The 144,179-nt window shown below is 34.4% G+C and overlaps 1 protein-coding gene across 1 annotated transcript; it reads right to left on the reverse strand.

The window, feature by feature from the left end:
* Positions 1–18,255: 18,255 nt before the first annotated feature.
* Positions 18,256–100,580, reverse strand: FSIP2 (fibrous sheath interacting protein 2). The gene is made up of 23 exons (XM_033112714.1): positions 100,482–100,580; positions 100,047–100,172; positions 96,511–96,669; positions 95,716–95,805; positions 94,472–94,611; positions 93,211–93,352; positions 92,491–92,601; positions 88,890–89,016; positions 86,208–86,297; positions 77,938–78,050; positions 77,088–77,130; positions 75,836–75,942; positions 73,637–73,700; positions 68,264–68,321; positions 64,690–64,726; positions 53,473–62,407; positions 42,298–51,803; positions 39,116–39,598; positions 34,049–34,149; positions 27,022–27,068; positions 24,029–24,072; positions 20,649–20,718; positions 18,256–18,392 (listed from the first exon to the last, which is right to left on the reverse strand). The coding sequence occupies exons 1-23, from the start codon at positions 100,578–100,580 to the stop codon at positions 18,256–18,258; spliced, it is 20,829 nt and encodes a 6,942-aa protein (XP_032968605.1).
* Positions 100,581–144,179: the final 43,599 nt, after the last annotated feature.

Consider the following 144,179-nt stretch of genomic DNA (forward strand, 5'->3'; position numbering starts at 1 on the left):
CGAAGTGACCAGTTTTTTAGTAGCAGAGAGGGGATTTGACCTTACGCAGTTTGATATCAGAGACTACACTATTACTCATCATATCAAATTCCCACCCTTAGAGAAATGTTTCTTAGTATTTAAAGTAAAACATTGCTTTCTCTTTTTTGAGCTTTTGATGTTCTTCATTCTTTTAAGTGAATAGTGCAAATGCAATTGACATTTATTTTCACCCAGGCTGAGAGACAAAGTTTTGTTTGTTCTCCAATCATTAACTTTATCGATGCCTTAGAATATATGCTCTCTCCAACTTTCTATTCCAAGTTTTTTTGTTTGTTTTGTTTTGTTTTTCCCCAGGAAAAATATGGTGAATTAAAAACTTAGAATTTGCCTTTAGGATCTTGAATCTGCTGATCTGTGTTATGCCTTATTTGTAATTTGCATTGCATTCACTGTCCTCTGAGGAACTCCAGCCTTTGATTTTTCCTCTTTAGTGTTTTATAGTATGTTCATGCTTATTGTACTTAATATTGTGCTTTGTGAACACTTTTCCTACTTTACTATGTAATTTTAATTCTAATTATACATGACATGTTAGTGTTACTTTCAATTCCACATATAAACTCTAGTTTTCAGAAAACAATGCAATATATATATATATATATATTACTTGGGGGCTGTATTCAAAAACTGACAGTATAATTTGGTCAAAATTCTGTGCTAATGTTTTACTGCTTTTTCACTGAGAGTCTGAATATAGAAATGGACGGTAGCCAGACCATATATAGAAGTCAAATTCTGGCTCTCAACCTGCAGCAAGCAGTTCAGTGAGAGCCTCAGTAGCCATTGACCCAAAACAGCCAGGACTTGATCAATAACTGACAGTTTCCCCCCATTTTTGCCCGTGCTTTGAACCAGCGAGGGAAAGCCAAATATGCACTCCTAACTAATCATATAGGATGCCCTGCCTCCAGTCAGCCCACTTACAGCTTCTCCATGGCAACAGCCTCCAATCAGAGGATACTTGAAGCTCTTTTTTCCAGGTAAAACTTTCCCATTCATCTGCCTGCCTTTGAGTCTGTGCCAAACAAGAGGTTGATGGCTGACTGCCTTGCTATAGACTTGCTCTGAACAAACAGCTGTTATTCATTCTCACTTGGGTCGTCTTCCTGTATTTCCAGTTTCTTTATTAGTCCACTGATAAAGTTATTTTCATTTGTCCATATTATAACGAATATATTAAAAATGTAGACTTCCACTTATTTATGCATTGTATTCATGAACACCCATTTTGAGAGTTTAAGTTCGGAGGGAGTGACAGTCAGAGACACAGCCCCCCACTCCTGCGCTAGCCAAGCTCATGTGCTATCAGCATTCCTAGCCCAGGGACCTCCCTTCAGAGACCACAGCAGCTGAAACCTTACGAAGGAATTTTCTCCACTCTGACTCAGCACTTTCTCACTCCCAGCAAACCCCTGCTCCTCTTCCTGACCACCTGGGGCAATAAAAGGCAGGAAGTTTTTTTTTTTTTTTCTTTTTCCCAGGATCCTCAGCCATGAGATGATTCTCCCCACTGCCCTGCACATCATCTCCCGGTACCATTCCATGGAGATAATGGAACATTGGCAAGCCTGAGATTTTCTTTTTCTTTGCCTCTGGCCTGTACCATCACAGTTTCATGTGCTGAATTATTTCCCCACACAACTCATATGTTGAAGTCTTAACGCCCAGTATCTCAGAATATGACTGTATTTGGAAATACAGGCTTTAAAAAGGTAATGAAGGTGAAATAAGGTCCTGGAATAGGCCCTAATCCAATATGACTGGTGGCCTCTTAAGAAGAGGAATTTAGGACAGAGACACACAGAGGGCAGAGCATGTGAAGACATAGGGAGAAGATGCCCATTTACAGCCCAGGACAGGGGCCTCAGAAGGAACAACCCTGCTGACACCTGATCTCAGACTTCTAGCCTACAGAACTGTGAGTTTAAACCACCCACACTATATGGTACTTTTTATGGCAGTTATAAACTAGTACACAGGTTAAGTGAGGAAAAGCTTGAGTTTTGCATTTGGTTTGGCTCATTGTCCTAATTTACCACCTTGATACCTGGCAGCTCAACAGTTTTTGTCTTCATTGTATAAATGTTGTCTTTTGAAGAACAATTTTTTATGAAGTCCCAATTTATATTTTTTTCTTCAATGTTCATGTTTTGTTTAGCTTATCTAAAAAAAAAATATTTGCAAGTTCACAAACTTGTGTTTTTCAAGAAATTTTATAGTTTTGGGTTGAACATTTAAGTATGTGTTTCATTTTGAGTTAATTTTTATGCATGGCCTAAGAAAAAGGAAAATGCTCAATCTTTATGCATGCAGATTACATTTAATTTCTTTGGCATCTGTCAAAAACAAATTGACCCTGTATATGTGGGCTTATTCTGGATGCTCCATTTTGTTACATTTATCTATAGGTCTATCTTTTCACTAATACCAAACAGTTTTGTTTTTTGTAGCTTTATATATTATGTATAATATATAACAAAACAAATAATACACATATTTCATAAAATATTTATACAATTTTCTATATATTTAAAGAACTATAAAAATTACTATTGTTTAAAAGAAAAACTAGCAAGAAAATAGCATTGTTTTATTATTTTGAAAATATCTTCTATGTTTTGTTTAACAGAAGAGAGCTTATTTGGTTTGTTGTAACATCACCTGTCATGTGATCTGGTATATTGATAAAGCATGAAAACGGCAAACTTGTATATTATTATTATTATTAAAAGTTTTGACATCACCGTTCATTTCATGAGATACAGAAGATCAAGAAGCAGCCTTTTAAGTTACCTATTAATTTGTTATAATCATTTATTGTACCATTTGACAGCTACAGAAAAATTCTCTAATGTGTCTTCAGTGTCAGACCTTAGGGGATATCAAAATTCTGATCAGTATTATCTGGTGAGCATTTAACAGCTCAAGCAAGTTGACAGAATGTGAACATACTCAGAATACAGAATTTCTCCACAAATTATATATATAATAATTGGGTTTTTATGTGCAGAAATGTATTTCAGTCTATACTATAAAAAGATAAAGGATCAAATATTGATGAGAACATACAAGTTCATTGGAAATTCCTTTGTAATCATCTGCTTTCTTCACTAATTTTCTTTTTTAAGCTTTTGTTCTTTTCTGTCCTATCATTAGTTTATTTCCCAAACTTGGTATGTAAATGTTATGATAATGACTATATTTTGACAGTTATTCTGTGAACCTTACCCTTTTCACAGTCTACCATGCACAAAGATTGCAAATGAATAGATATGTAGCATTAGGCTATTTATTATAGATCTTTCTGAAATTAGTGGTCCTATCTCAATAATTTTTTCCATATCTATCTTACATAGCTATTAAATATATTAATATATACAAAACTATAATTAAACTGTAAGGCGATATACAAATATAAGGTACACATATTTCAATAAAATGTGAACACAATACTAGTACTTACTTGCTGTATGTAAATTCAAGACACATACTTGGATCCATGAGTAGATGATACCTTGATCTCTAATATCCAAATATTAGTGTGCGATTCCTGGTTGAGAGTTGATACATAGCTGTTGGATAGTTGAGTGGTTTCTCCAGTTGTCAATGATATTAGAACACTAAGTTTAACTATAGATCCCTATAGATTTAGTGTTTGCTAGAAAATACAGTTAGTTTTGAAGACACTTTGGAAATTTTAATTTCGTTACAATAGTCTAATTTGTAATAGTTGATAACTAGAGGGTGTGTGTGTGCAGGTGTGTGGGTGTGTGTGTGTGTGTGTGTGTGTGTGTGTAAAATAATGAATTATTTGAAAACTACATATTGGACCATGCTCTATTTCCACAACCCCTGCCCATTGGAGAAACTTAGTAACCTTTGGAGAAGTAATATAATTTTTATTTTTTTGTATCAATCTTATGGATTTAGTACATTTCTTACTGTTTATCATTTAAGAGAACCCTGGACCCTGCACAATGGGAAGTGGAAGTTAATTGCTTTGCAGTAGCTGAATGGACTGCATTCTGTCACTCAACTGATACAGTGACCAAGTGAAATGAGATAGCTTTTTAGTAGTAAATTCAAAAGGAAAGCTCTTAAATGTTTTCCACAGAAATCTTAGTATGCCCTTGTCAGTATAACATAGCTGGTTTAGTGACAACCTAATTTCCCAGCAGTATTCACTTTAGCCATACCAGCTGCCAGGCTCTACCAATAGCTACAGCTTTGATATTAAATAGAGATAGTCATTTTTGTAAAAAAGTAAATTGCTTTATTTATTACTGATGTTGCTTGTCTCATTTATTGAAAACACTATCACAGCAGGAGAATGTAGCTGCTTTCTTTTTCCTTACATTACAATAAAAAAAAAAGCATAAGAGAAATACATTAGAGAGTCAAATAGTTTATTCAGTGTTTTAAAAGGCTGTCAGCAAGTTAGAAATATATAATTTTCAGAAAATGAATATATTATTTAAAATAAACCATATTGATAATGATCAATTATTCTAATTATTCGAATTGTGTTGCAGTATTATTTTGAAATTTTATTTCTTTGTTAAGACAAACAAAATACCCATATTTCAAACTTTTAAAGAAAATTGAAACTTGTGAAATTTGGAATCCGTTGTGTAATGATCAGATGATCAGATGTAAAGGTTTTATAAATATATTGAATTATATCAGAGCCTGGCACATATTAGCAATGGGAAACTTGAAAACACAAAATATAATTGTTCCTGACTTATTTGACAAGCCATATATTTTGTTGGCAAACAAAAGTATATGAAATAATTGTTTTCAGACATTGGACAAAAATGCAGTGTAAAGCTGTGAGAACTTTGAGAAAAGAGGAACAAAGTGAGTCCTGTGAATTTTGCCAAATTATTACCTGGAAACACTTTTCTCACTGCAAGGCAAGAAGGGTTTCTGAGTGTGGAGTGGGAGTAGGTGAGATTTTCACCTCTTATGTTTTTATGGAACACCTACACAAGACTCATAGTAGAGTATTTCTGGTCTATGAAGAAACATTTAGGCACTGTTCGAAATTATGGGGCTGAGCATATTTGATTTGAGTGAAAATATCCATGTTATACAAGTTTTAATTCATTTTAGAAAACATTGACTAAAACCATTAACATGTTATATCACAAAATAACTGCTATTTAAAATAAACCATTGTAAACCAGATTTTAAATTTAACAATTTTTGACCTTGGATATAAGTCTATTAACTTTTCTGGATCTCAGTTTTCTCATGTGTAAAATGAAATTGCTAAACAAGATCAGTAGTTGATAATAATTGAAAGTAATAAGAAGAGTTAGAGTATCACTGACGTCTCAATAATTTTTCACCACATCTGTATGAAATAAGGATTCTTAGTATCTCATTTTACAGTGAGAGTAAGTAACCTAAGACAAAATAGCTAGTAGATGATAAAGTGAATATGCACCCAGGTATGTTTGTTTCCCAACTCTGTTATTATTCACCACATTATGATGCTTAGATGTGGATTCACCAAAAACCATATGTTTGGACATGCACTTCGTAATAGAAGGAATACACAATAGATGAATAATGTAAATAACAAAAACGGAAAGGCAATGTAATTATACCAAATATTTACAAAACCAAATTCTAAAAACAGACAGTCTGATCTCTTGGGCCAAGATATTTTGATAGTCTAATAAACTTTAGTTATGATCATGCTACTTTGCCCATTAAGAACAAGTTTTGGTTTTAGTGGAATTGATTTAGGCAACTGGATTATAATTTACTTAAACTCATACGTTGAAAATTAACCATGTTTTAATTTTTTCTATTTAGATTTGTAGCACAATACACATCTTTATTCCAAAATTCTTATATACATTTATTTAATCAAATGTTTGTGTTGTAATTCATAAAAAAATCCATTGAAAGTGTAAAAGTATACTTTCTATGAGCTATAAAATTCTATAAAGTCTGAGCGATAATATACCTGTAGAATCATTACCACAATTAAGAAAAAGACCATATCCAACATACCAAAAAATACTCCTTATGCACCTCTGCAGCCCATCCCTTCATCTGCCCCTGACTGCACACAATCACTGATCTGCCCCTTGTTTCCATTATCTGGCCATTTATATAAGTGGAATCCTATACTTTTTGGTGTTTATTTCATTTCACAGAAGAAAATTATCTTTAGATTAATCGATGTTGGTGCATGTATCAGCAGTTTGCTTTCTTTTTATTGTAGAGTTGTATACCATTGTGGATACCATCATTTTTAACCTATTGTCCTGCTGAGCATCTTATGTGCTTATAGCCATCCGTGAATTTCTTTTTGTAAAGCGTCTGTTAAAATATTTTGCCTACTGAACTAGCAATTGGGTCAAGAACAGGAAAAGGAGCCAGGGGTGAGTTTGCTGTCAGTGGGAAAGTGGGAAGTAGCGGGGCAACTTAGCTGAGAGATTTGGGGCCTGAGGGGTTAATATGATTAAGAAAATATTGAATCCCCAAATTAACACCTGTTGGCCAGGGAAACTTCAAAATAACATGCAGTTTTTGTTTAGGGTTTAGTTAATTGTCTGAGCAGGGACTGGGATGTCTGCACAAGACGGGCTACTTGGTGTGGTCAGGAGCCCCAGAGCTGCTGCAAATAGAAGCCATCGTGTGCCAGGTCCCAGGGTCAGCTTTACATGAATTGTATCATTTAACCCTCACAAAGCCCCATGTGTAAGGAATGATGGCTAGGATCCCATTTTACACAAGGGGAAACTGAACATAGATATTAAGTAACTCATAGAGGGTTGGGATTCACACGCCAACTCCAGCACAGGATGTCTGGGACCATGCTTCTAAGCACTGTGCAATCCAACCTCCTTAGCGACTCAGAAAGAGAGCTTGGTAATGGTGCACTCGGGCAATAGTTACCTATGCCCTGTCCTAGGCCTGATGTATACATCAGGGTTGCTGAACGTGCGTTTCCTACATCAGCATGGCGGGTGGAATTGTGGGTATTCTGGTATGTTCGTGGGGAAGAGGGCAGAGACTTGGTGAAGGATGGAATGTGGACTGGTGAGGTGTGTGTGTAGCACACGCAGACATGCATCCACACCCACCCACTCACCATCTATCCTCAAGATGTCCCAGGCCAGTTGGCAGAGATGGTCCTGCTTCTCCTTACACACACCTCTTTCTTCTTTCTCAATCTCACTCTGCCCAAGTCCTTGGTTAACACACTCTTTCCTCCCTCATCCTCCTCCAACTCACTCTCCAAATCCCGACCACCCAGTTAGAGCATATTCCTTTCTAATACCTGTATATCCAGATTTCCAGTTGTAACTTGGAGCTTCATTACTCCTTGTTCTTTGAAAGCTGCAGACACAGAGGCTTGCTACTTACTTATTATATCCTTATGCTTAAAATCCTGGCTGAAATTAATAGGAGTGAAATAAAACCACAATAGAAAAATGCTGCATAAAAGTAGCACTCCTTTTTTAAAAACTTCATAAGCTTTAGTTAGTTCTGACTTCTGGAAATTCCTTCCCATGAAATGCGTATATTTTCTGAGCTTAACACTTCAGTCATTGTGATCATTTTACATTTGTACCTCTTCCAACTGGGTTTTTACCACTCGGATATCAAGTTTGTTATGTAACAACATTAACAGCTAATAAATTAGGCTCCTTTCTTGCCATTTTCTTGAGCAGGGCTGGCAGAAGCAAGGCCTCATGGATTTGGGAGGAATTTATTTTGAGGCTGATCCTCTACTTGGGCTATTATGTCAGGCTTCCATGCCAGAGCTGCACTGCTCCTAATGAAAGGGTGGGTCAGAGACAGCATGATATGGGTCCATAAGCTCTTCTCTGAAACCCTTTGAGCCGACATAATTCAGAAAATTTTAGATTTCAGAGAAGAAAAATAAATAAAATAAAATATTTTGCTTACTTCTGAAGAAATCTTTTCTTACACTAAATGGAAAACAATTTCTATATTTCTTTCCAGAAATTTTACAGTTTTAGCTTTTACATTTAGATGTATCATCCATTTAGAGTAAATTTTTGTGTACTGCGTGAGGTAAGAGTTGATTTTCATTTTCTTTTTTTTTTTTTTTTTTTGCCCTATGGATATCCATAGGGAATAAATTGAAGTATAAATTCTAGGATATCAATTCACCTTTTTTTTTTTCTATTGATGTCTACTGGCTTCACTAAACATCTACTATTCAACCATAGTGGTGGCAAAAGTAGCTCCAAATAAAGAAGGTCCCATTTTTTATGTTCTTTTATACTTTTAACCACTGAATACAATACATTGGCTAGTCTCCAAATACAATAAAATATTCTTTTGGCCTTGTGTTTGGATCCTTTTTCTTTGTTTTTGTTCTGTGTGTTTACAAAACTGTGTGGTGGGTAGTAGAAGGTGGTGCATTCTCACAGTCCTTTCATCGCTAATCAAGTTAGTCAATGAGGTTTCCCAGAACTACTTCAAGCAAAATTACAATATTTTAGAAATGGGAATTGCTAGTGGCCATTGTTTAAGTCATTGCTTGTATTCATTTAAGGTTATGTTAGGAGGTTGTCACCAGTGTTTAGTTTCAGCACATGTTTAGATTTTCTATAAGTAAAATTTCTTTGGCTGTTTTGTAAAGTGTCAGAAGGTAAGGGAGGAAGAAAGGTAATAGGCACTTGGTCTTCTGCTGCCATCTCTCTAGATGTGGGTGATTCTTTCTTATCGATAAAATTATTCATAAAAAACTTTCAAATCTTTCTTAACATATTTTCCTAGTGTTTAATATTTAGCATTATAAAAAGTCCTATAAACACTCTTTGTGAAAGGTTCCACTTCCGCCTGTGTTTTTTTTTCTTTAACTAATAATTTCTTTATTGGATGTATATGCATTATTACACAGCTTTATGGTATACATTTTTTTTAATTAAAGTTTATTGGGGTGATAGTGGTTAGTAAAGTTACATAGGTTTCAGGTGTACAATTCTGTATTACATCATCTACATATCACATTGTGTGTTCACCATCCAGAGACAGTTCTCCTTCCATCACCATATATTTGAGCCCATTTACCCTCCTCTATCACTCCCTCCCCCCTTACTTTCTGGTAACCACTAAACTAATGTCTGTATCTATGAGTTTTGTTTCTTTATTTGTCTTGTTCTTTTGTTGTTTTCAGTTTTATATCCCACATATCAGTAAAATCATATGGTTCTTGACTTTTTCTATCTGATTTATTTCGCTTAGCATAATAATTTCAAGATCCATCCATGTTGTTGGAAATGGCACTATTTCATCCTTTCTTATGGCAGAATAGCATTCCTTTGTGTATATATACCACATCTTCTTTATCCAATCATAAATCAAAGGACACTTTGGTTGTTTCCATATCTTGGCCACCGTAAATAAAGCTGCAATGAACATTGGAGCACATATATCTTTACGGATAAATGTTTTCAGATTTTTTTGGGTAGATACCCAGGAGAAGAATTGCTAGGTCATATGTTAATTCTTTTCTTAGTTTTTTGAGGAACCTCCACACTGCCTTCCATAGCAGCTACACCAATGTGCATTGCCACCAAAAGTGTATGAGGGTTCTTTTTTCTCCACAGCCTCTCCAACACTTGTTATTATTTGTCTTGTTAATGATAGCCATTCTAACTGGTGTGAGGTGATATCTCAGGTTGGTTTTTATTTGAATTTTTCTGAAGATTAGTGATGTTGAGCATTTTTTCATATGTCTACTGGCCATCTGTATGTCCTCTTTGGAGAAATGTCTGTTCAGGTCCTCTGCCCATTTTTTAATTGAATTGTTTATTTTTTGTTGAATTGTATGAGTTCCTTATATATTTTGGGTATTAGCCCCTTATTGGAGGCATTGTTTGTAAAAATCTTGGTTATGATGGCCAAGACATGGAAACAACCAAAGTGTCCTTTGATAGATGATTGGATAAAGAAGATACGGTACATATACACAATGGAATACTATTCTGCCATAAAAAAAGATGAAATAATGCCATTTGCAACAGCATGGATGGATATTGAAATTATTGTGCTAAGCAAAATAAGTCAGATAGAAAAAGTCGAGAACCATATGATTTCACTGATGTAGTTTATAAAACTGAACACATTTGTATTTTTATTTTCTACAAATTGATTTATGTAATTCCTTCGGAACTGAAAGTTCAATAATTTACAAATGTTATGATTTGGTACATTTAGATTTGTTTTTCATCTTTCTTTCATGCTCTGCTTACATTAGCCATACCGCTTATTAAACAGTATAATGATTGCTATCAGTTAATACGTATTTCTTGTACATTATATTGAGCCAAAGGATGCAAGATGTTTTACTTATTCTTGTATTCCCTACCGTGCACAGTGTGTGAGACATAGTAGGAGCTTAGTAAATATTTGATGCAGTCCACTTCGTGGTATTCAAAAGCATCAGAATATAAATCTAAAACCCAGTGTGGAATATAATTTAGCTTTTGAGATTATTGGCTTAGCACTTGTAGTTTGCATATGCCAAGGTGAAAAGTCATGTCTGTCTTGTCCAATCACTTGTCTCCCTTACCTCTGATCTTTCTGGGTACAAGTGGCATTATTCTCTAAGGAAGCCACTGTGCCCACTAGGAGCCGTTTATCCTACCAACATAACATCTTTACATATTACTGGGTAAAAAGAACTAGTTAACTTTTCCAAAAACCCAATTTAACTGATATGAGCACTTCTTTCGTTTATTTATTATTTTTTTTAATCCCCAGAACTCTTAGTGTGTCTCCAAATTTAAGGTTTTATCTCACATAAAATTATCAAAAGACTTTCCTGACATAGGTCCCTCAGGTGTCGTAACTGCCTTTGATAATAAAATAGTATAGCTGTTAACTTGATCCTAAAGCAAACTGGGTGCCTTAGATGAACCCTCATTTCTCTTTTCATATGATTTGTTGGATTGTTTTAGTATTAACTGTTTCATCTTCCCCAAAGCACCTCTCTGCTATAACTTTCTTGATTCTTCAGTAAGAATTTTTGAAATAAGGTTTTTCTTAAAAATTCCAAGTGTGGTGATTTTTTTCCATCGCAGTAAATGATTGTAGTTGTCATATGTACTATTATGAAATAATCTCCCTCACAAAAATATATTTCACTATGATTTCCAACTTTTGAAAGCTTAAATAGCATTTTTAAATTAAATAACATTAAGTACTATAGCATTGACATGTTTAATTGAGAGCACAATATTGGGAAATTTTTAATTTATTTTTGAGAACTTCATATGATCCATTTAATTTATAATATAGCAATATTTAAACCAGTTTCTTTCCCAGTAAAGGCTATGACATTAAAATGATAAGCGATCTATTAAATTTGGGAAGATTAGTGGTTTGTGATCTCTAATTTCCTTATGGTTAATAATTGCTTGGAACATTAGTGGTCTAAATGCACCAACTAAAAGACAGTGATCATTAGACTGGGTCAAAGGAAACTCAACTATCTGTTGTTTACAGTAGCTCCATTTAATATAAAGACACAGATAAATTAAAGGTAAATGGGTGGAAAAAAATGTACCAGGCTAACACTAATCAAAAGAAAGCAGGCGTAGCTATATTAATTTTAGATAGAACTGACTTCAAAGCACGGAAAACTATCAGAAATAAGGAAGGGCATTATATCATGATAAAGGAGTCAATTCTCTCAGAAAATACAACAATTCTTAACATGTATGCCCCTAATAACAGAGTAACAAACTACATGAGGAAAAGACTAATAAAAATTGCAAGGAGAAATCCACTATCATAATTGGAGACCTCAATATCCCTTTATTATAAATGGACAGATTTAGCAGGCAGAACATTAAAAAAGACAATGAAATGGATATAACCGACATCTATACACTACTTCACCCAACAACAACAGAATACTCATATTTAACAAATTTATGGGTCCCAAATTTTCCTAGTACAGGGTCAGCAAACTACCCTCCATGGGATAAATCTGGCCAGCCATCTATTTTAACCAGCCTGCAAACTAAGAATCATTTTACAATTTTTCAATCACTAAAAACATCAATAGAATAATATTTTGTGATGTGAAAATTAAATACAGTTCAAATCCCACAGTTCATATATAAATTTTCATTGACTCACAGCCACATTCATTTGTTCATATATTGTCTACAGCTGCTTCTGTGCAAACAAACAAACAAACAAACAAACAAACAAAACCGGCACAATGGAAGAGTTTTGATTACATGCCCTGCAAACCTAGGTGTTTACTATGGAGCCCTTCGCATAAAAAGTCTGCCAAACTCTGTGTTAGCTCAACACAAACAGAATCAACAACTTGAGAAATTGTACTAATGCCTTATGGATATAAAAGGCATTTTTCTGGATCAATAGCTCAAAGACTGTTACTTCTAGAAATTTCAGCTACAACAGATTTTTGTCAGTAATGTGCACTTTTAAAAAAATTCAATCTTTGATACTTTTAGCATCCTTTTTACTAGGTTAGCCAAACATGCACAAAGTTTCATTTAACACATGATATCTAATACAGAACCTTTCCTGGAATAAGGTTTTTTTTTTCTGGAAGATAAATTTATCAATAATTTAAACCACTTTTTTTTCATAATTTTGACAACTTCAAGAATTAAATGTGCAGTGCACTTGATGTTTCTTCCTCCACTTGAGTGGGAGAAAATCAGAAATCTACTTTACCATTAAGAAACCTCATATCAAAGAGTGCATTACTCTTATATATTAAATCTAACTACAGAAGTATGTGAACCAGAGTACCTTAAAATCAGAATATATTTCACCTGCTGGAAATTTGATAATTTTCTTATCAACATTTGAAAACATGGATAAAAGCTTTGATACAAAATTTTACAGTAAAATCTTCTGTTACGTTAAAAGGCAGCTTAAAATTTTGTGATGTCTAAGGCTGGGAAACATCAAAGATTTGCACAACATCTGTAAGGTTACTTTCAACACCACTGTCAATTTATGCACACTGGGAGAGTTAGTTCTCTGAAAAATAGTTTCCCCCCACCCCACCATGGGACAAAACACTTATTTATTTTATTTTTTATTTAAAAAATTTAAAAAATGTTTAATTATAGTTGAGATTCAATATTATATTAGTTTCAAGAGTACAGCATAGTGGTTAGACATTTATGTAACTTAAACAAAGTGATCTCCCTGATAAGCCTTGCACCCACCTGAAACCATATATACATGGTTATTACAGTATCATTGGCTATATTCTCTGTGCTGTACTTTACATCCCCATGACTATTTTGTAACTGCCAATTTGTACTTATAATCCCTTCACTTTTTTCACCCATCCCCACGATCCTCCTCACATCTGGCACCATCAGTTTGTTCTGTGTATCTGAGATTGTTTTTGTTTTGTTTATTTATTGGGTTTTTTAGATTCCACATATAAGTGAAATCATATGGTATTTGTCTTCCTCTGTCTGCCTTATTTTACTTAGCATAACACCCTCTAGGTCCAACCATGTCATTGCAAATGATACAATTTTTTTTTATGGCTGAGTAATATTCCACTGTATATTGGAGGAATGATGACAAGTTTGTAAACTTGTTGCAGTGATGTTCCTAACCTTTTTTGATATCAGAGAGATTCTTCATTATGAATTTGTACCAGCTGGACAAACAGTTGACCAAGTTGACTATTTGAAAGTGCTGAAAAGGCTGTGTGAAAAAGTTAGAGGACCTAAAATTTTCGCCAACAATTCATGGCTCTTGCATCACGACAATGCACCAGCTCACATGGCACTGTCTGTGAGGGAGTTTTTAGCCAGTAAACAAGTTACTGTATTGGAACACCCTTCGTACTCACCTGATCTGCCCCCCAATGACTTCTTTCTTTACTTGAAGATAAAGGAAATATTGAAAGGAAGACATTTTGATGACATTCAGGATATCATGGGTAATATGATGATGGCTGATGGCCATTCCAGAAAAAGAGTTCCAAAATTGCTTTGAAGGGTGGACTAGGCACTGGTGTCAATGCATAGCTTCCCAAGGAAAGTACTTCAAGGTGACTATAAGTGGTATTCAGCAATAAGGTATATAGCACTTTTTCTAGGATGAGTTCGTGAACTTAATTTTCAGACCTTTTATGTACCACATCTTCTTTATCCATGCGTCTTTTGATTGGATCATTTAATCCATTTATATTTAAAGTAATTATTGATAGGTACCCTGTTTCCCCCAAAATAAGACCTAGCCGGACAGTCAGCTCTAATGCGTCTTTTGGAGCAAAAATTAATATAAGACCAAGTCTTATATTATGGTAAAATAAGATCGGGTCTTATATTAATTTTTGCTCCAAAAGAGGCATTAGAGTGATAGTCCGGCTAGGTCTTATTTTCAGGGAAACACAGTATGTACCATATGTGCCGTGTATAATGAGCTCCCATGTATAATGCACACCCATGTTTTTGGCCCAAAATTTCAGAGAAAAATCTTTCATTTTAATCTAAATTTGTATATGTTTATACTTAGGTACTTGTTTTTTGTATCATAGAGGAACTTTAGCATTTATTTATTATTATACTTTTAACTCATAAGCATATATAAAAGAATTAAAAACATTTATACAGGTATTGAATTAGTACTACCCATGTATAATGTGCATCCTTATTTTTCCCTCACAAATTTGGGCAAAAAAGTATACATAATACACGGCAAAATTGTCAATTTATTCATTGTTTTCTCATTGTTTTTTGTAGGTCTTTTGTCTTCCTTTTTTTATTCTCTTGCTCTCTTGTATGTTGATGACTTTCTGTAGTGCTGTATTTGCATTCCTTTCTCTTTGTCATGTAGATTTTGGGTTTGTGGTTACCATGTGCTTCATATATCCCAAGCTATGTTTGTAGCAGACTATTTTAAGTTGTTGGTCACTTAAGTTCAAACATTTTTTACTGTCAGTATGATTTTTACTCACCCCTTCTCTGTTTATGTTTGTCATTTTTTCACATCTTTGTGTGTGTGTATGTGTTCATGTATCCGTTAATTTACTGTTGTAATTACACATGATCTTCCTATTTTCACCTTTTAACCTTTATACTAGCTTTAGTGTTGGTTGATCCACTGCGTTTATTAGTTATTTGCTTGTTAGTGAGAATTTGTTTTCTTTGTAGTATCTTCTTATTAATATATATTTTTTCTTTCTTTTTAAAACAGTCCCTTTAACTTTTCTTTTGTAATAATAGTTTGGTGGTGATGAACTCCTTTAGCTGTTTCTTCTCTGGGGAGCTCTTTACCTCTCCTTCAATGTTAAATGATAGCTTTGCTGGGTAGAGTAGTCTTGGTTGTAGGTTCTTGCTTTTCATCACTTTGAATATTTTCTGCTAGTCCCTTCTGCAAAATTTCTTTTGAGAAATCAGCTGTCAGTTTTATGGGGACTCCTTTGTAGGTAACTAAATGCTTTTTTTCTCTTGCTACTTTTAAAATGTTTATTTTTAATCATTTTATTATGATGTGTCTTGGTGTGGACCTCTAGGTTCATCTTGTTTGGGACTCTCTGTACTTCCTGGACTTATATGTCTATTTCCTTGGCCAGGTTAGGGAGTTTTCAGTCATTATTTGTTCAAATAGGCTTTTAGTTCCTTGCTCTTTCTCTTTTCCTTCTGGTATGTTTATACAGATGTCGTTAGGCTTGATATTCTCACAGAGGTCCCTTAAACTATCCTAATTTTTTTTTCTTTTTACTGTTCTGATTGGGTGTTTTCTGCTACCCTATCTTCCAAATTGCTAATTTGATCCTCTGTTTTATCTGCTATTGGTTCTATCTAATGTATTTTTCATTTCAGTTATTGTGTACTTCATTTTTGACTGGTTCTTTTTTATGTTTTCTATCTCCTTTTTTTATTTTCCTATCTCTTAGTTAAAGTTCTTACTGAGATTATCTATTCTTCCTGTAAGTTCACTGCACATCCTTATAACCAGTCTGACGAACTCTTGCCTCCATTTTGTTTCATTCTTTTTCTGGAGTTTTGTCCTGCTCTTTCATTTGGACATGTTTCCTTTTCTCCTCATTTTGGCTGCCTCCCTGTGTTTGTGTCTGTGCATCATGTAGATCTGCTATGTCTTCCAGTCTTGGCAGAATAACCTTATGTAATAGGTGTCCTGTGGGGCCCAGTGACACAATCTCCCTGTTCGTCTGAGCCATGTGCACCAAGTCTGTCTCTTGTGTGGGTTGTGTGCCCCATCCTGTTGTAGTTGAGCCTTGGTTGCTGTTGGCACAACAACGGGTAGGATTGACCATCATGATGACAGACTGTAAGAACTGGCTGTCACTGCAGTGGATGAGCTGTTGTGCAGGGGCTGATGCCACAGGGTGGGCTTCACTTTAGTGGGGCTTTAGTGCCTGCCATGTCCACTCTTTGGGCCTATATTTCTGGCACTAATTGTGTGAGGGTCTGAGGCTGGCCACTAGGTATGTGGGTTCTGAGACCTCTTGGGAGGGGCTCTTGTGCAGGCAAAGGTCAGCTGCTGTCTGGTCTGCGGCCACCATGTAGGAGCTACAGTGATCTGTGGTACATGACTGTGTTGGGCTTGGAGGCACCTTGGAGAGGTTATGCTTGAACCAAGGCTGACTACCACTGGTGCTGGGCTTGGGGCTACTTAGCAAGAGATACAGCACACACACTGAATTCAGACGCTACTTGTTTGGGGTCTGTGGACCTTTGAGAAATTTTAGGAAAGTCTGCAGCATGGGTGTAGTCCAGCAGCTTATGTGGATAAGCCTCTAAACAATGTTTGGGCCAGTGCATAGATTGGGTAGGTGGAGTCTCAGGGAATCATCAGGGTGGGGCTAAAGGGAACATGGTGTTAGCCAAGTTGATGGGACTCACATTTGGCACCAGTTTGTGCTTGCAGGCTGTGGGGGGGATTGCTCAACAAAGGAACAATGGTACCTGCCAGCACGTTAGTCCCAGAGAAAGCTGCCCTGCAGCCCTGCCTTGAAGCCAGACAGTTCAGTTTCTCTCCATATGTCCTTGATACTTTCGAGCTGCTCTCCCTTTTCTGGAGCTTTGAACAAGTGCTTTTGAGCAAGTGAGTCTGTGCTGGGGCCCTTTAAGAGGACACCTTGGTTTCCAGCAACCCTCCATATTACCAGACTCAATTCCCATTGATTTTCACAACCGGATGTTGTGGGTACTACTCTTTCCAGCACTGGTGCTCTGTGCTGGGACCCCAGTATGGTTGTAGGGCCTCTTACTCCTCAGGGGGGACTTCTGTAGCCGAGATATCCCTTCTGCTTATTAAATGCAACATGTGGGTGTTGAACCCATCTATTTTTTGTTTCTGCCCCTCCTACCTGTCACATCATGACTTCTTCTTTATATCCTTTATTATAGGAGTTCTGTTCAGCTAGACGGTTCTCAAGTGTGGTTGTTCTGTAATTTTGTTATAATTTTGATGTGGTTATGGGAGGAGGGGAGCACAGCATTTGCCTACTCTGCCATTTTGACCAGAAGACCTCCTGAAAATAATTTTGAACTGGACTGCCAGTCATTTCTCATCAACTGTCATTTTTGAAAAGGTTTGCATCTATAGGTTATATGATTTTGTCGGATATTTGACATAAAATAATTTATGAGATTATTATGACTAAACTAAATCATAATACTAATTGAATAACTTCATTATGATTGGAATGTAAACATTCTGCTGTATATTCACAACTTTTTCTCTGGAGTTCCCTGTCATAACCTCACTGATTAACTTTACAACAGAAAATCAAATTTTGTAAAGCAAAATTTTCTCAGCTGCTTCTCCTTTAGCACTGGATACTGTCAATAAAATGTTAGACAAAAGATATCACATTCCTTATAAAATTATGAATCAGCATTAGGGTAAACAGTGATGATGACTGACCTTCTGTGCTATTTGGTTCACCTTTTTAGGTCTTTTAAACAAGATCCTTAGATATCAGGGGCAAACATGCCCCTTTATCCTCATGAAATGCTAGCACTCAGCATCTTCATACCAAACGCTTATCAAAATGATCAGCAAAAGCATTTATCAAACCCTTCCCTTATCCAGGCCTATATTTTACTTTTTTTGCTATTTTTTTCTCAGTATTATATGAATCATCTTATAAGACAGTATGTTATGCTTGAAAAAATATTTTATTTTCCAAGGGTAGTAAGCAAAATTTTATCAGGTATAGAAATTTCAGTGCTCTTCCTGGTGAGGTGGTGACGAAGATTTGGAAATATTGCTGTTAGTTCGAGGAAATACCATTGATAGAACTGAAGATACCTTTGCCAGCATTTTAGATCCTTTTTGGGAAATACTGGGTATGGGAGTTTCTGTGGATAAGCAAAAAAGTAATATGGCTATTAGACATTTTAATATTATAGTCATACTAGAGCATTGATGATTTAGAATTTAGAAATTGACATTTATAAAATACTTCATGGGTTTAAAAAAACACAAAGATTCTTTTGATTTGATCCTTCCAACACTCCTCTGAAGGAAACAGGAAGAATGCTGTTTCCATTTTTGGACACTGAATCTTGGTCATGTCAAATACCTTGCCTAGGATCACACGAGTGGCCAAGTTTGGGATACAGTCCAGCGTCCTGACACTTGTGGTATCATTATACCTACTGCACTCTGATGTTTCTCTAGTCAGGTGTGCAAAGAATGGCTTTCTTTTTCTAGCAGAAAACTGTGAAAAAGCCTGATAAGCTATACTCACATTGGGAAGTAAATTTCAACTCTATGTAGTGAGGGTGTGTGTTTCGGAGTGTTCAAGTGAAAGCAGAAGTGCACTAAAATTGCCATAATTTCTCATCGATTTGGGGTAAATTTTTCGTTGACTAACTTCAAATGATTTTTTTTTTGTCACGTGAGATAACAGTATTCATTTGAATTCATTTTTTCTGCACCACTTATGCAGCACATGGACTCATACAGAATATATTTTAATTTAACAAAATTATTTTACATGTAAAGATAGAAGTGAGCATTTATGTACTTTTCTGAAACTTTATGATAGGATGTGATAGGACATGAAAACACACAGTAAAAACCCATATTTTCTTAATCCCAGTACATGCCAAAATCCTGTACCTCTTGCAGTAACCTAAATTTATCTTTTCTAGCAAGATAATCTTTTATGGTTAAAGCTAAAATAGCTCACAGTAAATTTAACTATAAATAAAGAAAAGTTTAGTTTTTTAACTGTACTATTATTTTTTAAATGACATAAGAATTAAAAATGATGACTACAATCTGTAGCAAATAAGACAAAAGCATGGCTGAAAGAGAAAGATGTGCATTCTGAAAAAGCAAGATATAAATTTTACTAACATGCTAGAGGCATTGTTGCAAGACTTCTGCAATTCTCATTGGAGAGGTAAAAAGAGTGTCTGTTCTTGAAACTTGGTGGTCTTATTAAAAATGCAGATTTCTAGTCACTACTCAGTTAGCTAGTTCAGAGAGGATCCTGGAGTCTGCATTGTTAAAAAATATCCTGCCTGGGTGTCTCTAATGCAGAGCAATTCCTGGAAACACACTGAGGAGACTGCCCCAAATCTGCTTTCATTATTAGATTCCGGCATCTTGTTCAGGACTGGTGGGTGGCTGATGTCCTAGCATACATGAGGCTTATCTCCAGAGACAATAGTGAACCCTTATCTTTGTCAGTTAATTGTTCTTTTTCACAGCAAAACTATAGGCTATCATTGGTTATTACCCAACGTGGGCCTCTTTTCTGGAATGCAATTGCAACTATATGGAACTACATTGTGGAAGGAAGAAAGAATGTAGGATCAAAGTCAGAAGACCTGTTTTTGAGCCCTGAAAGCTGTACATTTTTTGACAGTGTAATGTCAGGCAGTTATATACTTCCATTTCCTTTTTTGTAAATTAGGGCTTTAATTTGCAGAGGGGGAATAGTACAGTGTAGGAGATATGGACAGAGTTATTTTTGGTCCACATAGCATTCCCCAAATCTTTGACTTATTTGATAAAATTTAAAAGTCAGGAATTTTCACGTAAAACTTCCATCTCTAGCTTCCTTTGAAAAATGCTAAAACCTGGATTGGAAGACCTGGCAACAATCGAGCATGTCAATGATTGGACCTGAGTAGCAGCTGCCTACTTTAGATGGGACATGACATCTCCAATGGACCATAAACCCTTCGCTCAACCTAGTGTTCTTATTTATATTACCCTGTCTCCTGCGAACATTTGAGTGTGTGAACTATGATTATGTTGAAAACTTAGGCTCTGAAGTTGGCCAGATCTGTGTTTGAATCTTACCTCAGCAGCTTACGAGCTATGGAGACACTTTGAGTAACCTGCTGTCATTTTACTCCTTAATGACTCAGTTTTTCTCATTAACAAAATGGGGATAGCTATTACCTAATAAATGTTAGTTCCATTATCTATTACCCTCCTGTTGGTTTGAGTTAAAGTAAGAGAACTGCATGATAAACTGCAAATTGCTATCCATATAAAGAGTAAGAATATGATTTCAATCTCATATTGATAATAGGTATAAATGGGAGGAGCCATTCATCCCAGCAGGCCTATTAAAATGTTAGTATATTTCGTACCTGAAATGGCTTCTTTTGAGGTATTTGCACCACCACGAATATTCTTGTTTCCTTCAAAGATGTTGGTAACCTGCCAAGACAAAGCAAAGTACTTAACTTAGTCTTTTGTTGGACACTATATTCTAGAGATGCCTAGAAATCCTCAAGAGATCTAGTACAACCATTGCAGCTTTATTCATAATAATATCTGTGCACTGCAGTCTCCGAGACAGTCTCAGAGAATTATTCTCTGAGACATAGGCTCAAGTTTTCTTTTTCTATTTTTCTTTCTTTTTTTTTTTTTTTTTTGCCAATTATGATATCTAGGATTGATGCTGTGGATCTTGGCTACCATTAAATGATGACCAAAGTCACAAAAAAATGGCACTCTGTCTGCCTCCTCCCTCTTTTAGTTAAATTAGAATAATTTATAAATTATTTTCTAATAATAGAGACAATGATAAGGAGAGGAAGAAAATGGATGTTCACTAAGTAACTCTAATTTCCTTTTATGGAAATCTTAGCTATTTTGAGATCTAGAGCAATAAAGTGACTGTGTGGAAATGGTAGGGCAGGGAACATGGCTCAGATACTGGCTGTACTTTGTAGGCCTTTATCACCTCTTTGAAGCAGCAGCAATTTTCTGACAAAGCATAAAATACTCTGGGACAGATAGCTGGGCTTCATTGCGGGTATTACATTATACTAGTAATTAAAACAGGAAGTGAAAAATCAACGAAGTAAGGCCTAAATACATGCAACATAAAATGTGTACGGATTATGTAAAGACCACGAGACATTCTTATAAGGGTTTACCATGGTTCCTCCAAGAGGACTTGAGGCAGCGTATGTATTAAGCTATTTCAAACAGGATACCTGAGGAACAGAATGAAGCAAAGACTATCTAAAGCACTGATTCTCATCATTGGATGCATGATAGGGTGTGTTGTGGAAATTAAAAAAAAAAGAAATGAATCCCTGGATTTCACACCACCAATTGAATTGAAATCCCTGAGGGTGGGGCAGGTACTGATATTTAAAAATAAATTCCCACATAACTCTAATGTGTAAGAATTAGAGTTGAGAATCCCTGATCTGAAAGCAGGGAGCAGATGAGATGAGTGACTGAGTGACTGAGATGAGTAAATAAATATACATAAATTCTGCTGAGGACATCTATCTTTCTGTTAGATTTTAGAATATTTGCTATTACTTCATGGACATTTTTATAATTACTGCTTTAAAGTTTTTGTCTGAAAGTTTCAAAATCTTGGCCACGTTGCTGTTGGCATTTCTTGTCCTTTCCCTTGAAAGCTGTGGACATTTTTTTTATTTCTTTGTGTGTTGAGTAATTTTAGATTTTTATCCTGGGCATTTTAAACAATTTATGAGATTCTAACAATTGTTCAATCCTCTGGAGAAGGTTGGGATTTTTTTGTTTGTTTTTGTTTGTTTCTTTGTTTTCTTAAGTAGGTAATTACTCACTTAGTTTCAGACCATACCTTCTATTGCTGTAGTTCCAATATAAATTCCGTTTTCAAAGTCTTGGCAGTTTTTTGTTGTGTTTTTTTTTAGTATCCTTGTGTATGTACCACTATTATAACTATAACTTAAGTTCCCAAAGTCTTTTGTCTATATATCACATCAGTTTCATGAATGCACAGCTCAGGAGAGTCTTTACAAACAGATTTGCAGAGAATCTTTCTTGAGATTCCTTCTCTGATATCTTTCAGTGTCTCTAACTCTTATCAGTTCCCTTTGTTGGTTGTATGGCTAGGATGCTGTAGCTCTACTCTCCCTGTGTCTGTCTCACACATCCCAAGACTTATCCATGTCTAGGGTGAAATGACTAGAGAAAGCAGAGGAAAAAGTAGCAGGTTTTCTCCTAATATTATTCGGGTTACTGGAGGCCTTTTCCTACTTCTTCTGCTCAGAGATAAGGATTTTCTTTCACAGTTTTAAGTGACTCAGCAGCCTCTCCTGCCATTGCCATGCAGCGTCATGACTGAAAACTGCCTCCAGGCAGGACCAAGAGAGGGGGAAAAAAGGGACCTTCCCCACTTCCCACTTTATACGATTTTATTCCTAATTCTGGTAAGAGAGCAATGGTTTTTCTTGAAACTGTATTATGTGCATTGCCTCTATGTAATTCCTGGATTTGAACTGTCCTGACTCGAAGCTAGAAGATACCAGTATGGAAGGAAAAAAAAAACAGGAAACTCATCCTGGTATTGGTTGTTCTTTGAGTTCTGATCTCCCTCCCCAGACTCCTGCTATTATTCATTTTTCAGAATCCTCAGTAATTATCCACAGTAGGTATGTAGTGAGGGATAAAGTGTGGAATGTGCTTACTCCACCTTACTCAGAACTAGACTGGCTAACAAGTATACACACAGTTTCACCATGGGGAAAGCAGGAAGTGAGGGAAAGAGCAGGGAGCCAAAACGGTCCAGATTAGGCAGGAATTCAGCTTGGCACAGGGACTCACCTGTATCCGATTGTCTTCCAATTATGCCCATATAATTTCACTTAGAAAATACAACCTAAGTAGAGTCTGGGTTTCTTGAATAGATGTTTATATTCATAAAGGAGGGTTATGTTAAGTGAGGAACTAAGGCAGCATTTTTGGAGGTTTGGCAAAAGTTAAGCATGAGTTGTAAGATTTGGTTCTGAAAATTGCTCTGATAATGACAAGTGATTGGATAGTTGATGGATTGTGTGTGCATGGGTGTGGGGAGACTTGATTAAAGGTAGGATTAAATTGAACCAAGAAACAAAGTGATACAAAAAAAAAAAAAAGAAAGAAAGAAAGAAGAAGGATCTGTAGTTTCAGCCCTCACCGGAAACTTTCTATAAAGGATTACAAGAGGAGAAATTTCCTGAGTTTACACTGGGGAGTACTGGGCTTTTTGGAGAGCTGTCTTTAAACACTCCATTCTTAGGAATATAGAGAACTAGATGGGATCAGCACTCATTTCCTGCAAGCCATTCTTCATTTTTGAAGGTTCTAGTTCCTTCCTGCCTCCACCAAGTCCCTCACTTGGGTCTACCTGCCCTAGACAGGGCCAAGTGACTCACTCCCTCTAAGATTTTCTCCAGAAACTGCAATAACAGAGTTAAGGAATGGAATTGTATTTAGGTGCTAAGGAGGAACAGTGGTATATTCTGTGCACTTAAGCAAGGAATTATAACTCTAAGGTGCGAATTTGAGTCCAGATTTCCTGGGTACCATGGACAGGTCTCAACCAGGCAGACAGATGTGAACATGAAGAAAGTGAATAGAGAATGCTTCCTGATGTCCCACAAATTGCACCACCAAGTCTCTGATTTGATCTTGAAAACTGGGTGATGTTCAGCTAGATACCATACATACCAATGAGAGGCTACTGAGAAATATTTACCTTAATACTGTCTGAATAGTCTGGCTTTTGTTCCTGAGAACTTTCTGTAGGGAGAGAGCAGAAGAAAAAAAATATTATTTTTTTTCTGAGGCATAAACAGTGTTGACACAAACCCGGTCTTACTAATTTTCAGCCAAAAGAAATAGAATTTAGGCAAACAGAAGAAATTATTTTTAATATATAGACACTGGGAACAAAACTGAAATACGTGAGATCCCTAGAATTTGGGGGCACATCTTAGCCCTTCATTTAGGAATTATTAAAGATGATGTGTGATGTAGTAGGAGAGGCAGACTTTATAATTTAGTACAACCGCTCAATTGCTATGGGACTATTTGTTTACATGTAAAATGAGAAGGTACCCTAAGGACTTTACAGCTCTACCATTCTTTGATTCTGCATAGCTAATTAAAAGCAGATAATTGGAACAGAGAAAGGTGCTAGTCATATGAAATACTTTGGGGGAAAATCTGGAGAATTTTGAGGCAATACGAAGAGGAAATCTGGTGGAGTTGTCACAGAACTAGAAGTTGTCTAAGTTCCAAGGGAATTCAATATGTCAGTTAAAAAAAAAATTGAGCCCAAGAGTTACAAATGATACTGTGAGAGGTGTATCAAGGACCCACAACTAGAGAGGTGATTAACATGGCAGGGTGTCAGAAATTTGAGTTTGAATCTTAGCTTCACTACTTAGAGCTGTGTGAACATTAGCAAATTAATCTACCTTCTCTATCAGTGTCCTCGTATATGTATTTAGCATGTGAATGAAACTATTCAACCTGCTCGCCTCACAAGAGGACTCAATGAGATATGTAAAATTATGCATTTTGTAGACATGTCATTAAGAGCCAGCACAAGTACTCTCTCTCTAAATTATCCTTTGGGCCATCCAATGTAGGTTCTAGATAAAGTAATAGTAAACCTCAATTAACTCAAATATGAGAGGGACTGATTATTTGACTTATCTGACAAAATTGAAATTTTTTTCATTGCTATTTGATAATCTTTCTAAAGTGTATGACTCTATATGCCTATAATTGAACCGACTTTTGCTTTTAAATGACTGAGGACATTTGAGTTCACTACCAGGGATATCGTTTCACACAACCAGTTTTGAAGTTTCTAGGCTAATTGGCTAGGAATATTCCACTGTATACTAGGAATTATTTTGAGGAAGAGTCACAGAGAAATTCTTGACAGTATAGGACCTGAGATATTCAGATTTAAATTATTTGATATTTTATTGTATATTCTATATGAAACTAAACATGCATATGTTCAGCCCTAACCTTTCCATTAAACTCCTTAAATATCCTTAAATATCTTATGGCTTATGTGACACCTTAACTTGAATACTAATGGATATCTCACCCTCAACCCAACAGTTTTTGTGTGCCCCGCCCCCCTAGTTACTCTAGTCTCTCCTATTTTACTAACTGTCTCCTCCTGTTATATGACTGTTTTAGGCTCTTGGAAATACAGCGGTGATTTTCATGGAGCTTACATTCTAGAGGGCGAAAAAACAATGAATAGCTAGATAATCATAAGTGCCAGGGAGTAAAACAAGCAAAGACGTGGAATAGATAGTGCTATGGCGGGAATGAGATTACAATTTCAGAGTGTTCTCAAAGAAGATGTCACTGAGAAGGTGACGTTTGAGTAAAGACCTGTAGGTGAGGCATGTGCCAGGCAGGTATAGGAGGAAGAGCACTGCACCAGGATCAGCAAATGCAAAGGCCTTCAATACCTGGGATGTTTAAGGAAAAGCAGGTCAATGATGCTGGAGCAGGGTGAGCCAGAAAGTGAAATAGAGGATCAGGTTAGAGAGGTAACAGGGGATTGGTGTAATGTCCAGATGATGTAGGCTTTTGCAAAGCCATTGCTATTTCTTTGGTTTTTGTGCCAGATGATATGGGAAGTACTTATTATCTGAAATTATCTTGTTTATGTCTTTACCCTTTGGTGCCCAGCCCCAAGTTACAATGTAAATTCTGAGATCAAAGTCTTTTTCAAGTTTGTTTACACATGGGATATAACACAAAGGAGATGCTCAGTAAATCTTTGAATGAATGAATGAATGAATGAATGCATGAATAAATAAATGATTGAATAGAACAGCTGCAATATTACTGAAGGCTATAAGAATTAAGCGTGATTATTGCGACAAATTTGGAAAAACCAAAACAGATAGCAGCTTATAATTCCATAACACAAGTATCATATCAGTGGTAATTGTGACACCTTCTGGTTATGGTGTGTTCACAGAATTCTGGCATATTTAGTGCTGTACTATGAATCTTCTTAATGAAAATGATTTCCACCTCCACTTTCCACAAGAGAATGTATTTCTCAACTAACTTCTCAGGTGGATTGTATGTTTGAAATAACCAGGGTAAACTTGTGGTTTGAGTTTCAAGGCTTCTTAACAGTAAACCCAGCACTCTACCTCTTGTGCATGCTATCATTGTTAGAACCGCATTGATCCTCTAAGGATTCAGCAAATAGAGATCCAAAAAGTCCTCACAAATGTTATGAGGAGTCAGTACTAAGAGAGTGAAAAAAAAAAAAAAAATGTGAGTTCCATACTAGCCAGTATACGTTTTGGAAGAGCTAAGTACCAGGAAGAATAACCTTTCAAAAAATGGTTAAATTCTAGCATCATACATTCTGGCTCAGAAACTATAATATGATACACCCTTATTTTGTGGATGTTTCTCACAGGAGCATGGTAAAATGTAAATTTACCACATTCTTGACCAAAATCATTAATGACATCTTAACAGAAATTCAGATAAGGCAAACTAGTTAGCTCATTTTAACACGTGAGTGATATAGAACTGCATCATTTTCCAAAAGTAGATAAGTTCATAGGGAAAAAAAACAAAACCACAATATCAACTTTACATTCGATAACTAAAAATAATTATCAAAGCAGCAAACAAAGCACTTTTGAATGCTTTCTAATTTAAATTAAGAAAAATATTAAGTCCAACCTTCTAATATTGTAGCATGTGTATCTGGGGTACAACCTTCGGGCTCACTAAAACAAAAGAAAAAGAGCATTTCATTTTCTGTGCATTCAATGCATGAAGGAATTACCAGTTAAGCAAAAGAATAATTTGACAGTCATTCTTCATATAGAAGTAAACCGGGAATAGTATATCGCCAAGCTTACAAATTGAATAAAAATAATTTCTAATTGACGTGGTTTTTTTTTTTCCACTTTAAAATTTTTGGTTAAATATACATGACATAAAATTTACCATTTTAACTTATTTTAAATGTGCAGTTCTACGTTTGCATACATTCACATTGTTGTGCAACTATTACCACCATCCATCTACAGAACTTTTTCATCCTCCCCACATGAAACTGTAGCCATTAATTACCCATTTCCCTCTCTCCATCCCCTGGAACTGTTATTCTACTTTCTACCTCTGATTTGATTACTCTAGGTATCTCATATAAGTGGAATCGTAATATTTCTCCATTTGTGAGTGATTTATTTCACTTAGCATAATGTCTTCAAGGTTCACATATGTGCTCGCACATGTGAGCATTTCCTTCCTTTTTAAGGCTGAATGATATTCTATTATATGTATATATAGCACATTTTATTCATTCATCCATCAATGGACTCTTGAGTGGCTTCTATGATTTGGGTATTTTTTGGCTATTACTCACAAATAATTCTGCTATGAACGTAAGTGTACAAATATCTGTTTGAATCCCTGATTTCAATTCTTTTGGGTATATACCCAGAAGTGGAATTGCTGGATTATATAGTAACTCTACATTTAATTTATTGAGAAACTGTCATACTGTTTTCCACAGTGACTGCACCATTTTAAATTCCCAGCAGCAATATACAAGGATTTCAGTTTCTTCATGTCTTGATGACACTTGTTATTTTCTGATTTTTTTAAAAATAGCTATCCTAAGTGGTGTGAATAGAGTCTCACTGTGGTTTTGATTTTCATTTCCCTAATGATTAGTGATGTTGAGCATTTTTTCATGGGCTTATTTTCCATTTGTATATCTTTTCAGGAGAAATGTCTATTCAAGTCCTTGTTCCATTTTTAAATCACATTCAGTTTTTTTGTTGTTGGTGGTGGTGAGTTATAGGAGTATTTATATGTTCTGGATGTATCAGATAGATAATTTGCAAATATTTTCTCCCATTCTATGGGTTGACTTTTCACTTTGTTCTTTAAAGGACAAAATGTTTTAAATTGGGTGAAGTCCAATTTATTTAATTTTTTTGTTGTTGCTTCTGCTTTTAGTGTAATATCCAAAAATTATTGCCAAATCCAACTGTGTGGGGTTATCTAGTTTCCCTAACACTGTTTGTTAAAAAGACTGTTCTTTCCCAATTAAATGGTCTTGGTGTGCTTATAAAAAATTATTTGACCACATGTGAAGGATTTGTTTCTGCTCTCTATTCTGCTCCATTTGTCTGCATGTCTGTCTTTCAGTCAGTTACCATCCTGTTTTGATTACTGTGGCTTTATAGTAAATTTTAAAATCAGGAAGTCCAACTTTGTTCTTCCTTTTTAAGTTTGTTTTGGCTATCAGAAATCGTTTGAGATACCACATAACTTTTAGAATGGACTTTTAGAATGGAACTTTTATTCTCAATTTCTGTAAAATACGTTGTTAGTATTTTTATAAGGATGGCATTTAATATGTAGACTACTTTGGTAATATTGACATCTGAACAATTTAAGTCTTCCAGTCCATGAACACAGAATGTCTTTCCATTAATATGTGTCTGCTTTAATTTCCTTCCAGAATGTTTTGTAGATTTCAGCATACAAGTCTTTTACCTCTTGATTAAGTTTATTCCTAAGTATTTTATTCTGTTTACTACTAGTGCAAATCACATTTTTAAAATTAATTTCCTTTGTGGATTGTTCATTGTTAGTATGTAGAAATGTAACTGACTTTTTTGTGTTGATTTTGTATCCAACAACTTTGATGAATTCATTTATTAGTTCTAAAAGTTTTGTTTGTTTCTTTTTTTGAGTGTGGAATCTTTAGGGTTCTCTACATATAATATAATGTCATCTGTGAACAGAGATAATTTTACTTCTTCTCTTCTAATTTAGGTGCCTTTTATTTCTGGCTTAATTGCTCTGGCTAATACTTCCAGTACTATGTTCAATAAAAGTGATGGGATTTGGCACCCTTGTCCTATACCTGATCTTAGAGGAAAATCTTTCAGGCTTTCACCAGGAATACAATGTTAGTTGTAGGTTTTCTAAATATATGGCTTTTATTATTCTGAGGTAATTTCATTCTGTTCCTAGTTTGTTGAGTGTTATTATTTTGAGAAGTTGTTAAACAATGTTAAATGGTTTCTCTGCATTAATTTAGATGAGAATGTGTGTGTATTTTTCCTTCGTCCTGTTAATGCATTGTAGTACATTGATTGATTTTTATACGTTGAACTTCCCTTTGTATTCTGGGGCTAAATCACACTTAGTCATGGTGTATAATCCATTTAGTGTGCTGGTGAATTCTGTTCGCTAGTATTTTGTTAAAAAAAATTTTGCATTGATATTCATCAGGGATATTTGTCTGTAGTTTTCTTATAGTGTCTTTGTCCAGCTTTGGTATCAAAGTAATGCTGGCTTCATGAATTTGAAAATATTCCCTCCTCTTCAGTTTCTTGGAAGATTTTTGAGGGGCATTGGTATTAATTCTTCTTAAAGTGTTTTTTAGAATTCTCCAGTGAAACCATTTGGTCCTGAACTTTTCTTTGTTAATAGGTTTGTGATTATTATTTCAATCTCCTTCCTTACTAGTTCTAAGTCTGTTCAGATTTTATTTCTTCATGATTCAGTCATGCTATGTCTTGTGTTTCCAGAAATTTATCCATTTCATCTAGGTTATTTAATTTGTTGCCATATAATTAATTGTTCATAGTACTCTCATAATCCTTTTTATTTATATAAAATCAGTTGTAATACCCCTTCTTCTTTATGATTTTAGTATTTGAGTCTTCTCTCTTTTTAACTTAGTCAATCTAATTAAAAGTTTGTCAATTTGGTTGATTTTTTTTTAAAAGAACAACCTCTTGGTTTCACTGACTTTCTCTATAGCCTTTCTATTCTTTGTTTATCTCTGCTCTAATCTTTATTATTTCCTTCCTTCTGCTTTGAGTTTAGTTTTGAGTTTAGTGTTTTTCTTTTTCTAGTTACTTAAAGTGTAAACTAGGTTGTTTTCATAAGATCTTTTTTTAATGAAGAATTTACAGCTATACCCCTTTTAGTACTACTTTCACTGCATCTCATAAGTTTTAGTGCGTTGTGTTTTCATTTTCATTTGTTTTGAATGTTTTCTAATCTCCCTTGTGTTTTCTTCTTTGCTACATTGGGTATTTAAGAATGTGTTGTTTAATTTCCACATATTTGTGAATTTTTCAATTTTCGTTCTGCTATTGTATTCTTATTTCACTCCATTGTGGTTAGAAAAGATAATTTATATGATTTCAGTCTTTTAAAATTTATTAAGACTTTTTTAGTGGTCTACACATGGTCTATTCTGGACCATACTCCATGAGAATTTTAGAAAAACATGTATTCTGCTCTTGTTGAGTGGAGTGTTGTCTATATGTCTGTTGGGTCCATTGGTCTATAGTGTTGTTTAAGTTCTCCAGATCTTCTGTCTGGTCATTCTGTCCACTATTGAAAGTAGTCTATTTATAATTATTCTATCTTTTTGGTGAATTGACCTTTTAATCATTATATAATGTTCTTCGTTTTTTATACCAGTTTTTTACTAAAAGTATATTTTGTTTGATATTTGTGTAGCTGTCCCTGTTCTCTTTTGGTTTATACTTTCATGGGATAACTTTTCCCATCCTTCAGTTTTAACCTGTGTGTGTCCTTGTATTGAAAGTGAGTCTCTTATGGACAATTTATAGTTGGATCCTGTTTTTAAAAGCCATTCTGTCAATCTCTTTCTTTTAATTGGAGTGTGTAATCCATTTACACTTAAAATAATTACCGGTAGGAGGGCAATTACTTTTGCCATTTCGTTATTTTTTTGCATGGCTTATAGTTTATTTTATCCTTCCTTTCCTCCACTACTGCCTTCTTTTGCAGAGACATATTTTGGTTCCCTTTTTATTTCTTTTTTTGCATATTCTGTGGTTGTTATCTTTGTTGTTACCACATGGATTACGTATAATATCCTACAGTTATGACAGTCTATCTTAAATTGATACCAACTTAACTTCAATACAAAAACTCTACTCCTTTATAGATTAACCCCTATTTCCTTTGTGTTATTGATGTCCCAAGTTATGTCTTTATATATTTTGTACCCATCAGTATAGATTTATATTTTTATGCGTTTGTCTTTTATATCTTACAGAAAATAAAAAGTAGAGTTATGAACCGAAATTATGATACTAATTTTTATATCAGTCCATGTATTTACCTTTCCTAGAGAACTTTATATTTTCACATGATTGGAGTTACTGTTTAGCATTCTTTAGTTTCAATTTGAAGGACTTCTGGCATTTCTCTTAGGCCATGTCTAATGGTAATGAACTTCTTCAGTTTTGCTTTGATTTTGTCTACAGTGTCTTCATTTCTCTCTTATTTCTGAAGGGTATTTTTGTTGGTTGTGGAGTTCTCATTTGACAGTTTTCCTTCATTCAGTCCTTTAAATGTATCATTCACTGCCTTCCAGCCTGGAAGGTTTCTTCTGACTATTTCACTGATAGTTTTATGGGAATTTCTCATACATGACATGTCATCTCTCTTTCTGTTTTGTCTTTGGCTTTTGATAGTTTGATTATAATACGTCTCTGTGTGCTCACTGTGTTTACATTACTTAGAGTTCATTGAGCTTGTTGCATTTGTATAGTCATGGTAATTTTGTCCAAATGGAGGGAGGTTTTAGCCATTATTGCCTCAAATAATCTTGCCCCTTTCTCTCTCCTTCTGGAATTCCAAGGATGTATATATTGGTCTGCTGATGGTGTCCCTAAGTCCTTCAGGTTCTGTTCACCTTTTTCCCTGTCTTTTTTTTTTTTTTTTTATCTTTTTGCTTCTCAGATGCAATAATTTCAAATGACTTGTGTTCAATTTCACTGATTCTTTCTTTTGCTTGACTGAGCCTTCTCTTGATTGAGCCATGTAGTGAATTTTTCAATTCAGCTATTTTATTTTTCAGCACCAGAATTTCTGTCTGGTTCTTTTAAATAATTTATATCTCTTTTGTTTTTGTTTTCATTTTGTTCACATACTTTTCCTCTGATTTCATTTAGTTCTTTGTGTTTTTCTATAGATTTTGAACATATTAAAGACAGTTGTTTTAAAGTTTTTGTCACGTATGTCCAATTGGTGTGCTTCTTTATGGACATTTTCTGGAGATTTATTTGGCTTCTTTAAATGGGTCCTATTTCCGTGTTTCTTTGTGTGCATTGTGATCTTCTGTGAAAGTTAGGCATTTGAAGAAATAGCTACTCCTCACAGTTTTTGGAAATCGGTGTGGAAGCTCTTCCTTAATTAGCAGCACCCTGGACCTTGGGAACAGACTGAATTAGAGCTTTAAGGTCTTTGGTCCTTCTGGGCCCGTTTTGTACTTTTCTTTGTCTTCTTCTGTTTTCCTTATCTACTTTAAATGTTTTATTTCCCAAGATTCTCATCATGTTTCTTCTCAGGTCCTTAGATATTCTACTATCTTCTCTTGCTCTCAGGTGTTTGTGCATCTTTAGTACCCTATGATTTTTGTGCACTATGCCACCTGTCAACTACCTTCTGTGGTTTCCAGGCTTAGATCCAAACTATGGAACTGTTCCCAATCTGAGCTTTTATTCAGGTGAAACAGAAAATATTCCCTCAGACTGTCCACTGATAGGCCAGAGTATTGCAGACAAGATACAATCTATTCTTTGCATTCCGAGGAAAGAAACTGGGAATTGGGCTATTTCTACCCACTGTGCCACATCATGTTGTAGAGGGGGTTGGAAAAGAGCAAGTAAAAATCTGTGGAATTTCTGACTGTATTGAATATGGCTTCTTCTTGATTGACCATTCACTTGGTTGCTGCTGACATTTGACTCAAATATTCTGGTCTGTCATTTTTCTCTAAATTGAATTTTATTTGGTGTTACCTGTGCCCTTCTCTTTATCATTAATGTAAATAATAGAGAAGTGCTTGCATTACCAATTATATATGTGTAAATAACCATTACACAGGAAAAAGAGTCAATAATTGTCCACAAATAGATGTCCCGATTGTGTCAAAAGGAAACAATTCCATTATGCTATGTGGGAAAAAAATGCAACCATGTAGATTTCTCTCTTTATACCCATTGCTTCTCTCACAATATAAAATGCTGCCTCTTCAAGGTTATGTATATTTTTATAAACTTAAGAACAAATCTAGATAAGTTTTAACTATTCTAGATACTCATAGTTATTAAGTAGATTTCAAGTCTACAGTGCACTTTGCTTTCTCTGTCCTCTGTAAATGCCACACAGTCCACACTCTGCTGCTATAGTCATCCTAACTTGGGTTGTCTTCTCCTCATGTAAATGCTGTTTATCCTTATAGTCCCATATCAAATTCCATTGCATTGTAAGATTTATCTTTGAATATAATAACTTACACTATTTCCTCTCTTCTTTGGATTCTTCTTACAGACAGTTATAACACTGGGACATTTAGTTAAGAGATTTGAGCAAGAACCCTTTGGGCAGGTGGTACAGATACTATTGTGACTCAGTGCTTATCTCCTAGGTAAAAAACTAGCAAATTTTTGATCCAAGTCATGGCTGTACTAAAGGATGTAGAGGGCAGAAAAATAAAAATGGAGGGATCAAGTAGAAAGGGGAGGCCTTAGGAAGTGTCCACAGAGGGGAGCTTTGGAAAGGAAGAATGTGAAGGAAGGTCCAGCACTGAACACTTGCCCAATCATAGTTTTACCAGGGACTCCATTCTTCCCATAAGCAACACTTTCATCTCAGATTTCTACTTTTATATTGTTTTAATTTCACGTACCCGGCAGATGAAGTCAGATCTTCTTGGTTGTATGAAGATGAACTCATCATTCTGTGTATGAAGTAATGTGTTGGTTCAGTAATAACATTTAGTTCTTCTTTCTGGAAAATTGAAAACCAAGTATTACATAATATAGAGTTTGATGTGTACTTTCTCATCTTATTGGCATATTCTGTACTCTACAATATAATGAAAAAAGTTTTAAGAAATTACCTAAAAGATGGATAAACCCTATACTTCTAATTAAAATGTCTCTTTCCAGTATAATTCTGTGGAAATGGCTCAATGAAGATGATCTATATTATAATATTGGAGTTTGAATAGATTTGAAAGATAAACCTATCATAATGAAGAATGTCGTTTTCCATTTCTGCACTTTACTGATATTTTTAATCATATCTTACTGAGTTCAAATTAAAAAGAACAGATATAATTCTGGTCAATTCTGAAACTTGTCTGGTCACTCATCATAAACTGTATTCTGATCTATTTGTTGGGAAGTCATGTGCAGTTTCATGGCCATACTTTCTATGAAAATACTATTATTTTGATGTCTGTCAGAATCTCAGGAAAAAAGCTTTTATTAGATTATTGTTCATATAATACATTTTGATAATGTAATTCTATAGCATTTCTTTTTTCTTTTATTATTATTACATAAGTTTCAGGTATAAAACATTGTAATTCAACATTTGTATACACTAAAATGTGATCACCTTCAAAAGTCTATTTACTATCCATCACCATATAATTGACCCCCTTCTTCCCTTTACCCACCCCTCTCTCCTATCCCCTTTCCCTCTGGTAACCACTGATCTCTTCTCTGTATCTAGGAGTTGGTTTTTGTTATATTTTATTTTTCCATTTATTTTTTTATTTTTACATAAGAGTAAAATTATATGGTATTTTTCTTTCTCTTTCTGACATTTCACTTAGCATTACACCCTTAAGATCAATCCATTTTGTCACAAATGGCAAGATTTAATTATTTTTTGTGGCTGAGTATTATTCCATTTATATATAACCACAACTTTTTTGTTCATTCATTCATTGATAGACACTTAGGTTGCTTCTATATCTTAACTATTGTAAATAATGCCAAATGAAAATAGGGATGCATACGAGTATATCTTTTTGAATTAGTGTTTTCATATTCTTCAGATAAATACCCAGAAGTGGAATAGCTGGATCATGTGGTAATACTATCCTAAATAATTTGAGAAACCATATTGTTTTCCATAGTGGCAGCACTGATTTACAGTCCCACCAACAGGTACAGGGGTTCCCTTTTTTCCACATCCTCTCCAACACTTGTTATTTCCTATCTTTTGATAATAGCTATTCTAATAGGTATGTGGTTTTGATTTGCATTTCCCTAATAATTAGTGATCGCAACATCTTTTCATGTGCCTGTTGGCTATCTGTACATCTTCTTTGGGAAAATGTTTATCCTGATCAAAAAAAAATGTTTATCCCGATCCTCAGCTCATTTTTTAAATTGGGTTGTTTTTGTTGTTGAGTTGTATGGGTTCTTTATATATTTTTGGATATTAAACCCTCATCAAATATATGATTTGCAAATAACTTCTTCCATTCAATAGGTTGTCTTTTTCTTCTAATGATGGTTTCCTTCACTGTGAAGACGCTTTCTAGTTTGATATAGAAAACTTTCTAGTTTACTTTTTGCTATTTGTTTGTTTTTTCTTTTATTTTTATTTTGTTTCCCTTGTGTTTGGAGTCAGAGCTACAAAAATATTAAGACCAATGTCAAGGTGCTTGCTGCTGTTTTCTTCTAGGAATTTTATTGTTTCAGGTCTTGCATTCAAGTCTTTAATCCATTTTGTATTAATTTTGTATATGGTGAAAGATAGTGGTCTAGTTTCATTCTTTTGCATGTGGCTGCCCAGTTTTCCCAGCAGCTTTTATTGAAGAGACTGTCCTTTCCCCTGTATAAGTCTTTGCCCCTTCGTCTTAAATTTATTGCTCACATATGTGTGGGTTTATTTCTGTGCTCTCAATTCTGTTCCATTGGTCTTTGCATCTGTTTTTTTGTGCCAATGCCATACTGTTTCAATTACTATGGCTTTGTAGTATAGCTTAAAATCAGGAAGCATGATACCTCTAGCTTTGTTCTTTCTCAAGACTGCTTTGGCCATTTAGATCTTTTGTGGTTCCATGCAAATTTTAAAATAACTTGTTATAGTTTTGTGAAATATGTCATTGGAATTTTGGTAAGGATTTCCCTGAATCCATAGATTACTTTGGGTAGTGTTGACATTTTCACAATATGAATTCTTCCAATTCATGAGCACAGAATACTTTCCATTTTTTTGTGTCTTCAATTTCTTTGAATAGCATGTTATAGTTTTCATTGTATAGGTCTTTCACCTCTCTGCTTAAATTTATTGTTAGAATATTTTGTACTTTTGAATACGTGGGCTTGCTTACTTCATTTCTCTGACAGTTGTTATTAGTGTATAGAAATTCCACAGATTTCTGTATATTGTATTTTTTTATCCTGTGACTTTACTGAATTCATTTATTCTAAGTTTTTTTTTGTCATTGTTGTTTTTTTTTTTGCTGGAGTCTTCAGTGTTTTTTGCATATAGTATCATATCAACTGCAAATAGTGACACTTTTACATCTTCCTTTTTAATTTGGGTGCATTTTATTTCTTTTTATTGCCTAATTGTTACAGCTAGTACTTCCAATAAATACTATGTTGAATAAATGTGAGGACAGTGGACATCCTTGTCTTATTCCTGATCTTTGAGGAAAAGCTTTCAGCTTGACACTGTTAACTATGATGTTTGCTGTGGGTTTGTCCTACATGGCCTTTATTTTGTTCCCTCTATACCCATTTTGTTGAGAATTATCATAATATATGGATGTTGACTATTGCAAATGCCTTTTCTGCATCAATTGAATAATTGATTATATGAGTTTAGATTACCCTTCATTATGTTAATGTGGTGCATCATGTTGATTGATTTGCGGATGTTGAACCTTCCTTGCATCACTGAAATAAATCCCATTTGATTGTGATGTATAATCCTTTCCAAGTATTGTTGAATTTAGTATACTAATATTTTGTTGAGGATTTTTACATCTACATTTATCCAGGATATTGGCCTGTAACTTACTTTTTTTATGGTGTATTATCTGGTTTTGGTATCAGGGTGATTCTGACCTTGAAAAATGTGTTGGGAAGCATTTCCTGCTCTTCAGTTCTTTTGGGAAGATTTTGAAACGGAGAAGTATTAATTACGTCGTGAATTTTTGAAAGCATTAACCAGTTGAGGCCATCTGGTCCTGGACTGTTTTTTTCTTGGGAGGTTTTGATTACTGATTCAATCTTTTTACTAATAATTGATCTATTCAAGTTTTCTATTCTTCCATGATTTAATGTTACAAGATTGTATGTTTCTAGTTATTTATCCATTTCTTCCAAGTTGTTCAATTTGTTGGTATATAATATCTGTAGTAGTCTCTTGTAATGCTTTATATTTCTGTGGTATCATTTGTAACTTCTCTTTCATTTCTGATTTTATTTGAGCCCTCTTTTTTTCTTGGTTAGTCTAGCAAGGTTTGTTAATTTTATCTTTTCAAAGAATAAGCTCTTAGTTTCATTGGTCTTTTCTATTGCCTTTTTAGTTTTTATTTCATTTATTTCTACTCTAATCTTTATCATTTCCTTCCTTCTACTAACTTCTGGCTTCATTTGTTGTTCTTTCTCTAGTTAATGTAGGTGTAAATTTAGATTGAGATTTTTCTCCTTTCTTGAGGTAGGTCTATGTTGCTATGAACTTCCTTCTTAGTACTGCTTTTGGTACATCCCATAAATTTTGGTATGATGTATTTCTGTTTTCATTTGTTTCAAGGTGTTTTTTTTTTTGCCCCTTTGACTTTCTTGATGAGCCATTGGTTGTTCAGTACCATGTTGTCTAATCATCACGTTTTTGTGTTTTTTTTTTCTAGTTTTTTCTTGTAATTCATTTCTAGTTTCATACATTTGTGGTCAGAAAGATGCTTGATATGATTTCAATCTTCTTGAATTTATTGAGACTTGTTTCGTGTCCTAACATGTGATTTGTCCTGGAGAATGCACCTTGTGCACACTTGGGGAGAATGTGCATTTTGTTGCTTTTGGATTGATATTCTGTATCATGTATCTATATATCTATCTATTATCTCTCTCTCTCTCTCTCTCTCTCTCTCTCTCTCTCTCTCTCTCTCTCTCTCTCTCTACCATCTATCTGTCTGTCTGTCCGTCTGTCTGTTTAGTTCACCTGTGATGATTTAGTGATGATGAACTTTAGCTTTTGTTTATCTGGAAAACTCTTGATTGCTCTTTCAGTTCTGAATGATAACCTTAGCAGATCAGATAGAAAATTCTTGGTTGGAAATTTTTACTTTTTAGCACTTGGAATATGTCTTGATACTACCTTCTGCTCCGTAAAGTTTCTGCTAATAAATCTGCTTTCTTTATGGGGTTTTCCTTGTGTGTATTAAGTTGTTTTTCTTTTGCTGCTTTTGATATTCTCTTTTTATCTTTATCATTTTAATTATAATGTGTCTTCATATGTTTCTCTTTGGATTCATTTTATTTGGAACTCTCTAGTCTTCCTAGACCTGGATGTCTATTTTCTTTCCCAGATTAGGGAAGTTTTCAACTATTATTTCTTCAAATAATTTTTATTTTAAACCCAGAGCATCTGATTTGTGTGTATCTTTTTACTTCCTCCTACCTTGTCCCACTTTCTGGTCACAAAAGGGCTGGAATATATTAAGTAATAGATATAAACAATGGGCTTTCATTTCTCTTATATGGTTTCTCATTGGGCTCTAAATAATATAAGTCTCTTATTTGCTTTCCCTCAATTGAGTTTTATGGCTTTTCTGTTAATTATTTTTCTTATCCTGTAAATATTACCAGGTTTAGGAGAAGACTGGGACCATTTTAGTATTCTGTTCTTCCTAATTAAGGTACATTTTTGGACAGAATTTCTGAAGATCTCTAGTCTTTCCATAGGTATCTAATCATTGACAGTCATGTTTCTCACTCACCTTATGTGATAGCTTTTTCTCCCAAGAAGAGTCTGTTACTGGTGTGATTGTTGAACAGGTGGCCATGTCAAGGTCAGCAACAGCTTTTTTAACTTCTTCCTCCTTAGGTTCTTTTATGCGATTTGAAGTTGCTTCGATACTTTCAATATTTGTACTGGATGTGGTCTGACAGCATTTGCTTAGTGACAAAAACTTTTTCAGACTCTTTGTGCTTGCTGTTGGCTTGGGAGAAACATCTGTGCTTCCTATTGGCTTTATGGTTGCTTTCACTTGATCTGTCAAGTATTCTGGTACAACGTCTCCTAGAACAACTTCATCTTCCTCAAACATTAGTCCCTTATCTATGTTATTTCGTGATTCTGCTTCAATATCATGAGCAACTAATCGGATGACAAGATCTTTTTTGCTCTGAACATCTTTTAAAAGCTCCACCTTCATGATATCAGGCTTTCTTACATTCTGAAATGAATTTCTGCAAACAACCTGGAATTGAAGGTATGATGAATATTAAAAACAAATGCCTTAATCACTTTTCCAATGGTTATTTTAATATATATCTATGTTAATGTGATTTGTAGTTTTAATTTAAGTAGTATTACCTTCCTATGCTATTTACTTGTATATTAGCAATATTTTAAGAAGAAAAAGAAACAAATGAAAATTATAAGAAATATTTGGTGTCTCATAATTTTCATTTGTTTCTTTTTCTTCTTAAAATATTGCTAATATAGGTAATATCCGCCCAATAAACTGTAATTTAAAAACAAAGAAATATTTGGTGTCTATCATTTCTTTTACACTTAACTTTACATAGTAATTCACCATAACTTACTTAAAAGTACAGAAGATCTAACATGGGCCTTTTCTTTCTTAAACTTTATATTTTGTTGCATCAGAATTTACTTTTTTTCCCCCAATTACTTCTAAAGTTTTGTGACAGAAGTATACAAAATAATCTATTGTTTTCTGAAATTCTAGATAATGAATCATAGAGAAACCTATTTTTTTTGTTAAAAAATCAAGCTATCATCTAATCTTGATTTTTAAAGGATGAATAACCAAATTGACTCTTTAATCACTATCCTTCCACTCCTGATCCTTTGGACATATTTTTCAAAAAAAATCTTCAAAACATAAATCTTCACTTTTTTCCCTCACATCCCTAATCAAATTTCACTTTCCATTTTCAATGTCTAAAGACAGATCAAAGAAAACTATAATTAAATAACAATTTCCCCTCTTTTGTAGTCATTGATGATGCCACAGTACCTCCAAATTAACTTGATTTAATAAGACCTCAACATGTCTTTTAAACATTGTAAGCCAGTTTCCAGATAATGGTGCCCTAATAGAATATTTTTTGTGGAAGCAAAGTATAGAAACTTCCTCTTTAAAACATTAAAACACAATCGGTTTTGATTTTCTGTGTCAGTGGAGAGAACCTGTGGTTTAGAAAATCCAAAGTCATTCTATATGGCTTTGGAATTTTTTATTAAGTATGGTTTTAATAGTGTATATGCTTAGTGTGTTGGGAATTTACGGTACCTCAAAAGGCAAAATAAAGCCTTGAGGTAGAGTGAACAAGTATCTGGGTTCTCTGATCTAACCTAATACTTTTTTGTCTCTTCTCTGTCCCTATGCGGGAGAAAGACAGCATTGGTATCCAATTTGGTAAAAAGCACATGTCTTAACAGAGTTCTTTCTCTGTGTCTGCTTCTTTTTTTTTTCTTTGTTTGTTTGTTTGTTTTCGTATTGCTTTTCTTCCTCTTAAGAGGACAGGGGTACTTGTTTGGTTTAAATGTTATGTTCCTGCTTTTTGTGGTCTATAAATGACTTAAAGAGAGCTAGTAACTAACAGTAAGATTTATGACAGACAATTCTACAGATAATGAAAAACTGATTTTGAGTAATGTTTTTCTATAGTCTGTTCACAGAAACTTTATTCCCAGGGGATTACTTATATATGAATGAAGACTACCAAGCAATATGTTAATGCAATGATGAGAATGCAAATGGAAGAGGAAATTTTTGAGCTGGAAAAGGACTGGACCGTCAAAGTTTCGGACAAAGGAGATGAAATTATGCTTTATGCCATTATAATCGCAGTATTTGGGTATGAAAGCATAAAGCACTCATTAACATATTTACCAGCCCTGAGGCTTAGTTCAGTGGGCTGTAGGAGAGTGCTTGAGAAAATTCACTTCCAATTTATGCTCTAGGGAGAATGGCCCTAGTTTTCTCATTGTCCAGGCCACAGATTATAGAACCCTACACACACTTAGTCCTCTTATGAGTGAACACCATCGGTACAAGGGGCTTTAGTAAAAGTCAAAATGGGTAGTGGATTGGCTTAATTTCATTGTCCAGACAATTCTTTTGTCCTCAGTTGTGTAGTTTCCTTATAACAAGGACGTCATTTTGGCATTTTAAAGTCCCAATTAGTTTAATATATTTAGGTCCTGAAAGTTGCAGGGCAGAGCTAGTTCTATAGTAAGAGGAAATGGGTTCATAAAAATGGCAGTATTAGGGCTGCTGGATCTAGACCAAAAATAGAAGAGGAAAGGAACTGGGTACTTCTTGAGAGTATAGAATAAATTGAGAAAGGCTAATATTAAGTGAAATAATAAGAAACAAGTATAATCTAAGGGTTTGTAGTCTAATGTCTCTTGATAAATGTTGCTAAAAGTAGAAAGAGGACTACTGGTGTGTAGCCTTAAGTTTCTGAAATTAAAACTATTTTAAATAATTTTTGAAACTTCATATATCCTGATATTCTAATTGGACCCTTAGATATTCACAACAAAGAACTATAAGAACTGGAGGAAATTGTGTTTCTTCTGAATTTTCAAATGAAGATTATAGTTTCAGTCAGCCTTGTTTAACTGTTAAGGCCGTGTCCCTGTATTCCCATTCTACTAAAACAAACAAATAAACACCAACAACAAAAAAGTTTAAACTGATTGTCTTAGGAACACTAGCCTGAGACCTTTAGAGTGAGCCACAGCGCTAATATGGCAAGTCCCAGTAAATTGTATGACTATATGATAAACCAGGTAATTCTCCTATTGGGATGGGCGATAGCAACAAAAAATTCATTCCAAAATACCTATTTGAAGAAGAGAATCACAGAACAAGTATGTCTCACGATTCACCTGTTTTTCTGCCGTTGGTTTTGCACTTACCTCTAAGGGTTTTATATCCAGTCGTCCCGTCGTATTCAACGATGTCCGTCTTTCTTTTCTCTTTCCTACATTAGATGTGTATGATAAGGAGTAACTTTTCCCTTTTATTGACGCTCTTCTTACTTCTGCGATACTGTGTCCAGTTTTTCTTAAACACTGCCTCTTAAGTTCCTCAAGAGGTTGAGTTTTTATAGAAATCACTGCTAAATGTTCTGAAATAATGTCTGGGTCTACTTTGATTGGTTTATTCCCAACATGTGGAACTATTTTAATTGGCATTTCTCCAACTAAATCTTGATCTGATTCTTCTTTCTCTCCATCAGGGATCATTTGAACAGCATGCTCTTGTGCCTTTTGAACAATTCTATCAAGGTCTAGATCTCCAAAGAGATCAACATTTGAATACTTTGAGTCATCTGCATCTAACGGAAAACTTGAAACTCCATTAACAATTAAACTAGCCACTTTTTTAGGGAAGACTCTGTTTGTACCTTTTATATCATAATAAAGGTCTTCATGGGTTCCCGATTGTTGCAGTACATTACTATAAACAGAATCAATAACCTGAGAAATCATTTCTATACTTTCTGGATTTAAAAGCTGTTCTTCAGGATCAGTAGCAACAAGACTAATATTACTTTTGGAAATTTCAGCTGTCACAGATTTTGTCAGTTGAGATGCAATTTTATTTAACTCAGGTTTTGATAAGTTTTTTCCATCTTTGCTTGAGGCACTTGGCAACTGTACTAGTTTAGCCAAGAACAAGGCCAATGCTTCCTCCAAAATTATGGCATCTAACATAAAATGTTTTTTGGATGAAAACTTTTTCGGGGACTTAAATTCATCAACAATTTTGACCACTTTTTCCATAATTTTGACAGCTTCCAGAACTAATTCTGAACTTGACACTTCTTCATTTACTTGAAGTTTAAATTCAGAATTGGAAAGTTCCTTCACCATTAAAAAACCTATTATATCAGAGAGGACATTGCTCTTACCCATTAAATCTTTGAATATACAAGTATGTGAGCCAGAGTGCTTTAAAACACTGGTGTAAACAGAATTAACTATTTTATCAATACTTTCATTATCAGCTAAAGATATAGCAGACAATTTCTTGGCTGGCGGTATCAGTTTAATTTTACTTCTGGAGATAAATTCTTGTATTGAATTTAATATTTTTGAGGTTATTTTTTGCATTTCAGTTTCTAGAGAATTGGTACTTTCTTTATCCACTTTTGGAAACATAGATAAAAGCTTTGATAAAAATTTCACAGCAGTTTCTTCTATTATGTTATAAGGCAGTAGATGAGCATGTGATGGTTGAGGCTGGGGAGCACCGATAGTTTGGATAACATCTCTAAGAATATTTTCAACAACACTGTCAACTTCTGCACACTGATGTGGAGTTAGCTCTCCAGAAAAATAGTTCTGTAACTGATTGCCAGCCACCTCTCGGAGAACTAAGTCCACAATGGTTTTTGAAACGATTACACATCCGCTGGCTACACAATTTTGTATAACCTCCTGTGTTCCAAACTGTGAAAAAAGATTATTGTAAATAGAATGAGCCACTAATTGACTAATTTCATCATCATTGGGATGTAAGGATTCCACATACTGAATAATCAAATCTTTATCTTTGGAGATCTCTGTTGTGACTGTACTTAATAACTTCATTTGAAGGAAATCCAGCTCTGTGAGCCACTTACTTTCAGCTGTTTCTGCTTTGTTTTTGGATACTGTTGAGAAAATTTTGGATAAAAGAGCAGAAATCACATTCTCTAAAAACTCATGAGGCAGCATAATAGTATATGGTGATGATGTTTGACATCCTTTGCTGGCTGTTTGAGCCACCTTTTGGACCTTTATAACAACATTCTTAGATTCCAGAGGCAAACATGCTGAAGCTGGAACCTCATCAGAAAATAGCAAATTAAGCCGATGTTGAAAAATTTCATTTATCACTGCACTAGTTAGTCTTCTTGCTAAATTTTCCCCATTACTCTTGATGTTCTTACAAATGGAGTCTTGAGATCTATATTCCTTCAAAATATTGCATAGAGAGGAGTGAACAACTTTGTTAACCAATGTTTTATTGATTGCTGGTATTTTATCTAAGAAAGGTATCTTATTTAGAGAGGATTTTTTAGTCACTTTATGCATATGTGACATTTTATCCACAGTTATTTTCTTAATGCTAGGTGATGCTTCATCTGTAGTTGATTCTTTATGCCTGGGAGGTACGTTAGGAATTGATGAGTCTTTATCTACAGGTGGAAAAAACTGATTTTCCTTATCTGGCCTAAATACCTTAATTTGAGCCTTTGAAAACTCCTTTAACAGTGAATCAGTAAGTTTCATAGCTGTGTCATAGAGTTCAGCTTGATTTTCGTCATCACTTACATTTTGGTATCTATCATATGTTTGTGTTTCTGGTGAGGTAGAAAAGATTAATTTGTTAACCATTTCAGTGATAACATCTTCTAAAAATTTAGCAGGAAAAATTCCAGGTTTACTTTTTGGTGGGTACTGAGGATGGTCCAGTTTACTAGGTTCATTTTTAATCCCCTTAACTTTCACTTTCTCTGTCTCTTGTTTTTCCTCTCTTTCTCTCTGTTTCTCTCTTTTATTCTCTCTCTCTCTCTCTCTTTCTTTTTCTGTCTCTTTTTCTTCTTTCTTCTCTTTGGCAGGGAGATTTTTGTTAATTGAGAGGGACGGATACTTTGTTGTAACAGACTTTGCAAAATCCTTACCAACCTCTTGAATTACATTAAATGCCGTATCACTTGAGGGACTTTGGAGATTTGAATAAATTGATGATTCTTGAGAATAACCTAAGATATTGTCATAAATATTTTCAGTGATGTTTTGAACATTTTCATAATCTGGGTATTGTTCATTTATATCTACTAGAGGTGGAGGTTCTTTTGTCTCCTCAATGTTTGGCTTTCGGGTTACTCTTTTCTCAGTTTTATCTGTTGTGGTCCCTGTATTTCTCACTTTAGATGTCAAAGAAGATAATTGAATGGAATTGTCTTCTTTTTCAAATGAATTTTCTCTTGTTTTGTCAATCTTCTTCTCATTGTTTATTTCAAAGTCTGGTCCAGGTGTTTCTTCTTCATCTTCTGCATCATCAGTAGCTACTGGAATTTGTGTGTGTATCTCATTACCTTGCCTCTCTTCTTCTTTTGAAGCTAATTTGCTTTTCTTCTCAATTTCATTATTTTTAAGTGTTACCCTCAAATCTGGCTTCTGAGTATCTTTACTTTTCACACTAGTAGTTGGAGAAGTAACTTTTGATACATTCTCATTATTGATTTGAATTGTATTTCCCATTTTATTTTCATTCTCTTTCTTTTTATTTGCCACACCTGCAGCTGACCCTGATAACAGGTTAACTGTGTTGTATTTCATAATTCCAGTTATAGAAGTAACTTCTGGATCTTGGACTTTGCCCTTTTTAATTGATGTCTCAGTTTGGAAACTTTTCTTTCTGTTCATTTTACCTCTATCTATTTCCAAAGTGCCCAACAAGTTTTTCCAGTCAAGGGTTAGAGAAGTGTGTTTATATGATTGTTCTGGTAAAGTAACTTGGTTTCCTTTTAAGCATCTGTTTATCTCTGTAGAGGTTTTCTGTGGTAGGTGTTGAATCCTTTGGGTGATGTTATCTGGATTTAGAAATGAAAAGAAAGTGGAAGACCAGTCTCCTGAAAAAAGTGGTTGAATCTTGAAAGCAGAGATTGCCTTCTGGGCTAAAGCAGCAATCATTTCTATTACAATGTTACTTTTATCATCCGTCTGCATTTCATTAGATTTGTACTTTGCTATAAACTGATCGTACACAAAATTGGATATCTTATCAACTGACTCTTTACCAACTGCTGGAAAAGAACACATTCCTTCAGCATTTGGTAAAACTCTAATTTCATTTTTCCTAAATTCTCTTATCAGAGAGTTTGCAAATTTTATAGCCAAGTCCACAACATCTGTCCCTGGCATTTTTTTCTTAGAATCTTCAGTAATACTTGGAAGAGAATAAAATTTGTGAACGAGGTCAACAATTACATCTTCCAAAAATCTAGCTGAATATAGAGAAGTCTGTGTCTTTTCTTTATCAGGTTTAGTAAGTATAGAGACATGGTCATAATCCTTGGAAGATGATTCTTCACCATGTAAAAATGGCTGCAGATGATGATCCATGATTTCCTTCATAATGAAACCAGCTATTTTACTAAGGAATGAGCCTCCTATTTTGCCTGCATCTTTTTGCATGTCAGCTTGAAATTCAGATTTTTTAAAAATATTATTACATATAGAGTCAACCAATTTCTCAATCATTTCTAATTGCATACTTTCTGCATTCTCCTCTGCTGTGGCAAGGCGGATTTCATGTTCAGAAATTTCTTTGATAATTTCATCAGTCAGTTTTGAAACTGTATTCATAAACTCATAATCTGGTAAAGCCTCTTCCTCTTTAAGTTCACTTTCAGTGTCAGCTGAAGGGAAGATATGCACTAGAAGCTTGTTAATGATATCTTCTAAAAGAGAATGAGGCAGCACAGTAATACATGATGGCAAGGTGTGACTATCTTTCATGATGACATTGAGCACATTTCTGATGATTTTATCAGCTTGAGGGTACGAATAGGAAGAAAACACTAATTCTCCTGAAACTAACGATTGCACCTGGTAATCATATATTTCTTCTAATAGCAAATGATATATTTTCCTTCCAAAACAAACAGTGTCACTTTGTATAGCCCTATATACTTGAATCAGAGATTCATATTCATCTAATATTTTTTCATAAATTAGGTTGACCATTTTTTGAACCATTTCTTTATACCCTTCTGTAAAACACACATCATCATCAATGTAATCTGCAACTAAAATCTCTGATGTGGTGAACTCCAGAACAATTGATTTTACTAATGCTGTAACAATGCCAGTAATTTTGGCTTTTACTGTATCTGGATTTTCAGCAGCTAAGACATTATGTGAGAATGCATAAAGGAGTTTACATAAAAGCTCAGAAATTACTTCCTCCAAAAAGACAGCCGAGTTTACAATGAAAGACAACTCTCTTTGTTTAGGATCTTTTGCCTTCTGTTTATAATTTTGATCAACTACAGCTGAAAGGGAAGTTTTATCTCCAGATAAAAAGGACTGAAGATGATGGTTAAATATTTCTTTTATTATAAAACTTGCTATTTTTGAAACAGGTATGTTACTTATACCTTTTTTATCTTTTGTAAGAGACTGGTATAGATTTGAATATGAAAGATCAGCGTAAATGGAATCAACCATAGACTGCATATCTTTTTCTGAAATCATACTTTGTTTTTCATTGCCATGTTTCATAATACATATTGCGTGTTTTGAAATTATTGACATGATTTCATTTATCAGTGTTATGACTGTGTTGCTTAAGTCTGATTGAGAAGTATCTGGGCATTCTGCACTGGAGGCCAGTGGGTTCATCTGAGATATAAGCTGAGTGATGATTTTTTCTATATGAGTATGTGATAACTTAGTAGTATACATTGTTGACACCTGTCTTTGGGATCTTGATTTAGTAATGGCACATTGAACTCTCTTTGTTAAAACATTAGTATTTAGTTTGGAGTGTGACTTAAAAGGAAGCTTTCCTATAAGATTTGGATGAATTTGGAAATCAAAAGTTTCAGCCAAGATGATTTTAGTTATCCGTGCAGCCAGTGTCTTTAAATCATTTAGAAAATCATTATTGGGCATAATTTCCATTTCATATTCTTGCAAAAATTTGCTGTACACCATGTCAATAATGTTTTTCACTACATCTCTCTCCACTGGAGGCAAACACAATTGTTCCTCGGCATTCTCTAAAATCGTAACTTGGGCTTTTGAGAATTCCTCTGCTATCAAATGTATGAGATTTTCAGCTTTATCGAACAGTTCATCTTCTGAATCTCTTACTGATTTTGTTTGTACAATGCCTAACACCCTGTGGAATACTTTACTTAATACCCCAGAGACCACATCTTCCAAAAGAGTTGAAGAATAAACACTGGCATAAAACCACTGCCTTCTCTCATTGTCAAGAGATGTGTATGAAGAAGGCAATGACTTTCCATCCACAAATGGCTGAAGATGTTGTTGACAGATATGTTTAATGATAAAACCTGCAAATCTCTCAATAAGAACATCATTACTGCTTGTGATATTTTGCTCAACTGATTCTTGAGACTCAGAGTTTTGTAAAATATTTTTGAATACTGAGTCAACGAGATGTTGAACATCATCCTCTGAATAAACAAACTTGGTTTCTTCTTCATCTTTTGAAAATCGAATTTTATGTTGACAAATTTTCATCCTAATATCAGTGATTATATCTGAAGCAATTTCATTGAAATTCACTCTTGATCTGTCTTTTAGAGTTTCTCTGTCTGGAACAAAGTTAGATGCAGAAGAAAAGATTCTAGATAATAATACTCTGATCATGTCTTCTAAAAATGTGTATGGCAGCAAGGTTTTATAAGGAGACAAACTCTGACTTGGCTTGGTAGATTTACTGATGTTACTAATAACATCCTGAACAATATTCTCAGCTGTGGAAATAGAATAAGAAGATGTCCCATCTCCAGAAAACAGTGGATGTAGAAGGTAATCTGAAATAGCAGCTACAATTAAATTGGTAATTTTTTCTACAAAAATATCACTGTCTTCAGACTCTTTATCAAACTCAGGGTCCAGCCCATGCTGTTTTAAAACATTTCTGCAAACTGAGGTGATGAGTTCGTCCATAATGTCTGTATCAACAGAAGAGTAAGATTGCTCTTTGTCATCACATAGAATGTGAATTTTAGCTTTGTCAAAGTAGTTATTTATTGAGTTTACTATTTTTTGTGTCATGTTTTCCAGCTCAATTTCAGTGTTGTGCTTTGAACTGAAAATCTTTGATAAAAGTCTGGCAACAATTTCCCTTACATATGTATCACGGTAAATACCTAAGGGTAATGCTGTGTGGTGTCTGTGTGCCTCTGTGACTTCACTGGGAACCTGGTGAACCATGTTCGACATTGCATCCAATGGAGTATTGGGGTGAGGCAAACCTTCTTCACACAAAAATGGTTGAAGGTGATTTTCAATAATCTCCTGGATAATAAAACTGGCTATTCGGTCAATCATAATTGGTTTTCGGCTGACTATACTTTTCTGTATTGAAACAGGAGATTCAGAAGTTTGCATAATATTACCATACACAGAATCTACCATCTTCTGGAGGTTTTTTTCTGTATGTAGATGCTGATTATCATATATAGTGAAACAAATTTTATGTTTTGAAATGGCGGATATAACCTTATTTACTATACAGGTAGACATTTCATTAAAATCTGAACTCATAAAATATTTTTTTCCCAAAGAACAAGCCTTATTGGGTGGAGAAATGAGTTGAGATAAAAGTCTTCTGATGATGTCTTCTAAAAATGAGTGTGATAACATGGTGCTATAGCCTGTTGGAGACTTGGGTTTGGAAGTAAATTCTCTCAGCTTATTTTGAAGTTTCCGCAATATAATTTCAGCTTCGAGAGGATAGTATGAATTAGGTGTGAGCTTTGCCCTGAAGCAAGGTGGGAGTTGGTAGTCTAAAATCTCTAACAATATGCCATTAGTTATTTGTTGTGTTATTGAGGTAGTGTCAAGTGCCAGATTACCACCACAGAACACTTTTAATTTATAGTTCTGAAAAACATCATAATAAATGGAGTCAACAATCCTACTAACAGTTTCTTTATGGACTGGTGGAAAACACAGCCTTTCTTCAGCATTCCGTAGAACAGTGACTTGTGCGTTATTAAACTCATTCACTACATTGTTGACAAATAATGTATTCATCTCATTAAGTTGGGCCTCAATAACGTTTTCATTTTTGCCCCACAGTGAAGTAGAGAGATTAAAAAACAGTTCTGAAATGATTTCCTCCAAAAATGTAGCTGAATAAACACCTGTATCAATAGCTCCCATATATAGCTTATTATGGATGGCTATTGTATCCATATCCTTTGTTCTCTGTCTTTCAAGAGTTGACACAGAAGAGCAATTTACTGAACACTTCTTGCCAAATGGTGCTTGTATTTTGGAGCTGATCACACTGGGATTTTTCAGGGATCCTGTCAAGTTGTTGCTGTCATAACTCATGTATCCTGAAAAACCTTGTCTTAATTCTGCTAATTCTGGCCTTTTTGATTTTAAGAAACTAGACTGCATTTCTCTTGTCCTATATTTTAACTGATTGTTTGCAAAAGGTGGACTCTGGGAGAGCTGCATGCTGTGACATAGTTTGTCCATCAATGATTTAACTAGGCTGTGGGAAATAATAGTAAGCAGAGAGTCTGATGACAGTAAATCTTGATCCATTTCTGCCAGATTTTCCACAAGGTCTGACATACAATCTCCTTGCAATTGTTCACAGTCCATCTCTCCCTTACAATAATTAAATTCTTTATCTTTCACACTTTGAAACATTTTTAAAAGATGATGTTCTTCTGCTGATATTTCATCAGAAAGAGGGCCGTTATCAAGAAAGAGAGTGTTTGTGAATTTTTCCAAAAGTGTTGTAATAAGTTTCTCACACACAATATTGAGAAGAAAAACTGATTTTGGGGTGAGCCCTAAGTTCTTTCCAAGTACGCTATTACTTCGCTGATCATTTGAGAATGAGAAGAATGTTCTTGCTTTTTGATCAGAATCCATAGCCTCACGTGGGTGTTCATCTGGTAAAAATAAATCTAAAACAATATTAAAAACTTTATTGACTACTTCTTTGGATTCACAAGTTTGTAGGCTACCAACCAGATTGTCTAATTTATATGCCAGATAATGTAATTTATTTTTTTGAATCAGATGATCAATTTGGTGAGTAGATGATTCCAAATCTCGGCAACCTATCTGTCTTTCCATGGTGTTTGTTTTGTTGCAAATGGGCACACTATTGCTTCTAAGCATGGGAAATGATGTATTTTTTCTATTGCTTTCAAGGTGATGAGCTATTCCTATTTCTTGTGACAGTACATGAATCACTCCTATTAAGAGATCCTGAAAGAGATTATCAAAATCAGCAGCAGCTACTCCTGGGCAGTAAATGTACTGTGTTTTTAAAGACAACATTTGCTGTGTAATATCAGGTTCTATAATGTTACCATTGAAAAGGATCTCAGTAATGGTCTCAGAAATTCTTAAAGCAAGTTCTCCAATAGCAATTGACCTGTTCTCAAACACTTGAGAATCAATTGAAATTATCTTGTTAAATGCTGCATTTTGGTTTTCCCTTGCTTTATCCTTTCCTCTGCCATCGTTGGTGCTATCAGAAATGCTTGAAATTAAATGGCAAATGACCGACTCAGTGAGATGGTCACAAAATTGATAAAGCGAGGAATCATTGTATATGCTTCTTAGAGGCTGTTTTGATTTGTATTTTTTCTTTGACACTGTAGAAACAATAGATGCCTTCTCCTCATTGGGAACTTAAAAAAAGAAAACATTACCATTTTTAGCATGCATTAAGGGAAATATGGAAAATTCAATATACTGGTAACTATTTACATATGAATTTCACCTTTGGAACACCTCACTCGTCAGGAAAGAAATTGGGTTTTCTTCTGACATTCATTTCCCACCTGTGGAATCTTAATTTTAGCCAGAAAGTTGAGAAAATAACCCTGAAATATTCAATCTCTAAGTCAAGTGCTGATAATCTGTCTTGCTTAGATGGTTAGCAAGAAGCTGGAAATCCCGGGGCATAAAAATGATTTCCAAGTTTAGTGTTACATTCTAGCATGTCTGCAGTGATCTATAGAGACAAATAATTATTTAAAAAAATATTTTTAGTCAAAACATTTAAAGTTATACTGTGTATTACTTTTAGGAAGCTAAGGAGTTGTGAACTTGACTGAAATGAAAGTGTGCTAACACCACAAAGGTTAGGGATAGATGACAATGTCAGTAGACTTTAACCCCTGGATTGCAGTCAGTCACAAAGTTTGTCCCAAACGAGCCATATGGAATTAGGCAACTCTTTGTGGATGTGGGAGGCTGTTAACTGAGCTTTAACTGCTCGAAAGTATTTGGCCATATTGCGATGAAGGAGGTGAAGTAAGAATATTTCATGTGAAAGAATGAACAAGAGTGAAATCACTGCTAGGCTCTGGACATGTCTAAGAATAGAGAATTGATTTGATAGAAGAACCAAATACCAATGGGATGGAATCACGGTGCTTCTCTTGTTTTTTCTTTATTAATTCTTTAAGTTCAATTATGCTATCCTTGGAGAAAGTCTGTTTATGAGCTTGCAATTGCAGGCACACAACTTTCCATCTTGAAAAAAAATACCAGTTTTAAGAATGGGACATGACCTCCTCCTGCAGGTTTTAGAACTGGTAATATGTGGTCTCCTATTTGGCTATTGGGCAAGTGATACATCTGGACTGGTAATGTAGCAACTAATTGCTGGTAACTGGAATTATTGATCCAGTTCAGGGCTATTATAGTGTCATTATATTCAATTTTAGGAAATTGCCAATAATTAACAGGCTTGGACATACAAAAATGGCTATTACATGTGGTTCAACCTAACATATATAGATGTTAGGTTCTCTTCTTAGAAAGAGAGTGAAAATAACTTTGTAAGAATATATTTAGAGCATTATACCTAAAAGGAATTTAAGAATACTGCAATGTAAATAAAACAAGATGCTTAATACCGCTGTTCTTATAAACTGTGACTAACAATGGCAAAGACTTCCACTGTAAACCTCGAAAAGGTGAATCACTAACCTTCAATCAATTAACTACGTATTTGGTATGATTATAAAGAAGTCATGCGTAAGGACTTAAAAACTCTTTGGAATTCATACATCATGCTTAACCCAAATCCCCTGCTTTGATGGACCCTCATTTTCTCACACCTGTAGATATAGGAAACTGAGCAAGAGATACTTTCAGAGTCAAACCAGGTGAATGTTTAATCCTTTTCTTTTTAGTATCCTGGTATATCAAGAAGTACTAAGTACCCCACCTCCAAGTCTATTTTCAGAAAAACAGTAAATGTAGTTTCTTGGTTAGGTGATCTTTAAACATATCAGACTATTTTCTCTAAATTATGCCAAATTTTAAAGTAAGTTATCCTTTGCTTACCTCTAGTTTTGAAATTCTTGAAATGTATGATCACACATGTAGTTACATGTCTTGCTACCAAATTAATTTCATTTGGACCCAGTTCATAATCAGCAAAAGCAATGACTTCAAGTTCCTTCAGAGCCTTTATCTTTGGGTACCTCTTATTTTCCCATTTTTGCAATAGAAAACAATCTCCCCTGCTGACTTCAGGTTTTTCTTCCTCTTCAGGTATACAGCTGATTCTTTTATCACACATTCCCAGCAAACGTTTCTCTTCCTTCTCTTGTCCTGTAGGGTTTTGCCTTGATATGAAAAATGGTTTCATTGTTTCAACGCTTTCATTTATGTGTGGTTGACTTGGGAAACCATAGCTTGACAACACAGTATTGACAATATTTTCTGCAGCTAAACATATTTTGAGTGGAGAAACAGTTGTCTGAGTTAGGTCTGGCTCAACAACTGGTTTTAGGGTCTCATAATGAAACACACTTGGATTTTCACCTTTTCCCATTTCTATGAATGACAAAACTTGCTTTAATTCTTCTTGTGTGGATTCATTTGCTTTCTTAATCAGTTTTTGTAAGACACTGCCTGCAGGATGGGAGCTATGTCCTTCCATGGCTTGATCAAAATGGCTGAAGTTAGATTCCGTTGGGCTGTAGTCTTTCACTTTGTTTCTAGGACATAGCGGTGTATTTTCTGAATCAGGTCTTTCCATTGACTCTGTGCTTTTAATTGTGTCTCTGGCATATGAGGATACATTTGATGAAGCCCTGTATCTTTTTTTCACATCTTCTATGGAATAAAACACCAAACCAGGTACACTGATTTGTGGAGGATTATTTCCCAAACTAACTTCCTTTGACATTGGCATTTTCATATCCGTTGCTAATTCAACCTGATTAACAATGTAGATATTTTCCACTCCTTGGAATGAACTGTCCATTGGAAGGTTTTTGATCAGAGACTCATTGAAATAAGTACACTGGTCTATTAGTGTGCCAATGATCTCACTGGCTACAATGTTCTCGTTCAATATGCTAATTGAAGATGGCTCTACTTGGCTTATTTCTTTGTCTATCTTGCTCTTAATTATACCAAGCATGTCACTGACGATATTAACAGCATATGTATGTAAATCTGAATGGAATGAATGAATCCGTAGAATAGCATTCTGTGTATTTTCCTTGGAAAAAATAGTACTTGACTTGGATTCATCAGAAAACATTTTCAGTGGTTGTAATTTTGGCAACATTGTTTTGCTTAATAGTCTCTGCTGGACAGAAAAAACATTTTCTATAGGCATTTTCACGATTTCAGAAAACTCGTATTTAGAGATATGTTTAAACTGCACGTCTACAAATGACTCGAACATTTTAAAAATTCTTTCTACAATTTCTCGAACAATTTGCTTGCTAGAGCCCAAAGACATATGGTCTTTTGTCTTCATGTTATAGATTGGCACACTGCTGAGGATATCCTTGGTTGGAAAACTGTATTTACTTTTAGTAGCAACGTGTTGTTTCCTCCTTGCTAGAGTTTCTTTACTATCTGGGGTAGGCATCTGGGACAAAAAGCACAGCTGTAATTTTTCAAATAGCATTTCAATAATTTCCTTTCCAAACATATTAATTTGTGCTTTGGTATCTTCACTTCTAGTAGAGATTTCTTTAAAACTATTATGGAACCTGTTTTCACAGCCCTCAAGATGTGGCGAATTTAAAAATGAAAGAGAATATCCTAATTCTTTTGCTTTCATTGAAATTTTGGTCAAAACATTTTCAGCTATCATCCGTAGCTCACATTTTTCACTTTCCATGTCATTTGTTTCTGCTTGCCATTTGTCAAATATTTTTTTAAATATACCGTCTTTCGGAAAAATCTGTTCTAGCTGTGAAGAAACATTTTCCAAGTAAAAGCATCCTTGTGTTTTGGCAAGAGAACCTGTACCTGTATTCCCCTGTGACAGTTTGTGACCATCCAGATGTGAGAATTTGATCCCATAAGCCAAATTGTGATTACTTATAGCATATAATCCTTGCAAAACTGTAGTGACTATTTCATTTGCTGCCATGATTTGATCGGATGGTAAAGCTTTCACCTTTACCATTGCTCTAGTTTGCTTCACCTTTTCAAATTCTTTCACAATTGTTTCCAGGATATTACTTACTACATCCTTAGCATATATTTTTAATTCTGAAGGGGGCAATTTTGTTTCCAGTAAGACTTGTGCATCTCCTGTTGACAGGATATGTGGCAGCTCACTGGCCGTCTTGGACTGGCTGTCTTTTGGAGTCTTCTCTACAGGATTTAACTTGGTCTTGCTTTTGGCCTTAGCACCACTAGGTCCTAGATATGATTTTGTTCTAAATTTAGGCAAAGGAGTAACTTTTGATCTTGCTTTTAAACTTGTTTTAAAACCTGGCTGAGGGCTGCCCTTAGGGCTATCTTTAAACCTGTGTAGCCTTAGAGATTGCAACTCATCAGAACAACCTTCAGCGGAAGAGGTCTCTTCTAGATGAAATGAAGCAAAATTTGTGATCTTACTGAGAACCAGTTCGACTAAATCCTTTGCTACTTGCAGTGATGAATATTGCAGAACATTGTTTTCTAATAGAGAGACATTTTTTTTGTCTGCATAAGGATACACCTGTGGTATCACATATCTAGAGGACGTACTTCGTTTTCCTGCTTGTTTAGTTTCCCTGGCTGAAAGAAATGATGGTTTCTTGGGTAAGGTATCATTGTTGTCAGAGGCTTCATCTTTATTATTACTTTCACATAAGCATGTCACAACTACAGAGTACATTTTTTCCAAAACACTTTCAACTATGTCATTTGCTACGTTGTTAATATGTGATTGAAGAAAGTTTTTTTGTGTTATGTCTGGTGTTTTAATTTTAGAATTATATACAAAGTAGGGGATTTCATTAAATGGAGGCAAATGGCCTATGATCTCCATTATTCTTTGATATACTTTATTTAAAACTTCTTCCACTGCACTGAGTAGTGCAGTTTTTCTTTTTTGTTTTGATTCTCCATTTCTCATAAATATGTCTTCCAAAACAATTCTCTGGCTTTCCTTTTCCGGTGTTGTTTGGTTTTGTTCTAACGGATTCTTGGAAAACAGAGAGACTTTGGTGTTTTCCTCCTGCTCTATTTGCCCCGGCAGTATTTCATTTGATACAGTTAATTGTGAAAATGAGTTAGGAATATCTTCTGAGTAAAAACTAATTTCTTTTACAGATTTTTTATCACACAAAATCTTTAAAATACTATTGACAGTTTCACTCACAATGATGTTTTCTTGGAATAAAATATTGTTTTGATACGGATACACCTTTTGGATTTCTAGGTCTATGTCATTTTTAATAAGCTTCAAAACGACACTGGCAATGATGTCAGCATATTCCTTGAGACTAGTTTGTGATAGATGAATTGTGGATCCAAGTTTTCCTCTGTAACTGGCAAAAGTGTAACCTGTAGGCTCTTGGCTGAGAATATTTTCAGTTGGTATTTTCAGAACCCTCACATTTGATTGCATTTGACTTGATTCATGAAAGATGCTGTCATCTTGTTGATGATTTTCCAGTTCCGGGCAAACAAACAACTTTTCTTTAGGCTGGAAAGCTAACGTAATTAACGAATCTATTCTTTCTGTGGCAAAAGATTCTAACCGATTAAAAATAGTTTTAGTAATGAAGTTAGCATTTTCCTCAAATGGGTCAGGAGCAGATTTCTTGGTGTACTCTTTCTCCACTACAGTTATCTGACTATCATCAGCATAAGCTGATTTCAGATTTTTTGAAGATGGAAAACACTCTGTTTTTCTTTCACTTTTCGACTCCATGAGAGGAGGCCGTTGACACACTGCTTGTGAAAACATATCACAAAAGGTAAGGGGCAATCTTGCAGAAGTAGGGTCCTCTGTATTTATGCCAAGCATGACAGCAGATCTGAGATTATGAAGAACGATATCCACTATATCATTGGATATCAAAATGGCATCTGATTTAGGAACTGAAAATTTTGGAATAATCTTATTTGCACCTTCAATGTACATTTCAGAATTTGCTCCAGACTGTTTATCAGTTATGCTGCATTTCAGAGTGGGTGTGGCAAATGAGAGATTATTTTGATACAATGTTTTTTCATAAATATCACATAAGATACCTTCAATGGTATCTTGTATTTGAAACTGAAGTACTTTTCGATATTCAGTCTTACTAAACATCTTTTCAATAATACCTTCTTGCTGATCTGAATTTGTCTCTTTGTCACAATTGTTTCTGTCACATTTGCCTTTAGACGATACAATATCTAATACTGTGGTAACAATTTGACTTGCAATACCTTCAGAAACCACAATGTTATGAGTTACAAAAGGACTTTCCCTTTCTTTATCTAACTCATGTTTGATTGCTTGTAGAATTTTGCTGGCCACTTCTGTTGCATATGTATTTAATTTATTTAAAGAGAGTTGACATGAGTTGGTCTTTTCTGATGTAATATGATCCACTGAGTAGCAAGAAAATCGATCATCAGAACATGAATCTTCAGCTGGTAATGTTTTGCTTAATGTATTTTTATCCTGCTGAACAGGTAAAGCCATTGGAACTGTGAAGTTGATTTGGGGACAAAAAAGGGATTTTACTTTGTGAGCAGTAAAAGTTTCTAGATTTGTTAATATTGACTGTACAATATCTTCAACTACATTTACGTTGGCCTGTTTGTCAGCATTGAATCTGGACTGAACAGTACATGGATTCTTGTCCAGCATAGTAACAGAGGACTTTTCTCCATAGGTGTGTTCATGAAAAGAAACATTGGTTAAAAAGGTGATGGTTTTATACTTGTTTTTACTTGCATTTCTCTCTGTCATGGCAGCTGAATAAAGTTTATGAAATACAATTCTAACAACATCATCTGACACTATGGTTACATCTGCTTCAGACACTAAAGGGCCCGTCGTTTTATCTAAAAATTGAGATGTTTGAGCGATTGGCTCATCAACATTGTGAAGAATGTTATTTAAAGGAGAGTGGGAGAGAGAAAGCACATTTAATTGACTGACCAAAGCACCTTGAAAAATTTCGTTCAAAATATTTCTTATGATGGGAACAATCGGAGACTTCTGTGGTTCTTTGAGTTTCACTTCAATTTTGTTTAAGGTTCTTTCTAGAACCCATTGTTTAAGCGAATCTGATTTAGTTTCTTCTCTTAGTGATGTTCTCTCTCTGGTGAATTCTTTCTCTGTATGTTCAGCATCTTCTAGAAATGAATCTGATTCAGCTCCTCCAGGAAGGAAATTTCCATAGGTTGGCCTGTATCGATAATTTTCAATGCCTCTCTCTTCACATTCAGTTTCATTAAACATACCTTGGGATATTGCTTCTAAAATTAAATTGACTATATTCGTAAGCATTTGATTCTCACGTGGTGGAGTTTTTATACTTGTCTTCATATCTGAGTTCATATTTAATTCAGTTTGAATAGCTTTTAAAATACTACTTGATACCTTCTTTGCATGCTTGTATAAAGTAGACTGCAGTAGTTCTTCATGTGTGTCTGTGAAAACATTGGCACTTTCACATTTTAAGTCCATCTTACTGCTATTTTTATTTCCATCACTAATAGAATCCAGAGTTTCTAAATTTCCATTGGCAAATCCTTCCAGTTTGGCAAAAACCATATTAAGAATATCTGAAGCCACAGATTTCAGTTTATTTGACTGTATTTCTTTTGTCCTCCCTGTTTTGGAAGACACAGGAGCAGTAGTTTTTACCTTAGTTTTACTCCCTTCTTCATTACTCTTCTGACCCATCATCCTGGAAACTATGCTGGAGATTATGTCCGTGCATTTGGCAATTTCCTCAATAATCGAAGCAAATGATAGGCTGTCAATATCAGGAGCTTCTGAGACAGCTTTAATTCCAGAACTTGTGAAACTGGTATCCATGTCAATATTACATAATTTTGTAAGGATATATTCCAAAATTGTTTTGGAAACGAGCTGAATATTAGACTGCAATTCAGTAGCCCTTTGCTGATTCTCGTTCTTCGTCTTTCTGTTTAGCTTACTACAAGAACGCTGACAGTCAGGATGAGCTCCTAGGAGCTTAAGTAACATTTCAGATAGTGTTTCCCCAATCCTATCTACTATTTGCAATCTCATCTTCTCTGTGAGATCTTTTCCGTTACAGACACTATGGAGAGCACATGGAGTAGCCAAATATTGGTGAAAAGATTTTTTGTCCTGCCTATTTGGCAAAGTGTTTTGTTTTCCACCATTGTCAGAGCCATATGAAGCTGAAGGCCTTGACTTATCTGAAGGGAGTGAAATACTGCTTTGATCTGGATGTCCACTTGATAGTATTTCACAAATGCAAGTTAATAATGGAGATGTCATAATATCATCATCAAGACTTGAGACAAGAGATTCTAATTTATCGGTGTCAGCAAAGAATCCTTCGGGGGATTTGGTGTGGTTTTTCTTATCAAGTTCCAATTCATCCTGGATAGCATGCAAAACAATGTTTACCACTTTAGTTGTGTATGTACTAAGCTGAGATTGTAGGGAAGATTGCTCTGCAAGTGGAGATTTGGAGCCTATTTGCAATTTTGGATAAATGAGTAACTTCAGCCTTTTAAAAACTGTGTTAATGATCTTATCAGTAAGATCATCTATAGGTTTAAGTTCACTTTCTTCAGATTTTAACAGGGATGGTTTTGTAGGAGGTAAGTCAAGTGAAGATAAATATTTCATTTTCTTTTCACTGTCAAACCATATTTTTAATGACTTTTTATTTGGTGCTTCCTTGGCCATGTGGGGTATATCAGAAGTATCTAGAGAAGTTTGATGAACTGATGAAGAACTGGGGCTTTTGGTGATACTGGGCATGCAGCTGGATGCCTTAAGGAGTATATTTAGCACAGCATCTGTTATTTCTTGGGCCACTGTATGAATTTCTGACGCAGAGAACATCTGTTCCATCCATTCTTGATGTGACAGTCCTTGAGGTTTTTCTGAAACAAGACCTGAAGCTTCTTTCCCAGTTTTACTGCCTAAGTGACCTGGAGGAATGGAAGATATGCCCTTGAACATTTCTGTTAAAATACTTTTAACTATGTTTTGTGAAGCCTTTTGCATTTTATGCTTTTGATCTTGGCTGAAAATCATGACATCTTCTTTCAGACACGGCTTTTCCTTTAAAATGTCTTGATTATTAAAACATGGTAACTCAGTGTTTAATCCCCCATCATAAAACGCAACTTTGCTTCTTGGAGAGGCAGGCTTTGTGGGTGATCTGCTATTTCTTTTGTATTCAAAACAAGTCTTTCCTTTTGTAAACCAATCCTCAGGATTCTGTTTTTGTGATTTTGCTTTTTCTTCTTTAAAAGATGAATCAAGCACATTTTCCACAATTTTGTCTATTTCTTCATTATCATCTTCAGAATAAAGGACCATGCCAGGAACATTGACAGGTGGAAATGGTTTTCTAGACCTAGGACCGCTGGGTAACCTAGTGCCAGTTATTCTGTACTTTCCTTCAGGGTCAGAAAAATTACTCAGTCTAGAGCGTCTACATTTTTTACCATCTGCTTGTAATGGCTTCTGGTGCAGCTGAGTGAAGATATCATTGAGTAGCTGAAGGAGTACTACCGTTTCTTCAGAGGCAATAAGCCTCTCACTATTAAGTTCAGTGTGTATGTACCCTAGTATAGCACTGACTGCTTCCTCTATATAGCCAACCAGAGAGGACTGTGAACAAATATTTGATATTAAGTTTTGTATTTCTTCTTTATGAGTTACATTGGCTTCATCAGTTTCAAGACTACATTTCTTTTTGTCAGCTTTTTTAAGAAACGTACATGTTTGGTTTGTCATATGTTGCTGATAGGAAAGTTTAGTTGGCTCTCCGAGATGAGGAAGTTCATCTTGCTTACAAGATGCAAGAGTCATAAACTTTTGTAAAATGGCATGCACCATATCCTCTGCAATATCACACATGGGTTTCATACGCAGTGAAGGTAGTGAAGCTTCTAAAGGTTTTCCATTTGATGGAGTGAGATATTCTCCACTGGGTGTTAAGCTTGGTTTTATGTCGACTGACAAATCTTCTTGTAAAAACATCTCAAAACATTTTTTCTCAACTGCAGACTGGAGCTTCTCAAGCATATTTTCCACAATCTCTGAAGCAACTGAGGAGATATCAGCATTGGAGAGCAAACCTGTTTTATCAGGCTCGCTTTGATCAACAAACACTTCAGCAGTAATAGAAGAGATAGATGGAATGGCCTGTGTTAAGTCAGACATTATTTCTTTAAAAATTCTTTCTAAAATTAATTCAGTTTTTGCTTTTAAGTGACATTTAAAATTAACAAAAATATTCTTTAAATTCTTTATTTCACTCATGGCTTTTGCTTTTTGATCAGAAAATTGTACACTCTGTAAGCTGTCTGTTTCAGTGGTAGCATCCTTAGATTTTTTTGTGCCTGTTTCAAATGACGCTAAAAGGTGACTATCAGATTTACAACTTCTTAGCTTAGGGTATGCATATATCATGCTGGTTTTATTCTTTTTGAGTCCAGATGTTATAGATTGTCCTTTTATGTGATATGTATTTCCAACTGCTCTTCCCACATGTGCAGAAGGTGGTTTTAAAGGTGAGGTTGGTCGCCTCACTGATCTGTCAACTGCAAATTCACAGGGTTCTCTCTGAAATGTTTTAGTTGTTGCAGATGTATAGCTTCTATATGTAAACTCTTCACTGCATGTGCTACAGAAACTTGAACTATCTGAAGAGAGGGCAGACTCATCAGACACTGTGTATGCATTATTTCGCAACCTTTCTTCATACTTTGTGATGGCTGGATATAATATACTGGTCACTGTAGCCACAACCCAAGTCATTATATTCTGAATTATACTATTTAGTTCTTCAGACGTTACCTGGAAAGGAGGAAAAAAGGAATGAAAAAATCATATCAGAACTCACTCTATTCTGGGACAGAGAGTAACATTTATTTATTTATTTTTATATCAAACGATGCAAGGCTGGATACCATCATGGTTATGAACAGAACATGGTAAAGAATCTATTTTGAATTTCAGATTAACTTCAAGTTGGTTTATTTTTAATACACTAGAATAATTTTATATTAGTTCCCATTTGATTCACATTCCCTTAGAAGGTTTTTTTCTCTACCTCTCTGCTCCCCCCACCCACAACATTTATTGCTGAGCTACATGACGTTTTGATTTACAAAAAAATCACTAAATTGCTGTGTAGGATCATGACATGCAACGGTTTTGGCAAGAAGAAACAGTGTCTGTGACCCAGCAAAATTATTTTAAAAAATACAACAGATTATTTCTACAACAGATTATTTCAGATATTTCTCAAAACAGATGTGGTGAAATATTGGGTGCTTTGAGAGACACATGTCTAGCTAAGATGTAAGGATGGAAAATAAGCCATCTCTGTTCCCCATTCCCTGGCACAGGGATGAGCCTGTGATCTGTATATATGGAAATGACTACAGCTAATTGTTAAGAATTATTCGATAGGAAATAAAATAATTAATGCGCGGCAGAGATTGCATGGTTTTGTATTGAACAAAAGAGTATCTGTACAAAACTGTCTTACGGAGGCTGAGAAAGGTGATGCAGTGAAGGAGCCATTTAGTTTAGATAGAAAATAAGGGCTAAGCTAGAACCGGGTCTTAAAGAGTCAGGAGCTGAGCAAGGGTGGGGAAGTTGGAAAATTCCTCATTTTGAGCTGGAAATAAATTTGGATGACTATTTCCTTAGTGGTCAATGATATGTCACAGATTAAACTGGAATAAGAGTGGACACTGAATGCATCTGTAGAACTCTATATACCTCTCCTTCCTTACTGAAAATCTGTTTGGGGCTCGCAAAAATCCTTATGCCTGTAATAAACTAGTTGTCTGTTTTTCAGTTGCTACTCTTGAGACATAAAGGCTGTAGACAATAACTGGCAGCAAAGCCTGCAAGGCTGGTGTGTAGGTAGCAGGGTAACAGTAGGATTCCTTTAATGGACTCTTCACATCCCAAACATTGTCTTACGTTTGCATGGCATTATTCATGTTTTGGGCTGACATTCAAAAAAAATTACCACTTACATAGCATACTGTCTCCTGACATGTTTGAGAGTGTTGGGGGCACCCCAGGAAAAGTCGTTCTATTGTGCTCTAATCGCCAAATCTCCTAAAGATACTGTCTCACTTATTGCACAGATGATTATACAACATATTACGTATGTATAATACTTGTTTTATATAATCACATGCTAAGTCAAATATTTAAGAATAAAACCTAGTTTTAACAGAGACGACACTTGTTCTAATCTACTATAACACATATAAACTAAGACATTCAATATATATTATTTTCATATAATCAGATAATAAACAACAGACCTACATTGTTCATCTCTGGCTGGGTGCAAGAAACTGTTTCCAATCTTGATATGTGAAAAAGAGATATTCCTAAAGTTTTCTATGTAGTGAAATATGGTATATAGAACCTAGTTTTCACTTGCTTTCCATTATAAAGTTAAACGGGGAAATACTCTCTCGAATAAAAGCTTTTGTATTTGCTACATATTCTATGAATTGAGCAGGTGTCCATGTGAAAAAGTACGTCAGAATATGTGTTGTCCTCCAATCCCTTTCTCTTTCCTGGGTGGTCTGACTACATCTTTGGGACTTACAACTATGCCCTCTTACCTGTCTGTTCCAAGTCTCAGCTCATAGGTGACCAGGTACCTTTTTATATGACCTTCTTGGGTGACCAGGTCCCTTCCTATGAAAAGGGCTAGGGACAGACCTAGGCATTTCAGCTCACCAGCCAAGTCTGCAAAGCTGTATCACTTAATGGCTTCCCATGACAGAAAGGGTTTGTGGTTATCTCATGCTGTTCTTATGATGGCTGGACCCCAAATGCCTCCTCCTCCTCCTGTCCCCATAAGATCCCTTCCTGACAGGCCAACATTATCTTTTGATTAGAACTTTAGACCACTGAGAAATCTAAGAATTAACCGAAGGTAAACATTAAAAAAGAAAAAAAAGGGGGTGGGACAAAGAGAGAGAGACTGACTAATATCAATAGATGATTACTCATTATTTGTTTCACGATTTTTTTCTATTATGACACGTTAGAAAGTATCATTAATATGCTGCTTTATCAGTGGTTTTTATGATACATACTTTTTTTTGCAAGCAATTTTGTAGAAGATTCTGTTGTCTGTAAAGTCAAGAAAGGTTGATCATTTAGTTATTATGTAGGGTCAAGAATTTATGTAATTTTTCCAAAATTTTTGACCTTTGAATGTCTTTTCTCTATAGCTGAGAGTATTTCTACAGAAATTCAAAAGGAAGAATTGACTTTATTTTGTTCAACCCCCCCCACACCCACCCATTTCTCCTCCTCCTTCTGTACTGACCCACATGCTTTATTACTCAAAGGAGGAGAATTGTAGCTAATGCATAAAATATTTAGCTATCTGAAAATTCTATTGACCAACCTTATCTATGCCTGCTTGTGGGTCTCTGAGGAAAGACAGGATTGGAGGAGAGTGTGGGCTAGTCTTTTCTGTCTTGCAAAAGACATGAGGTAGCAAGGCATCTGACTGGAGATTTCTGATAATCCTTTACTTACTTCAAATTCATGACTCACCCACATTCTCATCAAAAGTAGGAAGGGAATATGTGGATGATTATTCAATAACTATGGTTAAAAACATAGGTTTTTTAGCCATATTCAATATCAATTGACATGTAGCCGTTTTCTATGTATGACAGTATTCTATCATGTGTTCTATTTACAATTATCATCACAACTAATAATATAAAACATAGTTTTCTGAATTGTAACAAATGAAAGAAAAACTCACGAATGAAAATTATAGAATAACAAAACAAATAGTGAGATATGATCTAAGACTCTAGTTCTGGTTTATTTTCACATGTTTCAGACATATGATAATTATTTTTCATATATTTCCACATAGGCCCTTTGCTTATCTTCTTCCTGTGTTCTTAAAAGAAAATTGACTCTTTAATTTTTTTAGGCCGTACTTTACATTATGAAATTTGATTTTCCAAAGCCTAAAATTATGAAAAATGTCAAGGCTGAGAATTATATCCTTCATCTCAGAAAAAGAAAACCTCACTGGTTTCAGCTCAGAAATTGGGCTTGATAGCAACAGCCATAATTAGATTAGTATCTTTTTGCAATATGGAACCTGGAGCATGACAGCTGATGTAGGTGACATGTTCACAATCTTTGACTCATTTATCTTTTTCAGTATATGGTTTCTTAGGTTAACCTAAGCATAGTTTTTCTTCTTTCAGATCCTGCAAACTATCTCCCATATTCATTTTTCTCTTTTCTCATTATACTGTAGGCACCAAATTGAACTCAAGGAGTCCACTGTATTGAAGGAAACCTGTCCCCAACAGGCTTTCTGCCCCAAAGACATGCATATAGATCCAAACAAAGAGCAAAGACCTAAGAATAAAATTAACCAAATGACTAGAAAGCTTTAGAGAGACCACTAAAAACAACTGTAATAACCAGATAAAGAATGTCAGTAGAAATGACAAGTAAGGAGCTCTGAAAAGTTTACTCCTCCATAAAAGTAATGGGTAAACTGGAAAAAATTTTTTCATAATTTTATAGCAAATGTTTTTATAATAATTTTTTTATAGTTTCAGAACTCTGAAAATTAACTACAGGGTTTCAGCATCCAGAAAATGTTTATTCAAGAAAAATGGCTGATCTAGGTATGAGCAGTGAGCTTTGTGTTATTTTTAACTTTCAGTATTTCCAACCCCTTTCTCCAGCAACACGTGTCCTTGAAAAAACACCTCACCACCCCAGGAGCATATCTGTTCATTGGGGTGGCTGCCTAATATCTAGAAGCTACCATAGTAGGTTCTCATTAAATGTTTGATAAATAAACTCCCATTTAAAGTCTTTTGGACTGGGATTATTCTTTAGTGGAAAATAATGTCTTTGTGCAGGCGACTACTAGACTTCTAGTTCCTAGTTTCTTGCCTTTGAATTTTTTTTATATATTGCTGCCACAGTTATCCATCACATATGCTAACTGGACCATAACATCCCCCTCCAAACCATGTCAGTAAATGACAATTTATTAATGTCACCCAATAAATAAACTTTGAATTTCTTACCATAGTCTGCAGGGCAGCCGATTTATTGTCTTCTTTACTCTGTTTCTCCTTACATCTTCCATCCCAATAATACAAACTTACTCATTATCAAAGTACAATGTTAATTTTTGCAACTCGGTTTACTCCCACTGCTGTCATATTTGCTTTATCTTTATTCTCTTGGTCATGAATTTCCATGTCTATTTGATAAAGCTTTCTGTATATGTCTTTTATATTAACATTAGAAAAATTAGAATTAAGCAACAGGGAGCAGGAGGTGGGTGGTAGAACAGATGTGACGATTCCACTGTAAAGTCTTATGACAACTAGAATTAAATTAGAAGAAGAATGTGACATGTGTCTGATGGACAGAGTCATACCAGGAAGTATTAGCTGTGTTTTGTTTTAGTCTGACCTGATGTTAGGCTGGGTGGGTGCAGCTAGAAGTATTTTATTCCTAAGAATTTGGGAGGAGATGGGGAAGCTCCAAATCATGCATAGAGTTTTTCATTTTGGCTGAGCTAAGCTTTTTCATGGAAGAGTATCCAAAGTATTTGCTATGAAATATTCAAGTGACTCTGTAATCTTGGGTGGGGAGAATGAAGAGGCAGGAATTAAGACTTTAATATGAGCCCCCCCTTTTTTATATAAAGAGGCAGGTATTTACATTTTCGCTAATAAAAATGTATTCATAAAAATGGTCATTTTGTACCATACCATTCTCTTGTTCTGTTGCTTTCAACTAGCCTAGTCAGTTCCTTCCTTCTGCGTATATTACAGTGTATGTGTTCTGTGAACTCGCAGTAAGTCAGTCAAATTGACATCCATTTGTCCTAAAGTCAAGCTCCTTTCTCCAGGGAAGCTTGGTCTGAATATGTCAACCCTTTTACCAACCCTACACCACTTAACTTTACCCATTTATAAAATTTGGGTTTTGTAAATCTATCCTGGACCTTATTTTGTGGATTGATTTTTTTTAAAGGTCATAGTTTTGGGTCTAAAATAATAGTCTCTCTTATTTAAAGTTGAGAAAACCATACATAAATACCAACAGAATAGGTGACCACCAAGGTTTGAGGAATGAAATTCCTCAGACCCCAAAATTTCTTTTCTAAAGACTTGTAATTTCTACCATTAGAGATTATTATTTTGGATTATACTGCAAATACCCTTTAAGAGAGGAATAACTGATTATCAATACTTTCAGTAACCTCATTTACCATCCTTAGGAAGCCAATAATCTCAAAAAGCCTAAGGAATGGTATAAGTTTCAAAGCGGAGAAAGGCAAAGGGACAAATTCCGATCCTGAAAAGACACCTGAAGAGGAGAGGTCACAGTAGGACATACTGAAAGTGGCATAATGACTCTGAATGTAGGGGAAGTATAGAACCACAGTGGGATAAGGAAATAGAGAAGAACACATGTGCTTTGTCTATCTTACAGCTGAAACCTAGTGGTGAGAGTTTGCAGAAGACAGAATTTTCACTAATTCCAAGTAGAACTACAAGAATGAAGGATCCCACATATCATTTACTGTTGAATAGAGCTCATGAATTATTAAAATATTAGTTTATAATTACACATTAATTTCCTTAAGATACTTACGTATTTGAGAAAATATGAGAAGGGAAAATTCCCTGGGCTGTGGCAGGAGCCTGAAGTCCTATTTATGGAAAAGAAAATTATAATTAATTTTATCCTTCCCCAGCAACTTGTAAAATTGTCATTAATATCCTCTAGTAGGTCTTCATTCTCTGTTGTCACTGCCTTGGTTAAAAGTCTCCAGAGACTCTACCATGAAGTTTTAATTCTTAAGCAAGGCATAAAACAATCGATACAATCTGATGCTCTTACCTACCTATCCAGGGTCTTCTCTGGCTATTCTTTCAGATCGGTTCTGTGGTCCAGACACACAGAATGACATATAATTTCCTAAATATACCATGTTTTCAATGCCTCTGGGCTCTTGTTTTTGCCATTTCCTTTGTCTGGAGCACCTCGTTCCTTCTTTTAACATCTGATTTTTAGGTCTCATTCAGCTTGTGTTAAGTCCTCTAAAAAGCTTCCTTGCAACTTGCCTAAGGCTAAGTAAATATCCTTCTCTATTTCTCCTTACCTATGCTGTATGTTTCTATTAAAACTCATAATGCTACATTGTAATTGAGTTTACTCTTCTGTCTCTCAGACTATGATATAAATTTACCACTAAACACAAATTATTTAATGTGATTTATTTGTTGAATGCATAATTTAAATGGTTTATTTGTTGAATGCATAATTTAATTAGTATGTTTCCTCAACATTTATTCATTGATTTGTCTGTCAGTCTTTTCCCACTTAAATATTGTCAACAAGACTCCATTCCTGGATTTTTGAATACTCGGGATGCAGATGACACAGGGAGTCTTTGCAGAACATCTCTACAGGCACACTGGATTAGTGTGTCAATTATGCAAATATACAATGAATACAAGTTTTAGACAGAAAGAATGTCCTGGTTACAGAAAGTAGTATTGGTAATTAGAGCCAATTCAAAGTCAAGTTTAAATGGTTACTCTTGTTTCTTCCAATAAATGAGTGAAAAATAGGTACACATGATGTGTATAAAAATTCTTACTTAAATCCTATGAACCTTTCTGAGTTTGTTTCTGTAGATATGTTTTTTGTGTGTGTTCAGTTTGAGAAGAAGTAATGGGAATTCAGAGTGCACTGACCTGAGAAATTAATCATGAAAACAATAGTATTTTAAAAGCACAAGAAAAACAAACAAAAACCTCTTCTACCTCTTCTACAGTTTCTAATAATAAGCTGCAATGAATATTCTAAAAAAAAATTGCCTAGAATTATGTATAAAACATTACAACCATCCTCTTAAAAATAGCTAAGCTTAGTAAGAAGGTAAGGGAAATCCTTGAGAGTAAAAAATTGGGGGAACACAAATCTGGTGGTAACAGTATTAAAGCTGATGTCTGTTATGAGTATTGGCCATAACTACAAACGTAATAGCAGATTAGAGGTTTAAAACAGGATATCAAGGGTAAACAAAATGGGGAATTAAAACTAAGAGCCCCTAAAAATATACTGGAACCCAAAGAACTACATTCTGAGAAAGAGTGGTCTAGAAAAAGGCATGCCACAGAGGTAGCAGTACAAATAAACTATATGTCTTGGTTTTAGCATGGATAGAGGAAGAAGAGTCATGGTAGGACATATTTTAAAGTGGCATAAAGGCTGACAGATACACAGGGTATGAAGAATTAAGAGGATCCTGGGACCTCTTCTTGACACAAATACCTATTTAATTGAAACTCTGTTCAAAAGCATAATTAGTGTCTCATTCCTATTGGGCTCAGCCAAAGATCAGTGCACAGTACATGTGTGTGGGTGACGCGGAATTTCAGAATTGAACTCTGTGCCTGTAAATTCCCTAAAGAATTGTTGTGTATATGACACCTGTATAATAAAAAGTATTCTGATAGAAAAAAAAATAAAGTGCTAAGAAAAAATAACTGTCCCCAAGAACTTGTAAACCCAGCCATAATTATATCCCAGAATATGGGTAAAATACAGTTTTTATCAAATAAAACTTTGAGAGTTTACTCCAAAATGCATTCATTAATAATATTTCTAAAGAATGCATGTAATTCAGGAAGAATGCAATTATTCTATAACATATAAAATGCAAAAAGGAATGGTAAACAAAAAATGGTAAACACGTGGTAAATATAAATAAAATTTGGATAAAAAATAGAAAACGTAATTTAGGTAGTAAAAATTCAAAACTAAATTGTTGGTTAAATATGATATAATGATTAAATTATTCTAACTCTGACTTTTACTTTAAGTATCTATTAAAATTTAAGTCTATTGTCAAAAGAAATATATCGTATACAATTTCCAAACCAGTAGAAGGAAAACTGAATTAAAAAATAAATTTAATACTCTAAAAGCAAGAAAAGAATAAAATACTAAAAAGAAGGACAAACTGAAGTACAAATAAGGCAGTAAAAAATCTTCCAACAATTTATAATTAACTAAATATAAGTGGCTAAAATTCAGTTAAAAGTAGTAAATTGAAGACAGAATAAAACTAAAGCAAAATCTAGGGAAGAGTGTTTACAGGAGACACATCTAAACATATAAAGACATTATGATGAAAGCTGATATAGCTATATTGATATCAGATATTTTAAATTTAAGACAAACATCATTTACAAAAAGGACACTGTATAATAAGTAATAAGATCCAATTCACCAGGATAACCTTGGATATGTCTAATAACCCAGATCAACAAATTAAAAGCAAAAATGGACAGAACGACATGGAGGAGTTGAGAACTATCTTATCATGTCCAATAATTTTTAGAATAAGAGTAAAAAAAAAAAAGTATATAAAATAATAAACTGCAAATTAAACATCTTGATTGAATGGGAATTTTTAGAACATTGAACCCCCAATTGACAACATTCATTGTTTTCAACCACCAGAACATTACAAAAAAAAAAAAACATCATGTGTGCTAAGCCAATAAGCAATTCTTCATAAATTGCTCTCTTTATTAGAGCATAAAGACTGCTCTCAGTCCATAAAGCAATTAAATTAGAATCAATCACAAAAATAAAACTAGAAATCCAGAATGCTTAAAATTTAAAAACTAGCACATGAATACAAAATAAGAAATGAATTTAGTATGATTTAGAAAAGAATGAAATGTTGCCAGCAAGTGTTGCAGTACATTTAAAACTCTTACGTATCACCAATTGTCACACATTGTTTAAGCACTTTACAAATATTAACATATTGAATTGCTATAGTAATCTTATGAACTATGTACTATTATTATCCTCATTTATAGTTGGAAAACTAAAGAACAAAGTTAAATAAATTGGCAAACATAAATTTTAAGTGGTTATGGATTCAACTTAGCTAGTCTGGGGTCAGAGTATATGTCTTACCCGTTTGCATACTGCCTTGCAATCTGATCTGTATGGATAGGATATATGATGACTTTATGCCAACAAATTTGAAAATTTAGAAAAATTGAATAAATTTACAAGAAAAGTGTAACTTGACAAAAACTTGAAAATAAATAGAAAATTTGAATAGTTCTGAATCACTAAAGTAATTAAATCTGTACTTTAAATTTTTTGTTCACAAGAGACCTAGGACCAGCTTAAATATTTTGCCAGTGATTTCTACCAAACATTTAAGGAATATATAATTCCAACTCTAGAAATTTCCAGAAAATAATAAAAGAGGCAGCGCAACTCATGAGCTATTGTCATCTTGACAAGAAAACAGACCAGGATACTATGAGCAGGGAATATTGCAACCCAACTTCTCTCAAGAACCTAGATAATAAAATCCTAAAAATTACTAGAAACCCTAATCTAAAAGTGTATGAGGAAAACAATACATGATAAATAGAAATAATTTAATCAAGCAATGCATCATTGCTCTAACAACAAAAAAATGAGTAAACAGATATAGAATACATTTTAAAAGTCAACATTCACTGAAAAAAAAAAAAATCTTAGTAAATTCCAAACAGAAGGGTATTTCCTTAACCTGGCATTGTTATATACCAAGATATTACAGTAGACATCATTTTATGGTGAATAATTTTGATATGTTTTTTTAAATCAGAAAGAAGACAGAAAGTCCACTTTCATCACTTTATTTGCCATTTCTATGAAGGCCCTAGAATGGGAAGAGTGCCAGAAATAATTTAAAACTATAAGGTTACAAGGAATTAACAAAGCTTTCATTGTTTGTAGATGATATGATTATATTAAAAAACAAGAGAATCAACAGATAAGGAAGAAGAATTAATTAGAGATTTGGAAGGTTGCTGGACACATCATCGTAATACAGAAATCAATTACATTTCTATAAGCAACAAGCAGTTAGATAATATACCATTTAAATAACAACAGAAGTATTAAGTACCTAGGAATAAATCTAACAAAAATGTATAAGAGCTATCTGGAGAAAATTACTAAACTTAAAACAAGTAAAGAAATGTAATTTCCATTACATAGAGTGACAGACCATTTACATTAATGGGGAGAATCAGTATTCTAAAGATACCTATTCTCCCTATATTGATCGATAGTTTCATTGCAATTTCAAACAACACCTCAGCAGTGTGTGTGTGTGTGTGTGTGTGTGAGAGAGAGAGAGAGAGAGAGAGAGAGAGAGAGAGAGAGAGAGAGAGAGAGAGAGAGAGAGAGAGAGAGAGAATCAATTTCAAATTTATTTGAGGAAAGTAAGGTGAGAATTAGCCAAGGCACCCAGAAAGGAACAAGAAAGTGGTAGGAGTGGGCAGGTGGGGCAGAGAGTGGTTTTTTTTTTTTTCCTTTGTTGATCTCAAAGTCTTATGAAGGATCAAGAGTGTGATACTAGCGCAATGACAGACAAACTGGACTTTTGGAACATCATACAGAAATCAGAAACAGATCCACACATATATGGTATCTGAATATATTAATGATATAGCATTCCAGAGTGTATGTGTCACATATATGTATCTACATGGTGTATCTGTCATATATACATTCTGAAACAATACTTAAGACAAATGGAAAGGCATTCAATGTTCAAAGAAAGAGAATAATTAACATTAAAAGTATCAACTTTCTCAAATGAAAACATAAAATTCCTTCTCATTCTTTGATGTCTCAAGTATGTTTCTTTCATAAAGGCTTGCCTGACTACTCTAGGCAGACCTAGGCACTGTCTTCTCTGTACTTGCTCTGATTTGTCTACACACCTACTGTCTCTATTAATACTGGGTTGTGATTATTGGCATGACCGTCTCCTCACTTCACTGTAATAGCCCTGGGTAAGAACCATTGGTTTTCTTCATTCATTATTTAGCACCATACCTACCATGAAGCAGGAGTTCAATAAATGCTAGTTGAAAGAATGAATTAAAATATTGCATAATTTACTCAGTAGCTGTTGCTGATATTTACCTGATTCACAGATGTGGTTTGATCTTTTGTTTTGTCTTTCACTACGAACAGCCTTTAGCTCCTTCTGTATAATCCAAACAACAAAACAAACATTTTTAAGGTATTTTTATCGAGAGTTTGGGGGAAAAAAAAATATATATACATATATATGTGTATATATATGTATATATACATATATATAAATTTGAAATACAGAAATTTCAGATTTTTAGAACTTCCCTTAATTGTCAATTTTTAAGAAGTACATACATTTTGTGATTTTATAATACATCTATCATTTACAGAATTCAAATGTTCATCGTTGTGTCATACGAGGTCCGTAAGACCACCTACACATTTGATGGTTGGTTAAGACTCATGGGACTCAGAATATATTTTTACTCACATCTAAGATTTATTACAATAAAAGGATACACTATAGGATAAGTAAAGAGAAAAGACCTGGGCTAAGTCTGGAAAAATCCATGTATAGTCTTCTTGATGTTCTCCCTCTCCTGGGAGAGGACATGCTTGAACATACTCTTTTCTGCAGCAATCAGAAATGCAGGAACACGTGTGCTATGTGTCTGCCCAGGGAAATCCATTAGGAACTTAGCACTCAAGGTTTGTACTGAAGGCTGGTCATGAAGACAACCTCAAAGCATCGCCAGATTCCATCTTCCCAAAAGAAAATCAGATTTCCGCAAAAATTGTTCGCAGTTTCTAGGTATAGTGTACCACCCATTCAGTTAGGAAAAATTCCATATCCGTTGGGGAATGTTAGAAAAGCCAAGTTCCCAAACATTGGCCAAAGGACAACCTTGCAAGCAGGCCCTTTAAAGACAGCAGTCTCAAGCCTCCTACGTTAACACTTTTCTGCATAATAGTATTCACTGGCATTCCAAAAGTAACTGCACTGATGAGGACGGAAGTTAGTCAACTCAAAAAAAAAAAAAACAAAAGCATAGGTGTGTTTTTTTAACAAAGCTAACGATATAGAAAAGTTTAGGCAGAGACTGAAGGCAGAGAACAGGATTCCTGAATACATAAGGATGTAGCTCTCTAGACCTGTCCGAGAACTCGACCTGCTCAGAGAGGTAAATCCAGGGCAAGAACTTCTCTTTTCTTCCTAGGTCTGAGAGACAAACATAAGCCACCACAAATACATTTTATGACCGAGGAAGCCTATATAGAAAACGTTGAAAACAGGATGATTACTTATAATAAAAAGCTATTTCTCGTAATAAATTAGATACTTGTGGACATATGATACTCATTTGAGATCAACGTGGGTGGAGGATTTAATATACCCATTACCCAAAAAAGGTCAATAATAAAATTTAGGCACTGTTTTTTAAGGAGTTTATTTTTTTCCTTTTTTTTTTTTTTTAAGTAAAGGACATAACCTTTGAAATCTATTGGACAATATGACAACTTCAAATGTCAAAGTTGTTAAGAAATCTTTTTCTGACTCATCACACTTAATGTAGATATTGACATAGAACATTGAACTGTAAAATGTTTATTTGTAATGAAACTCCACCGCAAATAAGTGTATTATGGTAAACATACTACATTTTAGGAGTTATGCATAATGTAGTCTGCCATATATTATGCATTAGGGATCACAGAAAATGATGCCACTTTCTACGCTAATCAAGTAGAATTCATTTGGAAAGAATTTAGTAAATTTCTAGTTTATTGAAATCTCTTTCAAACCATGTTAACTCTTTAGCACAGTTGAACCAATTAACACTGTGCTACTAATAGAATTGAAGATGTGATTTTGCCTTCCATAATAATAAGTTGGAAAGCCATAGAGAAAAAATTGTTACATCCAGCAGCTGAACCCTGAATCTTTGCTGGTAACTTTTCACCAGCAGTTAACTGGTCACAGGTCAGAATGGAATGGGAAGAGATCGTATGGCTGTCCCTGAACAATCCATCAGTACGAGTCAAAGCCCAATCAAAGAAATCCAATTTGATACTTCCTCTTAAGGCTGAAGGTACATACTGTGAACTATCATGAGAGCCTATATTTAGGAAGACTACCCTAAGGCTATTAAAATTTTATTATGGCATGATTAATTTCAGGGAATAAAGCTATTCTGTATGTTCACTTTATGAATGAAAATATGTTATACCAATGATGATGAGGTACCATAAGATGGTACCTCATTTACTCTGTTTGCATTTGGGGTGAAAAACAATATTATATACCTCATGCTTTGTAGGACCAAAATGTGACGGTGAAGATCTGGGAATATTTCTTGTGGGTGAAGTTTGAGCTGGTATAATTGAATCTTTAGCTGAGATGTACATAGCTCCTACAGGAAGAAGAGATACGTTTAGATATGAGAAGATAATATTGCTGGAACGAGGGTGAATATTAATGAATTGACCCAGTGTTCTCTCTGCTGAGAGCCCACAATCACTGGATTACCATAATAATGGATTTGAGTTGAGGAAGTACCTGAAATAATACTATGATATTCACAAGTTTTCAGTGGCTCACTATTACTCTCAAGGACAAGTCTGAAATCCTTAACCTCTGATCTTAATCCATTTAATATTATGGCAGCTTAATCCCTGTAACTAACCTCAGACCATAGCCTGAATTAACTGTTCGCATTTCATTCAGTCTGCAGTGGAAAACCAATAATGACTCGAATAGGGGAATAACCAAAGCTATGTTTAGGGAGATTGCTTTCACAATAAATGTATGGTGCATTAACAACAGGAGGACAAACCTGCAGGAAGGGTACTAAAATAGTAGAGGATGGAGGAAACAAGGGCAGAAGCTGTGGGCATGGTAAAGCAGAGAGGGCAAGATAAGTTAAGGAGGTAGATTAGGCAGAAAGTGACTACGTTGGAATGCAGAACACAAGAAAGAGGGAGTCAGAGATAACTCAGGTTTTGTTCCCGGGGGAAATAGAAGGATCGAGAAGATGATGAATTTGATTTTACATTGAATTTGAATGACCACTGAATAGAGGTGTCTGTTATTTTCTGTGTGTATATATAGGATGTGCATGGATCTTTAGTGACTTCCAGAACCCTAACAAGGCACATAAAAACTTAGGCAATGTACATTCTGCTCAAGGCTACGTAGGAAATAGGATGTATTCTCCATGGGAAATTGATGGCAGTGGACCCCATAGGGACCTTCCTGGCTCAGTACCATAACCTACTACACCACAATATGTCAGTATCTTACTTTACCTATCATTATAAACAGGGACCCTAACTTTTCCACAGTTTGCAAACTTCAAAAGCCATACTCATCAAGCAGTCACTCAAATATTTGGGCTAATTATAACATCTGTATGCATAAACAAATTTATACCATACTTTATTTTCTAAACAACCATAATTTTTATAATCAGGTAGAACAAATGCCTTGGAGAACTATATAATGAAACCATAATTATGTACTTAAATAACCAAAGAATTATATTTTTCATTTTCTTACCTCTTTCGTCAGTACTCGGTTTTTTATTTATCACTCCATATTTCTATATGGTACAACATTAAAGAGAAAAGCATTCATGAGTAACAGTACTTCTGAAAAAGATTTTGCTTTCTATCACCCAAATAAAGATTTTTTTTCCCCTTTATCCCCTCACTGTCTCATGAAAATTGTCTCAGGGAGACTATATCTTATTAACATCATATGCTATCTTTCACAGGGATCTCAAATTTAACTAGTTCAAAATTGAGTTCAATATGTAGCAATGCATAAATTTGTTCCTCCTGTTCCATATTTTGTTTAAATCATAGAATCCATTCAATGGTTGTCTTAAAAATTTAGAGTCATACAATTTGTCTCAGGGAAATACAACCAACCCATTACAATCCAATCTAATGCTTAATGAATGCATTGCTTAGACTCAGAATTGATCACCCCAGACCCTCTTTTGATTGTAATAACATTTTACTGTGTCTATGAAGCCCACTAGACAATGAGTCTTCAAGTGATTATGGCTTATTCATCTTGGTATCCTATGTGACTTAATTTCCTCATTTTCCCTTCCTCTGGCTTACCACAGGGCTTGGCCAACAGTAGATGCTCAATAAATATTAGCTATTAATATCATTATAATTGCTAAATATTTGCTTGGACTGGTTTCTGCTAAATTACATAGTGAGTGTAGCACAGAGGTAACTCCACGCTTCAGGGAAAGGGATCAGGTCACATGAATAGACCCCGATATCCCTAACCAATAAGTACTATGCTAGTAGTGAAGGATAGAATTCATGGAAGTGAAAGTTAACTAGATAAATTAATAATCACCATATAAAAGTTTGAGACAACTTTATACCTTTTCTTCAGTACTATTATGTTGTGCATCTGACTGAAAAACAACTGGAGCTGCTGAGTTTTTGCCATTCTTTGAACTACTTAGAAATTGATGAGTAGCATTTGCTTTAGGTTCTAAAAATAAATGAAAGAGAAACACTGTGGTTTTTTTAAACAAACAACTTATTGAAGTATAACTGAAATACAATAAACTGTACTCATTTAAATTGAATAGTTTTAAAATGTCTACAAGTGTGAAACCATCACTGCAATCAGAATAACATTATCACCCTCAAAAGTTTTATCATCCACCTTTGTAATCCATCCATCCCTCTCCTCTCACCCCCTGACAACACTGCTCTCTACCTCTCACACAAGATTAGCTTGAATTTCTTTGAATTTTATATGAATGGAATCATATAGTATGAACTCTTGGCTTCTTTTACTCAATGTTGCATGCATTAATGATTTGTTCCTTTTTTATTTCTGAGAAGTATCCCATGGTATGGATATGACCCAATTATTTATCCGCTCACCTGTATTTGGGTTGTTTCTGGTTTCTGCCTCTTGGAACTAAACCTTTATTAACATTCATGTACAAGTGTTTGTGTGCACATATTTTTTTTTTATTTCTATTGGGTAAATACCAAGCAATGGAATGACTAGATCATATGGTAAATGTATGTTTAATGCCAAACTGTTTTCCAAAGTGGTTTTACCATTTTAAATACCATTCAGCAGTGCATTGGCATTTCAAGTCTTCCACATATTGTCCATACTTAGTAAGCAGAAGAAGGGAAATGGTAAAGAGCAAAGTGAAAAACCAAAGAAGTAGAAAAACAAGAGAGAAAATGAAATAGCTGATAAACCAGATTGATCAGGAAAAAGAGAAGACACAAATTTTTAGCATCAGAAAAATTAGAGATAACAATACAACAAGAGTTTATAAATAATACTAAAAATGATAATAAAGGAAAAATGGGCAATAATTTAAAAAAATAAATAAATGCCAGGGACAAATTTCAAGAACAACACAAACTACTTAATCTCATTCACGAATAAATACATACTATGAAAACCCTGATATGTATTAAAGAAATTAAATATGTAATTAAAAAGTTTTCCTCAAAGAAAACTCCAGTCTCAAATGACTTGACTTTGGAATTATACCAAATATCTAAGAATAAATTAAACTAATTCTACACAAACTCTTCCAAAAAAATTGAAGAGGAGTGAATGCCTCTTCCAAATCATATTTTGAGACCAGGATCATTCTGATATCAAAATCATTATATGATATTACAAGGAAAGAATATCTCAGTCAATATTCCCCATGATCAAATATATAAAAATTATAAATAAAATTAGCTGAAACTAATAATATATAGTAAAGGTAATTCATAATGAATAAGTGAAGTTTATCCTACGAATGCAGACTTGGTTTAACATTCAAAAACAAGTCAAACTAATTTGCCACATTAAGAGAAACAATAAGAAAATGTAGATGATTATCTCAAAGATGCAGGAAAAATACATGATAAAATTCAACACCCATTCATGATAAAACCTCTAAGTGAACTAGGGATATGAGGTTATGTCCTTTCTCTGATAAAAGCTATCTTCAAATGTCTAGAGCCAATATTCTAATTTATATTGATCCCTTTCCCTTAAGTTTTGGAACGAGATTAGAAAGTACACAGTCACAATTTTGTCCATTGCCATCCTAGAGGTCCTAGCCAGCAAGAACAAGAAATGAAAGGTGAGCCCAAATAAAATCCCAGCATGCTATGCAAGGACCCTAGAATAAATAAGTCACCCTAGAAGCATAACAAATGTTGGAGAACTCAAACTTTGAAATTTCAAGCTTGTTATAAACCTACAGTAATTAAAAGAATACGGAATTTACATTTAAGGACAGACAAATAGATCAACAAAACAGAAAAGAATGTCCAGAAATAGGGTCTATCTATATTTATATCTATGTCCATCTCTCTCTCTCTATATATATATATCTTTTCAAAGATGCCAATAAAACTCAATAGAGTTTGAAGCAATTGAAGGTGTACAAGATAAGCTTGGGTAATCTTCCTGTCTTCCCAGATAGCAAGGAAGCAATAAAAAAACTCTAGGGTTATGTCACAAAAGACTCAAAGAGTTATCCTGAAATGGCTCCAACTGGCCAGAGAAGTAACAATTTCAGCATTAATAAACACAAGAACGGCAATGTTTTGAAGCACATCGAATTTATTTAAATCTGTGAATCCATAATGGCACAAAACAAAACTAATTGCTCACTGTTGGAAGATGCTACTGAACCAATTCATTCTATTAAAAACTGGTAAATGATGGCAAAATATTAAGTATTTTTCTGCCATTCCTAAGTATCCTATGCGACAATGTAACCAAGTAGTAGTTGAGGGGAAGTTTCTCTTTATAGAAGTATTCCAGCTAATCTACAAAGGAATTATAGAATCAAAATATCCCAGTTTTGCAGCCCCTAATTATTGAATAGATATAGGCCTTGAACACAAATGGCTGCTAATATCACAAAAAGAAAAACGAGATATTACATGCCTCTTAATGGAGACACACACCAACATTTATAAATCACTTTTGCTAAGGAAATTGAACCTAAAATTGTATCTAACTAATATTTTATAGGAAATACAGAAGAGATCATGTACGTAACTATACCACATAGGGGAATAATATATATATATATACACTATTATTAAGAAACTTCAATGTAACTGATATGCTATTGTTTCCAGTCTTATGTGACTTGCTTTTTACACTCAGCTTTATGTTTCGGAAGTTTTATCTATGTGCTCCAATCATCAAAAGTCCAGTCTGTGAGGAACTCAACAGGAGAAGCAACTCTGTTCCTTCAACAAATAAACTGTAATTAAAAAAAAGAGAGGGAGGTAGAGGGATATATGGAAAGAGAACCTATAGAGTAAAAGAGTCTGAAAAGACAAGAAACTATTGCAGTGTGTGTCAATGTAGGTTCGAAGTAACATCAAATGTTTTTGTGACATTCATGATATGGGAAAGGTAAATAATGATTAAATATTTGATTACATTAAAGAATTACTAATTTGTGCAATGTGATAATGGTATTGTGGCTCTGGATTAAAAAATGACCCTTATCTTTTAGATACATGTTGACATATCGATGGACGACATGCTAATATGAGTGGGAAGTGCTTTACAACAATACGGGCAGGGAAAGATCAAGGGCCTAGACCAGGGGCGTCCAAACTTTTTTCAACGTTTTTTTACCAAGGGCCATATATGGTAATATATACAAACAGCCGGGCCACTCACTTGAGGTGAAGTACGTATTGCCTCACCTGGTTTATTTAAGTAAACTAAATATATTTTTGGAATTTGCTGCGGGCCAGTTAAAAATGGATCATGGGCTGCAGTTGGCCTGCGGGCCGCAGTTTGGACACCCCTGGACTAGACAAAACAAATATCTCCACTGATGAAGTTGAATGCTAAGCACATTTAGGTTCTGTTGCTTTTTGTTTACATTTGAACTGTTTAATAAGAAAAGCTTTAAAAAGTTAACAAAACTGTGGAAACATTTGCCACATAAATAAGACAAAATATTAATACCTTTGCCATCTCAAAAAGAACTCATACAAATTGATCTCAAATAAAAGTTAACAAAATATGAAACCATGAAGAAAAAAATGTAAAATTTTATTACATTGAATTAAGAACTTCTGTACATCAAAAAAATAAAAATAGAAGCAAAACACAAATCAGAAGAAATTTGCTGTATGTATATATATACGTATGTATGTATATAATAACGAATGTCTAGTATGACTAAAAACATCTTTCAAATTCATAAGGAAAACAACCCAGTAGGAAAATGGACAGGGGTTTGAAAAGATAATTTCTCAGAAGAGGAAAATGGCTGAGAAATCCTATATCTAGGCATACAACCCTTAGAGAATCTCTTTTCGATGAATACCAGGAATTATATATGTACAAGAATATTCAGTGCAAGATTGTTCAAATAATAGATACTGATTTCATCAACAGAAAAACAGATGTATAAATTGTGGTATATTTACATAATGGGATAGGGTCAATAATGCAATGAAGAGTCAGACAGTACACAGATAAAACTTCTGAAACATAACACCGAGTGTAAAAAGCAAGTCACTGGATACAATTGTATATCAGTTATATTAAAGTATCTTAATAATGGTATCTATACATATTGTCTATATGTATATATATATACGTGTATATATATATGTGTGTGTGTATATATATATACACACACACATATATATGTGTGTTTGTGTGTGTGTGTGTGTGTGTGTGTATATATATATATATATATATATATAGTTTAAGGATATACACTCATGTAGTAAATATATTTTACAAATAACGGTTATGACAATCACCAGATTTGTATAGCAGCATTCTTTGTGGAGGAAGGAGGTCTGCTTAAGGGAAATTTGGCAAAAGATAAAAACAGTTTAAAGAAACCCAGTGAATGCTAAAGTTGGGGGAAACAAAAACAATGAATTCCACACCAAGATACATCATAAACAAATTGCTGAAAACTAACTTCCAAAAAAAAAAAAAATCTTAACCAGAGAAAAATGTCACATGACTTGCAGAGATCAAGAATTCAAATACTGCAGATATCTCCTCAGAACACAATGAAGTGGAACAACATTTTTAAAGATCTGGGGAAAAAACCTTGTTAACTTACAATTCTATATCAAGTGAAAAGAGTGTCTTTCAAGAATGAAGGTAAAATCTATTCTTAGAAGAAGGAGAACTAAGATAATTCAGTACCAGAAAATCTGTTATAAAAGAGATGTTAGGGAAATCCTATAGACTGAAGAAAGAAAGAAAAAGAAAGGAAGGGAAGGAGCAGGGGGAGGGAGGGAGGACAGCACAGAATGAGACCTGGGACACCAAAAATTGAAGGGCAACCAAAATGTAAATATTCAACTAGATATGATAAGACTATTCTGCCCCTATTTTGTTATTTAAAACAAAACTTATTACACTGTCTAAGTGGATGTTTGATATATAGAGATATAATGCATAACACAACCAAAACAAAGGTGAGAGAGATAAGGAGTCTTATATAGTGGTAAGGTTTCCACATTCCACTTAAGGAGGTAAAATGTTTATTCATAATTGATTATGAAAAGCTAAGTACATTGTTATCTAGAACAACCACTAAAAAATCTGTACAAAGAAACATAAAAACAATATCCACGGACAATTGGAAACCAAGTTTTAACAATACCATTTACAATAGTACCCAAAATGAACTGTTTATGTGCAAATATAACACAACATATACAAGCTCTGTATGCTGAAAACTACAAAACGTGTATGGAAGAACTGAAGGGCAACCTAAACAGAGATACTATGTTTATGGATTGGAAGATTCTGTATAGTCAAGTCTTTTTCCCCCTCAGATTGATCTATTTTTATTTAATTTACTCTATTCAAAAATCCCAGCATAATTTTTGTAGACAAGCTGATTATGAAATTTACATGGAAAAGGCAAATGAATTAAAATAACCATAAAAATGTTGAAGAAAAAAAATAAAGTTGGTCGAATTATACCTAATTTTAAGACAACAAAAAGCTACAGTAATCAAGGCAATGATGAGGGATAGACACATAGATCAATCAATGGAACAAAATGAAAAGAAAGGCAAGTCACAGACGGAGAGAAAATATTTGCAAATCACATATCTGAAAAAGACTTGTATTCATAATATGCAAATAACTCCTAAAACTCAACAGTAAGAAAACTACCCTATTAAAAATGATCAAAAAGCTTCAAGATATAACTTCACCAAGCAGTATTTACAACAGGCAAACAGAATATGAATAGATATTCATCATCATTAGCCATCAGGAAAGTACAAATGAAAACCACAGTGAGATAGCACTACATCTATTAGAATGGCTAAAATAGAACTTGGTAAACTGATGGTTGCAAAGATGCATAGCAAATGGATCTCTCATGCATTACTGATGGAAATGCAAAATGTTATAGCCACTCTGGAAAACAGGGCAGTTCTTTATAAACTTTAACATACATTTACCATAGATCTCAATAAGTCCTTGTTCATTCAAAATGCTGAATACAAATATTGCTAATCTTTCTATCCATAATCACCAAAACCTAGGAAAAAAATGAATTTCTTTGACTGGTGAATGCATAATCAAACCTTGGTGCTTACTTATAATGGAACACTACTCTGCAATAAAAAAGGAGTAAACTATGGACACATTCAATAACATGAATGAATTTCAAAGGCATTATGCTAAGTAAAATAAGCCATTATCAAAAGGCCAAATATCATATGATTTCATTTCTAAGACATTCTCCAAGGTGTGGGGGGAACTATAGTGATGGAGAATATATCAGTGGTTACCTGGGGTTATTAGTTGGAGTGAGGAAGGTGTGACTTGCAAAAGGAAATTTTTAGTATGTTGGAACTATTCTTATGTGATTGTAGTAAAGGTCACACAACTCCATACATACGTTAAAATTCATGCAATTGTACAAAAAATTCCATTTTGCTCTTAAGATAATTTATAAACCAAAATAAATACCTGAGGATATTTTTTTGAGAATGAAAACTTACAGAGACAAGGTTAGAAGCAGGGACTACAGGGAATTCAGGGCTCTGAACGCTGCTTGAGAGTTGCTAGCGGCAAAATGTAGGGCAAAGTGCCCATAAGAAAAAAAAGGCTGTGACCCTGTCAGAGTTCATAGTTAAGGTTCAGTGATAAAATGGAAAGTAGGAAGGTTTGAATTTGATGAATGGGAAGAGCGGGACTTCTAATAATACATAACTTGTGATGTCACTGTACATTTCTAAAATTAAAAAAAAAAGATGGAAATGACTCATATACAACTCTACCCTCTTAGAGAGTGGATATAGATAGAACACACCTCCTTTCCTATATGAATCAATATAGTTTCAGAATGCATCTTTTAATAGACTATGTCTCCCAGCTATGCTTAAATGTGTAGGTCTGATTCCTGGACAGTTGTCACAGTTAGATTCTTAAATTGGTGAGGCTGAAAACTATATTCCATCTACCATCCTTTCTTTCAATACTACTGAGATTTTTTGACTTTGGTGAACCAGTTTGAGCTGCATTAAACACTAGAGTTTTAAATCATTGTGTGTGAGGTAATTGCTTTAGAGCAGGAGTGTCCAAACTGTGGCCTGTGGGCCAACTGCGGCCCATGATCCATTTTTAATTGGCCCGCAGCAAATTCCAAAAATATATTTAGTTTACTTAAATAAACCAGGTGAGGCAACACGTACTTCACCTCGAGTGAGTGGCCCGGCTGTTTGTGTATTTTACCGCCTATGGCCCTTGGTGAAAAACGTTGAAAAAAGTTTGGACGCCCCTGCTTTAAAGACTGAGCTTTTAGTTTTACGGCCTACATTTCAATAGATTTGGGGCTTCTGTAGTCATCATTGTGTGTGCTGTAAGAACTCATTGGTGTGCTGTACAAAAATCCCTGAACTTTAAAAATGGAATCTCTAAAGCTTATAGTTGAATTAACTCAACCTGAGTGGTCCTCAGAGTGAAAGTCAGCTTCAGCAAAGGCAACACTCTCTTTCCCCAGGTTTCTGAGTCTTGATGAAACTGAATAATCAAATGACATAGAGAGGAAAGATTTTTTTTCTTTAGATTTTAACTGATAAGGACAAAGAGATTTAACTCTTATACTTTAATTTTTCCCTGAAAATTTAATAGAGAGAGGAAATTCATATTGATCAATTTGAACAGTCTTATACTTTTGATGGCGTGATATTTGGAGGATTTTTATGTCGTTTGGGTTTCTGGTCTAATCCTGTGAGCTCTAATAGACAATGTGAAGTAACACAGTATGAGATAAATAATAAGTGATATTTCAATAAGGTTCATGGTGGCTTTGGAGTTAATACACTTAATTTCTGACCCACTTCAGAGTTTTCTAAAACCATTTTGAGCATCATTTTGGAATTTGCTGGGTTTCATGTACTGTGCATTTAACAGCAATAGATGCTTCATTTTTCTATAATGATGATATAATGTTAAACTCAAAACACTAAATCAGTAACTAGAGATCAAATTCTGAAAGCAATAGAGGTTGTATCATTGTTGGTAAGCATCACTTATTAAATCAGTCATTTGACAACAGAGAGCACAGGAAAAAGGCCATCTAAACTCAGTCTTTTCCTAAATTACTATTTAGTATTTCTTATCACAATATTCAATTACCATGTCCTCCTTTGCTTGTTTTCTGGTCACTAAAAGGATAAATTGTCTTTATATCATCATGCACCTTCTTTTTCTTCTTTGGAGAAGCAGCTTAAAGAAATATAATAAAACATTTATTTTTAATAATGGTGAGATAGAATTATTCAATATAGACTATCTTTTCGTGCTTAAATCAAGAGGAATTAAGTCATATGGTAATTTATATGTGGGATTGTGGGGAAGTATTGGAGAAGACAGAGAGATGTGACATAGGAAGAAAAACAATTGCTCTTGAAATGTTGTACCTTCAAGGTAAAAGATAGACTTGGAGGGACAGAATTTTCTTCTGGCAGAGAGAAAAAGCTACACCCATCTCCAAATCTCATGTCCTCTCTGCGGGGATGCATAACCAACATAGCTTACTGGCTGGAGACCCACCAGCCCACAGTACTATTGCAATCCTTGGACGTGCCCCACAGCCTAGCTTAATCAACCATACACATACCCCTCCTTCGTGATAGAGGTGATTATAGTTGTGTTTCTAACCACTCAGGAGGGCAGAGGATCCTCACAGCATGTGTGCTCAGTGGGTTTTCATTAGAAATATAAAGTGTGAGAGATCTGTCTCTCCACTGGAGCAGATTCACTTGGTAGTCCTTTCCTCTCTCATTCTCTCTGCGTTCCCCTTGGAAGCCTTCTACTTTGTGGAAGATGACAACATTATCAACTATATAAGTATAATTCAATTTCATTTATGAAACAGATATTCTTCTGTCACCTTGACATTATAAACCAAATTCATTTATATTCTACTTCTTCACTAGAAGGGGATTTGAGGTAACAATGTTTAAAGTGTCTACTTGAAACTCTTTTCCTATTAAATGAGAAAGATAACAGTTGAAAATGTAGGGATGTATATAGTTACTGAAGTGATTTCTTCTTTGAAGCATGAGATTGCTGTCATTATCTCAATGAGCTTAATAGATTGAATTAGTTCATTCAGCAAACATATATTTAATCCGTACTTACATATATACAGTACTAGGTGCTCTGTGAAACACAAAAGTGGAAGTTACATTATTACGGGTGATTAAGACAGTTGGAAGTATGTAATAAGTGTATGATGAATGACACAAAGTACTATAGGGATTCAAAGGAGCGATATCTTCTTATTAGGGTTATTAAGACAGTCTTTATGGAGCTTCGTTTACAGTAGAGCTCAAAAGAATTATACGATTTGGATAGATGGACAGTGAGCATGTCATTCCAAGCTGAGAAAATTGCATAAAGGGAGGCACAGAAGTACGAAAGGTAATTTGTGTTTTAGGAATGGTCAGTGGTAGTCTCATTTGATTGGACAATGAAATAAAGTGAGTGCTTATTATGGGCTAGAACTTTTAGGTTCTTTATGGAAATTACTTAGGAGTATTATCTTTGTTTTCAGATTCTGAAACTGGCTCGGAGAAGTTAAGTAATTTGTCCAAGCTACCGTGTTTCCCTGAAAATAAGACCGGGTTTCTTATTAAGTTTTGTTCCAAAAGACTCATTTGGGCTTATGTTCAAGGGATGTTATCCTGAAAAATCATGCTACTGCTTATTTTCCAGTGAGGTCTTATTTTTTTGGGAAACACGGTATTAACATGGCTAGCAAATAGTACAGCAGGACGTAGACTTCAGCAGTTTGGTTCATGAATCTATGCATGTCACCCCTATATCAGAGCCTTTCTTCGGCTGCCTTTCTTCAAGAAGGTAGTGTGGAATAAAGTTAAAAAGTTAGGTGTGGGTTGGACTCTAAATGGCAATGAATGCTTGCTGAAGAAGTCCGAGTTTCATTTTAGAGGCAATGGGAATCTTTTAAGTTTCTAGGCCAGAAGTAGAAACCCTCAGAAAAGAGTTTTAAGTGTACTTAGGTAGCAGTTTAAAATATGGACTTGAGGTAGGTAAAAATAAGAGCCAGTAGAGACCAGCTAATAATCTACTGGAGTGAAACAGGTAGTTCTCACCTAGATGTAGGATAAATAGGACAGAGATAGGATTGATGGGATGCTATGATGATAACTGCTTGGAAGGTGATCATGTTCTTTCCTGTTACTACGTAGTCACAGATAATTAAAACAAGTCTACAGTTTTACATTCTGGCCATGCAATTTTAATTAATATCATTAATTAATTTAATTTCATAAAGCCCACTGTAGTCTTATGTTATACACAAAAGGTTGCTAGTCGAGATTTGTTCTTCTTTTAAACTTTCTTCATTTCCTTCTTTATTTTCTTTTCTTTCTTCCTTACTTTCACTCCTTCTGTAACTCCTTCTTTCCTTCGTTTTTCTCTGATACTGTCTATTCTTTCTGACTGGCAACATAGCAGAACACTGTGTTGGTATGTGATAGCAATTATCTTACACACACTTTTTTCAAGTTTCCATAGCAAAAAATACTTATTTTGAGTACAGGGAAATTAGTGAGAACTGCAGTATAGGCAAGCTTGTCTACTGAACCACCTGATAAGATTATTTTAGTTTATTTTAATTTTTACATATATGTCTACTTTCCAACTTGAACTGTAATAGGGAAATGTCTACAACTATGCCTGGTAGAAAGCAAGTAGTTAAGTGTAAGCAAACAAAGTTTTACAAAAGAATTTTTATATAAATACATAGATAAGCACTTTATACCTAGCTATATCAGATTTTAGTGTTCTTACATTCATAATGTGTTCCATTTTGTCCTCTATAATCAAATGTATTTTTTCCCATCTCTTCTCTTTTAAAGCCATTGTCTTGCATTTTTTGTAAATGATACGCCATTTTTTTCTCTAGAAAGGCTTGTTTCTAATATATTAAAGAAAATATATTGGTTAACATCAACTTGCTATTTAGAAACACAAAACAAATATTTACAATATGATAGTATATTGGAAATGAACAGTCATTCCTGTCTTGTGACTTGCAAGGTTATGCTGAATGCAAATTTGGGATGGTAGTAAGGGGTACATTTTCATCTGTGGTCAAACATGAAGAATATATTTAACCCATAGATGCAATTTACCTCACTGCACAAATTTGGGGAACTAGTCCAGTTTCAGATCAGAAACGGTCTTTTAATCCATAGCTACCCTGGTGAGTTCAGGGAATTTTTAAATCATCTTCAATTAGAAGATGCCTGAGTGACTTAACCACAAGTCACTCAGGCCTACCATAGGTAAACATAATATAATATGTAAAATGTGACTTCCTTTTGTGAATCTTTGGGCTAATATTGATCTTGGATATACCAGAAAGGATACAGTCGCACAGAGAAAGAACCCCAGATATCCTCAGATGATTCCCTAGAGTATTTAGTAAGAGAATGGATCAGTACTGTGAAATAGCTACCCGAGGTCACAGAAAGGACCATCCTAAAGAATTAGAGAGAACAGTGCTCAGCACCTACCTATCATGTCTACTTTCACCAGCCACTTTGAAAAACTCCTTAAGTCACAGGGCATTGGGGAGAGGAATAAAACGGGTCTTGCCTCAGTAGTGGGGAATAACTAGTCCCCGATTGAACATGGTTATGGCCCCATCTAACAAATCTTAAAAAGCAAGATCTATAACAAACTGTTTCCAAATAAATTATTTGCATCCAAGAAGAAAAGCTAAAAATATTATAAGAATATGAAAATATTCAACACCCCAAAAGTAAAATTCATGATATATATAGATTAGACTGGATCTGGCATCCAATGAAAGAATACCAAGCATGTAAAGAAGCAGGGAAGTGTGACCCATAAAATGTGTAAATTAATCAATCAAAAGTGACCCAGAAGTGACACAAATGTTAGAATTAAAGATAAGAACATTAAAACAGATTACATAACTGCTTTCCACATATTCACAAGGTGAAGCAGACATGAAAGATATAAAACAGACTAAAATAAACTTCTAAAATGTGTGAGATAACTAATACAGAGGATATATTAACAGCAGAGTAGACAATGCAAAAGAAGGGGTTAATTAATGTCTACTCAGGAACATAAACCACCCAAAAGGAAAACAGTGAAAGAAAAAAAAAATGACAAAATGAAGATAGTATCAGTGAGATGTAGGACCACATCAAGCAGCCTAATATGTGTGCAGAGAGGAGAGAGGGGACAAACAAAATATTTGATGATAATGTTCACTATCATTGCTTATATTCTACATTGTACTGGAGGTTCTAGTCAGTGCAGTCAAACAAGAAATGAAACAAGAACATAAGACAATTTGAAGAGAATAATACAACTACCTTTATTTACGGGCAAATATGATAATCTATGTAGAATATCAATTGACATACGGAAAAAAACCTAGAACTATTAAGTGATTTTAACAATGCAGGATATAAGATGAATACAAAAATTGCTTTTCTATATACTAACAGCAAATAATCAGAATTCAAAATAAAAATGCAAATTATAATAGAATAAAAATTATGAAATACCTAGGGATGAATCTATGAAAATGATGTGTAAGACCTGTACACTGCAAACTACATAACATTGATAAGTTAAGGAAACCTATAGAAATGGAGAGACATACTTGGGTTAATAAGTTGGAAAAGGTAGTATTGTCAAGAGATCGATTGTGCCTAAAGTGATCTATGGAGTCAACAAAATTCTAATTAAAATTTCAGCAAGACTTCTCGGTAGAAATTGACAAGGTGATTCTAAAATTTATATGGAAATGTTACAGGGCTTAGATTAGCCAAAACAACTTTGAAAATGAAGAACAAACTTGGAAGGCTAGCACTACTGATTTAAAGAATTATTAAAGATACAATAATCAGTAACTTAAATTAGACACATAGGTCAGAGAACAAAAAAAGAGTGATACAACTGATTTTTCTGACAAAAATGCAAAGGCAAAATCCTTTAAAGATTTTTATAACTCTGTAATTTAAGCTCATAATTTGGAGTAAAAATATATATATATAATGTCAAATCTGAAAGAAAACGGTATAAAAATAAGAAACACACACACATGAATTGAAAGCCTCTCATATTAAAAAAATGATTTTAAGAAACACAATTTAGAATAACTCCATTGGAAATATCAATACTTCAAACAGCTCTGCTATTAACATGGCTTGAGCAGCCTGTGGTGTCACCCTGCCTCCCCTTTGTGATCATGTCTAATGGGCACACCCAGTGCCCAGAATTTAATTCATCGCACTACTACTTGCCACTAAAATTGGCCAGGATTCATTGAACAGTAATTGGCATCAGGCAAAAATTAAGAGCAAACCTGGGGTATTTTGTTGCTCTCCAAAAACAAAGATACTTTTGGGGATATTTGGAAGCAAAAAAAAAAAAAAAAAAAAAAAAAAAAAAAAAAAAAAAAAAAAAAAGGCCAAAATGGAGGGAACTCACACTGAAAAAAACTGGTGAAAAATTGAATATTAGAAAATAATAATTACAGTAAATTAAAATAAGCTGAACTTGCCATATAGTATGAACAATGAGTCCCTGACAATACTAAAAGGTACATGTAACAAAAGTAGAATAAAATACCATGCATGTTTCAATTTCCAATATTTAAAAAACTTGCTACATAGCAGTATATATAAATACAACCAGATTATGTAAATCTTACACTTACATCTAGGTTTGTCAAAAATAAACTACCTAAGATGATTTAGAATTGGAGACCAACATTTATTGACATGGAAAGTTGTCAATATTATTTTATTAAATGAAAAAGCAATCTACGAAAAAGCCTATGAGTTATAATAACATGAATTTATTTATTTAAATATACAAACATTCATAGAAATTTTGTGCAAGTGTATGTGTGTGCATATTTGTTATGTAGTGTGTGTGTGTGTGTGAGTGCACACACCAGTAAGTTAATAGCACGGTGCTGGAATTAAAAATGATTTCCTCTTTATACTGATTAGACTCTAAATGATAAAATATTATATATCATTTAAAATTAAAAGCATTTATTCTAAAAAATTAACTGGTGGGGAAACATTGAGAACATTTTCCAAGAAATTTTGATTCTAAGGAAAAGTCAGTTATGTCATTTTTTTTCTATAGGAATTACAAGTATAGTTTATGGTGTGAGATAAAGTCAAAAGTAGTTAGATCAAATAGTAGGGTAGTACTTTTTATATTATAGTCAAAATATAATATGGTCAAAATATAGTAAAAATTTTAATAACTTTCAGTTTTGTATAAAGCATTATCATTTCGGGTAACAGATCCATCGTCATCTTATATAGTTAGTATACTTTCAAAAATCAAAACTAGCAGAAGCTTTTCCCAAATTAGAGGTTAAACATACCTTCCTGTCACTCTCTTCTCTGCTTCTACGCCGTTGTTCCTCTATCCTAGCTTCTCTTTTAACGTCTTCTCCAATCTTTGTCAGAAGTAACATCTCTTTTGTCTTCCATTCCTACAGAGCAAAATGTTACTGTACTCAGTGCTTACAGTAAATCTTTGTATTTTGTCCACCACCAGCAAGCAAATTATAAGTTAAGGGCCTATCGGAAATCACATCAAGCATACTGAAAGTCATACATTGGCTTTCGAATGGGCTTTCCTTACTGTACTCAGATTAGAAATGCAGGCATGGTTAGTTTTTACTAAAGCTAAATTTTTAAAACATGGCCCTTGGGGTGGCCGGTTAGCTAAGTTGTTTAGAGGTGGTGCTGATAAAAAGATAACACCAAGGTTGCCAGTTCCATCCCCGCATGGGTCACTGTGAGCTGCGCTCTCCTTATAAACAAACAAACAAAAAAGGCTCTTCCCATACTGAAGGCTATAAGGGAGTTAAATAATGTCTAATTTTTACAATCATCTCTTAAAGAGCAGTTACTGACTCATATATATAGTATATAGTTTGTGGTGTCAGCTTCCTTGTTTTATGTGAGGTAAGATTAATGTAGGTAAATTATTTAGACCTGAAATAACTTCAAGAAGTGTGATGGACAGCTAAAATTATTTACAAATAAAACAACGGTACACAAATTTTCTTTCAATATTTTAGGTTGATGTCTCTTACCTCTTCAATTTTTCTACGAAGACAAAGTTTTCTTCTTGTATCTTCCCGCTGTCGTCTTTCTTCTCTATCCATCCGCAATAGGTACTGCTCCTCGGCTGTGCGCTCACGTTGTTCTAATTCCCTACTTATCATTTCCAAATATCTATTTAAAAGTGCAAATGCAAATGAAGGTGAATTGGGTTTTTCCCCTTAAAATGTCATCAACTGCTTTGATATGCCCAAACCACCTCCTTGCTTGCTTTTTATTTCTTGAATTATAGGAATTTTATAATTTTTCTGTCAGCTGTTCATGGACCTGTAAGCTAGCTCTCACCGTATTTTACTTGTTATACAGCTCTCTCTACCATATAAGTATCTGTTCTTATGGCCAAAACAATGGTAAAATATGGAGCAAAGTCATAAAAAACATTTTGCATAGTAAGTATTCATAACAGTATGTTTAAGAATATGAATTTGCAGAGAAGGCTGAAACAGCTGAAACAGTGATTTCAAATCTGGAATAAAAAACAGATTTGAATTTCCTAAGAAAATGATGTATACTGTATACCATGTATTTTACAAAGTCTTGAACAAATCTTGCATTGATAGTCTGGGTCTCTGGTATGTCAATATGCATTACAGAACTACCACAAAATGAAGCCAAGGGATATAAAAGTCATGCTATGCAGCCCAACTTCTTACCTTAATGAGGAAGGACAAGAAAGAACTATAATATCCAACCACTTCCTAAGATATGGGCTTGACCACAGAATGGTAAAGATTGAACATGAGTAGGTCATATATGAATAGTTTACACATTTTCTTTTTAGGGACGATGCACATTTATATCAGCCTTATATAGTTATATTAAACCTCCATTTTTGACTTTGCACTAACTTTCTCAAACTTAATGCTGTCAGCCCTTAAAAATGAATCATAAAAAGCTATTGCTAGAGGTCTGTGCTAAAAGATAACTTCCCTCCATCGGTAACTATAGGAAGGATTTTGATCTGATTCATTCCTCAGTTATCAGTTTGGATTACCCCTTGGATTTCCAGAAACCCTGTCTTCTCTGGTAGAAATTGTTTCTTCATAACTTTGCACCAAAATTTTCTATTCCTGTACCTCTTGGTCTCCCTTTCTTTCCATACTGAGGGCAACAGTGGATTTAGGGAGTGTCTAGTACTTTTTTATAAAGCTTAACTTCAATTCTTTCTAGTATTTTCCCAACTTATTTGAGTCCACAATATATACATAAAATATGCATTAACTTCGATCTCACCTGTGCCTTATTAATCGTTCCTGGTCCTTAACAGATTGGGTGTCCTCCTGTAATAACCAGTTTTGGAACTGTGTGACATCAGAATGTCCAGGTATTTGACTGTCTTCTTGTAGTTTATTTACTTGTTTTGCAAGCATTTTCTATTTTAAAAACAAGTGTGTATCATATATATGTATGAGATACACACAAATATGTGCATGAATTTATACATATACAATGTTCTTTACATTTATACGAAATAAAACTGTCCTTTTATATTCCTTTTTATATTTAGTGTTTAGTAAAATTCCTAGACTTTGTAAATAGCTAATTCTGCTTAACTGCATTCCAATCTATTTTGAATCCATTACAGAGCAGACATGGACAACAGAACCAAAGTAAAGAGTTCTCTTTCTGAAAATAAAAGATAACTTATTCATCATACATTTCTACCCATTCTGAAAAAATTAAATGAAAATATGGAAGAAGGGGAGGAGAAACTCTAGGCCCTGAAGGGGAAATGGGGGGAAGCTATAAAACACCTAAAGGTATAGGGAAGTCATTCTCATTTCTATACAACTGTCTCAGCTTAGAACATAAATTTGTAAAAGTACACACACACACACCTTTTTTATTTTAATTCAATTCTCTTGACCCTAATACCTCAATTCCATACACACACACACACACACACACACACACACACACACACACAAACACACACACACGGAATCAAAAATTAAAAGGAAGTCACTATTTATACCCATTCACTCTATACCCAATAATTCCACTTCATTGTTAGAATGTCATTGTATAGATGAACACAGCTGCATGTACGTGGGTACAAACACATAGTGTACATGTTCCCTGAGTCACCTGTGAGACATTATAACTATTCATACTGTTCTTCTCCTTACCAAACCTCAAACTGTTTTGGGTTCCAGCTTAAGAATCTTGCTGCCACAATAGACAAGTCCAATTGGCCCCAATTCAGATAGAAGGGACATATTGGAGTAGCAATTTAATTACTAAATTATGCCAGCTCCCACTGGCACATTAATGAATGACCTGGTCCCTTTCCCTTTCCTGGCCCAATATAGCAACCTCAAAATATTTGTTCCTGCTCTAAATTTTCATTTAGAAAAAAAAAATTTAATTAATTTGTCAAAATTAAAGGTAAAAAGATAATAAGAAAATACTTTGCATACAAATAAACCTTTCTTCTAAACTCTATGTAAGAAACCAAATTTAAGTATTTAACTTACTTGTTCTTTTATATAGTTTCTTTCAAAGTCTAAATTTAAACTGGTAAGATATTGTCTGTACTTATTCAATTCCCGCAAGTTACATACAATCTATAAAACAAAACAACTGCAAAAGTATATATAAATATAAATATTTAAAAATCATAGAAATTACTTTCAGGAAAAAAATAGTTAATAATATACAATTTGATAGTATTTTGTTTTCAAGAGTAATAAATTGCTATCTATTTTGTATCTCTACAATTGTTAAACAACAGGGAATGTCTATCCAAATCTCATTACTTTATTAATATGATTTATGCCATGATAGGAATTTAGTATACACAGCTGTAGTTTAATATGAAATACCAATGTATAATAATGTTCAATACAAATTAGACTGTTCTTATATTCTATCAGGATTCTATCAGGTTGATTTTGCTAGGTTCCTATTTTGTCTCAAGTTTTTAAAAGTGTATAAGACACAATCCTTGAAAAGCATATAGTGCCATTAGAGACATAGAAATAGGACTATGAAATAGGACAGTTGGGAAATTACCTTTATATCCTCAAGTTATTTAGTAATCATCTTTTGTTATTACAAAGAATAAAGGTGGAGGAAGTAGTATCCTTTAGAAACTATTGTCCAATTTCTATTGACCCAAATATTAAGTAATTTATGGAATTTCCCATTAAGTATTTCTCATGACCAAGTTAAAGGTGACACCCCACCCCCATCACAGTGAGGTATAGAAACAAGCTTATGTCAAGTCTTGGAGGTCTTCAATGATTAAAAAGAAGTAATCTCCGACCTACTTTGTTATTGCTGGTGATGTAGCCACCTTTCTTTACTCTCATCAGGATATCTTTGCACTTATAGTATGCTCTTAAATGTGGATCATGGAGACTTTTATATTGGTTTTCCATAAGTCGGCAATAAGGATCAGTCAGGTTAAAATTATAAGGTTGAAAAAGCTGCAAACACAGATTTAAAAATATGACAAATGTAAAATTAACTAATTTCACTTTTAAGTATCAACCTGTTGAAATGACTAGAATGTTCACTAAAAATAAAATATGCAAGAGTAATCTGAAGTGGGAAAAAACCAGCAACAGTAAATTTTGCATTAAGAAACATGAATTACTTATTTCTACATTTTTTTACTCCACTGACCTGAATTACTCTAAAAACCCACCCTCATTCAATTAATTTCTCCTCTGATGTCCATCATTTCCTGGCTCTGAGCCAGAGAAGAAAGAAAGAAAGGAAAAGAAAGATCATAGGATAAAATTTGTTTTAATGTATAAAGCTAATGTTAAGATTCTCCATTTCCTTCCTCCCTCCTTCGTGGTCAAGGCATAGTATTCAAAGGGTAAAGGGATAATATTAATTATGATTATTATATTTCAATATCTGAAAATGAAGAAAAATAGAAAATCTTTCACCAAGATTCATGGAAATAACTTTATCAAAATATGGTAAAGTAAAACTCAGATATTAAAGATAGATTAAAGAGTTTGTATCTTGAGGTCTTATCTAATGCAAGAAACCCAACAATATTTGAGTGCTACACTCAGGAAAAAATTCAAGATCTATATTATAAAGTTCAATATATTGAATAACTAGTTATAAAGGATATTGATAGGAACTGAGATTTCTCCATATGTGTAAAGACCAAATACAACCCTATACAGTAGCCATTAACATATAAAAGAAGGAAAAGATCAGCTGATAGTCATGTTTCTATATCTGTTACTTTAGAGGAAACAGCTCAGTTATTTAATCTCATTTATAAATTAAAACATTAACAAAGGGAGGGTTTTGTTTGTTTGTTTGTTTTGGTGTGAGTTCTTGGTCCATTTTTCAATAGCTGATGTTGTTAATGCATTATGCGAGAACCTCTGAAAGGGAAGAAGTGAAGGATAGAATTAGGTGTAAAAGAATGTCTTTACATTCTTTCTTTTTGTTTTTCTTTAATTATTTCTTTTTCTTGCCAGAACAACAGAAGTTTTAGTTTAAAGTAATGTCAAAGCAGGAACTGACTCAAGTGAAAGGCAGTTGAAATGTGTGAGAGATGTGGAAAACCTGAGAGTGCTTGCCCTGTTTGCAGGCATCCAATTCAATTTATAATACCCCACAATCCTGACCTGTCTGCAGGTACCAGTTTGTGACCTCCATGTTGTTCTGTCTGGCAGTATCCAACTCAGTTAATTTTTAAGGAGTCTGGCTGGGTGGGATTCTAAAACAAACTCCCTCAAGGTAGGTGGGAGGATCCTTCTTCTGTGGGAAAAGGGGCAGATTGATGGAACTTGATAGGATGTTAGCTTTCCTTTTCCATTTAAAGCTTCCTTGATAAGTTTCTGTTCTCTTGCTTAATACCAGACTTTATTTCATCCTTTTCAGGGGGTCTAAATCATAAAATGCAATTCTTTAATTACCAATGCTTCACTGAAATGACAAAGAAAGGAATTCTACAGGGCAATGTCTTGAATTCAGTGAGACAGATATGAAACCCATATCTTTCCTGTGAGGGAAACAACCAACTATCATGAGTCAAAGATTCGACTGATTGTTTCTTTTAGCTGTTGCCATTTAGTTGTCAACCTCTTTTAGATACTGACTTTTATCTGTGGTGAGATGTCTCTCAAGATCAAACCTGGGCTACTGACCTATAAACAAAGAACACCTTTTAAACAAATCCATTCATTGGAGCCAGGGTAACCCTTCTGTTGTCAATTAAAATAAGTGGTTTCCCTCTTTAAAAAAATAAAACAAAACAAAAAAGTAAAAATGTACATATAAAGCATTACTTCATTGAAGAGCTTGTACTGAAAAAAAAAGACAGGTCTTACAAATTCAGTCTTCAAAGAAATAGTCTAGTGCCTAATTATGATTAAATGAAGACAGTTTTGAGGGAATTAATGTGATAAAGATAGAGAGAACATCTTTTTAAAAAGTAGTTGACAAGTGAATTAATGTTCAACAGAAAATGATGATACAACAAACAATACATTTGAGGAAGCAGAGAAAAGAAAGACAGGTCTAAGTTTCTACACAAAAGAGGAGATAACAGCTTTCAAACATGCTTTAGGAAAGCTAGTTAGTATGAGTGTGACTCAGTTAAATTGTGTGAGGTTAGCTCCCTCTATTCTAGTGGAACATATTTGTTTTTAAAAGTAAATATTTTCCAGAAACAAAACTTACTTTAAGAAATCATGTTTATAAGGCAAGTATCAAATACCAAGGGGCCCTATGCATTTCTAATGATGTCATAGACAATAGAAAGGTAAGGGGGTCACTCAGAATTCTTCCTTGTAGAATTTTTTGCAATAATAATCAAAGCGACCACTCAACAAGAATGTAATGAACCTCTTTCAGTGTTAGTTACTGAGTCAAGGACAGGGGCAATTCAAGGGTCGGGGTAGCATTGAGGACTGAAAACATATCAGGGTTTGAGGGAAGTACACATTACAACCCAGTATGATTGAAGGTATAAAACTGTAATTACAGAATCAGGTGTTGAGTAAATTACACAAACCGAGGGCAATGAAAATTCTTAAGAAATATAAGCTAATTGGGGGCTATAATAGTTCAGAAAATAATCGTGAAAGATGGCTGAAATTCCTAGGTTGAGGAGAATATGAGAGGGTATGCCAGGTTTGGGAGGCAAGGTGAACAAAGGCACAGAAGAATTAACATGGTATGTGTGAGCACATATAAAAGACTTCAGCTGAGGCTCTGGGTTGGAGAAAAGACTGGGTAGAAAGGTTGGGGCAAGTCCTAGAGTCTCTTCAGGGAGGCAGAGCCTTCTTCCATTAAATTGAGGTTAAAGTTCTAAACATGTTAACTCATTTCAACTCTACTTTTTTCTCACTCTCATGTGTGAGATAGAGTTTGGCTCAAAACAAAATCGTAGAGAAGTGTTCTGTAATGAGAGTTTTGTCCAAGTTATTACTGGTTAAAATTGTAACATCTAATTAAATGCCAGCCAGCACCAATGGCCTTCCACCTTTTAAACAAACATTTCTAAATAAATAAAATCTCAATAAATAGGTATATATTCAGTGTTATTATAAATGAAAAGTTAATATGCTTCCATCAATTACAAATTAAGACAGAACTAAGAATCTAAACTTTCTAGACCCTCATTCCATCCAAACCATACTATATGAAGTTGTTTGGTATTCATCCTAAACAATAGTTTCATTTAAATGTAGGTTTGATTATTTTTTTTCCCTGTGAATATTAATGTAAATTCCCTTAGTGGACTTTGTATAACGCAGTGCCTGACTTTAACAGCAAGTAGAAAAGGGCAAAGACAACCAATGTTAACACAAAAAAACTGCTTTACCTTTTCACTTAACTTCGTAGTATAGTATAAAGTATTGCTTCCTGGGATCATAGGCAGCTTGACCCCAAGAGGCAGATCCAGTAATTGAGACGCTCCGACCCCAGGAAAGTGGGTTTTGTGGGCACCCTGTCAGATAACAATTGGTGAGTTGTATCTTTCCTTTTAGGCATTACTCATTTAGTTTTGGCCCATCTACTCCTACCAAAGGAAGCAAATGGCCATGCAGTCAGTGTAGGGGCCCACCTTGCCGGACAGCCCCCAAGACCTGTTCCCAAGTCACCAGCCAGTTGTGGCCAGTGCCAACTGCTGCGACGCACGAGGGCGCCAGAAGCAGACAGTTACCAAGCGCGGGACTCCTCAGTGGCTCTCCCTGCCCCACCCCACCTGGCTGTTGGCTCAGTGGAGGACAACGACCCCAGACCTCATGCCACTCACATCTCCGCACTTCTGGCTGCCCGCTTCCAGGCTGCTGGTGGCTGTCTTGGTGGCGGTGACGCTAGGAGCCTTGGAGCAGGCGCCGAGGTAGGGCTCCATAGTTGGCCGGGGCCCCTGTGCCTCCCTGCCGCCCGCCCCTCTCTCCTTCCCTCACACCTCTTCCCTGTCGCCGTCCCTCGGTCCCGACTGGACCAGGAATGACCAGTACCCCGCGCGCTCTACACTCCTTTATTGCAGCGTTCCAGGCCCGAACCTGAGGCCCCCAGAAGGGCGGAGCCCTCAGAGGGGGGCCCCTAGTGATTGAGGCTTGAGCGCCCAGAGTTGGGGGAATCAGTCTAAGCGGCCCACAGTCAGAATATAATTTCTCTATGACACCAGCACCCCTCAGCCAAACCAAACCAAAATCACAGCGTATAAAACTTTGCTGGCACATAGCTGGCTAATTTCAACTGGCCTCCAGGGAGGTGTGGTTTTGAAAAAAAAATTTTTAAAAATCCAGGAATGACTGTGTGATCCTTTCTAGGACCAGGGGCCTGGCTTACTACATGTCCCCCTCATAGACACTATGACCACAACCTGTCCCAGGTTCCCCACAACCACTTCCCTCTCCAGATCCTACATAACATACATTGGTTTTCTTAGGGGCTCATTGCCTTCCACAGGTCCTCCTCCCTATAGTCTCCCTCTTTTCTTTCTCCCTCGCTTCTCTCTCTACCACTCTCTCTTTCTCCCCCTCTCAACCATCTAGCTAAAATTTATAAAGTGCCTGACACTTTGGGGCCAGTCATTGAGTTGGGCACTGAGGATTCAGCAATGAATAAAATATGACCCCTTTCTTCAAAGAGCTAAGGAGACTGTGAGTAGTTACGGGCAGAGACTGTACCTGATTTCAGGAATTTGGAGTTAGCCTCTTGGGTTCCTTGATCCACTGTTGTTCTCTGTTATTTCTTGGCCCTTTAGTAGCAATTCCTACCATTTATTGAGAATTGACTAATTCCAGATACTGTACTATTAGGTTAGTGCAAAAGTAATTGCGGTTTAAAAAGTTAAAAATAAATGTGAAAACCGCAATTACTTTTGCACCAACCTAGTAGATACTACATTTCATCTTTAAAACAGCCTTGTCAATAATTACCCTTTTTTCCGGAAGATTAGAAAAGAATGATAATCACTATAAAATAGTATCCCCACAGGCAGTTTCTTAATCGATATACTCCACTTTTTCATCTGCTCTATTTGTTTTGATGTTACTAATAGGCTTAGGACTCCTAAATTTGAAAACTAACTTTGGGACACCAGCTCCCTACCTGGATGTCTCACGGTCATCTCAAATCCAGCATACTCAAATTTCAACCCACCCTCTTCATCAAAACAGGACAAAACAAAAGCCCTGTTCTTTCTGCATTTCTCATCTCAATGACAATACCAGTATCTACCCAGGCCAGAAGCTGAGAACACTCCCTTTCCTAGACACTTCCCTTTCCACTTATTCCACACATTCATTTGATCCCTTGGTCCTACTGATTTTTTTCACTGAAATTAATTGGTCCTCTTTTATCTATCTCTACAGTACTCACCCAGGTAAATCACTCTTGTTTTATTCTTTCTTTCTTTCTTTTTTTTTTGGTCTGCGTGATTGCCATAATCTTATAGCATCTCCCTGCCACCTTTTATACCAACAATCCATCTTTTATCAAATTGATGTTTGATGTCATTTCTCTACCCTGCCTTAAACCCTTAAGTGCCCCCAAGAAGACTAAGCACAAAGCATGAAACAGTCTCTGTGACCTGATCCCTCTATTAGTCTCTTTTCGCTGCTGTAAAAATTTACCATAATCTTAATAGCTTAAAACAACACAAACACGTATAATAATTGAGGTCAGCAGTCTGAAATGAATCTCATGTGCTGAAATCTTGGGCAAGGCTGCATTTTTCTGGAGGCTGTAGGACACAATCTATGTCCTTGCTCTTTCTGGCTTCTAGAAGCTTCCCTTTGCTCCCACTACAAATCCAGGGTGCAGCATCTTCAAATCTCTCTCTAACTCATACCTCTGCCTCCCTCTTCTATAATTAAAAATATTTTGATTGCACTGGGCCCATCTACATGACCCAGGGTAATTTCTTCATTTTCAAGGTCAGTTGATTAACAACCTTAAGTACATCAGCAATCTTAATTCCTTGTAGCTATGAAACATAGCATTCACAGGTCTTGGAAATTATGATGTAGACACCTTTGGGGGATATCGTACTGCTAATCACAACCATTTTTTCCCTTTCAAAGACACAACTTCCCTATACCACCTCTCAAAATTGAACCTGGAATGATGCAGAAATGCTTGCAGTTGGTTCCCTACACTAAGCTGATTCGAGTCTCTGTGTCTTTGCTGTTTTATTCCTTCTGCTTGGCAGGCCTTTGCACATCATTGCATGGCTAATTTCAATCAGCCTTTAGGACTGCTTACGTATTGTTACCTCTAGAAAGGCTTTCTGACATTCTAAGCTTTGCCAGGTCTCTTCCTCTGTGCTTCCTTCTATAGGGCACTTTTCACATTATATCAAAATATGTCTTTACCTGTCAGTCTCCCTGTAATAGAATGGAAACTCTTTGAGAGCAGGTTTTTGCTCCTTCAAGTTTATATGCACAGCAGTTAGCAATAGTACCTAACAAGCATTTAGTAAGCCCTAAGTATATTTTTGTTGTCCTTAGCAGGCAGACCTGACTGAGAACCCACTGAAAGGTTTCAATTTTAAAAGATTACTCTGGTGACAATATGGAGAGTGGATTTGTGGGAGAGAGACTGGAGGCCCGGGAGATTTCATGATATTTAGTCATATAGGCAAGAAACAATCACATACCAAACTAATGAGTCAAGAGCAATTGGAATGAAGGGGACAAAATGGATTTGAGAGATATTTGAGGCAACATTGTCATAACTTTGGGTTCTTCCTCATCTCAGCTACTTTAAAAACAACAGAGTTTGAGGAAATGATTGCTGTTGTGAAGCTGATGAGGGTAGATGACAGGCTTGGAGTGTGGAGGGAACTGTTAAGCCAGAAAAGTAACTGAATTCCCTAAAAAACCCACATCAAATATGAAAGCAGTTGGGAAGCCAGAATAGAGAGGCAGCAATCTGTGATATAAAGAAGGATTTGTTGCATTCTTGGCGATGTTAGAAGAATACATGTTTGAAGTTTTAGGAAGTTTGGGGGCTTTTCAGAGACTGTATTTATTGATATTTGCTTCATAACAAACTATTCACAAAATTTAATGGCTTTAAAAATTATTATTTCTCACAACTCTCTGGGTTAGCAGGAATTTCTGTTGGCTTTGGGCTGCATTATCTAGGATGGCTTTATTCACATGTCCAGGCTCTAAGCTGGGATGGCTGGAATGATAGAGATTGCTACACCACTATATGCAGATGTTCTTTTCATCCTCTGGGTGGTTAGACCATGCTTTGTTTTTCTTTTTTTAAATTTTTATTTAGAATGTAGCTAACACACAATAATATGTGAGGTCGGACAATTGAGTTCGTGAACTTGTTGCAATGAGGTTGCTAAGCTTTTTTGATATTAGAGGGATTATTCATTGATTTGTACCGACTGGACAAACAGTTAACCAAGTTTGCTATTTGGCAGTGCTGAAAAGGCTGCATGAAAAAGTTAGATGACCTGAACTTGTTGCCAACAATTCATGCCTCTTGCGTCGCGACAGTACACCAGCTCACATGGCACTCTCTGTGTAATATGTCTGTGAAGGAGTTCTGAGCCAGTAAACAAATAAGAGTATTGGAACCTCCCTCCCCACTTACCTGATCTGGCCCCCAATGACTTCTTTCTTTACCTGAAGATAAAGGAAATATTTAAAGGAAGACATTTTGATGACATTCAGGACATTAAGGATAATACAACAACAGCTCTGATGGCCATTGCAGAAAGAGTTCCAAAATGGTTTTGAAGGGTGGATGAGGCGCTGGCATCTGTGCACAGCTTCCCAAGGGGAATACTTCGAAGGTGACCATAGTGATATTCAACAATGAGGAGTGTAACCCTTTTTCTACGATGAGTTAGTGAACTTAATTGTCATGCATCGTATAAATTTGGTCTAAAATACCTATATCACAAATTAACAATAGTCTTGAACTTGTCAACCTAACTGCATACAAAGAGTTAAGATAGTAGCCTGATACTATAGTTCAGAAAAGCCTGTTTACAAGATTATTTCTGGGCTAGCATCTAGAAATTTGGCAGTTGAATCACTTACAAATGGATAATACTGATTCACTGTACCTAGACTGTAAAAACTATGTGGTTTATGCTGAACACATGCTTTCTATCTGGGAGTTTGGAATTATTATGGGCTGAATTATGTCTACCTAAAATTCATGTATTGAAATCCTAGCTCACAGAACCTCAGAATGTGACCATATTTGGAGAGAGTGTCCTTAAAGAGGTACTGAAGTGAAAATGAGGTAATTAGGGTGAACCCTAATCTAATGTGACTGGTATCCTTATGGGGAGGTTAGAACACAGACAGGCACAAAGTAAAGACCATGTGAAGACATGGGGAGAAGGCCATCTACAAGTCAAGGAGAGAGGCCTCAGAATAAACCAATCCTGCAAACACCTTGATCTCAGACTTCTGGGCTACAGAATTATGAGGATATAAATATCCGTTGTATAAGCCACCCAGTCTGTGATACTTTGTTATGGCAGTCCTAGAAAACTAAGCCTCGCTAAACTAATGCTCTGAGTCTCTAGTGGGCACCTTGCAGAAACACTGCACATATTTTACTGCATTTTCACTGCTGAGGAAAAGAGCACACTTGGTATGTTCTCTTATAACAGGTAGAGAGAATCTGACTGAAGCCTGTGTATGAATTTCTCCGGACTCCACCTGAGTCTTTATCTCTTCCTTATCTTGTTGTGTATATTTTCCCTGTAACAAACCTTAGAAGTGAGCAGAACTCTAAGGTCCAGGTATTCTTAGAGATGGCAGAAACACTGACCCAGCCAGAAGAATCTTCCGATGAATCAGTTTTGAAATCAGAGTAGAGTTTTTAATTTTTTGACCTACAGTTTCTCTTCTTTTTGTCAGAAATTCTGCATATCTGAATCTTGGTGGTTGTTTAGCCTTACTTTTAATTGAAACCAAGTTGGGACTCTGCATATAGTTGTACTTGTCGGTCTCATCTTGTTTGTCTCATCAAAATAAAATGAAAATTCTTTAGGGAAGACTTTTGTCTGTCTTGTTCAATGTACTCTTCAATAACTAGAACAGTGCCCAGTAATTATTATTAAATTTAAAGGACTCAATAGTAGGTATTCAATAAATACCACATCAGTAAATGAGTGAATCGAGTATCTTTTCTTTTCTTTTTTCTTTTTTTGGTCACGTCACGACTTCATTGGACATCGTCAGTGCTTGCTTTGGGGTATCTTCATTCTTTTTTTTTTTTTTTTTTTAGCATTTATCAGTGAGCAGTGATCCTTGTAATTGACACTGTCTTCTTTTCCGTGGTGTCTCATGTTTTTAACCTCTAATTATTCTTTTCCTACGCAATGTTAAGAACATGAGCTATGGAATCGTAAAAAAAGTGTGTTATGGCTTGTCATTCATCTTTCTCTCATTTATTTATTTATTGAATATGTATATCATTAAATCTGTAGTATTCACTTTGCTGCAACTTTCTTTGACTGCACCAGAATATTTAAATTGTGATTGTTCAGATTTCATACACTGAATCTTATAAAGTCTATGAGTATCTGCAGATTAAACCTAGTGAAGGGCCTACCAATCTGTATAAAGATGTAGTTATTTTGTTAAATGGAGGATGAAAAAGTAACTTGTGAAATTAACTCAGTGGATCTAAATCAGTATTTTTAAAGATAAAGCAAAAGAGAAAAGAAAGAAAATAGTGTCTTTTACATTTAGCAAGAGTATTACTTGATGCAAATTTTAAAAAATTATAGCTGTATAATTTACATATTTTGCATATGTAATATGTGTATTATAAATTTAAGGAAGGAAAGTTTGAAATTGACACATGATAAAGGATTATGAGTGTTTATATTTCAGTAAAAGTTTCTTAAAAGTAAAGACCCTTCAAAATTTTAGAACAGAAAATTTTTTGGCCATCATTTTAAAGAACTCATTTATTTTATAAATAAGGATACAAGGAATCAGTAAAATAAAATTACTTTCCAAAATTACACAATAGACTAGTGGGAGATTTAAGGTTATAACTTAAGTCTTCTGTGAATTTTCCATCAAATCATAGAGCTTAAGGGAATATAGTGCTTTATGTTGTCAAAGCATGTAATTTTGGATCTGTTCTACTCATCAGACTGAAAGTGGCATTGAGTTAAGATTATTTTTTAATAATCACCTTTGTTATAGTAAGTGGAATCACCATAACAATGTGGTTGTACTTTCAATTTTTTTAAAGAATGAATATTTATTTAAATGTTAAATTTAATAAACATTTACTTAATGTTTGAGTAAATGTTTATTAAATTAATAAACACCTCAGTCTCTCTAATTGTAGTTATGCAAGTTCTTTACTTTTTTCCTCCTAATATTGAAGTAAGATAAATTTGTTTCTTGTTAACATGGAATAATTGTCACCTTTTCATGTAGTTGCTATTTATTACTATTCTGATATAAATGTTCAGAATAAGCACCAATTAAAAGTATTACTACATCCTTATCGTTTTCTGCCAGTTGGTCATTTATATTAGCATTGCAGGGATCACAGAGTTATTTCAGGAAGCAGCTTATTCAGTTATGGTGCTTTTTTTGTTTGTTTGTCTGTTTGGGTGGTTGGTTAATTTTTTCACCTAATTAGTGAACAGTCTGAGAAAAGTTTTATCTTTAGTATGGTTTCAAAAGTAATGAAGGTCAGAAGAGAAAAGACTTCAGAAGACAGTCTACAGAAGAAAAAAAATCTCTCAATTATTCTCTCCCTTATTGATGGCTTTTCTGTCTGAATTCTACATTGCCTGATACCAGATTCTCACTCCTGTTGTACTAGTGTTTGCATGTTTGTCATACCATTGCCTCTTTGTTTTAAATCCTTTGTGTTCGAGTTTATCTCCTGCATACAGAAAACAAAATTGCATTTGGTTTTGTGAGACAATTTAAAATCTTTTAAAAAATTTATCAGACTAATCCATTTCACCTATTAACATAAATAATATGTATGTTCTACACAGTCAAATTATTTTATGCTATGTTTACTAAGATTCTTTCTTCGTTAACCTTCTTAAAGAGCTTATGATATCTGTCCTATAAATATTGCTTCTAAGTTTCTTTGATACATTTACACAAAAAGTAGTAATAACAATATTTTTTAATTATGTACTCACAGGGATGTGCTCTTAATATTTTTATTCTGCCCTAGGGAATGCATATGGAAAAGAGAATAATCTTTCAAAGTTCTGTCTAAATTAAAAGAAAAAAGCATTAGAGCCATTGTTTCCAGGTGAGATCTTGAAGATACAAAATAGAACATGTTTTATTTGAATAAAAGAAAAAAATTCAGAGAAAGTAGAAAATTCAGAGAAAGTTTGTCATTTAAAGATTAAATAATTTATATGTCCTCCTTCACATAAGTCCTTCATTTTAAATATGATCTTATTAGTCTCCGATGGGTCTCAATATTGGAAAGACACGTTTTAAGTTTGTTTTCATTTGAAATTTATTCTATCCTGCCTCAGGCAATTTTATTAATCATTGAAATCATTATTTTTGTAGGTACTTAATTATGTAAAAACAATTATGTCTTGAAAAAACAATCCTTATAATGGAAGATTTTAGGGTGTTGGAAAATAGCTTATTTTTTTCAGGATTTTTTTTTCTTTTCTTGTTTAGCAGTAAGAAGAATAATACATTTGATTTGCCTAAATTAGCTTTTATTGTTCAGATACTTACACCAGATTTTATCAAAAGTGTTCAATTATAACAATTTTTTTAAAATATAATTTTGTCTCGTAGCTTAGTTTTGTAAGGGAATGCATTTACTTTGCTACAAAAAGTATAGACTTGTAAATACATCTTTATATGATGATTACTGGTATATCAGTGAAACAATAACAGCTTCAGCCTAAAGCAGTGGAGCAGGAAGAAAAGCTGGTGTTCAAAGGGAAGTCCGATAATGGGATGTGTTTATCCAAAAGGTGGGAACATGAAGAGGGAGCTAATAGAGAGTTTTGCAAAATCTGCCACACTGGGACAGTATGAGCTTGTAAAGTCATATGCAAAGTCACTCCGATTAAGGCACCCTGACTGATCTGTGAAAGTAATGACTTCTGCCTTCCATATCACACACGAATTACTTTCGTTGGCAAATTGTAACCGAGAGTCGTACTGTGGGAAGAAGATGGCAGAAATAGTGATTCATCCTTACCAAGATTTATGGTAGTGACAAGTACACAAGAGATAATTTAGCATAGTTATAATATTTTCTTCATATTTAAAGATGTAAACATTTCATAGTCTTATTACAAGAACAAATTGTGTTGTCTGTATTTATAACAAAGTGAAATATAGTCAAACAGTAAGTGATCAGAACTTTAATATGACACCATGTTAGTAGTTCCTTTCCAACAGTTTCCCCTGGATTTGTATCTTAGGCATAAAGTCAGTCCAAGTCACAATCTCTCTGAGTATGAATATAGGGATCTTAAAATTATGAAACATAAAATTAAAAACATTTTCTTAGTTAAGTATTGAGCATCACACATTGCCATCAGTATGCATTTCACATGTTTTATGTTTGTTTTTAAATATAACAGTTTCTTTACCTTATTAAAATAAATAGAAGATTTCTATGGGCTTAGTGCTTTCAGTTCTCTCTGAGCCACAAAATTACAATGAAGCAGACCAAAGTGTACATGAGTTTGGGCTTGATTTCTTATTGTTCATTTAGTCTTTTCTATTGAATCATAGTCTATGAAGCACAGTATGATCTCACTTATATGTGGAATCTGATATAGCTACTCATTAGAGCAGAGAGTAGATTGATGGTTTTCAAGGGCTGAGAGATCGGGGAAACTGGGAGATATTGGTCAAAGGGTGCAAATTTCAGTTTTAAGATGAGTAAGATCTGAGGATTTAATATACAGCATGGTGACTATAGTTAATGAAGCTGTACTATATATTTAGAAGATGCTTAGAGAATATATCTTAAATGTTATTACCACACACCAAAAGATGGTAACTACTATGTGAGGTGATGCATATGTTAACTGATCTTATTGTGGTAAATATCTTACTATATATATATGAATATGTATTTCAAATCATCTCATTGTTCACTTTTAACTTACACAATGTTGTATGCCAATAAGTCAAAGCTGAGGGGGAAAGAAATTGATAAATAAAATCGATAATATTTTGTAGTTTCTTTGTAGAAGTCTTGTACATATTTTGTTAGAATTATTTCTAGACTTTGGAATGTCTTTGATAGTATTGTCAATAGTGACTTTAAAAATTCATATATTATGCATGAAAGGGTTAACTCAGCATCCCTGGGCTGCACAAGCCCTGCATATTCCCAAGAAAAAATTGTTTTCAAGATTGGCTCTTGGCTGATTCTTGGAAACTGAGCCCTGGTAGGTTTTACCTAAGAATGTTTTTCTAGGCAGGAGTCTTTGAGACATGCTGTAGAGTTTGGTTAGATAGTTTATGCTAAAAATATGGTTCATGGGAAATATCAGCTTTTCCTGTAGCAATTTAAAGCTTGAGTATCTGAGATCAGTTACGCAGGTGCTGCACGGCTAGGTAGCTGACCCTCAATAAAAGAAAGCCCTGCACACCTAAACTCAGGTTATCTTCCCTGGTTAGTAACACTTTGCATATGTTGTTACACATTGTTTCGGGATGTATTAATTATGCCTTGTGTGACTCCACTGGGAGGGTACACAAACACAAAAGTGCATGCCTGGTTTCCTCTAGACTTCAATCCATACTTTAGCCTCTGCTGATTTTATTCTGTATTCTTTTGCTGCGATAAGCAATAACCATGAATGTAAAAACTTTTAAGTCTTGTGTGATTTTCTAGCAAATCTTTGAGCTGAGGATGGTCTTGGGGATCCCCACCACAGCTGGTATTAGAAGTGAAATTTGACCGTGGTAGCAGGGAAAGATGCTTTGCATGGCCTCAGTGTCATGGCTTTCATTCAGCAAAGCCAACATAGATATAACCATGGCTGTGTGCCCAACCTGATAGAAGCAGAGACCTACACTGGATACCTAGTATGACACCATTCCTGAGGATTATCATCCAGCTGTGTGGTAGTAGGTTAATTATATTGGACTATTTTCCTCATGGAAGAAGCAGTACTTTGTGCTTACTACAATATACACTTATCCTGGATATGGATATGCCTTCCCTACATACTATGCTCATATCAAAACTACCATCCATAGACTTACAGAATTCCTTATCCACCATCATGATATTTCATACAGCATTGTTTCTGATTAAGGAAGTCACTTGAAAATGAATGTCAATGATCCCACGCTCTTGGGATTCACAGGTCCCAATGTCCTGATGTAGCTGTCTTGATAAAATGGTGAAATGGCCTTTTAAAGACTTGGTTCCAGTGACAGGTAGGGGCAATAACTTACACACTGGTGAAATGTCCTCCAGGATGTGGTATATGTTCTAACTCAGTATCTAATATATATATAGTGCTCTTTCTCCCATAGCAAGGATACATTGATTGGTTGAGTAATCAATGGGTTGAAATGATAGTAGTTCTACTTATTGTTCTACTAGTGATAAACAGCAAAATTGTTTCTTCCCATCTCTGCAACCTTAGACTCCACAGGTCTAGTGGTCTTAATTTCAAAGAGAGGAATGCTTTTCACTAGGAAACATAACAGTGATTTCATTGAACTGTAAGTTGAGATGGTGGCATGGAGGAATGAGCATCTCACACAGTGGACTTCTTGCAAATAAGGTATTAACAAATTTTGGGGAAAACAAAACAAAACATTGTCTGGGGCTGTGTAGTTTTAAAAGAGTAAGTTATTTATTTATTTATTTATTTATTTATTTATTTATTTATTTATTTATTTTTTGCTGGGGAGCCAAAATGGGAGAATCAATCAACATGGAGTAATTCTCACCACTGTTGCAAAAGGGGCAGCATTGGGCTCCAAAACCTAATAGCAACGTGAAATCTTTCAAGCTGGAGGAACGAAGTGAAGGCACTCCAGCAAACAAGAGCTGCTAGAAAGTGACGAAAAAGTCACCAGAAAGGAGAAAGCCAAGAGAAAACTAGCGATTCGTTCATTAACTCAGTCCATGTCACTGAAGGATTCCTGAACAAGGCATATGAAGGTCAAAATGAAAGCAGCTTATAACCAAAGATTAAGGAACTGAGTGGAAACTTGAGCTGCCACTCCATGCAGGCATGAAAGTCAGCAATTTAAGTCTAACAAGTTAAAAAAAACAACAACAATATTCTTTGGAGCAATATAACAGAATTTAGAATGTATCCAACATACTATTCACAATGCTCAGGAAAAAAATCCAATTATTCAACAGTTAAGAAAATGTGAACTAGTATCAAAGAACAAAACTATCAACAAATGATAATTACTAATTAACTCATATGCTACAATTATCAGACCAAGACTTTAAAACAATTATTTTGACCATGTTCATTGGAGTGAAGGAAAATATGCTCATAAGGAATAAAAATATAAGCAATATCAGCAAAGGAATAACAAACATGAAAGAAAATCCAATGGAAATATTAGATCTGAAAATACAGAGATGAGAAGCTCCAAATTCCATGTATAAATTCTGATAAAATCTCTGGCTGACTCCAAAACATCTATACCTGAGGCAGACTCAAAGAAACACACATCAACATGACTAGTCATTAAGGAAATGCAAATTAAAACTACAATGAGATAGTACTACACATCTACCAGAATGTCTAGAATTAAAACGACTGTCAACCTCAAATGTTGGCAAGAATGTGAAATAACTAGGCCTCTCTGGTTATTAATTGGAATGACCAACCAATATATGGTTAGTTGAATGTAAAATGTTAAAACAAACTTTGGGAGCCCCTCTGGAAGCTTTTCTTTCTTTTTTAATTAAAAAAATAAACTACTTTTTAATCTATCAGTCCTCTCTTGGGTATTTATTCAAAAGAAATAGGACTTATTTCAATAGGAGAATTGATAAACAAGTGATATGTACCCACCATTACAATCTCATACAGAATAGACTCAATGGTCTCAAAATTCCCTATGATCCACCTGTTTCTCCTCTTCACTCTCTCTCCTGCCTAAACCTCTGCAACAACGGATATTTTTTACTGAATATTTTGCCTTTTTCAGAATGTCATATAGTTGGAAACATGTAGCCGTTTCAGATTGGCTTGTTTCCCTTAGCAATATGCATTTAAGATCCTTCCATGCCTTTTCATGACTTGTTAGGTCATTTCCTTTTATGCTGAATAATATTCCATTTTCTGAATATACTGCAGTTTGGTTATCCATTCATCTACTGAAATTCACCTTGGTTACTTCCAAGTTAGGGCAATCATGACTAAATCTGCTATAAGTGTTTGTGTACAGGCTTTTGTGAGGACATAAATTTTCAGTTTATTTGGCTCAAGTAAATACCAAGCAACACAATTGCTGGATCCTATGATTAAGAGTAGTTTTGGTTTTGTAAGAAACTATACTTTGTCTTCCAAAGTGGCTGTACAATTTTGCCTTTTCAACAGCAGTGAATTAAAGTTCCTGCTGCTCTACATCTTCACCAAGATTTGATGTTGTCAGTGTTTTGGATTTTAGCCACTCTAATATGTATGTAGTGCTATTTTATTGTTGTTTTAATTAGCCATTCCCTAATGATATAATGCTGTTGAATATCTAGTCGTATGCTTATTTACCATCCATATCTTCTTAGGTGAAGTGTCTGTTCAGATCTTTGGACCGTTTTCAATTGAGGTGTTTGTTTCCTTATTGTTGAGGTGGGCATTTTTGTATGTGTATATTTAGTATGTTAGTGAGTTATTCGCATATATTTGATGTCAATTCTGTATCAGATATATGTTTTGCAAATATTTTCTCCCAGTCGGTGGCTTGTGTTTTCATTTTCTTAGCAATGTCTTTTGCAGTGGAGGTGTTTAATTTTATTAAATTACAACTCATTAATTTTTTTCTTTGATGGATAATGCTTGGTGTTGTACGTTAAGAAGTTGTCACCAAACCGAATTTTCAGCTATGTTATTTCCTAGGAACTTTATAGCTTTGTATTTTACATTTATGTCTGCAATCCATTTTGAGATAATTTTATAAAAGGTGTAAGGTCTGTGTTTAGATGCTTTTTAATTTTTACTTTTCTGTGGGTTTTTTTGTTAATATGGATGTCCAAATGCTCCAGCTTCATTTGTTGCAAAAACTGTCCTGTCTTAGTGAAATTGCTAGTTTCTTTGTCAAAAACAGTTGACCTCTGAAATTCTCTTTCTTTGTAATTTCCTTTTCTATAGTACTCCATTCTGAGTAAATTTTTATTGCGGTTGAACAATTTATTGTGGTAGATTTCTTATAGAGATTCACTTACTATTAATCTCCATGGGAGAAAAGCTGATTTTATTTTATTAATAAGTTAAGTTCTTAAATTTATCTATTTCACTAGGTAAAATTACTTGGAAGAAAGATCATTGAACTTACAAAACTAGGTAGCATTCAAAAACTAAAAATCCACTTATTCTACATGGATCCTAACCTTATAGTAACATCTTCAAAATAGATTTTCAAGTTCAGTTTGTTAAAATACTATAAAATGAATATTCTTGCTAGAATGTACAAATACTTTTAAAATTATAATAGCAATGTTAATATCTAATATTACAATTTCACAGGTTATAGGAAGAAATAATTGGAAATTAATACAACTCATCATTAAATAGGAAGTGTGCTATATTAGATCATTTTTTTATTCCTGCAAATTTAAACAATTAAGAATTATATACTGATAACAACAGATCATAAAAAAGTTACAAGCATAATCTCTTAAATATAGAGAGATATGCAAAATTACTAATCTTGATTTTATTCTCACCTCCCATTTTATCATTATTCTGGATAGTTTAGCTCCTGGAATGCTATTTTGTTATACGTTGTGAGCAAAGTTATCATGCATATCTCTAGAAAATGTATCATATTTTTCTTTATATTTAAATTATCCCTAACTGCCATATTACCATGGAACTCATTCTGAAATATCAGTTTTAATGACAGTTTCTGTTTATCAGGATATATTAAAAATATTCACAAATTTTTAAAGAATGAACTTAATTCCACTTTACTGTCTTGAAAATGTTCAGTAAATGCATACATGACCACATTTATCATGTATTAATATTTGATTCTATTGCACAAGATACCTCAACTTTAATAAAAACAGTTACTAGCATAAATATACTCATATTTAAAATTTACGATTGTGTAGGAGTAAAAAGGACATATAATAAAATCCATTAAATCCATAAACAAAATCCATATAAAGAACATGATGAACCCACTTTATTGATTAGGTCTGTACGTCTATATACTTAGGAAAGTGTTTTTCTTTATGGTTAGCATATTTTAATTATGGGTTAAAATAATCCAGAAGGAAAAATAAATGTCTATTGCTGCAGTATTTGAAATTATTTAAGAAGGAACAATATAAGAAAACTTTGAGAAGCTCAATAAGAAAAAATGGAGGTATAAACGTAAACACAAGGAGGAAAGTGGATGGATTGGAATGATACAGAGGTCCCATTGATTAATTAATTGTTGAGAGTTAAGAAAAGGAAGGAGTCAAGAATAATCTCTATATTTCTGTCTTCACAACTGATTATTAGGTGGGATTATAAAAGGTAACAGAGAAGGAAGAGCACTTTGGACAAAGTATGTATATGTTAGGAGTAGATGAGGGAAGGGAAAGTGAAAGAATATATGAATGATGATGTACTTTGGAAACATTTAAAGAGAAAATGAAGATCTAAATGTCTATGTAATTATTGATTATAAACGGCAAGCAAAATAAGCTGTTATTTTGATAAAGAAAATGTATAATGTAAACTAAAGTATTTTACTGTTATTCATTGAACTTTCTAAGGTACATAATCATACCCCACGAAGCATTTGGAGATTATTGGCCAATAGATTTTGTTTGATGTTTGATACTGATGATCAGCAGAATTTAGTCTCAAGCAATAATAATACTATTAAATATTAGATGAGATTTTAATAGAAAAGGGTTTCTTTTTATATTTTATGAACTTTAAAGGCAATCTGCATTTTGCAAAAATGAAAACATAAAAACAAAATAACACAAAAGAATCTAAAAACAAAGAATGAAACAAGCTATCAGAAGTAAGTCTGAGTATAGCACTTACTACATATGTAACTGAGTAGAGGTCTTTTATATGGAGATGTAGTATTGTGAGAGTGGGAGGGGGAAACAAAGATTCTTAGGCGAGTTAAAAAAAATAACTATGTGTGGGAACAGGAGGATATGGGAAGCTTCTGTACCTTCCCCTCAATTTTGCTGTGAACATTGAACTGCTCTGAAATATAGTCTTAATTTAAAAATACGACCTATAATATGCAGTTTTTAATGTGTCACACATAAAACAAAGTAGACTAAACATTTATGTTTTAAAAAAGACTTATGAAAAGGAGAAATTAAAAATATGTCATAATGCTGGACAAAGAAACAGTCCTGGCACAAATATATTAAATGGAGCATATTCATTATATTTCCACAGAGACTTTAGCAACCCAAAATTCCAGAATCAGAGGCAAAAGTCTTGTATGGTCAGTAGAGTGACTCTTCCTTTGGATATATTTCATCTATTGTGGTAACAGCTGGGGACAGGAAGATCAGATACATTGGCAAGATGGCAATAACCCAAGCCAGATCACATGTAAAGTCAGGGAATGGGAGCCATCATTTCCTAGCTTTAAAATGTCCTTCCAGTAAGCAATGCCAAGGTAGAGAATGTAAACATACAGATATCTTACTATTTAGTTTATATACACTTATTATAATTCATGTCACTTGGGAGCACTATAGGTTTTTGATTTCCTAAACACTTAAATTGCATTCTCTTTATTGTTATTTACCTAAAATCCAAGTGGACATCATCTCGGTCCTATCCTTCGTTTATTGCACAATACCCCCTACAACTTCATCCTAATTTCTCCTCCAAGTGGAGCTAGATAAATCATATGTTGATGCCCCTAATTATTGTTTATTTTTTTTGTCCATTGTGATTCTCATCATCATATAGAAATAAAAATGATAAAATTTTGAAATAATTAAAATTGATAAGAAACTATGTTGTATTATTAGAGAGGACAAAATCATCCTAATAAAAATTGCAGACAGAAACTTAAAAAAAATGATAGATACAAATTTATTTGAACTTCTAAAAATATTTAATCAAAACAAACAATAAATAATAAAGGCAAAAAGCAAATGAGCATCTAATTCAAGAATGCAGAACACATAATTTACCCTTTCTCCTTTATAAAATCTAATTAAGGTGAGAGTTAATATATACAAAATAGTAATAACAAAAGCTATGGATTTATATCCATAAAAAAAAACAAAACAGTGCCATCGACAGAAGAGAAACACCGACAAATTTCTGAGGAGAGAGAGAGCAGATTATTGACTGAGATATCTGAGGAGAAGAATGTGTACCTAATTTTGTATAGAAAATGCAATTGAGAATCTGAATGCGCTGATGGACTGTTGGAGAAGAAATCATGGAATGAATTGAAGAGCTATCTTTGAAAATGTATACATTCTGTCTACAAGGAGCAATTGACTGTAGTAATTGCCCTTAGCTAAACCCAAGAAATAGTTTCTAGATAACCATTCCACAGAAGGGAACAAGGGCAGGAATTGGAGAACAGACAAAGGTTAAGACAATATTCAATCCCCAAATTAGACAAAGAAAAAAGAAAAAAGAAATCAGTGCCACTCAGGTTTGAAATAAATATTAAGTATGCCTACCCCAAAGTAGCATCCTTGTTATTATAGTAAGTTGGAGGACCTTAAGCAGCCCCTAATAGTAAACCATAGATGGAAGTCTGCCTCTACTTAGAAGCTGCCCATTTTTTTCAGAGCTTAGGTTTATTCCTTACAAAATGCAAAGAAAACTAAATTCTTTGCAACCTTCTACCATTGCACAATAATAAAATGCCAATACCAGTATAAATCAACATAATCCTTCACTTATGAAATATTACTCAATGATTAACAGATATTTGAAGAAAGCCAGCAGCCGAAAGAAAAAGATTAGGATATGAAAACTGAATCAACCGATTACATAACAAAAAGGTAATGTAAAGAATGGAAGAGACTTTTTAAAATGTAATTAATATTCCTTAAAAGGATTAAGAGTACAGCATATCCATTTTTTTTAAACTAAAAAATAAAAATAAAACCAAAACAACAATAACAACAACAACAACAACAACAAAAGGGTTAAATAATAGGAATATTGTCACAGGAAAAATTATCATATGCCTATGTAACTTAAAATATTTTGAAGCTATTTTTATAGTATTTTAATAAAGTGAGAAATTTAACAAGAGTTGTACATGTTTATTTCATTCACTATCAAAGTATCAAGTAATAATTTGAATTTATTAAGTAGTAATTGAAAAATAATCAAACAGCATGTTGAACAGCAACATAATGTGAATGATATTGGTGACATAGAGAGCATGTTATAATGGCAGATAGACAGCATGCTTCAGTAGAAAGAGGATTAGACTAGGAATTATGAGGCTTGGGTTATAATTTCAGTCCTGCTTCAAATTTATGGTGTGCCGTGGCAAACCATTTTCCCTCACAGGTGACAGTTTGTCTTCTCTATAAAGTCAGTTTCCATCATATTTGACTTTCTATATTGCTATCATACAATTCACAGCAATATTTGCGTCCCTCACCTGTCATATATTTAAATACACAAACTTTGCTTATCCAGATTTCTAAGAGAGTGACTTTTAATTTTCACCTTCTATGAATATTTTAGTCCTTTTAAAAATTTTCTTTTGTTTTTTGCTTTTTCCATCTCTGTGTATTCTTTCCAGTACAGCATCTGTAGTTTACATTTTTCTATTTCCTAATACTTTCTGGCTACTGTGCCATGTTTACCTTGGTACAGCAGCCAGCTCTTCTGCCATCTGCAGCTCTCACAGGAACGGTGGGTTGGAAAGAATGGATTAAGTGCCTGATTGTAGCCCTGGCACACTCAGACAATTAAGCTTCCCATATTCTTTTGTTTGCTTAACATATCACATAGGACAAGTTAAAGCAACAGGCCAAACATGCCTCAGCACCACCCCCCGGAGGGCAGTCCCCATATTCACGCATGTGCATATGCCCCATTGTGACCCTTTGCCGTTTGTGTACTGACTTACCATTTTACTTATCCTATATGCCAGATGTGCTCTAAGCATTTATGACCAAAATTCAAATTCCCTTCAGAAGACAAATTCATGTTACGTCAAAATAATCTTTCAATATTCATTTTCTCTTTTAATACGGGGGAAGATAAAAGAGTGAATTTTTAGCCCCAGATCTTGATTTCAACTAATTGTAACTATCTCATGCTAGAATTTCAATTCAACAAGGCACAGAGAGTGTCTGTGTTATTCAGTTACTTGGGTGCAGAGGGATTTAATAAGAATTTATTGCAAATTAACAAGCCAAAATATCTCTGATTCAGAATCCACATCAACATTTTGAATTGATTTATTATTTAAGCAATTGATAATCAACCCACCTTCCTAAATAATGATGTCTTTGACTCATTGAATAGTCCCTAGGAGAAAGGAAAGAATTCACGAGAGGAATTAAACCACTTTTTTCCATTGTCTATATTAATAACACAAAAATATCAGCCTTTGATTATAAAGTATGTTTTATTTCAATACTGAATTTCTAGAAACTACCATGTATTTAAAAATGACACTGACTTACCTTCTGGTGTCATTTAACTATAAATCAAAAACATAAAATAGGCTTATTGGAATAATATCTCTAGTAGGTATTTTCATAAAAGAAAAATCTTTTTCTGCCTCTATTTAGACAATGTACACTCTATGTAATCTTATTTCACATTAAATATGAAATAACTGAGAGTTGATGCGGAATCAAATGGAATAAGCTCTCTTTCCTTTAAAGTCAGTTTGAGCTAATTTATCTGGAATAAAATACTTTTATTTTTATTGGACCGTATCCCCAAGTCAGTGCTACTTAAACTCTAGTGTGCCTAAAAATCAGTTGGGAATCTTGTTAAATACATAGATTCCCAAAGACTCAGGTAGGTCTATTGTCCCATCAGAATTAATCAATTGTGTTTCTTAGAAACTTTTTATACCTCTTTCTCATTTGCACTTTTTTCCACAAAGATAAAACTTCACTCAACTTTTATTTATTTATTTATTTATTTATTTATTTATTTATTTATTTATTTATTTAACGTGGAAGAAAATTCATCTTAAAACAATGGCTTAAAAATATTGTTTGAGGGGAGGTGGGGTGGCTCTGGTGGTTGGAGCACTGTGCTCCTAACACCCAGGTGGCCCCTTGGATTCCCACATGGGCCAGTGAGCTGCGCCCTCTAGAGCTAGATTGAGAACAATGGCTCCACCTGGAGCTGCGCTCCCGTGAAGGGCTGTGAGTGGCCCTGAGTGGCCAGTGGTTGGCTGGAGACCTCTTAATTTAGTGGATCTAGAATGGGTACCAATATACGTCATTTCTTAACAAGATATAGATATTATGCAACTCATATTCTCTTACCCCCAAAGCTTTCAACTGCTCAGTTTGCACTATGGTAATTCAAATCTGTATTATTCATAGAGCTGCTTGTTGTATAGGAATTTTATAGTGTATCCTTGTGCTTCTCCATTAGTTCTTTCCAACTTGTCTCCATTGTACATCTACCCTCAGTTAAAGCAAACCTGATGCGGTTTTGTATTTGGGAAACTATTGATTTATTTTCATTTTTTCCTTTTATATCTGTTTTTTCTCAATAAAATATAGTTTTGTATTTTGAAAATACATCACATACTATCTATTTAAAAATATAATGTGTCCAAGTAAGGACACATGAGATCTAGGGTATTCAAATGACCTGGGAAATCCCATCTGACTACATATTTAGCATCTGGTTTGTTGTATGTGCCAGATATAGATATGATTTAAAAAACAAAAGCGCTTTTGTGCAAGTGTTGAAATATGGTAGGCCCTTGGAAAGAGAACAAGGACATGCACAGAAATATAGTCTAAGAGTTAATACGTCCAAAATTATTTTACTGAATATAGAGCAGCCAGTCCCATGATTAGATGAAAGCAATAATTAGGGCTATGTGTTTACTATTGGCCTGACAATTACTGTACAAAATATAAATAGAAGTAATAAATGTCTAAATGTAACACATATTAACGTATAGTCTTATTCAACATTTGAAGTTGTTTCTCACAAGATTGTCATTACATGAGCACAAACAAGAAAATAATTGTTATAATTGAATCCATAGTTCCCAATGCAAATATTCTTAGTGTCTTGAAATGTTCCCTTTATCTTTGTTTTCATTATACACTACAAATACAGATACCTTTGTATCCATCCATCATTCTTAAAACAATTTGATGTTTGTCATGACACTCAGTTGTTGTCTATTTAATTCAGGATGAATAACTCTTCTTAGAATTAACGTGAAATCATTTTTAAGCTACATTTTTCTGATACTGATTTTTCCCTCTTCTTTTTTGAATGTGATGTCAACATATTTGAACAAAATAAATCATGAAGACAATTTCCTAGTTCTTGCATGACACATTTTCAGATTTTAAGTTCAATATCATTATACTGTTTATTTAAAGTCATTTTTTATCGTAATAGAAGCAACCTATGAATGTAAACTATGAATGTAAAGACTAGCATATTGTGTACAATTTATTTCATAGGAAAGAAATTCTTTTATTTGAAGACTAAAGCTATGATCCTTCTTGCTTTTTTCTCATTAAATATTTTTGTCATTAAAAAAAGTGATAAGTAATTTATAACACATAATTTTATATATGTATGTTCTCTTTTTCAGAAGGAATTACAGCAGTTTATCATTTGTCAATTCATGGTATCTAGTAAACTTGAGCATATATTTTCAAATATATATTAATTGACCTAATTATCCCAGAAGATCATTAGCTATTACCTTAGAAGAAATCAGCAATTATTGCTTTTCTTTGGCAAATAGGATGGTATGTCAATGATATTAAATAATTTCCTACAATTTTTCTACAGCATAATATTTTTTAATGTATTTTGCTTGCTCTAAACTTTATGTTTGACAAATAAAACTGCTTAAAAAGAAAATTGAATATGGAAAATTTACAGAATGAATATATGTAGTCCTCAGGCTTACACATAATTGCTTGCTAATCATCAACTTGGAGTGATAGAAAAAAGTGACCCTGATTTTCTTGACATCATCATATTTTGGGGCAGTTCAAAATTATTCCAAATACATATTCTAATGTTTTCATGCTTACATATCTAGATCATGGTGTGACTATGTTTATAAAATAGTTTTTAATTCAAACAAAAAAATTGTTTGTATTTAATTTAAAAAAGACTCATTTGTATCTCTTCAATCTATTAAAATATCAACCAAGCAAAACGATATGACAACTGTATTATTCAACATAATTTCTGACAATTTCTAAAATGACATAAGGATGAACATAAGGAATAGCAAACACGTAAGATTTGTTTTCAAAAGTGGGCCATCAGCATTCTTTGAACAGGCATTTGTTTGCACAGCTGTAAATTATCCATGCTGTGTTAGTTTAATATTCATTGAGTAAATATATGTAAATGAACACATAAAAGGGATGGTTCTTTCGCAGGTATCACCGTGAAATGACACTGAGTGTATTAGATATCTAGACAATGCTGTAGAACATAAAACTTTGAAATTGAGTCCACATTGTACCTTTTTTGATATTCCTACAAGATTTCTTCAAAGGCTTTTACAATTTATTTCTAAAATATTTGGTTAAGTTACTAAAATTCACAATGTGCATTGAAATAAATCAAATAATTTTAAGAGAGATAACTCTGTTTGTAAAACTTATAAACCCCCAGGGTTTATTTTCCTTTTTTTAAATCTTTGTCATGTACCGCATGAGTATCTCTTTTCAATGGAATAAAATTATATTGATACAAGGAGTTGATCCTTTGCTATTAGATTAAATATTATGAGATATAATGCATGCTTGTGAATTTGGCAATGCAGGTTATACTTTTTAAAATGAATTAGATCCTGTAGTAGGGAAGAAAAGAGTAGGTGTAAGAGCAATATTTTTTCGTGGATATATGTTAAGCCTGCGGTAGGGTCATGAACTGAGAGGTGTCTGAGGTTTTGCCCTAGTTGTAAGTTAACAACCTGACCTCATGAATGCTGGAAGATAGCCTGAGACTCCCTGGTCAGAGATGAAGGAGTCCTAGACTCAGTTTATTGAACAAATCTTATAAACTATCCTGGTTTAACTTATAGAGTCAGATGATCAGCTCTTTAAGTTTCTATACTGGTGTTTCACTCCTTACTTTGTCTAGGGAGTGAAAGCTGACCTGAATACCTTCCATGGCCAAGATGGTATCATTGATCACTTCAGCTAAAATCAAGGACACATTTTGTGGCTACTTTCCTAATTGAATGACTCGTATTGCTGGGAAAACTGCCTGCAGCATGCACATAAATAAGGGCAGCTTTATTTTGGAGGACTCTCCTAAGTCATCTGAGAGCTACATAATCTACTTATAAATTCCGTTGTTTAGGAGCACACCTGAGGTCAAAGTTCATGAGACAGGCCAGTTTACGGCTTGCTTCCACATAAGATGTACATTTCTGGGAACACATATATACTCATGGAAAGAAAATGGTATTTACAATGATTGCCCTTCCCCCACCCATGGGGCCTGTATCATACAGGGGCAATTGAAAGGTACCTCTAAGGTGTTCTTGAAGTAGGGTGCAAAGGTTTAGGGTCCCCAATTCAGGTTAAATAACTGAGTATAATCCTTGTTTTGGGTTTGCTGCCTGAGGACAGTTAATCCGATGTGTCCTATTTGTCCATGCCACTAGCTACGTGGCCTTCTTCCCATACCTATGGAATACGTTAGAGTGAAGGTGTGAAAGACATCTGGACGTGATTTACCCAAGAGGAACAAGAGCTGGAGATATCCCCTGCATTTTTTTCTTTTTTTGATAGCCCTTTCAGTAAGGTTAAGGGGAATAGCAAGCAAGTCATGGCAGAATTATCTGGAGAGGCACTGCAGACGTAGCAATCAGTTAAATTTATGATACTTGCAAGTTTGGGAGTGCAGCTTGGGAGAGGCCTACCAGAATATTTTCCTTCATGAAGAAAGCTGCAGGAGCAGTTCTAAAATGCAAACGATCAGTAATGCTTCTCCCTCCTCCATTCCTCCCAGGGCCTAAAGTGTGCCCTCTCCAATGTCAAGTTGTTTCTGTCCCGATATATCCACATAATTACAGTAATTATAGCTTTACCTTGTGTCCAGTTATCCCCTACTGACACACAGACCTCTCATTCAAAAGAGTGAGCTGCAAGGGGACGAGGACATTTATACATAACTTAACCAAGTGTTCTGGGATATGGAAATATGTAAAATGATTTTTCACCTTTGGGAATGTAGAATGGGGCAGCCATTCAGGTAAACAGTCTAGCACTACTTAGTCTAATTAATTATACTGATACCCTGTTTCCTAGGAATTGTACTCCTCACTATATATTCCACCCTCTACTCTCCTCTCCCATCAATCTTTTCACAAAGTTCTATAATGGGACATGCATTGCAATGTTTATTAAAGTGCTATCTGTGGTGCTAATGAGATGAGACAATATCAGTGTGTATTACTGGGTGCAGAGGATTGGTAAATATGGTATCAGTGCAACATGAAATTCATATGCCACAGATAGAAACAATAGATTAGATGGACATGGAGGAGGAACATGAATGACTATTTTTAAAATTTTATAAATTAAAAAGATTTATATATATGATTTTATAGTTATATGTAACTATATTGTATATAGTTATATGTATAACTTTACATATGTATAGTTGTGCCATACATAGTTACATAATAGTACATCACAATACTATTTTCATAAATCAAAATATATACACCTGAAACGGAAAATTTGAAACAGTATTAGGAGTATCTAATTCTATACTAGATGCAAGATGTAGTAGGGTAGAAGAAAAGAGTGTAGGTTAACAATGAAACTGAATTTTAAAGGAACAATATAAGCTTATCTCAAGTCATTAATTCACATTCCACTCGATTCTTAATAAAAATGAGAATGACGTAAATGATTAAATTTTTAAATGTATCATAAAGACTGTGGGCAGTTTGGTTGTTCCCATGCCTTTGTGGATCCTAAATTAACTTTCCAAGGTTTGCTATCTATTCTATATCTAAGTATAGTATATATAAAGTATAAATTCTGTTATATTCGTGGACAATACAGGTAATGCAAGTAATTACAATGGGCAATGAAGGGACAATAGTTGTTGGGGATTATGTTTCATATGCATTTAAGGTATTCAAACATATTTTTTAAACCTCCCATACATGGTAAACAAAACCCATTTATTCCTTGAATTCAGCCCTTGCCAATCTTTTGCAAACATTGACAATCAAAATAAGAAAAATATTTTATTAAAATGGGATCATTTTGAGCAAACAAAGGGAATTAAAGTGCTTAAAATAATCTCTGACTGCCACAAAACCAGACTTGAAACAGATTAGAAAAAGAGGAGAGAGAGAATTTACCTACACATTTTATTTATTTATTTATTTATTTATTTATTTATTTATTTATTTATTTAATTCCAACCGGCCAAACATGCCAGCCCTAGAGGAAAGCCTTGTAATTGGAATCTGAAGTAGCCAAGAGTTAATTAGAAATTTTAATTTTGAATGAGGAAATACACTGTTTAAATTAATCTGTGAAATTGAACATGGGACTTTGGTTTTTGACAAGATGACACACTTATACCAAGAGTTGTCCTCCTCTCAGATAATCAACATTGGAAATTCTATCAAAAAAAATAGTTATGAAGGGACACGTAGGAGATTCTAAAGCTAATGTTAATGTTCTAAGTTCTAAGCTGGGTGTGAGATAAATGGATTTTTAATATTATTGTCATGATATATATTGTATACACACATATAACACACAAATAAATAAATAAATAAATATATATATATATATATATATATATATATATATATATACTTAATATCAAATATATGATGTTTAGGGGATAGCAGTGTACATGTTTCAGAAAGAATTTTTTAAAAATAAATAATATAGAAGATTTTACAGAAATAATGAGCAAGAATTGTCAAGATTTAAAGAAAGATGTAGTACTTTAGGTTGAAAATAATTGTAGTTGTCAAACATGATTAAGTGAGAAATGACAAAAATATTTTGAAATTAAAAATATCAAAAAAGTAGATATCCTAAACATTTCAGAAAAATAATAAAAGAAGAATTAAACTGAGATCAGACTGTTCTACAAAACCTGATGTATTTGTTTTCTATGACATGTAACAAATTACCACAAAATTTTCTGTACTCATTTCCTAGCACTGCCATAACAAAGTACCACACACCAAGTAGCTTAAAGCAGCATAAATGTATCGTCTCGTGGTTCTGAATACTAGACACCTGAAATCAAGGTCCCAGCAGGGCCTTGATCTCTGAAATCCATAGGGGAGAATTTTTCTTTGCCTCTTCCTAGTCTCTGGTGGTCTATTGTTGCATTTACATCTTTACTTTACTTCTTTCCTCCGTATGCAATACTCCAGCCTGACATTTTTGCATAGACTGGTTAGGATGCTATCTGTGTATTTCAAGTGAGAGGTGTGGTGTTTGAGGAAGATGATTGTTGTGTGGGTGAAAAGAAGTGGTAGGATTCTGGATGTATGTTTGGTTAAAGTCAGTGGATTTCCTGATTAATCTGATAAAAGATGTAAAAGAGAAATAAAAGGAGTTAAAGATGACATCAAAGAATCTGGCCAGACCTATGAAAAAAAGAGAAATAGTCATTAACTTTGATGGCAAATGTGGAGGGAAGCATTTACGTTTGGACATAATGAGTTTGTTATGTCTAATTGACATCCAGCTGAGGATGTAGCGTATTCAGATGGCAATAAGAAATCAGACTTTGGGTAAGAGGTCTGAAATGACAGATGCAGATGGTATTCCAAAGCCATGAGGCCAGATGATTTTTTTCTGTACCACCAACATTACTAATCTGGCAGTATCACCGTATTATAGTTTCGGGAACTATTATAGCAACTTTATATTTTACCATGTGCCTCCGAGTTTTGCATATTTAATCTTTTTATTTATGCACTGCAGAGAGCTGGAAATGACTTATTAATATTGTTTTTCACTAGAATTATTTCCATTTTGCACCTCTACAAACGTTGCAATTTTGCTAGCTCCTGTCTATTTTAGCATCGTGTTCAAAATTGTCCTCTCTGATTTTATAACTCCACTTTGTTCCAGTTTATTCCATTTCCTAACCCCAAGTTCCCATTATTTTTCCATTTTTACATATAATTTATTAATTTTAAAAACATCATTCCAGAGAAAAGAAGGTTAGAAACATATGCCAGGTTCAGAGTAAATTTTAATGGCCCAGATGGAAAACAGTTACATAAACATACCAGATGCATATCTGAATTTTATATCAGACAATAAATGCAAATATGTGAATAATGCCCTTGTGATTTTTTAAGAAAAAATAAACCAAAATATAAAGGAATGAAAAAACATTTTAACTTTCTATCATTTTGAGTTGTTACAAAGATAAATATTGTTTCTGCTGAACAATTTCCCTTAATCTGGTAATTTTAAAAATGCATTTAAATATAAACTAATCTTAAGTAGTTCCAATAAAATATGTACTATCTGTTCACACTTAGAAAAAAATAAATCATATACAACTAAATCATATTGTGGAGCTGAAAAACTCTACTAAGAAATAGGGAATACTTGAACAGTCATTGAATATTATTAAAAGAAAAAACATGACATTAAATGTTATTTAAAAATAATATATGAAACAATATGTTTGTTTTCCTACCCTTTTGGGGGAAGGAGAAAAATAAGATGAATACAAATACTATTTGGTTCTTTTATAACTATTACTACATTCATATTTCTATAATTTTTAAAAATAAACTATACATATATGTGTATACATATATAGAGAGAATACATATAACTCACATATTTTTATATATGTATGTATGCATGGATAGATATAGCTATAAAACCATCATTTAATACTTTAGACCCATACAATTAACTGTTTTCCTCTTCTACATCATTTTTTCGAACACTAGTCCCATTGAGATGGGGGGGGTCTATTTTTGAAACTGTAGATTTTGTAGCTTTTTCAGTGAATAAAGAGAATGTAACAAATGTAGCAATATGTGATTTCCCAGGTTAGTTCATAAATAACAAAGCAATTTTTCAGGAATTCTTGCTTTTGAATCTTCCAGCCACCAAGTAAGAAGTCTGGCTTCTCTGAGCCAGCCGTGCTGTGAGGAAGCTCAATATAACCCAATGTGAAGAGTCCTCCAACTATGTAATTATAAAGATGCTTGGCTAGTCCCCTGCTGTTCCATCCCTGACTGTTCCAGTTTTAGTCACCATCTGACTAGAGTGACATGAGTGCATGCCGCACGACAGTCCAGTAAAAATGTTTCCAAATTGTTTACCTAAAGAAACTGTAATCAATAATAACATGACTGCTATTTTAAGATACTAGGGTTTTTTGTTTTTGTTTTGTTTTGTTTTTAGTTTCAGGTGTAAAGAACAACGTAACAGTTAGACATTTACACCCCTCACAAAGTGATAACCCCCCGCCCCCGCTCCAATCTACTACCTCTACTCCCTCTTTAATATCATACGTATATAACCTTATAAGATACTAGTTTTGATTCTGTCTGGTTATAAAACAAAAGCTAACCAGAGGCAACAACATCCTGACATCTCTTTCATCAAGGTCAGTGTAGCGACGGCTGTTGCTAAATTGTCAATGTGCCTGTAGCAGATCCTGATACTAAGTTCTTGATACAGCACCATTTCTCAACTAGCTAGCCATTTGGTGGCAGTTTGATCACATTTGATTTCTTTCCACCTTGGATGGGGTACAATTTGTTCTTTCTAGAATTGGCATTGACTTCAGACATAGTTTTCCTTTTCTGCCTAGAGTGCCTCTGCCAGCACGAGGATTGCAGATGGCATGATGAACTAGTATGATATCCTTCAATAAGATGTCTGATTTCCCTGCAAAGATGGTGTGACAATAGGCACTTAAACAAATAATCCCCTTTTGTTTGCATATATTACATCACCTAGGTGCAGCCAACTCAATAGTAGGGCCTGGGCTAAACTGTCAACACAGAATAACAGCCTGTGGTGATGTCTTCCAGAATTTGGTATATGTACTAAAACTATGATTGATATTGAAGGGGACCAAAATTTTTCCACCCTGAAGCTGCCTTTAGGGGTATTGATTTTAAGCTTTTTATAAAGAAAGAAGACTCAGAAAGAACCTTTAACCCTCCCCCTTTCCTGCTCAGGAGATTCAGACAGAGGAACCTGCTACAGAAAGGAAATCTTAGAATGCTACCTTAACCTAATTTGAATTAAGTATGGTAAATAAGAAGCCATCAGGCAGGCATCTTTCCTAGATAGATAGCCCATGTTCCACTGTTTCTGAGTTGCCCAGAAAGAATGTCCCTGCTAAGTATGTTCACCTCTTCCTCATGTACCTGTACATTGCCCACTCTCTTTCGAAATCTAATATGTCATCCCCTCCTTTCTCTTTTGTCCAAATATGTCTTATATACCCAATGCAGCCTCACTGTCTTTGAATTTTTCATGCCTATGTGAATTCCCCAGGGACATGTATTAAATTTTTGATAGTCTTCTGTTTATCTTTCTCTGTTAATTTGATAATCAGCCCACCTAGAAGAACTTAGAAGGTGGGAATTTATTTAGCTTCCATAATATATATGGGGTGTTATGCACCCTATGGTTAGAATGCATCAGTTTGGTAACCAAAGAATCGAAAGAGGATTGGACCTTTACCTATTGCTTTGAGCCACCAGTGTGTGAAATTTACGCTTGCTGTCTGTGCAGTTTTACACTCTGCCAGATTAGAGGTCCTGGTTCCTCAGAGGAGCATGCTTCTGCTACGAGCCACTGCAAAGACATGCTCACAATGGCACCACATTCAAAACAGACTCCCACTTCCTTAATCTCTCCCAAATCACCCAGCACAAGCCCACGTCCTGTGACAAAACTGTGTCAGATCCATGGTTAGGTTATAGCAAGTTCATAAATCTAACTTTGTTTGAATTCATATGTGTTCATTGTCTTCAGCTATGCAGATCACCATTATATTTGAGACCTTCACTCAAATTAAGCTGGAAAAGAGGAGAGTGGTGGTGTCTAGATGGTCCTTTGGAAATACTTGGATTGCATCATTTGGATGAGTGGTTATTTTACCTGTAATAAAAAGCATACTATTGTATCTGTGAACAGTTTAAATCTGGATATTGCACTCTGTACTAATTGATATAAATTCTATTACTGGTACTATACCTATCGGTACATTGTAGTGTAAGCCCTGACAGTTTTTTGTGTGTGTTTTTTTCGTTTTCGTTTTTTCTGTTTGTTGATTTGTTTGTTTTTGTTTTGTAATGCAAGTGCCTGGGTTTAGCTTTGATTGCCTCGACATTCACTCGCCTCATGCCCCCCTCCTCCTTAGGTTCCTTTGTTTTAAAGATCTTGATTTCTATCACTGACTATTTGGGCTGCTTGGTTTTTCTCTTTGCACATTTTAAATTCCCACTTTTATGTTTTGAATTCACCAATAAAGAGTGAGCCTATGAAACTCGAGGCCCCCACCCTCAACCCCAATAAAAGCAGAATCCCAGGCTCATGCTGGTGTACTTCCCTCTCACCTTCCACCCCCTAACCCTTGACCTCCTGTGTGACGCCAGGTGTGCCATGTGCTTTCTAGGATCTCTGAGTTATAAACATGGTTTTCCCAAAGTTTCCTAATGGCTATTGCTGAAGGGTACCTTGCAATCATAATAGGAACCATAAGGGATGGTCTAGCCACAGCATTGGTTATTGACAGGCTGAGACTGGCACACAAAACATACATGATCTAGAAAAATAATGTTTGGAAGTCAAGCACTTTTAAGTAATAGAATTTGAAGAATAACCAACATACATATAAACTAAATCATTATTATACTTTTAGTTTGTGAAAAGTTGAAATAAGTGGAGCCATTTTAAAATGCAGCAAAAAAAGCCATCCAAGAGGAACTGCCTTGTACATTTTACTCCTTGAAACTTTGGAACGTTTCAACTGGGCAGAATAGCCTTTGGACTAGGCGAAACCAACATTGTTTTACAAGCAACTGTTTGTTAAGCTGACAGGAAAGCAGATGCACTGACCTCAAGATTGGTAATCATGGACAGTCTTTAGAATCAGTAACCAGCTACGTATAACTAAAGAGTAACTTAGCTATACCAATGGAAATTCATGCTAGCACCAATGAAATTCCTTTCTTCTATTCAAGTAATTATTTTCCATTCTTTTTCTTATGAAAACCTCTTGCCTTCCCTCTGAAATTAGGACACAATTTGGGTTTCTGCTTGAATCTGTGCCCCTAGACCGTAATTCTTTGATCTGAAATCAATGCCTGTTTCCTCTCATTTGGGTTTTTATTTTTAGGTTAACAAGTTTAAACCAGTTTTTCTGTCTTCTCTTTCTTGTGGTTGCAAGATTGAATAGTACCATGTGAACAGTTTCTTCCACAGAAACCAGAAAAGATCAACAGCTGTAATAAGACAGCAGGATCAAAATCTCAAGATTTTTGAGATTTATCTCAGATTTTTCCTTATGGTCTAAAACACATGGGAATCCCTGTTTTCAAAGGAGTACTTACAACTCTGCTGAGAATTTTAAGTGGTTGCATAATGCATCAAAATCTGTTACAATATTAAAGACTCCTCTGATGAAAGAAAGATGAAAAATTCACAATAAACCAAAATTGAAGCATACTTTGTTTGGGGAGCGTCAAAAATTTTAATATAAGGTTTCAGAAAAATGGAAAAGTCAAATGGATGCCCTTTTCTGGTTTTGCAACAAATCATGGAAAATTCCATGACTAAAAACCAGACAATGAAATGTCCACATTACATTGAATAAATTCATGTTGATTGATAAATACTTGATTCCAAAATCTAAACATATGTTTACCCATTTTACTGTTTTCTTTTACCAGTTAGGAGGCTCAATCAAACCAGCAGGGAGTAAAGTAGGCTTTAGGAAGAGAAGTACAATAATAAGCTATGGAGATATTTGCAATGTGTAGTGTTTGTTCTCTTTTTACATATTTCCCCTATAGGCATTTCAAATACGGTGGTAGATGAAATTATAATGAAAATATCAAAAAAGTAATTTAGAATTCCTCTTTTGGCTCCACAACATCTGTCACAATCAAAATGAAATTTAGACATCATTATTGCAGCCCGTCTTATTAAAAAAAATCAAATATATATATATATATATATATATATCCTGATATAGCAGATAAAAATCCCTGCAGGGAATTTAATTTTGATCTTTTATAGTGACAGTAAAAACAATATATTCTGAGAATGTTAAATTGTCTGTGACTGTTCAGACAACACATTAAATTCATACCAAGTGTCATCACTCCAGGAGTCAAATGTCATGTTATGAATCTGGCATATAACAATGAAGTAAATGGAGTATGTGTAATAATGAATGTTGACTTTTAAAAAACATATTTATAGCCTTACTGTATATAGTATTCTAATTTCTAGACATAAATCAAGCACTGAATTGTTCTGTCAGACTATATTATAAGTATAGAATCTGTGTTGATTTATAGTCTGGTTATAGAAAACATTTTCCTAGTGAAAAGGACTTAGTTTTCCTCTCTTTGAGTAGTGACTATGAGTTTCAAATAAAAAGAGGCAGTACACCAAGAAATTAATTCCATTCCTCTTCAACTTACAATATAATCAGATTTAGAGTTATTAAATGCTCCTTATAAATGATGTCACATGGTTTATGAAAAGATGCATTCCCTGAGTGTTTTTTACAGAAACATCTTTCAATCTTTTCAATCTTTATTACAATTTGCTCATTTATCAATAGACAATGACCTAAAGTGCACAGATAAAAACATTATAGGACTACAAAGGAAAATACTCTAAGACCTTGCATATGCTACACTAAAAAAAGTTGTTTTATAAATAGATCTACTTATCTACAAATGTATATATAACACAAGTTTTATAGCAAGAGGAAAAGATATATTTAGCATTGAAGACACTAATATTAGAACAAAATGTTGGATACTGATAGAGTTTCTGAAATTTACATGTAAATATTTAATTATTAATTCTTTGATTAACACAGTGATATTATGAAACTACTACTTTGAGTCACTTTCTCTATTTCGCCAAAGACTGAACTTCACTTTTAACTCTGTGGGATTTTCTATTATATTAAGATAATTAAGAATAGTATCTTATTTTTCAATCCCTGAAAAAAGATTTTTCTCTCATTTTGGATAGATTTCTTCTTCTAGTATTCCATTTTTATGCCCCTTTGTAAACGAGCCAGTAGTTCATGCTAAATAGTCATTATTCAATAAATTATACCCAATATCTGCTAATGTTTTCACTTCATTTTGGGGTTATCTTTATAGTGATATTCCCAACTCAGCCATGCAAATGAGACCAAGAGATGTAATATCAGAACCAAGAGGGCAACTGAGGTGATTATCATGAGTTTATCACCACTTGAGGACTTAGCTATCTAATTCTCTAGGCAGTGAGTTTATTTGGAAATGGTGTATTTTATCTGACAAACACCTAGAAAAGTAATCTCTTTAAGACCAGATGTCTCCTTATCACCTCATACTACAATTCTGTTCACTTCAAGGGTCTCCAATTCTTCACCAATAATGGAGTTGGAACATGTAAGTCTTATCTGACTTAAAACTTTGCATACATCTGTTCAAAATCTTGGATCTAGGTAAATCCATGATTATGTTTATCATTGTCGTTATCAGCCACCTCCAAAATGCACCCCACTCAATTCAATTCCAGTCTATATTATCACATAATTTCATATATGACCTTGTCTTCTTCTTTATGTCCCCTTTCCTCATTCCATTGCTAACATTCTATTCCTTGTGTCCTCTATAAATTAATATTCATACTCCCCTTCAGGATTACTTCACAAAACAACATTTACACTTATTCCCATAACAAACCTCGTTTCCCTAAGAGAATAGTATTTTCTCAGAAATACTCTCACATGCATCTTGCTCACTAACCCATATCCCACAATCCTTATACCATAGAACCAGCATATGCGTATGTACATACTTTGTTTCACCACTTGAGGACACTTGAAGATGCCTTGACTACAGTTTTGGTTTCAAAGACTTCATATTCCTCTATTATGTAATAATTTTATGCTTATATTTGGTTCTACCTTTCTCTTTATTGCTCTTTATTGACACCATCTGCTTCCTTTCTACTTCCATAAACACCCTTTCTTCCACCAATAAATACTTCTCGAACTGAACTGATAGTTTTTCTCTCCAGTTCAAATAAAGCTTTCTTCCTGGAAAAGTATAACATTCATGTCAGTGACCTATGCAATGGCTGAGCCACATTTTTCTCTTATTTTGAATGGATTACTTCTTCTAGTGTTTTAACTTTGTGCCCATTTGTGAATAAATTAGTAGTCCATGCTTAATAATCGCTATTACTCTGATTAGCCTACGATTAGACTATGATTATGCCCTTCATATTACTCCATCCACTTTCATTAATGTGAGTTTTAATGAATTTATAAAATTTAATAAACATTTTTTTGTCACCAAACCTACTCTTCTAACTCTAGCCACCAGTCTTCTTGTTTAATTTCATTACCCATGTAGCCTAAATTCCATTATGTGACACTGTGGGAACAGAACCAGGAGAGCAGTTTCCAGGCTCTCGGCCTCACGTGGAAAGGTGCTGATTCAGGTAGTAAATGTCCATCAACTGTGATTGGAAGTCCATCAGCTGTGACTAGTTGGCCATCAGCTGTAACCAGTGAGTGATTGGCCGCTAATATAACTGCCGTGGCTATGCTAGCAGCAAATGGGGACTAGCAAGAAGATGGTGGCTGGCAAACACGTAGTATGGCGGAGTGTGGATTGAGGATCGTCTAGCTCCGCCTCCTGTGTCTCCAACTCAGCCGCCAGCAAGACTATAGTGGAATGACTCCCCTACCTATGGCTCCCTGGGTGTTCCTTTTTGGCCTCACCATGTCCTGCGTTCTTATGTGGGGAGTGGAGCTAGAGACCCGAGAAGAGACCCCGCCTGTCACCCCGCACGACAGACACTGTAAACAAGTTCTTGCCAGCATCCCCAACATCTAAATCCCTTGTGTTTCCACTCACCTGCTTTGTACCAGAAGCCTGGAAGAAATGCAACTACCTACCTTCTTTGCTTAATAGGTGAATTGCTACCAGCTAGTAAATTAGAGAATCTTTCAGGCTCTATTTGCAATTTTTTTTTTTCCAAAATCACTTTGCTATCTATGATTATTGAGGAATTTTTTGAATATTATTTTCTCTCTACTTCTCTTTGTGTTGACGATGTTTTGTTTGATTTCCAATTTATCTTCTTCCATGGGTTCTCTACTTAACTCACTCTGCCAGCTTGTACCATAGTTTCAGTACTGTAAACTGGCTTCAATTTGTTTGTAAATTCAGCAAGTAGGCCAACCATAAATTTAGCTAGGTGAAAGCTCTATACATTTCAATTATTACTAATATTGTACTCGTCACTACCACACCATAACAATTTTTAAAATGTCATTTTTACTTAAGAATGTTCTTGATAAAGCAGTAAAAAAAAATTATTAAATCCTGACTCCTGAATAAAATTCTTTTCAATAGGTTGTATGACAAAATGGGTAATACGAATGAAGCATTATGCTTCATATGGAAATATAGTCATATTCTCCAATAAAATAAGTTGATTGAATTGTGAGCAGAACTGGTTATTTTCATGGAATAGCATTTTTGCTAGGAAACTGTTTTTTTAGATCTCAAAAATAAATGGAATGAGCCTGTCTCTTCAAGGAAAACAATGAAGATATTTCAACAGTGATAAAATATAAGATTTAGCTAAAAGTACAACTTTGGAAAACTTGTGTTCACCATCATGACCTTGACATCTTTCCAATACTTAAAGACACTTCTGATGAGAACTGTAGTGATACTAATGAACATAATGTTTTGATATTGTGTAATGAAATATATTAACAATGGAAAGATCTTCATTATTCAGTTAACTAATATCTTCCAAATGATTAATGTATGATGCTACAAAGTCATGCATGGATAAAAGACCAATTCAAATTATAAGGCAGACCAGTGGATTTTAATGTAACATTGATATGGTTCCAGATTCTACACTGTGAATATCTTTCAAGAAATCTCCACTTGTTGAGTTTTGGAGTAGTATCAAAGAATAATATCCATATAATCTGAAAAGACTATTCAAATAGTCTTCTTTTATCCTACTACGTATCAGTTTGAGGCTGGATTTTCTGCATCTATTTCAAATATTTGCAAAATATTGAATGCAGAGCTGATAAAGAATCCAACTGTCTTTTACTAATTTAGATATTGAAGAGATTTTTTTAAATGTAAAATAATGCCCCTTTTCATCATATTTATTTTTTACAATGTAGATATTTTTCATAAAACTGTGTTACTTAAATGAACATTTGCTTAGTTTATGATTTTAATGTTTAAATAAATGTTTTAAAGCCTTTTTCATTTTAATTTCCAGTACACTAAATATTAGGAGATATAGCCGACCCAAGTGAAAGCTCTTTATAGGCCTCAATGATTTTTATTAAAGTAAAGGGATTTTTGACAGAAAAAGTTTAAGAACTGAATAGGGTCATTGAGGACTAAGAAGATCTAAGGGTTTAAAGAGAAGTTTAGATGTTATTGTTTTAAAATACAAACAATGTCTAAAAGAGAAAAGTACTTAGGAATACCTATAAAGAAAAAAATAAAGGATTGAATTAGCTAACATTTTTGTATTTGTGCATATGTGCATTTACATATACTGAAAACTGTATATATTACACTCTAGGAGGTCAGACAATTAAGTTCGTGAATTCATCCTAGAACTAGTGCTACTTACCTCATTGCTGAATATCATTATGGTCACCTTCGAAGTACTCCCTTTGGGAAGCCATGCACTGACGCCAACACCTAGTCCACCCTTCAAAGCAATTTTGGAACTCTTTTTCTGGAATGGCCATCAGAGATTTCGTAGTGTTACCCTTGATGTCCTGAATGTCATCAAAATGTCTTCCTTTCAATATTTCCTTTCTCTTCAGGTAAAGAAAGAAGTCATGGGGGGCCAAATCAGGTGAGTAGGGAGGGTGTTCCAATGCAGTTATTTGTTTACTGGCTAAAAACTCTCTCATAGACAGTGCTGTGTGAGCTGGTGCATTGTTGTGATGCAAGAACCATGAATTGTTGGCGAAAAGTTCAGGTCGTCTAACTTTTTCACACAGCCTTTTCAGCACTTCCAAATAGTAAACTTGGTTAACTGTTTATCTGGTTGGTACAAATTCATGATGAATTATCCCACTGATATCAAAAAAGGTTAGCAACATCTTTGTGACAAGTTCACAAACTTAATTGTCAGACTTCCTAAATGGTGAATGCTTAAATTTAAAAGAATTTATTATAGTAAAAGACACATTGCCATTAATCCCCCTCAAAATACTGCCCTTAACTTCAAACACACTTGTCCCATCGTTCTTGCCACTTTCTGAAGCAGTTCTGGAAGTACTCTTTCGTGAATGTCTTCAGTTGCGCTGTCGTGGCTGCCTCAATGTCCTGACTAAATTTAGAACGTTTACCTTTCATGGTCATTTTGACTTTGGGAAGAGCCAGAAGTCACAGGGTGCCAGATCCGGTGGATAAAGTGGATGAGGACACACTGTAATGTTTTTATTTGACAGAAATTGCCGTACCAGAGCCATGTGTGATGTGGAGCCTTTCCATTATGATCACAAAATATGGTGAATGCTGCTGCTGATCCCATGGAAAGGCAGGGATCTTCAATATGGCAAGTGGCACATCAAACTTCAGTAACCATGTGTGACAAGTTTCAACTTGTTTGGTACAGTCAGTCGGATGTGAGCTACAGTTGAGTAAAGGTGTGTTTTAAAATGTGCCATAAATCATCCTCCATCATGACAACGTTCTCTGTCACACATCGCTTCTGCTTTAAGGCAATTTCTGTCAAATAAAAACATTACGGTTGTACACAGAAAATTGGGTGTACCCTGAAAAAAATTTTCTTCTCAAGATCCTTACCATTCAAGCCCTGTATTCCTTTGCAGTTCTCTGATTCCTTTAAAATTAAATTTTCAAATTTAAAAATAATTATAGTATTGTTGGTTTTGGTCTGAATATTGGCCTGCTTCCATCATAGATGGAAGTTAAGGTGAATGGTTTGTCTGTCTAAAGAAAGTGTTTCTCAGCAAACATTGGTTTGGAAGAGGGCATGTCTCTGATTTACAGTGGAAAGGCCCCAAGCAAGGGATGGAGAAAGTATGACAGGGTCTTCAGGAGGAAACGAAAACAGTTTATATCAAGGAAGTCACAACTCATCACACTTGGATGTTCCTTGGATTGTGCTACTCATTTCATCTCACGCTGGGGAAAAATTGGGGAAGACCAAATTCAGTGACCAAAGGGTTTGTCTATCCCTGTTTTCTTACCTATAGGGAGAGTATAGTAGCTTGGATTTGTGGTGTACTACAGAATATTTGTCACTGGAAATAATAGATAAACACTTAATTACAAATATAACATCTCCTGGAATTTTTTGGTTTAACCAGTTATTATCAAGTGTTTTTTTCGTAGCTTTTCTACTGCTTCCCAATGTCTTCGTTTGAGGTGAATATCTGTAAAAAGTATAAATATTATTTTTCTTGTGTCTTTCTTTATCTCTTCCATGACCTGAAATATCCTGACATGTAGGGATTGCTATAGTGCTAAAACTTAACTGAGACATTACTTTCCATCAGTATGGAGATTAAATATGGTTTGACTTTGAGATATAATCAATAGTTTGACTGAAATGGGGCAAATATCATATGTGATCCTTTTGTTCTTCTTGTTTTTAAAAAAGCTATACCAAAACTCCAGACTATAAGTCTCTAATAAGTCTCTAGTACCTTATTTTAGGGAGTTCTATTCCAAAATATTAGACTTTTAATTGGAAGATAATTTGCCACGTTTGGCCCAGGGTCTATCAGGAATTCATAATTTTCTTATGTTATTTTGGTGCTATAAAGACTTTAAGAGACTGACATAATATTTGCTTGATCTCTGCAATCAAGAATCTCTCTATGATACTTTCATTGTTTCAAAGGGTTTGGGATTGTAATTTTTATATTTTCAGTCACTTCAAATTCTTACATGGCATGCAATAGTACTGACTGAATCTTGGTTTTGTGGTAAAATTATAAGATTTCTCTCTCATGGATCCAAGGCAAGTCTGAGTACATCAGTGCCTAGACTGGGTGACAACTGTATGGGGTCAGGGACCTAATGCTGGTCATAAAAATAGGACAACTGAATAGGCTTAAACTAAGTAAATTATTGAAAGAATATCATGGGAAGTTAGATTACTCCAAATCCAAAGTTCATATGTACAGTCAGATTTGGTCAACTACTCTGGGAGCACTGGGTAATGGACACTACCCATGTATTTACTCATGAATTTAGTGGAGGAGACAGATATTAATTAAATCACTGCTGATGGATACATTATTCCTATATGAGACAGATACACTGAAAGGAAGTCACAAGTTTATATGAGGACATAACAAAATAAGCTGACTTAGATTGGAGGATCTGAGAAAAAATCCTTGTGTAAAATCCGTATCGTGCTAATAAGGCTGGTCCAGGCAACTGTGTTGTGTGCCTTGTATGGCAGAGAATATCTGTTCATCAGAAATCCATTATCCTTTCCATTGGTAACTCTGCATTTTATTTACCAAGCTGGAATAATATTCATTGATTAGCCCAAGGATAGTTCCATCTCAGAGCTTTCACTTCTTTTGTTCCCTCTGTCTGGAATGCTTTTCCTCCACCTCTTTCATTTCAGGTGTGTGTGCAAATATGTTCTCATTGAAGCTTCCTCTAACTACCCTAGCTAAAATAATTTCTACCCCATCACTGCCACTTGAACTCTCTATTTCTGTCTCCTGCTTATTTCTTAACATAGTATTTACTACAACCTGTTAGTATACTTCATGTTTGTTTACTAATTTCTTGTTTTATTTCCCCAATGTAATGTAAGATTCTAGACACTGTGTCTTTTCTCCCCACTATTGAATCCCTAACGAGTAGAACAGTTTGTGTTACATAGTATATGTTTAATAAATATTTGTTGAATGAATGAATGAATGAATGGGCTTTAGTTGTTCTTTGACATAAGGAATTGCCAGTGTTGGAAGGGTATTCTAACAGAACTCAGAGCAAACACTAGGGTTGAAATAGAATAAAAGTGTGATTATGACCCAGTGAAAATATGTAAGCAATGGAGTCTTTTTAGGAAAGAAATAGTCTCCAAGAATAAAGAGTTATCCTACTTAAAAATCACAGAATCACTTTATTGTAATGTGCAGATAAAGGAAATATTTCGGCCTTGGCTCTTGAATCTTCCCAAATCATGTTTCCTCAAAATAAGACTTGCATAAGTGAAAACAAGTTCTAAAAGAACGTGCACATAACCAAAAAAAAGAAAAAAAAAAGAAAAAAGAAGGAAAGAAAGAGAGAGAGAGAAAGAAAGGAAGAAAGAAATAAACACATAGATATAATTATATATAGAAAGATACCATGTTTCCCTGAAAATAAGACCTAGCTGACATTCAGCTCTAATGCATTTTTTGTAACAAAAATTAATATAAGGCCCGGTCTTATTTTACTATAATATACTATACTATAATATATAATATAATATAATATAATATTATATAATATAATATAATACTGGGTCTTATATAATATGATATAAGACCAGGTCTTATATCAAATAATATAATATAAGACCAGGTCTTATATTAATTTTTGCTCCAAAGGACATATTAGAGCTAATTGTCTGGCTAGGTCTTATTTTCACGGAAACACAGTATATATAAGGTATATATAAGATATTTTTTTCTTTCTTTCTTTCTTTCTTTCTTTCTTTCTTTCTTTCTTTCTTTCTTTCTTTCTTTCTTTCTTTTTCTTTGTAAGTGCTAAATTGACAAGTGGTAAATTTTATATATATATGTATATAAAATTTACCACTTGTCAAGTAGTCTTCTTGGAGCTAGAATTTTCTTTTTTCTTTGAACCGGATTTGCAACTGCACCAGATTCACAGTTCAAGACCTATATTCTAGATGAGTTTATTAGCTCTCAGTCTCACACAGACTGGAGAAATTGCCTCAATGGAATATAGTACCAATGACCTTGAAATGTAAGAATACCTAGAGTCTTGTCAAGACAAATGATGACTTTTCATTTGGTAGACCAAAATAATTGATTGCTTCTTTTATCACGTAAAGAAAAAAAATTAAGAATTCCAAGTGACAATGATAACATAAAAGTTTATGTCCTTTATTTCTACCAAAAATAACTTTAAGTAATAATAAAATATAACCTGTACTGATTTTGAAATCAGTACAGGTTATATTTAAAACATTTAAAAAAATGTTATGTGCTTTTTCAAATAGTGACAGTATATAAAATCCAATTCTTCGCAAGTAAGAGAATAATAATTACATGCAAGCATCCAAAATACTCCACACACTAAATATAAGATTCTTTGTTCTCTTGAATACCACAAACAAATGGAAAAATTACAAATATCCATAAGTTACCACATCTTTTATTTGTGTGAAAAGACTTCCCTCAGTGTTCTCACTGTTTTTGTTTGCTTGTTTAATAACAAAATTATCTAAGTCTATAGATCCCATGACTTTGAAAGCGTTCAACTTTCAATATTATACAGAGAAGCTTGTTTTTTTCTTTTATAAGCAAATAGTGGACATGTTTTGTGCTGCAGCTGTTGTGTATAAACAACATTTGGTTTGGCATCAAGAGACTTGCATTCAAATGGCAACTGTCCACATTACTGCTAGTTGTGTGACCTTGGTCAAAACACACCATTCTTGTATCCATGAGCTTCATTTTCCTGTTTCAGAAAATGATTTAAACTTTCATAGAGTTAATGGGAAACATGAAGGTGATAAAGTATTTGGAAGCATACAATACATTTTCTGTCTCATTGCAGATACTCAATAATAGTTAAAATGAGTTATTTAGTTGTTCTTTGTCAACATTAAAAAGCTAGTTTATACTCTGAAATTCCTCATCTTTTTTAATTAAAGATTTCAGGGTAGTAAAGGAAGCTCTTTTCAGCGCAACCATCTTTTATGTCTTCAAAAATATTTCTCCTAACTTTATTCAAGGTCAACTCCGCATATAAATTAGTTTAACATATCATAATAAAATAAGCCCAGACTTAAATAAGGAAATATTTTATTTAAAATACTATGATAAAGGGAGTGCTCTGACTATAAGATCTATAAGTGTCTCAGAATGAAGAAAGAAGGGGATTGCCCTTTTATCGGGCAAAGCAAAACAAAGCTAGAAAAACTAGACGTGCAGGAGTGATGCGAACAGATGGCGTGATCAAAGAACTGAGCAGAAAATGGTTTTCTTTCTGGTCAGCTGATACTCAAAAGATGCCATTAATAGGACACTGTTCTGCTTTTTATTGCTTAAGCTCAATGCTGGTACAACGTTTAGGGGTCTGGGAAAAAGAGAGAAGCCTGACTAAAGTTTGGTCAAGTCAAGTTAGCAGGTATTTGGTGAGTATTTGGTCAAACACAAGAATAACAAGCAAAACATTAAACAATAGTGTTTTTCAAAATTTTGAATGGCTTAATTAGAGATGCTATGATAGAATACCATAGACTGGGTGGCTTAAACAACAAATATTTATTTGTCACAGTTCTGGAAGTTAGAAGTCTAAGATCAAACTGACAGCATGGTTGGATTCTTGTAAAAGCCCCCTCCTGGTTTACAGATGGCCATCTTCTCATGTCCTCATATGGTGGAGAAAAAGATGATCTCTTACTTGTCTTTTCTTGTACGGGCACTAACCTTATCGTAAGGATTCCACTCTCATGGTCTACTTATCTCTCAAAGTCTCTGCCTCCTAATATTATCACATTGGGGTTTAGATCTTAACATCTGATGTTAACTATTCTCTTTTAAAAACTCTTTGCCTCTCCTGGGTCCATGTTTCCATTCTTCGGTCTCATGAGACACGATCCCAGCACTCACTCACTCAAAATTCCCCTGCATCATTTGGGGACTCACAGAGACATATTCCTACATCACTATCCACAAAATTTCTGTTCTCCCTGGTAAGAGCTTGTGTTTAGGAAAATATGATTGATACTTGGGATAAAGGATGAGTGCCTTGTATGGAGACAGAAATACACACACACACACACACACACGCACACACACAAGGTTTTTAGATTTCTAGTTGACAGAAAAAACAGAGAAATAAGGGTGGTGGGAGAATAGAAGAAACAAGAGAGAGTGAGGGGAGAGAGTAAGATATAGTGAGGAAAACATGGAAGAATGGTTGAAGAACCCTCAAGGATAAAGGTATATCATTTGATTAATGTTCATTCTGTTTTGAGTTAACTTTCCTTTCTTTCTCCTTTCTTTCTTTACTCAGCTACAATGCTTCAAATTCGGGATTAGACTGGCAGGTTTTTTTGTTTTTTTCAGTTTAGTTTTGTATGGAGCAATATGAAAAAAGGAGCTGAGTTCCACATTTGTGTTATTGAAAAAATTAACACTTGCAATGTGCTGAACAGAGAAATGAGTCATGACATTGGAGCCAGAGATCATAATGTAAATGTTTTCCCTTGGAAATTTGCAGATACTTGCAGAAAGCATTACGTTCTTTTCCCACAGCCCTCTACATATCTTTACTTTAGCATTAATCACTCTCTCCAGAAATTCATCATCTATCTGTTGTCCCACTGGACTCCAGACCACTTTAATACAGAAGTGATGCCTTTTGATACTAAAATAATAACCCACTTCTATCAGGTGCTTAAAAATGAGCCACTGCAGCAATGGAGGTCTTAATGTTTGCTGTCATAGGCATACTGGGCTTAAGGGAGAAAACAAGAAGTAGACCCAGTAGTATTGACCTAGTTAAAGAATTGGACCCCATGAGGTGAGACTTCAGTCCAAATTACCATGTTCAGGAAATTGTGAAAAACCCTGTTTTCTGGCAGTCAGTGTGACACAGTTAGAGCATTTCTTTTGGAGTTATTCAGATTTGTG

The sequence above is a fragment of the Rhinolophus ferrumequinum genome, chromosome 8 (assembly GCF_004115265.2).
Source record: "Rhinolophus ferrumequinum isolate MPI-CBG mRhiFer1 chromosome 8, mRhiFer1_v1.p, whole genome shotgun sequence".
NCBI classification, from domain to species: domain Eukaryota; kingdom Metazoa; phylum Chordata; class Mammalia; order Chiroptera; family Rhinolophidae; genus Rhinolophus; species Rhinolophus ferrumequinum.

Excerpts from the sequence above, each read along its gene's own strand:
- FSIP2 (XM_033112714.1), bottom strand. The coding sequence starts at position 100,580 with ATGGAGCCCTACCTCGGCGCCTGCTCCAAGGCTCCTAGCGTCACCGCC. Across the intron at positions 93,353-94,471 it reads GAACGATTAATAAGGCACAG|ATATTTGGAAATGATAAGTA; the intron begins GTGAGATCGAAG and ends ACTTTTAAATAG. Across the intron at positions 24,073-27,021 it reads ACATGCTACAATATTAGAAG|AAAGTTCTCAGGAACAAAAG; the intron begins GTTGGACTTAAT and ends CTCTCCCTACAG.